Source organism: Callionymus lyra, chromosome 12 (assembly GCF_982586985.1).
Source record: "Callionymus lyra chromosome 12, fCalLyr1.hap1.1, whole genome shotgun sequence".
NCBI lineage: Eukaryota > Metazoa > Chordata > Actinopteri > Syngnathiformes > Callionymidae > Callionymus > Callionymus lyra.
In genome coordinates this window covers 20,732,594-20,868,292 of record NC_141829.1, presented here as the reverse complement: position 1 = coordinate 20,868,292, position 135,699 = coordinate 20,732,594, and the positions used below count along the sequence as shown (strand labels likewise).

Here is a 135,699-nt window from a genome sequence, read left to right as displayed (position 1 = left end):
TTATATTTGTTTTTTGTTTTTTTTTCTAGTGAAGGGACTTTTTTTGTTGGTTCACTGTTTGACGTTGGCTTGTCTGGCACAAGAATCAGGGTTGAAAGAGAGAGGTGAGCCAAAGGGAGATTCTGGGGTCATTGCAAAGGTTTAGCTCAGGGCTTAGGATGTTCCTCTATTAGTCATGGTCCACAGTCTGTTGCAAATTAAAGCAGTGTGCCTGCAAACCAAGTGTGCAAACTAGAATCTGTCTTTCTGTCAAAATCAGTCTTCATGCAATCGCACAGAGAAAAAGACTTTCTTAGTTCGGTTCTATGCGGATATGTTGATGGTGGAATTTAAAGATGTGACATTTTACAAAATAATCTCAGATGATGAGGGCTGTATTTTAGCTGTCAACTATGAAAATTCACACGAACCATGGAAAAAATGATTTCTCTGTTGGAGGGATAAAATCTAAAAACCTGGCAGAACAGTGAGAATGTCATGTTTGAGAATATAAAAAAGTGCACAGGTCTGCATACCTTTGCCAAGAAGCTAAATCCTTGTCATTTAAAAATAACATGCAATTGAAGAAAAAAACTTCTATGGATGATTTCTGAACTGTGTCGGCTCACTGCTGAAAAACAGTTTGTCGAACCGGGAGGTCTGTTTTTCAAGTGTCAGTAGCATGTTGAAGGCACCATGGTGCCCTCAGTGACAATGAAATAATCTATCCCATAATATTCGATTATAGTTTTATGATCTTGTGAAATCATTGTAAATCATATTGTTATGAACCAGTAACAAAATCTGAGTCATTAATGAACAATGAGCAACTTATTTTGATTTTGAAGTGAGAATCAAACTAGTAACTCTCAGTACCTTTGGACGAGCTTGCGAAATAAAAGCACTGATTTATTTATTCCAGAGTTTAGCTAGTTCTGGACACAGCTGAGCGTGAGAAGCCATTCAAGGGAATAAAAAAGGCCTTCCCAACTTTAATCCAGATGGAACTACAGAACTGCACCAAAAATACAACACATGTTGCTTTTTCTATTTACACCATTGCCCTGAGATTCTTGCATTTTTTGGGGGTTATTGTGCAAACAGATAAACAGCCTGAAGATGCAGGTTAGTCTCTATCATCTCTGCAGCTGATCAACCAGCACTACTGGTATAAACTTGCTATCTCAATACAGTGTTTTGATAGACCTGCCAGGACGCACAGAACCAGACTTCTGTCACACTGTGCAGGAAAGGGTGGACGGCACTGAAGTGACAAATCCCAGAGATACAGGTGTTTTACTTCTCAGTGTCTTAGCATTGTGTGTTGGAGAGTTTCGACTGGCAATCCTACGTCACATTTCCCTTCTTTATCTTGAGTGTCTTACATCAGTCCCTCTCAAGAAAAATAAACATCATCTTTAAAGCAGCACAATCATTCAGAAAAAGACTTAAGGGACTCACAACATGCTAGTCATAATCTCCAAGTACCCTTCCAGCACGGCACAAGGATTCTTACACAAGATACCGAGGTGCTGATTTACTAAAAAACACTTTTGCACAGTGGGTAGACCACATGCTATTCACTCGGACTGTGTGAACATCTAAAAGAGGTTTTAGAAACACAGTCATACGAGTTGGAATATACACAGGTATAGATCCTACTCAACACATGTTGTCCGTGAACGAGGTCAAGTCAAGTCTAGTCAAGCTAGGGATGGAAATGTGTGAAAAAGTGCTATCGGTTCCTAGTCTTATCTACAGTGACGAACTCAGGGCAGTGACTCTGAGCCAAAGATTGTGGAAGTCTGATTTCTTTCACCTTATAAATAAAAGAGAAGCTAGTTATTTTTGGAGAGACTAGAAGAATAGAAAGAACCTCCACATCGAGAAATGCTAGTCCATGGTGCTCAGGCACCTTTTAAAGATATTCGGGCGCCTCAAGTTTTTGTATAAACAAACGTTTATTCAGCAGATCCATCTTTACATTCATGACAATTTCACAAATCATACAAAACTGAAACTTTTTCAAGGATGTTTGGATCTCCCTCATTTATTCTGTTCTTTTTCATATTACTATCCCCTGGAAGTTAAGCCAAGATAAAGTCCTCTGGCTTGTTGTCATTAAATAATGGGAACCTTTAATAGTTAACGTAGGAGCATAAAAAGCCTGTTTCCTTGGGGAAGCATGCGGGTTTTCCCCATGAATGTTGAGCCCTGATTTAAAAATCTCTCCTGCAAAAAGCCAAAAATATTAACATGTGCATCAATTCATAACTCCACAAAGTCGGGTTTTAAAATGTGGTGCCAAACATCAGGAGAGCCATCTTGGCCTCAAACGGCAAGAAATAAACTTCGAAACACATCTCAGTCAAGTTTAATTGCAACTGTCATGGACCTCTTGTGAATCAAAAAAGTTATGGTTGCCATTAGCGCAGCGCGGAGACAAATGTCTAAAAATATAATGAAATGAAAACTCGCCTTAAAGTGTCACATGTTTGGCGCCCTGTTTTGAGGGAAGCATGTGTGGCGCATTCAGGGTTGAATTTTGGCTTCACCACAAACACATGGTGACAGCGTTACATCATCGGCGCCCTTTGAAGTGCTCGCAGCACACAGTATATCATTGTTTACAGCCAACACGTCTGCGCATGTTTGCGTGCGTGTTTTATTTTGTTATGGAGACCCTTTAGCAGCGACAGTCGGCCAAGAGTTTCTGCACACACGTCTGCTCGCACGTGCTCGTAGTCCAACTTCTCCACCCTTAAAACGCAGCTGATTAGATCCCACATGTCATCACACGAGACAGGAAATGATGGTCGTGGCCAGCGGAGGCGGGACTTGAGGAGAAGTCACTGACCAGATTGTTACAATGGAACCCCGGCCTCCGTCAAGACGGGACCGATTAAATACAGATGAATCCGGGGTCTGTGAAAATGATAGGGTCGTGTGGCGGAAACCTGCTGACTTGACTTGATCATAATGGACAGTCATTTCTTCTGTCTTTATTCTACTCGTTTATAAACATCTCACACTTCACTTCCTTTAAGCTTCTACAGTCCTCCTGACATTTCATCTAAATTCCTTTTAAACGGTTTGTCGTCGAAGCCAAATAAGACCAGATGGTATTTAAACATTAATCCCGAAACCTGCTCAGCAAATAAAGCAGTCAATTTAGAAAGAATCCTGCATTGATTGGCAGACGCACAAGAAAGCTTTTCTCAGCATTACGCTCAGATACAGAGGAAAAAAATGATTCATGAGGTGGATAATTTAATTCCCATTTATGGAGCAGTCTCGGTGGTTCATGATACATACTTTTTACTCAATTATAACATTGACGTCAGGTGATTTTCGGTCACACAAATGTAGTCACAGCTTTTGTTTGGTAGCTCCACCAGTGACAGCATCAAAGGTAGTTTTCCCTGTTTTGTTACAACCGTCACCCATCAAACCAAATCCAATTGCGATGTGCTTTCAGCGCGGACCACACTCTACGACGAGCTGACTCATACCAGATCTGTTTTGTTTATTACTGTCCAGAGCGTTTTGATACAAATCTGGCTTTTTTGTGATTGTTGTGATTACCTAACCCATTGTTCGTTGGTATGAGTGTGAATGGTTGTGTGTCTTTGTGTGTCCTGTGACAGACTGGCGTCTTCAGAAGGGATAAATAAAGTTTCCATCCATCCATCCATCCATCCATCCATCCATCCATCCATCCCTCCCTCCCTCCCTCCCTCCCTCCATCATCCATCCATCCATCCATCCATCCCTCCCTCTATCCCATCTATCTATACATCCATCCATCATCCATCAATCCAACCATCCATCCATATCCATCCATCCATCCATCCATCCATCATCCATCCCTCCCTCCCTCCATCCATCTATCTATACATCCATCCATCATCCATCAATCCATCCATCCATCCATATCCATCTATCTATCCATATCCATCCATCCATCCATCCATCCCTCCCTCCCTCCCTCCCTCCCTCCCTCCCTCCCTCCCTCCCTCCATCATCCATCCATCATCCATCCATCCATCCATCCATCCCTCCCTCTATCCCATCTATCTATACATCCATCCATCATCCATCAATCCATACATCCATCCATATCCATCCATCCATCCATCCATCCCTCCCTCCCATCTATCTATACATCCATCCATCTATACATCCTTCCTTCCTTCCTTCCTTCCTTCCTTCCTTCCTTCCTTCCTTCCTTCCTTCCTTCCTTCCTTCCTTCCTTCCTTCCTTCCTTCCTTCCTTCCTTCCTTCCTTCCTTCCTTCCTTCCTTCCTTCCTTCCTTCCATCCATCCATCCATCCATCCATCCTTCCTTCCTTCCTTCCTTCCTTCCATCCATCCATCCATCCATCCATCCATCCATCCATCCATCCATCCATCCATCCATCCATCCATCCCTCCCTCTATCCCATCTATCTATACATCCATCCATCATCCATCAATCCATCCATCCATCCATATCCATCTATCCATCCATCCATCCATCCATCCATCCATCCATCCATCCCACCCTCCCTCCCTCCCTCCCTCCCTCCCTCCCTCCATCCATCCATCCATCCATCCATCCATCCAAACATCAATCCATCCATCCCCCCTGTTCCTGGTTGAACTCTTTTTTATATGAGAACGGTATAGTCTATCCCTCCCTCACTCTAGAACAAGACCCTTTGACATTTTGACTCTTCACCTCCAGGAGATATCCAGCATGTGCACAGGATCCGACAATATTCAGACTGAAAACTATGGTGTAATTATTGGAGGAGCCGATCCACATTCCTTTAAGAATGAAATTTCTCGGCCTGGAATGAAATCTGAAGAATAATCAGAATAATCAAACTTTTACCAAAACTGATATGATAATATCTTAATTTTTCCCACATTGGGGAAATTACTTTGACACGTTTTAAAGCCCAAAAGAACGTGGCCGCTGTTCTTTTTTCTCCTGTTTATTCTGGACAACCTTAAAGCGAACCAATCACACATCTGTTCACATCATCTGCAGGACTTCTGATATTTGCATTAAGTTGCATAACAACGCTCCTCCAAGGCCGTAAATGAAATCAATGCAAGGCACGTGCCGTTTTTCATCGTTAGCGGCTAATGATACCTACGTTTCTCTCAACCTTCTCAATAATGAAAATTGCTGTGGTTCTTGTCTCTTTCCGAGGCTTTTCATCTTTTTCTTTCTATTCTTCTCTACCCTTGAAAAACAGGCCTTCACCCTCACGTGTCCCCTCCAATCATTTCCTTTCACCTCCTCCTCCCAGATTTCCTTCTGAGGAATGTCGTCTGGCTTGTATCAACAAAGGGTTTTTACCTATCCGACTTTTTGGTGTCAAATCCACTTACATTTGACCCTTGTTTCCACGTAAACGACGTCATCAGTGATACCAACTGTGGCCTTGATCGGAGACTTAGTTTTCACACTTTTTCTCTTGCGAGAATCTTGGTTTTCAAAAACAAAACGAGAGGAAAATCTTCGGATTTCTCAATGTTTTCTGAATTTTTTTTATTTCTAGGAAGTGTCGGAACAAATTATACTTAGATTTAATCACAACATTTTACCAAACAATAGGCCCCCAACTTTCGTTTTTTGGGAGTGTGGCCACTCAATTCTAATAGAGTGGAAAGGGTTTGAGGACTTAAAGATTAGACTCTTAACGCTCACTTGAACACAGACAAGTTGGAAAGCTTAGCTTCTCCAAGACCAGGGTTATCTGTCGGAAAAGGGAACTAGGGGTGGTTAGATCTTTCCCAAAATGGACACGTTTAGATTAAGGATCATGAGTATAAGTGCTCTACAAATATAAATTAATTACTTAACTAACTTGGACACTCGAGGTCCGGGGCCCAAATCTTGCCAGCCATGTCATTTTATCTGGCCAACCAGATGGTTGGCTCATATGAAAGGGATCAAAGTAGATTTAAATTGATATTCTGGTCTTGGTCAAATGGAATCCCTTCACGGAAGCATTGTTTTGTTTTAAAAGGCAAAGTTCTAGTTGTGCTCCTGGGATCTTCCTTTTGCTGCGCTGAGCTGAATTTATGTGTGTCTGCATCAAAAACAAAAGTAATACTGATGAGCCACTTTGATCAGAAAGGTTGTGTAAAAATGTCGCTCCGTAACACACTTATTACAGATGAATCCGGTAGAAATTGGGGATAAGAAAAGAGGCAAACCGCCATATCTGAAGAGACGACAGTGTAAATGTTTTATACTGAGTAAAGTTTGCGCTTTTTGGTAATTATATTTGACATGACTAGACCAAACAACAGTCAAAATAGTTTTTTCGGACTTAGGAAAACATCTGTCAGAGCGAGAACTGAAGTCAACCTTGTGTCCTCAGCTTATCTCGGCAATAGTCACGTAGATCCCATCTGAAGCTCTTTTTTATTAACTCCCGCACATCTGCTCTCTAATTTATTTCTATCCAACCACAACACATTAGGTGCCTTTCTTTCCTTTGTAAGGGCAAAGAAAGCAGACAAAGGGTCACACAGGATGTCCTCACTTCTGCTTTCACCATTACAGATTCGTTCTTTCCTTGGTTTTATTGCTTTTCAACACATCATCAGCGCTACCTGCCAATGTACCAAAAGTGCGGGCAGTAAGACACAGCGTACGGTAAACGAGAGATACTAATGGGCGGTTTCGGCTTCTACAGGCTGGTGTTCCCTAGAAAAGGAACAGGGACGGCCTCACAAAAATCCCCCCTAACGTGACATTGACATGAAGAACTGTAAGCCTTGGTGACTTTATTTGGATTCCACCTCCACACTCTGGTCCAGGCGATTGGAAAACCTTCGCTGCCTTGGCCGAGATCTGATGGTTGTTCGCAGCTCAGCTCAGTGAACAAGTTTATTCACTTGAACCGGTTGTGACTTTGGGTTCGGAAAAAGACGATTTTTTTTTTTCCGCTGACTTTTTCCAATCCGCCAATGTCATAAACAGAGCGCCTTATTAAGTTAGAGTTTTCCATACCAGGTCAAGAAAGTCTGAGGACGAAATTGATGTAGAGATTAAAACGACTCTTTCCATTGATTGGCTGGTTGGACGTTAGCAAGAACTTGTTATGCTTTCGTTAGAAGTGACGATTTTAATATTAAAGACTGTGTGTTCAAGAACAATATTTCAATGTTTTCTATTTGTTTTAATAACAAAAAACAGATTGTATGGGTCAAGGGAAAGAACACTCGTTTTAATATTTTTAGTTTTTGTCATGACAAAAAATAATAATAATTAAGTCCACGTCTTTTCTGAGAAACCAGTCATTGCTCAACAGCAGTTTTTTTGTTAGAACACTTACCGGGAACCAACCGCTTCCAAGAAACTTCCTCCAGCTCTATTGAAATCAACTAATGGCCTGTTAGGTCTTCCCCGGGGATTTCCCCAGTTGAACATGTTCAGAATATCTCACCAGAACACTGGCAGGCCTCATTCAATGTGGAGAAGCGGTGGTTCTTATCTGAGCCTCTCACAGATGGCAGAGCTTCTCTCAATACCTCCAAGAGCTCAATCTCCGTGTTGTGAAAACGTATCCCGGACGATTCATGGATTGGGTGTGAATAGAAGCAGAGGCTGCCTGGTAGTTAGACTGATTTGCCTTCTGGATCAGCTCTTAATACTAGAGACACAGATCACATAAGTGAACGTTACACCCAGATTGACCCTCGCTTTCACAAGTATAATTCCAACTCAAATCTTGTCATTTTGTACTTTAACTAACACAGAAACATTTAAATAACTTGTCAGTTATGAAGGTTGGCAGTGAACAAAAATTAAAGATTTATTTTAAATGACAATGTTGTGTACAATAAGTACATTTAAAAGTGGATCTTATAATCCATGGGTTTTTGTCTTCTCGTCTGGACTATTGCAACAGTTTGTTTTCATGTCTTAACAAGAAGGATCTGTCTCGCCTGCAGTTGATTCAGAACTCTGCAGTGAGAATTCTGGCCTGCTCTAGTAGAAGAACTCACATTTCTCCGATCCTTAAATCTCTTCACTGGCTGCAAGCTTCTTTCAGGATCAACTTTAAAATTCTGGTTCTTACTTTCAGCGCTATTCATGGTCAGGCTCCTCCTTACATCAGTGATCTGATCCAGCCTTACACCCCAGCTCGGGATCTTAGGTCTGTGGATCAGAATCTACTGATGGTTTTTGAACAGGGTCCCTCTGCATTTGATGGAGTCTACTGAATCCTTCAAGAAACATCTGAAGACACTTTTATTCGTGCAGGCTTTTCCTTGATTCTCTGAGACTCCTGTGTTTGTCTCGGTGTTATCTTGACCTTTTAAGCATCTATTTTATTGGGTATTGTTTTGATTGTTTAAGCGCTTTGTGACCCTGGTCTAGAGAAGCGCTTTACTAATATTACTTACTTACTTACTTACAACCATCACCATCATTAGACGTCAAAACAAGCACTGCTGACGAGTCATAAATCCTGATCTTATTGTATTTGTTTATGGCACAAAAATAAAAAATCAGCATTTCTCTTAATCTTCGTCAGCCTCCGACCACATCATCATCACTCCATGTTGCCAAAGTCCATGTGGCAGAAATCAGCAGCAGAAGACTCTGGGATAGAGCGAAGGAACCCGAGGAGACCAAATATGATTCCAGATTTAAGAACGCAACTCTATGCGTTTCTATTGTTAGTCTGTTTGGGAATCTTCGGGTTTGTCTATGTGGCCGCTCTTGTTCTGACATGGAGGAAATCAGGCGAAGATCGACAGCAGATAGGATGTGTGACCATTCCAGAGGCTTACAGGAGGATTCAGACTGATTGAGGAAGTAAGAAACCGCAGCAGACAATGAACTAATGTTGTTGACGGCTATATTGTAGGTTACATAATCAGGCATCCTTTGCCCACTGTGAGATTGAAAATCTTTCTTTTCTACTGACTAGTATTTGTTGTAGTGAAATGCAACATACGTATACATACATACGATGTTTGTTTCTGGTAAACCTTTCTTAGATAATGGCTAAATTTGAAATTAATTTTTGTTATACATAACATTTAAAAAGCAGGATAACCAATTTTCCTCATTTTTATTTATTTGATGATACTTAAGTGAAACATGTGGATTTCTTGTGAGTGCAAACAATTCTTCACCTACTGTGTGTTATGCCTTATGTATGCATATTAATATAAATGTTTCAACGGATTAAAGATATAAAATGTCACGCCGTTATATCCGTTAAAACAAATATAAAAAATAAGATGCTTCCCTTAGAATATAATAACGGAATGTTATGAAATAAAATGTATTAAATAATATTGTTGATGTTGAATGAATGTATTATTCAATAAAAAGTAGTTGTTTGCATGTGGTGTTTCCAGCACAAGTGTTGTTGTGTAGCAGAACCCTCACACAACAGTTTGTGTTGCATGAAGGCATGAATCAAAGAAACAAATTGTCCAACAGCTGACGTGACTATAACTGTAATGAAGTAGTGGAATATCCAGACCTAATGACGGACGGTGGATATGCCGGGGCGTCTCATTTTAACAAGGTTCAATCATGACAGTTTTCATTATGTTCTTTCAGAAGGGCCACGAGTTTGTGAAAAGAAAAAGCTGAATCGGTTCCTAAAACAAGCTCCAGAGGCAATTAAAATGGAAAAGTATGTGTGCCGCATGAATAAGAAGGGAAGAATGCATAATGTAAAAACAAACACCAGCTCAGAGTTCAATGAGGTGTGTAATTTACCACTCGACCATCATATATTACAGCGAGAAACTCCACTCCAGGAGCCTATTATGCGCCCAAATGCAAAACACAGGCCGGGGGAAATCCTGCATCCTGGAAAATATCTAAAGTGTAACTTTACGTAACGTATTTCAGGCTTAAATCACATCACAGATTGATGCAAAGTTAAAGTCATTTCCCGGCTGCGACACACTTCCTCTTTACCGTCCACCCAGCGTCAGCGAGAGGAAGCTGGAATATTGGCTGGATGTAAAGGAATATTTTTACAGGTTCTGCTGAGCAGGTCAGCGAACAAACACAGGAGTCCTTGAGCAGCTGGCTTATAAATTGTTTAGACATGTTTGTACATAGTATCCAGCGGCTGCCTTCATCCCTCTTCTGCTCTGCATCATTCTGCTTTTACAAATTGCCACGACTCATTTGTGATAAATGAAGAATCACGTGCAGGACGTCTGAGGTAAATGTTCTCACATAAGCCTATAAGTGCGTTCGGTGGTCGAGCGCCGAAGAATGCCGCCTGGATGTGAATTGTTAGAAAGCTGAAGGATAAAACCTCTGATTGAAGAGGGATTGTTTCTCGGGATCTCCTGGCTTCCGTGGTATTTTTGTTCTAAAGCTCCCCTTTGTCCGGCCTCGTCTTCAGAGTGGAAGTAAGAATAAAAAGGTTTGGTCCAGAAGTCTTTGTACACTTTTAGGTCATTAAGCCTCAAATAATGTTTGAAGGAAGTATGATGTCAATTATTTGTATTATTTTTTTATTCATCCTCCCTTCAATCCAACCATTTAGTCATCCATCTTTATATCTATCCAACACTATGTCCATTAATCTATTCATATACATTCATCCATCAATGCAACCACATTTCCATCCATAAATCCATCCAACAATATATACATAGTATCGAACAGATTCATCAAGCCACCATCCAAATATCCATATATCTATGAATCTCTGTATCCATCCATCTATCCATATGCTCATCCTTTAATATATTCATCTATATACCCTTCCATCACTCTATCCATCTATCCATCTATATGTCTGTCCATAAACGCTTCCTTCCTTATAGCCATTCAATTCATATATCTATCCATTTTTCCATCCATCCATCCATCATTCATACGTCAGTCCATTTTTCCATCAATATATCCATCCATTCATGCATCCACCTATATATCATACTATCCATTCATCTAACCATATATCAATCTATCCAGCCATCCATCCATGTATTTATTCATTCCTCTATTCTGCCATATGTCCATCCATCTATATACCCATTCATCCCTCCTTGCATCCATCCATCCATCCATCCATCCTTCCTTCCATCCATCCATCCATCCATCCACCCACCCACCCACCCATCCATCCATCCATCCATCCACCCTTCCATGAATCTATCCATCCGTTCATCAATCCATATGTTCATCAATCCAAAAAAAGTTGCACACGTAGTCGACCACAAGCTGAACTTTGCTCATGTCTGTCTAAAAGTGAACCTCAGCCATTAATTTGTGTAGTTTTGTAGGTTCTGCTTGTGTTTGTGTGCGTTCCCTGTGGTCACACTGGTTTCCTACTATTATCCCATAACATACAGAGATGATTCATTTTCCACAGATGTGAGCATGTACATGGATGATTGTCTATATGTGCCTATATTTATATGAGACCGGATAACAATGTTCTTGGCAACAAGAACCAAGAGACCCAGGACTCCCTCTTGACTTGTGCACACCTTTTTATTCCTGGGCCAGTATTTAGGATCCCTTCACAATGTAATCAAGTTCAATATCTTAAACTTGACGTTTTATTCGACACATTTTAACACTGACTATTCATAAATCTGAGAGGGAACACGTCGTAAACTTTCACTCTCATGTGTTCAGTTGCTGTGGTTCTGCAAACGAAGAGAGAAAATTGAGTCGTAACCAGCCAAGAGGCTCGTGCCCCGTCACATAAACATGTCTGGATTGTTTATAAGAAACATGTTATTTGCTGGTGACAAGACGCATGTGTTACTATTTCCAGCGAAAATTAGGTGAAAGTCTGAGAACTGAGCTCACACGCTATTGTTGCATGCATGAACGTGTCGAAGGTTTGAGTCCACCGCGTCCTCAAGACGACTTCTCGTGTATAGAGTCATGAAATCTGGGTACAGTGCCCCAATCCTATAAACAGCACTTGCTTGTTTGGATCCTGGCTCCGACAATAAAAGACGAGTCAGTCGCCAGCGACTCCGGTTTATTTGTGGAGCAAACATAAACAGAATATCATCTTTTTAGCCCCTTGATCAGTCTGAATGTGACCACGTTGTTACGATAATAGAATTTAGATCCTCGAGCGTCGAGCAGTTTAAATTTACCTTGAGTAAATACATGACAAAAACAGAGGTGAACTTGAGTTCACCAGGCCATCGCTGTGTTTGGCCTGACGTCAAAGTCTGGTGTTAGAAAGGTGATTCCGATGACGGATATCGCCGCATGTACGGCAAAGTAAACCGAAGTGCAGTTGATGAAGTGAGAGGATCAATGTGGGTACACACAGGTCGGTGTTTGACCTCAAACAGAACCCATAACTCTCATCAGGTTCTATCGTCTGCCGTCATCTGTTTGGCTTCATGGCAGCGCTGGTGCTGCAGAACATTTTGCGCTGATGCTGATGGATTCTGACGAAGTGACAAAGACGCGTAGAAGAAAAATAAAAGTTAAGGGCAGGAGACAAGAATAATAAAATAGTCTTGTAACTCAAGAAGACCTGCTGTGTTGACTATAAGACTATAACACCCTATAAAGATATTCTACGCCCGCATTTAGTTTAAATTTTTCTTTGATTCTCAACACTGGTACATCTGTTTGGACAGATATAATGATAAGAGAAAATAAAGTTAATAAGAGTTTAATTAGAGCTGATATCTTGACATTTTTTAAAGGTTTTGTTGATAACAACCATCATTTCTTTACATCAATTGTTATGACATGGTAAAAATGGCTTTTGTATGGGGCTATTGTTGAGTCAAAATGTTTTACAAACGTGGAAGTTTGTATGAACCCTGATTCGCGCTATATAAATACAAATTACTTACTTACTTACTTACTTACTTGCTAAACCTGGGATTCTTTACTTTACTTTACTTTCGATAGTTTCTCATATTTATTTGAAAAACAGCAAAGCACATGAATATTGAAAGGTTCATTTTGTTATTACAATTAAAATGGTTCTAATTAAAACAATATTAAATTTAGAAAAGCATTTTTGAATTTGTTGTTATAATAAAACCACACTCTAAGTGTAAAAACGATTGGTTAACATTAATATTAATAAATAATAATAAAACATTTTAGGACACACAAGGACAACATACAAACAGATGTAAAACAACAGTTAAAAAGAAAAGTAAAACAGATATTTCAAACATTAGCATTAAACATCTATCAATGAAGTTACCCATTAGTGAATTAAGTCGACACAAAAAACTTAATACATTTGGGATACTTTTGACTTAATAATAGCTCCATAGAATTCCATGGTTTCTTTTTTATCACATGGAATACACAATAAAAATCCCTTTAGAACACAAGAGTTAAGATGTATTAGGCGTATTATTGTTTTTTTAAACAAATGGGTGGAAACAATTTGAAGATAAATTTGAATAATGTAATCACAAAAATAATGAGGAAAAAGGAGAGAGAAAAACAAAATTAGACAACAGAGATTTTCATTTAAAAAATAGCAAATGTTTTTTAACTTGTTCCAGATTTTTGTAAAAAATTAACAAGCATTCTCCATCAGGTCTCCTCGACTATGGAACGGCCTGCCCGAGGAGATAACTAGACGCGCCGAGTCTTCTTTTGAATCTCTTTTTAAAACACATTTTTACGGACTTGCTTTGATGTGGTGTGGTCTTTCAACTTTTAACTGGATTCATTTATGGGTTTTACCTCTATTTGTTATTGAATTTGTTTCTATTCTATTGTCCCATTTTAATAGCTCACAAAAGCTATCTTGTTTTAATCATTTTGAAGTCCAATTCTGTTCTTAATCAAGTGTGTTATTTATGAATTAATCACGTTTCTGTTTATTCCACTATTATGTAAAGCATATTGTGACTACTGTCAGTCTGAAAGGTGATATATTAATAAATATTATTTATATTTATATTATATTAAGTATTATTATATTTAAAGACTGAACCATTCAATTCACTTCCGTGAGTCTTTATTTAATTCATTTAAGCAGTAAAAAAGGAAATATATGTGAGATATATGGTTACACACTTCAATATATAGATATTATTTCCTTTTTTTCATAGTTGTGAGACTTAAAATCAAAAAAAAAGTTTCTGTATCAAGTATAAGAGGTTCAGAGTTTTATAGCTGAAAAGAAGATGGGATTTAACCAGTAAATATCATCTATGTTTCCACTAGAATAGACTGACTGCATAAGTTTAAAGTAAATTTCCGGCTAAAATAAAGTTTCAAGGACATTTTAAAATATAAAGAAATCTCCATGCAAAATTACAAAACATCAAACAGCCTCATGTGGCCCTCAATCCATACAATTTCTGATGCATACATTTGAGACGAAATGGTGGAATACATAGAAAAGTACATTTTCAGCTCAACTTCTACTTGAAGTGAGTTGAAAATCAATTGCCGATGAATCGTTTAGAAAGTACTATTTTTTCACGAGGCACTCAGCGGAGAGTTGACCTTCCTCTCTGCCAGGAACACGCCACAGTGGGCCACAACATCATTCTTCATCCACGTGTATAACAGCGACGAGCAAATAAGACCTGGTCAAGTAAACATCAGCCGTCACATGAACAAATTATAAATGACTTTCTGGCGCTGAAAATTTCTGACCAGTCCAATATTTATGCTTGTCAGCTCTCATTTTAGAATGGAATATAAAAAGAAAAGGCATGAAGCTTGGTGCAGTACGTGACTTAAATGAAAGTTTCAGTGAAGAGCTTCTTCAAACAAGCGAGGCGACTGCTCTCTGCTGCTCACAGGACTGGACTCACGTGTTTGTGGCGTCTGCAGAAAATCAAGCGGCACCTGAGTTTCCTCGAGAATGTGGCTACAGCTGAAGAGAAAAAAAAAGAAAATCCACTTTTGTACCAGCCTGGACTCTAAGAGACAGAGGTCAAATCTACAAAATTTTCTTTAACAATGCACTCACCACTTCATTAAAAAGAAACAAGAGGCTCATTTTCCAGAGTGCAGACTGAGAAAAACAAAAACATCAATCGTCACACAACCCACCGACTGGATTTAATATGTGTTTGGTTAGTTTCTATTAAGACCCTGCAGAAGTGGAGGCACCAACAAAAAGTTTAAAGTAACATTAAAGAGTTCCTCCTCAATCTGTGCAAAATTCTACGACGGGAAAATTAGATTGGACCTCGCCTTGACCTCTGGGTTGCACCAGCTGTGACTTTGGTGTGAGAAAATGTGTGGTGAAAGTGTGGTGGCTGTGATCCCAGCCGATTGTAACTTTAGTTCTAGGTCAGCGTCCTCAACATGTGCGGCAGATATGAAAGTCAGCTGATGATGAATCGGCTCAGATCGAATGTTTTTCGCATGTGACTCTCCCAGCAGAGGATCGCCCTTCCACAGCCAGAACTGTGTGGAGCCAGAGGCCTGCAGTTGTTTGTTAAATCCCAGTGATTTAATGACAAAAGCACACTCACAGGAACCCACATGTAGCGAGGGTTTTTCAGCCCTGTAGGGGATAACTGGGAGATACAGAGATAGAAATCTGGAGTTATTTTGTGTATCTGGAACAGATTTGTATTTTGGAACGACTGCAAAGGCTCATCTTTGCGAATCATCCTTTTTTTTTAACTTTCCAGAAAACTATGAAAACATGTCAGGCCGAAGATACAGGCGATCCTAACCAGATTTAAAATATTAGTCATGTTTGCCTGGGTTTCCTCAGGGTACTCCTCCCAGAGGTATGGGGGTAAAATAAAGACGTAAAGTACCAGGATTTATTTTTTTGTTGTGTTAATTAATTACCTGTTCTGGGTGTTCAACTAACCAAACTAAACCCAACTCAAAACTATCTTTTCATTCATATATATTAGAAAAGCCCTGCCCACTAAAAACACTTGTTTTTCTGGGGATGAAATCTTGTTTACAATGACCACACCCAGTCTGCTGAGATTGGTCAAACATCCAGGTTTGTCACCGCAAGTCATTGTTCCCGGGAAGTCTCAAACTCCAAGGGACTTGATGTATAAACAAAGTGAGTATGATTACAGCTGGCTGGAGGAGGAGTGAAGTCATTATAACATCATAATGGACTCCGTTTTGGCAACCCCTTGTTTGCTGAGATTTCAGATGCTAGAGAAAGGATTCGCTGCATCTTGGAGAGGAAGACGGCAACATTTGTAACATGTGAGTGAATCAAGAGCATTGTGTTTCACATTAGTTGCCCTTTGAACCTTTGATACTGAGCAAAAGTACAAGAAGTCAAAATGAGTTTCCATGCTGCGAGGAATCTCTCCCAGGGATGGAGCGAAGCCACTGCGACGCAACCACAATGCAACCACAACAGCATCAAAACCACAAGGCAACCACAACTAAGTCTCAACACAACCACACCCACAACAAAACCAATTCACACAATTCATTTGTCGTGGATTTAAAAGGATTAAATATATTGGTCAAGTGTGTGTTCGGAAGCCAAATATGGTTGTTTCTAAATTGTTGTTCTGCTGACAGGACTCCCTCTTAGAGATGAAGCTTCGATATCCAGGAGAGACTCAGAGTAAAAGCACTTCCTATAGCGATGGATGGACCTCGGATAAGAAGAGAAAGTAGATGGATGTAAAGTTACATTCATGCAATGATTCCAATAATAAGGGACGATTGTAGCTCAAACTCAATTCCCCGTTTTTAAAACAATTGGGTTGGACCTGATTTAGAAAGGAATAATTGACCACAAGCTCAATACAAGACTCAGAGCCATAATACAAAAGCTGTTGATTCATTACCAGTTCATGAGGATCTTTGGAGAGAACCTACGATCCAAAACTGCGCTAATATCACAGTTGCAAAAACATTTAGTGCAGAGTGGAAAAGAGAATGAACGCCATTACGCAAGAGGCTTCAGTCGTAGAGCGGGCTACTGTGAACTGCAGATAACCTGACGTTCATGTGCGCCATGTGGGAGACATCCTCGATGGCAGGAGAGCAATCCAGGTCTGTAATGACCCCACTAATGCCTGATTGTGTTTAATTGGCTACAAATGAGCAAATTATCCTGCGATTTACCAGGAGCAATTATTACATAATACCCCACTTAACGGCTAAACTGGGTTTTATGACTGGCATGTCACATGAAGGGAACGTTTGAATGCTCTGGAGGGATTTGATACCTTTAACTAATATTTCTCCGAGGACTCGTATTTCCCCCTTTGAGTTGCGCTAATGGTGTAAAACCTTGATTCCTGCTGACAGAAAAAAGGCAACTTATCTAATTGGACCTAAAGAAGTAGGAAGTTTCTCCTTTTTTTTTTCAAGATCCATCCCTGTGTTTCACATTAAAATACTTTCCAGTCGGTGAATATTGAATTTGCAACAGACAGGCTCAGGTAATACGCGATGTGGCGTTTGCCAAGTAGTCGGCCTGAACTCTGAAGCCGCGGTTCTGGTACCGAACTCCTTTCCAAGACTTGCCCGACTGTCTTCACTCAACGTCAATCTATTCTTGATTTTGTCGCTGGTCAGACTTTTTGTTTTTGTAAGTGTGGAGTTAAAATGCAGATGTGGAGCCGAAGCAGAACACAAAGAGCCCTTTTATCCACAGCGCTGTTTGTTTATAAGAAAATAAGGCTTTAAATAACTTTAATGATACAACATGTTGGGCTTTGATGTGCAGGAAAGTTTCTGGTTATTGATTTATTGCATGTTGGAAAAAAAACAAAACATTTTCAATCCGGACATCATGGAGAGGGAATAAAGTATGTGTAATAAAGTAAGTCATTTGGTTTTTACAGTACTTGTCATCAAGTTTTCTTTTGAAACCGGTTTAGATGAAGTATATTGTGGTGATGGATGGATGAGCAGTCACTGTCAATAATGATGTTTGCTGATGATCTAGTTGTGAAGCATTTAGTAAGTGTACGGCTCAACACAGGGGATCAATCTCCTCAGGCCAGGACCCAGAAGCCATCTTTACTAGATTAGAAAACCCTTCTCTCAACAGAGGTGGGTGCTTCAGGCCTCAGCCCACTAATGGGTTTCTACCAACCTCACCAGGCCAATCACCTTGATGGGTTTCAGTCCATGCATTGTTCCACACCCCTCCCTGTTGTTCTCTGCTCCTCCCTTTGCAGGATATATACTGGCTCCTAACCCCAGCTCATTTGGAACTGAGGAATTAGCTCAGATGCCAAACGTCTTCCCAGAACAGGGGTGGGCAAAGTGTTCCACAAAGGGCCGCAGTGGGTGCAGGTTTTTGTTCCAAAACAAAACAAACAAAAAACTGCACCAACCCGGCCCTTTTAAGGATCTGGTTTGGAGACCCCTGCTCCACACAGTCCAGTTGACTCGCTTTTGAACCTCTTGGATAACCATGACCTGGATGAATGAGAACCTTCACGGTCGGTCAGAGATTATAGGATGATCCGTGTAGAACATCTAGGAAGAAGTTTTGCAGCTCATCTGAGCAGCTTCTTCAATTTTAAATGAGCTCGGGTTAGGAGCCAGTCCCTCATGGACAAAGTCACACAATGGATTTGTTGTACTAGATATTCTGTTACTAACATCTGTGGGAAAAAATGAGGCCATATCTCTAATGCCATGTGGGTCTAGCACAGACCTGTGCAAAGTGTGGCACAGGGGCCACTTGCAACCCCTTTGACTGTCTTTAAGTGGCCCTTGAGAGGCCAAAGATACTGATTTTTCTTTTTTATTTCTATTATTCATAAGTCTCTGAAGGGTTTTGTTTAAGGAATTTTGATCCCTTTTTTGTCATTTCCTATTTGGTATTAGTTGCCCCTTAAAAAAGATTTAAGTGAACTTAAAAACATGTGCTTGATTTTATACTTTTTGCTACTTTATTTTTGTATGATGGCCCCTCACAAAGAACTTATATAACAAGAGGAAATCTAATTGCCCACCGCTGCTCAAACACCTACTTTTCGCTGCTTGAAAAGTTGAAGTTATGTGTCTGGCTCTTTAAATGTACAAGATTCAGTTCAGCTGTACAAGCGTGTGTTCGGAGGCCCAACATAGTTATTTCTGAATTCCAACTTTACTGCATGGCGTGTTGTACAGTAGTAATTTAGTGTGATCTCAGGAGGTTAAATAAAGTCTGAGGCATTCAAACGCATAAATCTCCAGAGGTTTCTGCACGTGGCGAACTCAAGAGTGACGCACTGACATTATTGGCTGCAACGTTATTATCCTTGTTCCTACCAAAGACCTCCAGCGTTTTCAGTTGAACCTGAGACTCTAAAACAGCCTCGGAATTAAGAGAACAACAAAACAAAAGTTCTTGGAAACACGAGCCGCTCAAAAACTTGGGTTCACTTAAAGACTGAAATTGAAAACATGTCAAAATTTGGGTTTGGATGGACATTTTCCAGAGCCAGTGTGACAGTGAAAAACAAACAAAACGAAAGCACACGATAGCAACACGGAGAGAAAGAAAGAAGCCTTAGTACGCGTGCGTTGAGAGAATTTCACAAGAGAATACAAAGAGGCTGCACGTCCTTGACATGTGCACAAGAGGCCCCCGTCTGGATATTGATTGCTGAGGCCGTCGAAGTAAAGAAATCCAGGTCTAATTATGAGCAGGTGACCATCAGCCAAACAAACGACGGACGGACTGGAAAAAACTGCCTTTCAAATGCCACAGTCACCCCAACTGGCCACGTTCCATCCCAGGCCGTTTTAATTTTCCTTAACATTCCTTAATCCACCTGGCCGACTGTTTGCACACAATACCCAGACACATGCAAACACACAAGTTTCTTCTCAAACGTGCGCCGAACTCCCTGCAGATGAACGTGTGTGGGCAGCTTCCAGTCTCTCGCGATGCACTCAGAACTGACGTTGTGTCAGCAAACAAATGAAAATATCCACAACAGACCCGACGCCAAAAGGTGAAGGTTACATGTGAGCATGGTTGCATTGTGTTACACTAGGCATGATACAGCGGGTTGTTTATCTTCGGCTGACAGGTCAGTGTGTAAGCGGCAATCTCTTGATTACAAACGCTGGTTAAAGGCTCGGACGATTTGTTTGGTGGAGAGACCATCTGGTTTCCATATGACTGTCAGAAATAACTCTCACCATTGGCCGCATACCAAAAGCCATCAGCAATGCTAAGATCAGCACTTGGCCAGGGGGGCTCGCCTCTTCCTGAAGCGAACAGAGGAGCCCCTGATCTATTAAAGCCCATTACAACAGTGGAGGCTTCGTAGCCCTGTGGACTTGAATTAGTCTGGCTCAATGTCAACTTCTGAGCGTCACACTGCTACCTTTAATAATACCCCGTATCTCATGTATACTGAGGAGGGTAATCGGAGCCATGTGACACTTTTTTTAAACCGTGGTTTTTCTTGCTTTTTCAATCGGATGTATTTCCTTGTCAGTTGTAGTTGCAGGATGTTTCTTGCGCAGTTAATGTTAGTAATTATGTTTTAAATTACATTTTGAAAAACAAAACACAAGGCACTGCAGCGCAATCGCATTACAGAGCAACAACAAGGCAGATGCATCCAAATCCAACCACAATGCAACATAACTGCATTTGACTGCAATCACGTTTCAATAAAAGCACATTGCAATGCAAATTAATTTCAATGCAAAAGTATTGCGGTGCAAACACATTGCGGTGCAAACGTATTGCGGCATAAACACATTGCAATGTAAACGCATTGCATGGTAAACACATTGCAGAGCAAATGCAACCAAATTGAAATGCAACCACATTGCAACGTAAATGCATTGCAACATAAACGCATTGCAACCTAAATGCATTGCAACGTAAACGCATTGAAAGGTAAATGCATTTCAACTTACGCGCATTAAAACGTAAACGCATTGCAACGTAAATGCATTGCAAAGTACATGCATTCAAATGTAAATGCATTGCAACATAAATGCATTGCAAAATACACACATTCAAACGTAAACACAAAGCAACATAAACGCATTGCAATGTAAACGCATTGCAAAATACACACATTCAAACGTAAACACAAAGCAACATAAACGCATTGCAACATAAAAGCATTGCAATGTAAACGCATTGCAAAATACACACATTCAAACGTAAACACAAAGCAACATAAACGCATTGCAACGTAAATCCATTGCAAAGTACACACATTCAAACGTAAACGCAAAGCAACATAAACGCATTGCAATGTAAATGCATTGCAAAGATCACACATTCAAACGTAAACACAAAGCAACATAAACGCAAAGCAACATAAACGCATTGCAACGTAAATGCATTGCAATGGAAACACATTGTAGATGTATCGCATGGCATTGCAATGCAACCTCATACCATTACAACCACAGTGCAACTTAACAACACTATAACACATCACAATGCGATCATGTTGCAATGAAAACACAATATAATGCAACCACAGACGCACTTGCAACAAATCCTCAACCTCAACTGCATTGAAAGTTAAAAATGTACCATCTTTTCCTGCGGGTGCGGGTATAGGATGAGTCCAGCAGACATAATAATATATAGTTTTTCGACGAAAACGATTTTTGTATTAATCATGAATAAAACTTATTTTGAGACTTATTTTTGTAAATCTGAAGCCCGGAGTTTAGCTGTGATCCTGCAGCATGGACAAAAATCCACAGTGCGTCTTATAAGGTTATGTAAATATTGCAAAGGGTTAATTCGATTTTTTGGTATCTCTGAAACGATCAGTAAAATATTTATTGAAATTTGACTACCTCTGTAAACAAGTCAGTTTTGTTTAAAGGGATCAACATGTTTGTTATTGACACTCGATCTGATGGGCAAGACAAAAGAATAGTTGCGTAAGAGAGTTTATGAATTTCTAAATTACCCACAATTCCACTGTAATCATCCCATGGAACGTGTTCTCGTGATAAGTGTCAGCGCTTAACCCTTCCAACAAACTGCACCACAAACAATGTGTGTGTGATTCGTCAATTCTAAAGGGGATTAATCATTAAATCATCTCTGCAGCACAACAAGACAGGAAACAAACACAGAGAAAGATTATGCAACGAGACACGGAGGCAGCAGCTGAGTCTTGATCGGACACAGGAGCCGGGCGAGGAGGCGCAGACTAATTAAGTGAATGGGAAACAGACGATCACATGCCGACCGAGGGAAACTGAAACCGAAGCTCACCGGGCAGGAGAGGAAGCAACACCTGCAGACCGGGTCTAATGTTGTTTTCATCTTTAGAAAGACCGTATTTTTGTGACTTTTGAAGAATCACAATAAGATGTAACGTTTCTTAAAGCACAGCACAGGATTTTTTTGTGGTGTTGACAGTATGGAATGAATAAACTTAAAATAAATATGGAGGATGATATGAATAAAATACAATTAAATAAAATGTGGCCTTGCATCATCATAATCTGTTGACTAGAAGCTGTAAAACCCAAATGTTAAACTCGAGGCACAGGGGTCCAAAACAGCCTGCTAGGTCACTCAAAATGGCCCCTTAAAGTTAGTTAGTAAGTAAGTAAATTATATTTGTAGAGCACATTTTTAGACTAAAAACAGTTCACAACAAGACATGTTGGAAAGAGATGGGTTTTAGGTTTTATCCAATACCAATGCCAAAGAAGTACTTTTAAAATGGTGCCGGTGCCTGAAAATCAACTAATGTGTTGATTAAAGTGTGTCTTAAATAGATGTTGGACTCTATTGTACTCATCAGTATGTGTCTGTTGGTACAAAACTCTTGTTTAATTAAATATTTCAAATTTAAATCAGCTTAAAAACAGCTACATTTTCTATAAAACCGAAAAAACCCAGAAAATAATTAAAATAGAAATAAAATGTGATGCCAAGAAAGATATCTTCTGTGTTCATGTTTTGTGTCACGTTTTCTCAGAGTGAACTGGTCATGTGATTAGATATATGTCCTTCTATGATGTCTGAGTAATGCAGGAAGAACACGGGCCTACTCTAAGCTTATTGATATCAATTTCAAATGCTTTAAACGGTATGAAATTATGGTGATCATCACGATGATCAATTTATGTCTTGTTACTGCCAGCAGATAACCGTAGCAGTCCATATCCACCCTAGGCTATTTCTAGCACAAAAAAAAATGAAATATTACATTAAAATGGAAATACAATTTAAGAATTTCATGAAAGATTATAAAGTTGTTTTTTTTGTCGTCATCAACCATAAAAAAAACGTTCAATAGTTAAAAGGAGAAACTTTTATAACCATTCAAATTTAGCCATTTCCTCTTTATAGGTCTTGCCTCATGACTTTGACTCTTGTAAAATGTTGATTCCCTGCGTGATTCGGTTTGACATCCCTGCTGTAAAATGTAACGTCTGTGTGAGTAAATCAAGAGATACGATCGGCTTTCTTACCTGACAGATACCGTCTGAGCGTCTCCGATCTTTTCACGAGAAACGGAAGCAGTTTCTCCCTGAAATCATAGTGAACACACTCAAACAACCACTAAAACATAATATCTATCTCTAAATCTATTCCTCTCAAACATTTATCCGCCATTTTTCTGCCTTATAAGTTACCAAAGTTGACTCTCCCTCGACCTCTGCGTCCTCTAACTTGAATCCCAGATCTGGTGGCAGATGTACAAATGTCACGGTGCCAGTGGAACTCCAACTCGGGATCAGTCAGGTCAGTGTTTTTCAAGGCCAATAAAGAGACTACGTCAATAAAGTAGTCATACGCAGGAAGTAGCCTAATCTAATTAGGAAGAGAGGGGGAAAGAAAATACTTGGATGTTGTAGTCGAGGACTTTCTTTTTATTAGCCTTCGCTTCCTTAGAGAAGTCTAAATAACATATGTAGGCCTGTATTTGTCTTCTAGAATACAAGCGATTGCGTAAAAGATGAGTTCAGATGAGTCCAAAAGTGGTTCACGTTTTATAATATGTGTCATTATTATGGTTGGATATAGAAAACAGGGGGATCCAAAATAGATCCCTGGGGTACACCAAGGTTATCAGAAAAACCTTTTTTTTCTGCTTTTCCCCTCCGGGATTCAATTTTGCATTAATTCCCTTGAATAAATACATGAACAACAAAAGATCTAGCACTGAGGTGGGCAACTCAATTTCCTCAGGGGCCACGTTGTATACAGGGATCATAATCAGGGGCCATCAAACAAAAAAAAAAAAAATATATATAATATATAGATATGATTGGTACGGTTACAAAAACAAATATGATAAAATTAGGATAAATAGGCAGTTAATATTCTTTTATTCTTTTATCTACATATACAGCATTTTTTAAATGTTTTTTTAAATTTACTCAAAGCATTTTTGACGGGAATAAATCCTGCGAAAAAAAGACAAAACCATGCAGTCACATTTAGACTTTAACTAGTGATTAATGATAAATGATTTATCTTTTGGGTTCTTAATATGCTGGAAAACTCATTAAGATGTTTTAAACAAGAAGGTCCTACTGTTTGTTTTTTTAGCCAAGGACACCCTGGAAAGCTAGACATGCACTTGCTGCCTTCATACCCAAACACTAGACCAGGATTTTCTCCCAAACCCAGCCTTGTGTCCAACTAAAGACCTCCTTTTTCTGAGTCCTCGTTCCGATGACAGGCAACCCTTGCATGGAATGACCGTTGATCTTCAGCAGATGTTATCTCGTCGCAGACAAATTCCTGCAAGTTGAAAGAAATCCATTAAACGTTGAAAACATGTCACTTCATGATCCGGGTGTCAAACAATCGCGCCACAAATGTGTGAACATCAGACTCCGCTGCTTTGATTATGTGGCAGTTCAATGCTGCCATGTCATAACAAGCTTCTTTGAAACATTAATGGAACGTGGTTATTCCGCGCAGAAAAACAAAAGGGGACGCTGACGAGTCTTATCTCCACGTCCAAACAGTCCAGAGAGTCAGATTAGAGACGTAAACTTGGAATTTAATATCATACATGTTTGACTATCTGGTTCCTTCGAGTTTAGACTGAAAGAAAAATAAACGTGATTAATAGAGTTGAGGAGAATCGAGCTGTCTCAATATTCACCAGAATAATGTAAAAGAAAACACTTTTTTATACATTAAGATAAGAAATTACTTTATTGATTGACTTGTTAGGAAATTCAAAGAGTTTTAAAGTATCAGTATCAGGATGTTGTGGTTTGACAGAACCTTAAAGTCAAACATTTCAAATGTAATAATAAAATAAAATAGATTTGTATCAAAAAGTAAATTATAAAAATATCAATATACATTGGAAACTAAAATTAAATATTTATATTCTGTGTCAAATCATAACAGTTATCTGAAGACACTTCACAGTTTATAAAAGAAGAGAAAACGTTTCAAGGAAAAGTTATAAAACCCTCAAATACTGTAAATAATCTTAAATTGAATGTTTTGAATCTCACAGGGTATTATTTAGTCGTGTTTTTTCTTTCAAATCACATTTTATTTTGTATTATGGTTTATATTTCAAAAAAATTTGGTGTTCCAATTAAATGACGGCTTCCAGAACTAAAGGAATAAAAGAAGAAATCCCGCGAGATCCCGGTGATGACTGAGGACAAGAGGATACAGTCAGCAGATATATAATTATCACAAGACATCATATCGTTGTCCCTGTATCATGATACGTATCGTCACAACAGATTCTTACAAATACACTTACACAGCGAAATCCAAAGAAAAAGAACAGAAAAGAAAAATTAAATAATGAATGAAACAAATTTTCCATTTTGAATCCCTAAGTTTTTTTATAGCTTCTTATTAATTTTATTTCAACAATTTTATGTCTTTTTTTCTGGAACGATCTTAATAAAATCTCTCTTAACCTTAAAGGTACAGGGGAAAAAAAGTTAAATAGAAACGGTAAAAAAAATATTCAAACACATTTTCTGTGTTTAAAAAAAAAAAATCCCAACTTGTTTTTCTTTTCACTTTTTGACCCGGTGTTGTCTCGCCGTCACATGCTCACAACAACACAACAACAATCACCACAGCAGAGGTGCGATCGGCGCCAAGACAGTCCGACTGATAAATGTCCAGGTGGTTTGCGCCGCTGCCAGACAAGCTGGTCTGAATCGAGGCTGATTAAAGAGCAACGACAATCAGAGCTTTTCAATCCATCAACCTGCACAGACGAAGGTATTAAAGCACATCTGCCCGCCTTCGCTCGCCAGCACCACGTCACGCGCTGCAACAACAATACAACTCCACGACCTCCAACACTCCGAGCTTTTCCTGGCTCGGGCAAAAGTACGACTTCAGCGGTGTAACAGAAAATGAATAAAAATTTAATGGCCGACTTGTGCATAATGAATCATTGTATCTGGTGCCAGCACTTCTCCACTTGACACACTGCGGTTTCTGTGTTGTCAGACACGGCTGTAATTAATGTGCCATACCTTCGCGTCTCCGTGTTCACGGCTGATTACTAATTACGTGATATTAGCTTTGAAACGAGTCGTCATGACAGGAGCGAAGTGCCGCCTGGAATGTGGCAACCGACGTCTTCTGAAATATGAAAGAAGTGGGAGGAAAAACAAGGAGGACCTCTGTGTCCAAGTTATTAAAGCCCCACTTAAGGCAAACCACAGACGAGTGAAATTGAATTAAATGTGTTTTTAAAATTGCTATTGAGCACCTCTGAAGTGGTTCTTCACGCTGGGAACTCTGTCAAAGGTTCTTTAGATTCCATGTCGGTGATGTTAGATGACAACGAGCGCATTGAATTGATCTGGAGATAATCCATCATTCAATCAATATAATAAGGTGAAGAATAGAGTGCAAACAGGGTGGAATGAGAACAAATGAAGCCAAACAAGTGAAGCACGGCTATAAGTGAATTCCTTTATTTGTTTTGAAACCAAAATATGTCCAAACATCAGATTTAAAAGCTGCTGGAGTCAACTGTATCCTCTCGTCCTCAGTCAACGCCAGGATCTTCCATGGTTCATTTAGTTGTGGACGATTTAAAATTCCAAACAAGTCGAATTTGATAAATGATTAGTGTATTGCATTGATCATTCTATATAATCAGGTGAAGAAGAGAGTGCAGGCCCTGCCTGGAATGACAACAAATGAAGCCAAACAAGTGAATCACGGTTTAGTTTAAAACTGAGGGTTTCTTTGGATTGAATTATACAGGGTTATGTGTCGATACGTTACGAAAACGATACGATATATTGCGATACTTAAGAAACAACTATATATTTGTAGTATTGTCGAGTACTTGATTCTAGTGTTGCAGAATATACAGACCAAATGACTCTGGACAAAGCCGTAACTGGTTTATTTTGTTTTGAAATCAAAATATGTCAAAACATCAGATTTAAAATCTGTTGGAAGCAAATGTATCCTCTAATCCTCAGTCAACGCCCAGATCTTAAAGGATTTCATTGTTCCTTTAGTTGTGGATGATGTAAAATCCCAAAGGAGCAGAATTTGATAAATGATTTGTGAATGATTTTGATATTGAGTTAATCATTCTTTCAACATGAAGAGGTGAAGAAGAGAGTGCAGGCAGGGGGGAATTAATAATGTAATATGAAAAGTATTAGTAGTACCATTGGATTTAATGTTTTTTCCAAAAATAATAAATAGCCAGGAACCAAAAATACACTTGTTGGCAATTTTCTGCAAAATAAATATCACTACAGATTTAATAGAGTTAATGTTAGAACATTGTTCTTTATTTAAATTGATAATATAAATGTACTGTATAATCATTGATCTTAGATGACAACGATTAGCAAAATTACAAACTGGAAGAATTAGTTAAATGATCAATTGAATTGATTGGATCTGGAGATAATATGTTATTCAATAGAAAGAGGTGAAGAAGAAAGTGAAGTCGGGGTGGAACGAGGAGCAGCTAAAAATGAAGCCACATGAGTGAAGCTTTGTTTTTATTTAGTTACAATAGAATCTAATACTAAAGAATCATGAATTCAAATTTTAATACGCTGCACTTAATTACAAAAAAAAAAAAATTAAAATGAAACCTCTGACACAAAAGGTGTTGAAAACCGTTAAAAATAAGATGAATTAAAGTTTTGAATTATCCAAAATTGTTGGATGATGGATTCATGGCTGTAACTGTGTTCTCATAAATCAATTTCATTATTGTTTTTTATTATGATTATTATTTCAACAGTTCAAAATACCAAATCAAATACAGGCCTATAAATGACTCAGCTGACATGCTGACAGAATAACATTTGAATTTGGAGTCAAAAACCAAAAATGCCCTTTTTTTGCCAAAATATTTGGTGAATCCCTACTGAATATAATTCAGTTCACATTTCAAATAATTTGCCTTCATTTTGATTCAAAATATAAATAAATAAAAAGCTGAGAGTGAGTGAGTCTGTTTCCATGGAGATGCGATTCCATCGTGAAGCAGAGTTTAGCGACGAGGCTCTTGTAAATATTCGTTCTGCTGCCTTGTTAATGGCTTTGAGGCCTGATATCCACAGAATTCCCCTAAAACTCCGCTTTGACAGGGAAAACTTGAGCAGCTGTGGCGGCGGCCAAACGTAGGGATCCCTCTGGTTTGGAAAGTCGAGCTTGGAGAGCGACGGCTCTGATGAAAGGGTTAATCCCAGACCGCAGTATATCAGCCCCAATTTGCCGACTCTGAAAGAGCGAAGATAATTGAGCCCAAAGTCTCCCGACGAGAGGAAAATGAATAAAAAGCTCTTTTCATTCCAGTTCCATGGAAGTCCAGTGTTTCCCCTGCACAATAGTTCAGTCAGACAGCTTACACAGCCGCCCGACACACACACACACACACACACACGGTGAGGACAACGGCTCTTCTCGGAACATCTGGGTGGTGTAAATCAATCAGGGCTTCGCTCCAAAACCCGGCGGCCTCGCAGTGACAGAGAAAGGAGCCTCGGAGGTCGACGCCAACGAGAGAAACCACTGCGACCATCAGAAACTGCAGTCCGTCATTTTAAATTGCCAGGAACGCTGAGGTCGAGCTCAGAGGACGGATCATAAAGGCTGAGGTATTGGGTGATGGAACCGCTGTACCCCTGGTCAACCTGCGCACTGACAGGTTGGCTGTCGAGCTGCGACGTCAGCCTGGAAGCTTCATTTATCCTTTGGTTTGGTGGATTTGTTTGTATAGAACACAACAGAAAGAGGAATATACAAAGTACACACAAGCTACAAACTGTACTAACAGTATACTACGTTTAATTTCTCGTTGAAGATGTTATTAAGGAAGATAAATTCACAATCGGATTAAACAATTCGGCACAACTCAAGGAGAAGGATGCTATTCCTCCTAATAAAATACCAAAAAAAAATGGAAATAACACAGAAAAGTCTCTAAACTTAGGAAAATGGTGTCACAACACGATCCTGATCTTATAATCAATGCGTTTTCTTCTTGTTTAGACTATTGTAACAGTTTATTTTCGTGTCTAAACAAGAAGGATTTGTCTCGCCTGCAGTTAATACAAAACTCTGCGAGAATTCTGACCTGCTCTAGTAGAAGAACTCACATTTCCCGTAACAAAACTAAAAATAATATAAAAGGGGAAAAAAAACGTGTTTGGAAAATCTATCAAATACCAAGAAGAAGTTAAAAAATAACTTCAAAAACAACTTCTATCTATTTGAAAATACATCTCATTTAAGTTGTCTGTAGCTGGCTTAGAAAAATCTTCCTAGAGCTACAAAAAAACTTCTAAACTTCTAAAATACTAATAGAGGTTTTAATGGCTGGGTTTTCAAATGTTACGAAAATTTAAAAGGAACTAAAAACCTAAAATAAATCAGGTTTAATTTCTAAAGAACTAGGTTAGCAAAAACTATACATAGATTTTCTGGATGGTATGAAAAATCTGATAAAAAGAACTTGAACCCCCCCAAAGAAACGGCCTAAATTCTATGTAGCTTGGTGTCTGTAATCCGCTGGAATTAGCCAAATTTTACTAGTGAAAGAAAAAAAAAGCTAAAAGAAAAGAACATTTTCAAAAAACTTAGAAATAACACCAATAAAAAGGTGTTACAAAGAATATTAGGAAAGACTGGTTAAAACCATTTTCCCACAGTTGCATGACCAGTTCGCGCCAAGATTTCCCCAACAACCATAACGACAACGGCCTGGTATGTCAACACAGTTTCAGTCATTTATTTTGGATGCCAATTTCCCTGTAATTACTGAGTACAAGGAGAAGATTGGATTACAAAGAATTTGAGATCAAAGCCAGAGTCTGTATCTTGTTGACAATGGCCGGAAAACAAATGGGTTTAACTTATCCCTTGTGTTATCTCAGGTTTATATCTTTGGAGAAACAACCATTTATTATGTTTAAAGTTGAATAAAAGTAATAAAATGACGACATTCTCCTCTACCAGAGCTCCGGGGTCCACGACAACATTTGCTCATTCATTATTTGGATTAAAGACTCAGTTCTTGAGTGTTCTGATGAGAAGCAGGTGCATGTGGTCAGTGGAAACAGATAACAAAGGTTTATAAGTCTACGCCTGGTGAGTTCTGAGGGTTATTAAAAGAGTAATATTGAGTCATATTCGTTTAAAAGGCAGTAAACACAGCAGGCAGAGAACATTTCTGGCTTCATTTGCTGATTTAGAATTAACAGCCTGTTAATGCAGTTTAATCATCAGGACGATGCTTCACAGAAAGTAGGTCGAGGAGACACATTTGTTTTGTTTATTTCTTTATATAACCACTGTGTTAACTCAGGGTCAAGGTGACCCAAAGACCCTGATAACAGCAAATTGAATAATGATGTTCAATAATTTGTACATTCATTTTTTTTTTTAATATATAATTTAATTGTTACATTTTAATATTTTACAAATGAATAATTTCTTTAAAAATAGTATAAATTAAATAATATAATTCCAATAAATACATTTTATAAATTCATATTTTTTTTTATAATTGGCAGCCTTATAAATTCAATATACAAAAGTTGCTATAATAGAGACAATTCCCCAGAAGAGTTCAGACCTACTTGATCGATCAACTTTCAGCCAATCACGCGACACACAGACAATGTCACATGATCGTGTTGCATGATTGGCTTAAATATACAAACGTTTTAACATGGAAATAAAAAGGCTAAGGCTTTATATGTATAAAAAATAATATATACGTATTGTATTAAAATGTTAACCCTTGTCTTATCGCAGGGTTAAGGTGACCCGAAGGCCCGAAAACAAATCTCTTTGTGGTATCCCTTGTGTTGTCTCTGGTTCAAGGTGAACAACCTTCCTGGCTTCCATAAATACATATGCAGTGGTGGAGGTCGTAAAAGGTTAAATAATCAAAAAATAATTAAATATATGAAAAGATTTGAATTAGAAAATTATCTTCTAGAAATAGCACTTTCATGAATATACACAATATATTTAGCTGGGATTGACTTCGCCTGCAAGCACATGTCAGAGGTCAGGTGAGTGGCTTGTAAGAGCAGGAAAGTCTAGATTGTAACTGGCAGCAGCTCAGATGGCTCTCAGCTGCATTTCCTCGTCTTAAGTCACTCTCAGCTCACTTGCTGCCGGTCATTGAACTCCTGATCACCCGTGTAACACTTCTGGAGACTCACGTGGTTCACAAACACTGCCGTTCTCCAGCCATGTGCCGCTTCCAATCACCTCAACCTGTGTTTGCTCGTCCCTCCTGCGGAGGAGTCATATAATAGATCAATTGTGAGTAATAAGCATATGGAAGGATTTCAGGAGAGAGAGAGAGAGGTCTCTCTTTTTTTGGAGGCCAAACATTGAGCTTTTCATAGAAATGGCAAAGGAAGATAAAACGTGATCAGCTCAGGCGTCACTGGAAAGTCAAAGATCACCTCCATAAAGACAGCGGCCATGTTCCATTACCGGCTAAAGTGATGTTCCATCCACACTCCTCTTTTCCTCTTAGGAAGACGAATCCGTAAGAACGAAGCGAAGATCGGCGCCTGGACTTTCTGTCGCACAGCAATAGGAAACGTTTTTCATGCGCTGGACCAGGGTCGCACTTCCTGCTTCGCCACTCATTTATCTCCTCGTAAATCTGAAAACTTTTATAAGACACTTAACAAGGGTCTGCACAGACAGAACCAGACCTCTGAGGTTCTATTGAGACGTCAAGAGCTTCACGGTCCGACGTGACCTTTGTTGAATCAGCAGAAAGATTTTGTGAAGAAACCTTTATTTCTCTTGACGATGTGTGTACTAGTTATTCTGTTCATCTGGACCATAGATATGATTCGATCTGACTAACAAAGTGCTTTTTCTTGAAGTACTTCCTCCACCACAGTAGGGGGCAGCAGCAAACAAGACCCATCATGAAGCTGTCCAGCTCTAAAAATAGGAAACAATAATTTATTTACATCCATCGATTGCCTAATGTGGTATAGATAACAAAGCAGTACCTCCTCTATTAAAATGAGACCGAAATTTCAAATGAGACCTAAAATTAGATTTTTCCTTTCTTTTTTTTTCTATAAATACAGCCCTGTAAGACAAAGGTTAGCACTGTAACATCCGCCCTAAACTAGTATGTATAGCATACATTTTATGAAAACCGTTCAATCATCTTTGATGAAATTATTTTGTTTTTTGACTCCTGCAAGGGTTTCGGTACGGGTGTTTAATACAGATTTATATTAAAAAATAAGTGGTTCTTATGTTTCAATTGGAATTATTCAGTTTTTTGTAATCTTGTTTCATCCTTTCATTATGTGCTGACAACACAACACATTTCTATTTTGTGTTTACAACACTGGCAATTAAAGTTTCTGATTCTAACTAACAAAGTGCTTGTTCATGCACTACTTCCTCCATCACTGCAGGAGGCAACAATGAGCAAGACCCGCCACATTGTAGGTGGAAGAAGAAACTTGAGAATTTGACTCTTGAAATTAGAAAATTCTTCCTTTTTCACCCAAGATTTTAAAACCATTTTTACAATTTTACCCCAGTAAGACAGCAGTTCTCTTCCATACTTTGGCGTGGGGCTAGCAATCCAACCCCCCTAAAAAAAACAACACTACGAAACGTCAACAACACAAAAAACTTGAAAACTTGAAAATCCTGGGAGAGGAAGCTTCTGCATCACTGCGTGGCTAAAGCCAAGAGGGCGCCACAGAGCCGACAACCCTTCTGTGAACCAGGAGAACCACAATTAGGTCAGGTCACGTTACTAACACCTGACTGTGTTAGGTATCAGAAGGACACGGTGGATCAAGAAGTCAAGAAGTAGTTAGGCCAAAGAAACACCAACAGAACAGAGACTTGCAGCTGAATAGATGGTCCGAACACTTTGAGGAGCTCCTGAACCGACAGGGTTGACAGGCATAATGTAATTAAGTAAGACAGCAGTTAGCACTGCTAGCTAAGCTAGCACATATACCAATCATTTTACAATTTGCTTAATTTTACTATGAAAAAATGTAGTTCTAACAGTGTTGTTATCTATCACCTGTCAGGATGAGGTAAGATTAAGCTAGAGTTTTTGTCACTTTAGGAAACTTTTGTAATAGCAAGAACACAAGTGTTACAGGGTGATTTCTTTGAGAAAAGAAACTGTCACGATCCACTTCTGTTTTGTTTTAATTTGTCAAAGTACTTCCTGCTTCGGCATTTTCTTTTCCTTTGACAGCTGACGGGTCCGGTTCCTGACAGCGGTTGGCAAAGTCGCACAGCTGCTGGTGATCTATCAATCAGCCCTGAGGGATTTAAGGGGCTGAACCCCAGCCAGCAGTGTCAGCTCGTTTCCAGTCCCACCTGTGGATTGTGCTTCTTGCTGCCCTGTCGGAATCTACCCCCTTGTTTTCCTTCGACTATTATTTAAGAGAAAGGACTCTTGACTTCATTGTTGTTTTTTTTGGAAATCACTGTTTTGGACATTGTTGCCATCCTGTGGACATTCGGGTGGTCTTGAACCCGAGAAGCGCAGGGAGCGCTAACGTGCATATGTATCTCCTCACTGTAGGACGACTCCACCTGCTGTGTTCAAATGTGTCTTTGAATGCATCTCCCGAGTGTTCCCGCTAATGACTTCCAGGGTCCTGACGCAGCTTCTCCTGAAACCAGGTTGATAATCTGGAAACCATTGCGAGAAAGACGATAATATCAATCCCTGGGAAGTCGAGGCAGGAATTCCAGGGGAGCCCAGGAGGGTATCAGACAAACACAGAGAAGTTACGATGATGATGATGATGAGAAACAGGCGGGGGGTCAAAGGTCAAGGTTCAGGAGAGGCGGACAAACACGAAGCAGGCGAACAGACGTGAAACATGGAAGTCGTCCTGTGGCTTCAATATCCTCTTCAGGCCTCATTAGCCGGCAGAAAACTGACAGTTCATGTCAGAGAACCTGGTTCGTGGTTCTCCGGGATGAAGTGACAAGAACCAGATGAGTCAATTTTCTTAAGCACGGGTGACTTTTGAAAACACGTTGGCTTTCATTTTAAAGGTTACTTCTTTTTTTTTCACCACAGGTCACACAGTCACGTTTTATTGTTCGCAGGTTCTGCGGCGGTTCGTGAAGAAAAAATCCCATGTTGGACACAATCTGGCCTGTCGCTGGAGTTACCGTCGGTGACATCATGCAGGTAGACGGAGCCAAGCAGCAACACCCGTGCGGTCGCCTAGCGACGCCGTCCTCATCCGTCACCAACCGTTAAGATGATTGGACATCACGCGGCCACGCCCTTTCATCCCCGGCCCGTGACGGCAGCGTTGGCCACCAGCGTGGAGCTGACCTCACTTCAAAAAAAAAAAAAACCTCTCCGGAGAGTTTCAGGCTCACACCTCGTGAGACAGAAAACAAGTCGGTCAGCCAGACGACGCCACGTGCCGGCGCGTGACGCGGCAACTGTCCACACAATCCTAATCCACACCTTCCGGGGGTTAATCGGTTCTCAGGATTACGCGGGGAGTCGACGAACACCTGGTGGAGAAGTTGAAGAAGCAAATACCGGCAGCGGAGATTTATTTTCATTTACTCGTTCTGTTTTAGCAACGGCTGGCTTGTGTTTCTCAGCTCGGACGAGCAGCTGCTGACTCACTCCTGTTAGATTAGGACGGATTATGGTGGTCAGTCCGAGATTCAAAGCATTTACGATGATGATTATTATGATTATTAAGAAAAATAAAGTGGTAGACTTTCCGGTCTGAAACTAATGAATCAGTCTCAGATGTTACATTAGCAAGGTGAAAACACAAGTCATGGTTTAAATATTTTTTTTATATATTTTTATAATGTGGTACAGCAAAGCGTGGCCACGAGAACTTTCTGTTCCTTGAGAGGAAAATTAAAAAAAATACGAAATGTGTTTCTAATTGCGTTCATGCAGGTCTGAGTGGGTTCACTTTGATTTATTAAAGACATTTCCTCTTTAAATTTTGAACTGTATATTCCTCGTGAGCTGAATCTTTATTCAAGCTTCAGGAAACGTGAATTTTTGTCTATTCTTTTTTTGTAAAATGTTGCCGACATATTGACCTGAATATAAAAGGTCCAAATCTCCACCAAAGATGTGCTGATGAAGCTTCATGAAGCAGTGTCATGTTCTTCAGTAGGTGGCGCCATCAGTTTAAAGATTATGTTTCATTCGAACTGTTAAATAAAAAGTAAAATGGTGCAGACACCGCCATCTAGTGTGCTCTGAAAATAATGACACTGCTTCATGAAGCTTCATCAGACCATCACTAATTGTGTTGTAATGTTATTTTAGGCGAGAATTAAAAGTCGCAATCGGGTTTAAGAACAACAAACTTTTTCACTCTGGTTTGGAAGCAGATCTCTTGGGGGTGGGGGGCAGAATGTTATGACCACTAGGGGGCGGCGACACACGTGACGCACACATTGTATAGACGGCGTTGTTGACGTGAACAATGCTCAACTGTGACCGGAAGTGTGTCCAACTCTGGGAAAAACAATCCGACCGAAAGACATTTGGCTCCGGTCAGTCATTGAGGCGAGAAAACGTGAAAAGAATGCTGGACATGAGCTACGTCCTCCTCCTGACCTCTCAAGCCAAACAAACAGCTGCGGCTGTAAAGTTCTTCTCGGGTCAAGAAGCGTGAGAACAACAAAGAGATTTTTGAGGTAAAGGGTGAAAAAAATCTTCCCACATATTTTGGAAGCGTTTTAATGTGTCCCTGTGTTCGGGTCATTATATCACAAAAACAAGACAGCGCGGCTCTACTGAACATAACAAAACAAAATGTCCAAAAGTGTGAATAAATAGATGCCATTTTCTGTCGTAGCTTCTTTCTTCGCTGCACCAACCGTCCAGTGAATGATTCTGTACAACATATGTACACGTCCATGGCCTCCGTCCAGAGACAACATAGCACCGTCCACTATCTCCTCGTCTAAAATCACTACTTACACAAGAACTATGGAGCTGGATTGTAACGTCTGAAGTATTTCAAGTAGCAGGATGTGGTCCGGGTTTCCACGAAGGGTGATCCAGTAGAAGGCACAGGTGAAGAAGGATCTGCAGTGAAGACACATTTCACTACTGAGTCAACTCGAACATTTAATGATGCTTCAATGAAGACTTAAAAGTTCACCTTTGCCAGATTTTCACTGACTTATTTTTGGTGTCCACGTCTTTCCATAGACTACCAAATATAAATGAATGTGAGTTTTTCCCTTAGCAATAAAAGTATATTCAAGTGTACTATGAGTATACTTGTCTTGTTCTAAAATTGAAGTAGTTTCCTAAAAGTTTACCTATGACATCCCTTATCAAAAATAAGTATATTCAAGTGTATTATGAGTATAGTCTTGTACTAAAATTGAAGTAGTTTCCTAAAAGTTTACTTTACATTTACATTTACATTCATTCCTAAGCAAAAAAAAGTATATTCAAGTATACTATAAGTATACTTGTTTTATACTAAAATTGAAGTAGTTTAGTTGATGTTTACTTTTAACAGCCCTTTGGGAAAAAAAGAATATTCAAGAATACTATGAGTATACTTGTTTTATACTAAAATGGAAGGAGTATACTTGAAGTGTACTTTTGACATATTGTACTTCGAATTATTTCTTGTACTATACTTATACTAAATTATACTTCAGGTACAGTATACTACTTTTTTCTTTGGGCAAGTGTATTATTGTGGTGATCCAGAAGTAAGCAGTGCAAAGGATTATGGGGGTTGGTTATGGGTGGCAGCGAGTAATTCAAGGTTACTGGTTCCATTTTCATGTGAGTCTGTTAAATAAAGTGCATTTTACTAAAATACATACTAGAAGTATACACCTAGTACTTTGGTAGTATAAATAAAAGTATACTTCGAGTATACTTTAGTGAAGTAAATCTATGATCTTGGAGTTTATACTTTGGTAGTATAGAGATGAGTATTCTTGAATTTACTTGAACTCTTAACCTTAAATGTTCCATATATTCAGAAGTAGTATCAATTAGTAAACTTTTACTACACTACAAGAATGTACCTCAGAACACTGATGTAATACTCAAGTATACTTGATCAAATTAACTTCAAGTAAACACATTTTGGGTCAGCAGAACTAGCAGCTAGCCAGCTACAGTCAAGGCTGTCGACATTTTGTCAATTTTCTAAACACTCATTCTCCTGAAACTGACTGACAGCGGCGTGAAGTACCTGATTGTTCTCGGATGCGGGTCTATGTGGACGAGCTCTCTCTGCGAGTTTCCAGGACCCTGAGGACAAAAACACCATCCGTCAATCTACGTTTTGGAAAACAAAGCGTGGCTCGGAGTGAGAGGCGAGAGAAGCGAGGCCTGAAGTGAAAACCATCATCACTTCAGCTCGGAGACAGCCTGCTGGCCGACAAGGACCCTGGACCCTCTACGCCTCTGACCCGCGGTCACGTCCAGAACCGTTCCTCTCCAGTGTGTGTTCACTCACGCTTGATGCTGCCGGACAAAGTCTGCGAACTGCCGGTCTTTGGTGTAGAGCTCGATGATGCGTATCCTGTCCTGGATTTCCTGCGGGCGTCGGGAAGGAAACATCACAGTTAACAGGTGGAAAGTGTCATATTGTAAAGACAGATGTTCACACAGGTTCATGATCCGCCTCATTCATTATAGCAGAGTCGGAGATCCTGCACCATATGCTGGAAACACTGAGTGTAGATACACAAAAATTAAGTCTCAAGTACTGTGGTAAGAGTTGTGCGTCGTTGTTCATCTCTTCAAGTTTCGGCCTCCAGCTCTTCATCTGAATGAGTGGATGTTCCAGAAGAAAGTCAGCACCAGATTTTCGAACAATAAAAGTTTTGTCCATTATTCTGCTTCTCAACATCTGTGTGATCACTTTGGACCTCACATTACTGACAAATATGAGGATTATTCTGACACCAACCATTTTTCTTTTGACTGACCTTTTTTTCCTCCTAAGACCACGCAAGGATAAGAATCTTTAATTCTATTTGTTTTTGGCAGTCGGCTTTTAATTTCTTCTCCGTTTCCTTTCTGGTTGACTTTTTCTCCCCCCCTGTGGTAGGCTGAGTCTGGTGGTGAAGTCAGGACTGCAGACTGCAGCACTACCATTCTTAAATATACACAATACGTCACCAACATGTTATATTTATAGTATATTGTATTAGTTAAAGCAACAAAATGTTTCTGAAACAGATTTTGCTTAAATTATCTTAAACTGTTGCAATGCATTATGGGACTTGTATAGTTGCTTTCTATTGTATTCATTATAGTAGCTCTCATCTCTCCAAATTAACCAAGCCAAAGTAAACAACGTCTATGATTAAAGAATTTCCTTATCCAGGTCTTACAAATATGCGAGAAAAGCAAAGAACTTTTTTGCCACAAGGCTTTAGGAAGTTTTGTTTAACAGACTGAATACAAACAAGTATTTATTTATTTATTTATCTAGTCAGTGATCCACATCACAACAAAAATGTGCTTATACTTCTTACAGCTAATTTCCTTGGCATTTCCAAAGGGAATTAACAAATCTTAGGAGTGAAAAACAACGCCAAGCATGTTACTGTAATTATTCTATGAGGCATTTGTTATCATTTCTAGATTTGAAATAAGGTTTATTTCCTGTAAATCCACCAGGATCGCTTGTCCCTCTTGTCAAGACAAGACTCTCAGTCACTTGATCCCATAATAATATTATATATATATACACAAAGAATATTTGGGAGCATCATCAACAGGTATACAAGTCCCATAAGGCACCGCAACAACCAAAAGATTTTATGGCTGGTCCTCAAATTCCCGCCCACCTCCATATTTGTCACCTAAACAACACCAGAGATGAGTTTTTTTTAATGCATAGCAAAAATATAGGATTTTTAAGAGGTACTTTTTTTTTTGAGTAGCTAAATCTAAATCAAGTATGTGTTTTTAGATTCTACACCTACCTACATTTTTTTACTCTCAAAGAGGGTCTGGTTTAGGACCAGCTAAACTTTTAGCTGTTAGATTTGTGCACAGCACAATAGAAAGTTAAATGGACTTTTTTTTGTGAAGGACCCAGAGCAATTAATTTAGTGATGTGTGGCACATTTTTTTCTGCAAAAAAACTGACCCCGGGGCCTCATCAGAGAAGGTTAAAGTTTTTGAAAAAAGTTTGGGGACCCTTGGTTTAAACCAACAGAGCTCTTTTGGAAAAAATCAATAAATATTTTTATTTTGGACTGTAGTTTGAAATCTTAAATCATTCGTTGGCGTCGTTCTAATATTTCGCATCTGGGATTCCACGTTCCGCTTCTTCTGTTGTGTGAAAGTATTTGCATCAGGCAGATGTTTGTTACATCACATCTGAAGAAAAGAAAAACTGCGTCCAATGAATATATGAGAAGATGTTCACAAGATCTTTCATGTGTGCCGGGGATTAGACTCACAAAGCAGGACTTTGTGGCTTGTTTTTGATCTTGTCCTGGGTCTTAATCGCGAGTGTTTTCGATCCATGTAACGAGGTGCACTTATCGACATCGTGTTCCTGCTCAAGTCATCGGTCATCTGCTCGAAAACCACAGTGCAGCGGGAACTTCATGCAAATGTCTGACTGGAATTTATGAGGTTCAAAGCCTGAAATTGCTCTGAGGTGTGAGGGCAAACCACTGTAACATTCTGTCGCCATAAAAACTCCCTTCGCGGACTCTGTTCTCTCCATTAGGCTCGTAACCCGGCCCCGGCCGTACCTCTTTGGTGAGCTCGCTGTTCTCGTAGATGTGTCGGATCTCCTCGCTGCTGAAGTCCGTGGAGGCCTCGCCGCTGGCGCTGCTGTGGACCGGGTAGTCTGGGTAGCGGCGGTAGTAGTGGCTGTAGCCGGTCGTGGCTTCGCTCTCGTACATCGGATTGTACTTGGTGGCCCGTTCCAGAGAGGGTAGGCTCTCGGCCCCCCTGCAGACAGACGAGGGAATAAATGACTCGGGCGCCCCAAAAAAAGACCATCAAGCTGACTGAGACTTTAATGTCCATTAGCCTTCGTTAACCTCGAGCTACAGACTAGCTTAAGGACTTAACTCGGCGTCCGTATCTGAGGAGCTAAGAAGCTACATTTCCCCTAGTTTTGCAGCCGCAAGCTGAGCCGGGAACCGGGCCAGACACGCAACGCCACGGAAGGACACAAAAACAAAGCGTTCAAGGACAAGTCGCGGAGGTTTAACACGATACTTTTGGCTAAGACGGTGAGAATTAAGTCATGAAACGTCTCCTCGTGTGTCCTCGAGAAAGGTTCCCACAGCCAGAGAGAGCTTGGACGTAAAACGATGCATTTCTGCTCAATATCAAACCAAATTGTGTGTTTATGAACGGTTCACAGGATTCATTGGAGCTATTAATTTCATAAGTAAATCTTTACAAGAGCGTTTCACTTTTTCATAATCATTACGAGCAGAAAATAAAGTTTACAGAGAACATGTTGAACCAGAGTGCTGGGAATACGACTTTTCATTATGAGCTAACGAACAGACACACGTTGGGGTAACAGTCACTTAAGTACGGGTGTAAAAATATTGATACAATAAATATATTTTTTATGATACTGTATAAATATTAAAAAAGCATTGTATTTGTTTTATTCCTATTTGAAATCACATTTATTTTATGGTCCATATTTCAATAAAGTTGGTGATGACTGAGGACGAGAGGATACAGGCAACTCTAGCAGCTTTTAAACCTGACTTTTGGACATATTTTGGTTTCAAAACAAGTGAAAGTAGTTATAACTTTGTTTGGAGTTAAGTGGTCTGTAAATTCTGCAACACCAGAGTCAAGTACTCGGACAATACTACAAGTATATCCTTGATTCTACAGTACCACAAAACATCCAAACCAATCGTATTGTTTCCCATTTTTTGCACAAGCAAGGGACTCCATCTTTGTACAATATTAGATGGTAAAGGATTATTTATTAAACTTTGATCATGTCGTTGAGATGGGACAGTTTAAAGGAAAGAAATTTTAATAATTTAATTTAAACAATTGACAACACATTCAATTTAATGTATTCACGTTAGAAAAAATAAAAAAATAATCAAATTTGGATCAGAGACGTGAAGAAAATACATTTGAAAGACCCCCAAGTCGACAAGAATTCACCTGTGGTGGCCCCCAAACCAGTTGAGTTTGAGACCCCTGATTTACAGATGTAAGACAACAAAGTGAGGTCTGTGGTCCCCGAGCAAACCTTTAACTGTAGAAACATTTGTTCTTATTTATCAAGTAACCAATTGACGACTAAGCTTCTCTTGTATCCTTCAATCATCGTCACTATAGTCCCATAATTCCCGGTCATTTGTGAGGGTCTTCTTCTTAAACATTTCCCATCAGGGGGTTGTCAGAGCAAGTCAGCGTCCTCCACTTTAACCTACGTCAATCTCTAACATTCCTTGTCCAGCAACATTAACCACCAACAGAACCTGAGCTCTCAGTTGCATCGCTTCCAGGAACCTCGTCCCATCATAAGGCCGACCTTTGACCCCAGACCTGTGAACGCTATAACTGAAACCCACCTGCACACCTCGTTTCAGGGAAAACACGAATCAAGATGGGGCTCGTAAAATAATGTTCCCAGAAGACACGGACATGTGTCAGCAGAGGAGAATCTTGTGTTTGTCTCCTTTCATTATTTATGTAGTGATGGGTTGATGAGGCCTCATGAAGCAGCTGATGCTGTATCATGATACACTTCTAAAGGCCACTAGATGGCACTCTCAGTGAAATTAATGCCAGGTTTCTTTGAATTCGTAGATCAGAGCCAAATATTTTAAAGCAGAGAGGGACATCTAGTGGCCTTTTAAGATCAAGACACTGTATCATGATACAGCTGATAGTGTGTCATGAGGCCTCATCGACCCATCACTAGTATCGTCATCTCAAACTCTACACAACACAGTCTCAGCTATTCCAGAAAAACTGTGTCTAACTGGTGTTTAAATAAAAAAATAAATAAAGGTGCATCACTTAAAGGTGGGGTAGATGTTCCTCAAAACGTTGTGAGCAAGCTGCATTTTTTTATTTTACCTCACTTGTCAGGAAACTTTAGGAACCTAAACAATAAATATTGTTTTTGTGTCAAGCTTTGTTTATCAGTAAATTATATGAGCAGTTGGACAAATGGCTGTTGAGTTCAATTGAAATATTAACTAGTTTCCATGGATCGGTCAATTGATTGTATGGTATTGATTTGTCAGGTAACTTATTTATCGGTGTATAAGACTTCAATTGATTGGTTGCAATCAGGTTGTTAAAGGGATTTTAAGCAATGCTATAGTTTAATAGTTTAAAGAATCTGCACATTTAAGTGTTGAACAAAACTAAAATCCTTTCCTGAACTCCTACATTTTAAAAGCAGCTTTAGGTATAACTTGTTTACTACTACTGGTTATCAAAAAGTTCAAATGTTGTCGGTGAAATATTGTCATCAAATTTAAGAAAATTATGGCAGAATTTTGACCTTAAGACATTTAAGGTGTGGTCTGTAAAGTGAACAACTATTTTAAGGATCTACGATGAGGTAAAGCTTGGAACGAACCGACCGTCTGGCCATGAAAGGAGGTTCCAGACGGAAATAAGAAGTAAAATGGAAAAGAAAAGCAGCAGATATTTAAATACACTAATTGATATTTAAGACATTGGAAGTGTTAGATTAAAGGGAAAGTCCTCGGTTACAGTAGCTCTCACTTCCAACCCAATTAAGTTCTGCTAGATCTCGATGCCTTTTATGCTATTTTGTTGTCAACGTTGATGAAGATATGCAACCCAGACCCGGAAAGTTAAAACAGACCTTTGATGCTCTCCATATGTCCAGTCGTGTATCCACGTTATGTAACAAGTGATATATTTAGTCTCGCTGCTCGTATTTCACGAAGACACTTTGGTATAGGTTTCCTCTTTTTTGGCAAAATATTCCTGTGACAGCCATGAAGTTTTCCAGCAGTCTCGTTTTTTTTTAAGTGGTACCACAGAGACCAGACACGGCAGTCTTTAAACGCTCATCCAGGCTTTTATGGAGAAAAAGGGTCGACTGTTCAGAGCTGCATAAAGAATCAGTGTGAAGTCTGTGGTCCAACATTTCACCCCTTGAATAACAGATGTTGTGATAAACTCCTGGTAAATATGATGCTCTTGAGCAAGGCATTAGTGATGAATGAAGCTGATGAAGCTTCATGAAGCATTGTCCTCATTTTCACAGACCACTAGAGGGCACTCTTTGCTGGCTTTGATATAAAGGTTTTTTGTGAGGCAACTCTTATTAAAATAAATTGAAGAATACAACTTTTTTTTTCATTTTGTCATATATATGTTAACTAGTATTTAAAGGGTTTGAATAGTTTTTAAAATGGAAAGGAAGATGTTAATGCAGAATACGATCACAAATATTGATGTAGTGAGGGGTTTTTATTTTGTTTTATTTAACATTTGAAATATAAATATATTTTTTTGAGTGTATTTTCACACAAAAATGTATTAATCTTTTTTTTTTTTTTAATTCTTAAAAAGGTATACACGAGTGAAATAAAAACACAATTCTTAATATAAAAAAACAGTATTGTTTTATACCAATATAATCAAAATCTGAATCTTCACTTTTGAAACTTTGGTCTCACTGTTTCACAGACGTATTTTTTTAACACTTTTTGTCAAGGTTGACCTGAGACGACACAAGGGATACCTCGTACATGTTTGTTTTCAGACTGGGTCACCTTGACCCAGAGCTAACAGAAGGGTTAACAAAATCCTGCATGTTAAAATATATTATTGAAATCTGCAGGAATAATATGACTTATTTAAACAGCAGACAAATGGTGAGAACAAATCAGTGAACTCCCATGATGCCTTTCTATGCACTGCTCTATTTAGTGACGGCTGATTGGTCGCTACAATACTGTATTTAACGTTTGTCATCATGGACTGTAACCCTCGCAATAAACGATTGTATAAAACAAGTTGTGGATTGTGTACCAAATCAGCAACACCAATCTCACTGCTGTGTCATCACTCACCTTATGGGGTCCTCAGCCTCGTCTTTGTCGTATTGATCTCGTAACGTCCTGGCGAGGAAGAAGATGACGCCGGAAGCAACCAGCAGGAAACCGGCCACCGAGGCGACGGCGATGCCGACCACGAGCGGCTCCGACACGTACTCCTCGCAGTGCTCGCCGCGGTACCACCAGTTCTCCCCGACCCGACACCTGGAGCCGGACAAACGGTACCAGGCTTGAACGAGTTGTTTATAAGGATTGGTTTTGTTTTTTCGTTTTCCATGAGGTCATCGTTGGCGCAGGTCAGCGAAACATACGACGACAACATGGAGCATCTGTCAGCGACTTAGATTAATGACCCGTTTGTCTCCGGATGATTGTGAAGGGCCAAACTCTGAGCTGATGTCACACATTTACACAAAAGCAGCTCATTTGTCATCAGAATTATTGGATGATTTAGTGTGGAAACAATAACAGGAAGCTCCTTTATCATTCTCATACAACTGAAATATAAATACTCAAATAACAACCAGGTTATGATCAGAGTGCAACTGTGTGTGTTTCACAGTGAAAAACAGGCTCAACATTTATCTCACTGACGGTGTTCCTGGCCCCGTTCTTTCGGATCAGTAACCCGACACCGATCTACTTCAGACCACACCCACCTGCAGATGGCACCCTGGCCCGGGATGATGTCGCACTTTCCGTCGTTGAGACAGAAGTCCGTCCGCAGGTCACAGATGCTCTGACAGGGAAGTCCGTCCACGCTGAAGTAGCCGGCGTTACACACACACTCGGCCTCGCCGGACCACTTGTTGACTTTACACTCGGCGTACTCGTTGCACGCCTGGAACTTGCACGGGTCCGCCTGGTCGCCTGAGAACAAGTGATTAATTTGAACAATCTGCGCTCATTATGTTAACTAATGCTGCAGTGCATCATGGGAAATGACGAGACTGCATGACGAGATTATAATCAGGGACCGAGCATGAGATAAAATCAGTTAAAATAAATAATTTTAGGTATATAGTTTCACTCATTTTCACTAGTTTACGGGTTTATTTTTAAGTAAACTGAACTGAAACGAGTTTCTTGACGTGTCAAGAGTCACATGCGAATCTTACAACAGAGAAAATACAATCTTGTTTTTAAAAAAAGACTACCTGGTTTATCTGATTATACAATGGTAAGTATGGTAGCTCACATGCCTCAGATTTGACATGAATGTTTTAAACAGGTCATATAGTTTTTTTGTAGTTCATTAAAATAAACATTAATGGATTTAGTTTTTAATGATACAATTATACAATTATAACATCATTTTATATCAATTAAGAATAGATTGCTAATTTATGCTTAGGGAAAATTCATGATTAAAATAACAAATCTTAAATTATAAACAGATAAAGTCACACCTGTGTCATCTGCCACTATCTTCACTTTTATCCCATGTTCTATCGATCTATCTATGTATGTTTTTGCTTGTATATTTTTTGTATATTACTCATTTATTTCTATTGTATCCGTTTGTGCACAGAATGCAAATTCCTAAAGACAGCCAAAGAAAGATTCTGTGTATATTGTCCTGATTATGTGTTTAAATGTTCATTCAAATTCATCAAGATTTAAATCATCTCACTTAAAAAATAAATGCTTTGCATTTTGTGATTTGTTTAACACACCCAGACTCTGAAGATCATGTCAGAAATAATTCATTTTAACATTTTAGATCAAATCCAACTGGTTATTGCTGTGGTAGACTATCTTTTTTGAAGCACCAATTAGGTCATGAGATGATCTGTAATGAACGATTTTTAATAACCATCTGAATCCATCCAATAGTTAAAAAAAAAAAATCATAACTCTCTGTGGTGGACAAGGAGCTACTATTACGTTTTGTACAAGCCAGTTCTGGAACATTCCTGCCATGTTAACTAATTGCTATCAACAATATTTCAAATGCTAAAAACAGAACCCTAAAATATTTATACTAAATAAAAATGAGTCTGGATTAAAAACTTGGAGTAAAGCTCGTCAGTCTTCGTTTGTCTTCAAAGCTAAACCTGAGCTCTCACCTGACTCCACGTCCAGAGAGTATTTATCGATGGCCAGGTTCATGGTCTGGTAGGCCGTGTTACAGAAGTCCTCCAGGATCAGGTAGACGGTGCTGGTGACGCCGCGCTGCACCGGTTTGCCGAATTTCATCCGACTGTTCACCACGATGCTGCCGTTCCTGAAGTTTAGGATTTCCAGGTTCTCGAAGTTGCTCAGGTTGGACTGCAGGTATGGCACCAGCTGCCGACAGCGAGGAAGTTCAGAGTCTACGGATCCACCGGGAAGTTACGTTGGAAACTCACCAGCTCGAGGAATCGTTGCTCCAGAGCTTTGTACTCCGGGGAGCTCTTGTTGAACAGATCGTCGGAGAAGATCATGTTGGTCACTCGCAGACTGAAGAAGACCATCAGAGCTCGGCCGGGGCTCGCCGGCATGGCGATGCTGGCCTGGTCGGTGCCGTGCGATATTCCGAAGGGGAACCCGGTGCTTCCCTCCTCGGTGTGGTTCGTCAGGCCGTAGTGGAACACGTCGAAACCTTCGCCTTCGATGGAGCCTTCCTCCAGGCCTTCGTCGGTGGTCTGAATCTGAGCCACAGAATTGATTTAATAACCAATTTGTCAAAGTAGTTATTGAATCATCATTTTTTACCTCCAACACTGACGTGATGACGATCTCAGCATGTCCGTCACCAGCCGGGATCACTCGGGTAAACGGAGACTCCTTCTCCGGGGACAGGACCGTTGGTTGAACCGCGGTCACAGCCGGCGGACCTGGTTCCTCCTGGTTGACCAGAAGGATCTCATCCTCCGTCAGATCTTCAGTGGAGATCTGAGGGGACTCTGGAAGGACGTCCGCCGCAACAGGGGTTTCAGCCGCTGCTGTTGCCGGGACGTCGTGCACCGAGCTCTCGGATGCTTCTTGAGGACTCTCAGTGAGGACGGAAGCCACATCTGGCTCTTCCACTGCGACCTCCTCCTCAGCAGGAAGTAGAGATGTGTCCTCGCTTAGTACCTCCACCGAGTCAGGAGGCGGGATGAGAGCAGGAAGGGCTTCTTCTTCTATGGTCTCTGTGGCGACTGTGGAGATCACCAGCTCCTCCTGAATGTCCGTCTCCTCATGATGTTCTTCAAGAACCGTCGTCTCTTCTTCTAAAACATTCTCTGTGTTTCCTTCAGATTCCAGAATCTCTTCTGTAAAGACTTCATTCTCAGAAGCGTCCTCCAAAGATGTCTCTTCCTCCTCCACAGTCGGCCACAGAAGGTCGTTGAGATCATCCGTTCCTGATCCAGACGCTTCGATCTCCAGCGGAGGTTCTGGGAGCAGCGCGGTCTCGGGAGAGGGAACTTCAGCCGGGAGCTCTTCCGTTGTAGGGATCTCAATGGCTGCAGGAATCTCCACCTTCTCCTCCAGCATCAGATCTTCCTCGTCAATACCTGAGAGACGATTCCACACGTGAAGATAAACGCCAAACCCAAAGGAATCTGGTACCACTCACCTTCTGGTTCTGCCTCGGGAACTGTGTGAAAATAATCAATAGGCAGGGGGTGATTCTCTGCCAGGATGATGACATCACTTCCTGTTGTGGGCGTTGTCTTGATGTCGTAGGCCTCAGACATGAATTCCTCTTCAATGATGGAAACATCTGAAGGCTCATCTGAATCATAGGCCTGCAGTAACAAGCATTTATACATATTTAGAAAAATATTACTAGTTACATGGATTTATTTTTCTTCATTCTAGTAGAACTCATTACAGAGTGATTGTGTCGCTTTTTTCTCCATGTATAAACAGTATTTATTTAAACCGTAACGTGTAATTTTGACGGTGTAATAATAGTTGAAATCAAAATGTGTTATGGATTAGCATCTAAACGAAATTTTTCATGATTCATTTTTAATTGAAATTTGTCATATTTCTACACATTTACAAAACATGTTCCCTCCTGAACTATTATTTTTCATTTTTACTGCAAGTTAAAAATGAGTTATTAGCTGCTGTGGTACGCCTCAACCCTTCTTTGTTAATCTCACTCCCTCTCAGTGAACTCATTGCTGCATCTGCGTGATTTTAGAAGATTTTACCGTAATGAACATGCATCACACAATGGTTTCCTCATGTTTTAAATGGTTTCATTTCTAACTTTTTCCAGACAAAAATTATTTGATTAATAGGAAAAAAGTATATTTGTTATTCTCTTGCTAAATAACTATGTGCAAATATTTTATTTAACAGAAATAAATTTACTAAGAATATACAACTTCATCAAGGAATGCCTTGTTTGCTAATTTTCTACACAAGATCATGAAAGTTCATGGAGAATCAAGACAAATGACAAAAACTAGGAAGCTGAAAATATTTCTCTTTTTCTAAAATTGGCATATGATTAAAATTAAAATTAAAATCAATTAAAATTAAAATCAATTAAAAATAATGTAACACACAAGGTTTAACCACACGCAGCGTTTTCTAAGCACATAGTTAAAGTTAAAAGTGTCTTGACTTGGAAATAACTCTTGTCAAAAAGTATTAATGCTAAATTCAAAATAGTTACCAGTATATACAAAAAGTGTAATCTGATAAACTAACAGTAATTTTGGCAGCACAATTCTGTGATTCAAACATTAAAAATCATAAGAAGTAATCAGTCAGAATGAATGGAGGGGAAACTCCATCCCTTCAAATGTGGTCCAGAGACAATATTTTCGACACATAACTGCGATGAGGTTATAAAAACGTTGATCTACAGAAAGTGCAGCCTCATCGAAAAAATGTCCGACCAGAGCCACACAGAAGCTCCGAGCTGCCGCCGTGTCATCAATTACTAACAAGATTCCTGCCAAGAGCTCCGAGCTCCAGCTAATGACTCTAATGAATCACCTCGTGAGTCGAGCCGACACACATGCAGCGAGAACTCTGATTGAGACCCTCAGAAGAAAAGCGAAACATGCCCGAGCTGGTGTTGTTCGTCAGCTGCACGGTAACGCCCCCCCCCCCCCACCTCTCAAAAATAGCACGAGATTATAACAGCAAGAGCCAAAGTAATCCTCAAAGCTCTGCTTCATCCTCACTCGTGAGATCATCCCTCTACCTGCACGGGTCGACTCTGGAGAGAATCACCTCTTCCTTGTTATCGCTCGTGTCACGTCGCATAAGTCGACAACGTTCTTCAACCTTCGCCAGCGCTTGACAAAGAGAGCCTATAGTGGAGGGAAGTGGTTACTCACCGTGACGCTGTCCACCGCCGCCACGGGGATGTCAGACACTGTGGAACCAGCAGAGGAGCAGATTAGCAAAGAGGAATATTTGGACGTCGAGTTCAAGTGAGCGCGTTTCTGAATAAACAGGTGTTTTTATTGTGTGGCTCAGATTTGTGTTAACAAATGTACCCCTAAAAGAGAAAGAGAATCACCGGTTCCTAATCCCAGCAGCATCTGACCAACAAGACCTCTATCGAAGGTGCTGATCCACATGATGGCAGCTGGGAAGAGGCTGAGCTCTTCAAAGTCAGAGGCCATAGTTCCCAGAAGAAACAAGCCTGGGAGAGAGATTAGCTTCTTCCGGAAGAGAAGGCGTTCATATATCTTGTTCATGATCGACCGAGGGTGTGTTGAATTGTCAGTTTCTCTTGAGGGTTTCTGCAGGTTTTCTTTAACCGTTAACTACATAATGACTTATTTTTTTACTGGTAAAGGTAGGGTAGATGATCTACAAAATGATGTGAACCGCTGCATGTGAAATGTCAAAAGTCTCACCTCATACATTTTCCCTAAAATCCCACTTCAATACTTTGTATTTGTTTCAGGTACTCTGGTTTCCTCCCCCCAAAACCAAATCGTATGGGTTATGATGAATCTAAACCAGGACCACTGACCACTGCCCAAAAGATGTTCTAAAAATAACAATTCTCACTATGAAGCTCTGTCTTATTGATAAAAAGTTTGAATCTAATGTGAAAATATTGTATTTTCAAATGTTGAAGCTGATAAACAACCAAAAAAGTTGAAATCAATACATAACTGTTATTGTACCGTTGTTACTTCTAATACTACTGCTATTATTGGTATCATAACTAAAAAGTGGTCTTTGTAGTGAAGTTTGTATTAAACAGGTCCTGGTAGTGCTTCGTAAAACTTTGTACTTCACCATAAAGTAGCTTCCAGGGGCCAGTGATTAAGATAAGATAAGGAAAATACATTTGTTATTGTCATCATTACACAGAGACTTCCAATAAGAAGTCTGTTGGGAATGATTGATGAAAGAAGACATACCGCAACAAGGCTCGTACTTCCAGTTACAGACAGTTTTGTAGGGCCCCACATTGTTGACCGCTCAAAGGTTTTGGCCCCTTCTGTGATTGATTTTGACACCCCGGATCCAAACCATGTATGAGTGATGAAACTTGTCACGGACCAAAAGAATGCCAGTGTTAAAGGATAGTAACATGCTGATTATGCAAAAAAAAAGGCCATATTTGGTTAAGTCTGCTGTTGTCATCATCATCATCAGTCATGTGTTTCTAAAGAATCAAGTTCCATGCAGAGTGCCGGCTCTTGCAGTGACTCAGTTGACCAAGAAAAAAAGGACCAAATTCAGCTGAAAAGATTTTGCAATCCTTAGATTACGACTAGTTAATGACAAGGATGTAACCGCAGCGCGAATGAAAATACACAGCTCCAGTAACTGATGACTGTGAGCTGAAGTTCCTTCTAACTGTGACTGTAAGAGGAGAGCAATAAGAAACAGATGAAACCATTACAACCTTGAAATGTTTTCTCAAGTGCTACGGAGCGTTTCGCAACATCGGCCGTTTCTATTCGAAGTGACACTTGGAGGCTCTGCGCCGCCGTGACTTCATCCCCTTGAAATGACGAGCGGAGAAGTCGGGGGGTGGGGGGGTGTTTGGGGAGAACTCACCACTCTTCACGTCGTCTTTGGGAAGATCTTCGGGGATGGAGGCGGGCTTGGGTTCGGGCTGGACCACCGTGGAGAGCTCCGTCATCTGGAGGTACGACTCCTCCACTTGGTTGGACTGCAGGGTCAAATAATCCACTTGCTCGGCGCTGATCCCTGAAGCGTCCACGACCACTGAGACAGCGTAGTCCACCACCACTCCGTGCAGCCTGCACACACACAAATATACACTCATTACTTTGACAAACTACACACCAGAGAATCACAGAGTATCACTTGCATGTAAGGAGACCCACAGCGACCAATATAATTTACTACTCTCTTGAGTATTTAAGGTTACGATTAATATTCATTCTTGATTTATTTTGTTACACAAAGCTGTCCTTTAGGACTCTCTAACTCAACTGACCAGAGGTAAATATTTGTCCAGACTGAAGGGTCTTTGTGCATTTTTTCTGCACGTGTTTGATATGAATTTAATTCATATCTTGTTGTTTACTTTGTTGTGGATTTTTGTGTGGTTTGATTGTGAGTTTTGGACCACTTGTATGAGCAGGGAGGTTGCTAATTTGGAGATTTTTTGGGATAAAATCTGGGAATTTTCTGTTATGTTTGTACTCCGAATATCTGTCCCTGTGTTAAGACACATTTTCTTGACCAATTAAATCATGTTTGCACCATTCTAGAAATGAGAATTCACGGTTACAATCTGAAAATATGATATTCATTTTATATAATTACTTATTAATCTTTGTGAAAGATTTGTTTGGTGATGTAAGAACATATTGGCCTTTAAATTATTATCTTATTTTGGTAAGAAATGGAATATTCGCTTACAAATGCAGTTAAACACAGATAAGTTTTCTTTAACTTTTGTTTAACATTTTAAACTTCTCAAGATCTTTTTTTTGTCTTCCTTGTCCCATTAGGGGTTCCATAGTTGAATGCTAAAGGGAAAAAATGATTAAATAAAAAAATTAAAAACATGTATTTTTATAAAACATATTTTCTTATAAATAACACTTATAATGAGTTTATATTATTAAACAAAATAATATAATTACATTCAATTAAAAAAAATACAAATAAAAACAAAAGGTTTCAGTTTTTGCATATTGTTGAGAAATTTGTAGGACCTTTTTTTTCTGAATATGAGACAAAAGTTGATATAAGTAGAGATCAATCCATTAATTAGCTTTAATTAAAGTTATAAATAAATACATATATAATAAAATGTGGACCATGATCATCTGGACCACTGGCCACAGCCAAAAAAAAAGAAAGATGGATCATGGAGGAATAGGAAATGGGTCGGGTCAAATTGTCAATGAGAATTGATTGACTTTGTTCGTCTCGTTTGACCGACTTAATCCAAATTAAGTCAACGTCAAAGGTTAATTGAATCATCTGTCAGCAGGAGGTCTTACACCTTAACCAGCATCTGTTGGTCCTCAAAGAGAGATTATGGAGCCGTAATTAAAAGTCCACGAAGTTTTGTATCAGATCTCAAGTCTCACTATTGAGTAACCTTGAGACGAAAACAATCTTTCTTCCAACACATTCTTCAGGTCCATTTCAGACTTTAAATCGACAACTTGATGTTTTTGTTTGTTTGTTTTCCACAACATCTGGTGACGTGCAGGTCGATAAATCCAACTTCTGGAGCTCAGAGAGAGAGAAGAATGTTTCTCACACATCAAGAGAATGGTCCTCCAGAAAAGGTCTTCCAAAAAGTCAGCACAACAAGTTAACAAGCATGAATCCTGAGCAGGAGATTCCAGCGGCCGAACCAAAAGTTATCCATCAGCCTTCATTGGGCTACTGGGACTTCTATGTCCTGACCTACTTCACCAAATTTCCTCAAGCTCACTTTCCAAGTGACAAGGATTTACACCTGCTGAGCGCAGAGGTTTTGGAAAAATGGTGACACTCCAGCGAATAAATGGACGTATCTTCAAAATTCATCACCAACACCAGATGCATAATTGTTCATAAAATATCGATAAATGTTGCCAGATAAAATCTTTAGAATAGACACTTGACCCAGAAATGTAATCCAGTGTTTACTTTTCCTAAACTGCAGCCAGCTCTACATGAAGGATGTTAGTCGCTTCTTATCCAGAGTGGAAGGAAACTCTCGATCTGGTCGAGAATCAATCTTTCTCTTTGTAAGACAAATTCAAAACAAGTTGATGAATATGTTTAGCAGACTATGTGGGTTGGAATCTCCCTCAATATTCATTTATTGCATTAGTTAACCGGTTTATCAATAAACAAGTTGACTAAACATATTTACCAACACCAAGACACTACAGAAGCTACTTTGAAAACAGGGAAGAGATGATGAGGTAAGAGTCACAAAGAAAATTACTGTTTTATAAATGTGTTCAAGGTTTTGATCAATTCTTTATGGTGTGGATAAATGTGATCAACGGTACAAAAATGTTTATTTGTCAAAGGTGTTTAAGCAGTTTAGATAAAAATCTTTACAGATGTGTTAAACATTTCAATGAATGTGTTAATATTTTTATAAAGAGAAGTTATTTTGTAAATGTCCTCAACGATTAGACAAATCTGTTCAAAGGGGAAGTTGTTTTGTGAATGTGTTCAAAGTTTAGATAAATATGTTTCAAATGGAAATTGTTTTGTAAATTTGTTCAACGTTTAGATAAACGAGTGCAAATGGGAAGTTATTTTTTAAATGTGTTCAACCTTTAGATAAATGTGTTTAGTGCTTATGTAAATGTGTTTAATGTTTAAATACATTTCTCTTTCTCAATTTTTGTTCAAGGTTTTCCAGAAAAGAAAAAAAAACTATAGGTGTCCAAAGATTTGCGGAACCAGTTGTTATAAACATTTTAAAGACTTTCTTTTAATGTGTTCAATTCTTATAGAAATCTTTTCAAGGTTTAAAGAAGTTTATGCTCAATGTTTAGATACATTTTTGCAAAAGGTTTTGGAAAATGTGTTTGTGTCCTTTCCTTAATGTGCCTTTGTAAATGTTTATAGGATCAAATAAATGTGTTCATGTGTTTTCCAGAAAAGTGGTCAAAGATTAAACACATATGTTTAAAGATTTAGGGAACCGGTATTTGTAAATGTGTTCTAGATTTTAAGATGTTTTGAGAGAATTGTAAATGTGTGAATTGAAAACTATGAGAGCGCAAACACAATGTTGTGTTTACTATAAAGTAGTTCACAATAGGAAGGTAACTCCTTCATCAGATCACCTTCACAACTATCGGACACCAGCTTCGATCTTCTCCTGACCTACTGTCACTATCCTTCACTTCCCAGAAAGCATCATTGGTCAACTCGGTGACTTCGTAAATCTCTGATAATCGTCCCGATGGAAAAGCAGCTGCTCACTTATTTGGGCCAATTTTGATCCACCTTAAGAGGTGACTGCCTCGCTAAGACCATTAACCGAGGCGACTAGCGGCACACGTGCAGACACGTAAACACACGGCGAGAGATGAAGGTGACCAGCAAGAAATGGATGATAGGGAGCTCAGGGATTAACACCACAGGACACAATCATGAAGACTCACCCTTGGTCGTCCTTCTGAGGCCTGTGGGAAGAAAAACACAACGGTTGGTGGATTGACTATTGCAAGCTCAACTTAAGAACGCTCGAGTGACACTGACTTGAAGTTGAGCACCGTTACGCTCTTAAATCCAGGCAGCTCTTCCAGAGATTCTGCAATCTGTAGGAAGAAACAGATCATCAGTGTCGCTCACAAAACCAAAAAGAGAATTTCTTTGACTCCGGAGTCGGAAAATTACACTTGATTTATTGCTCCAGCGATTTGGATCAAAGTGGGATTTGTGTCACGGCCCGCATCACGACTCTCCTGAGAGGAGAACTGTATCTTATTCATCGCACCAGGACCGACTGTTATGACTCTTCGAGGACACGATTTTGAGCCCAGAACAAAACATGAACTGTTCTGCAGACTCACTGACCCACTTATTGCAAACCATCAGAGGAGAATTCCGAAGACGCATTTTCCGATCGCTCCGGTCCTTCGTTCGCTAATGAGGTTCGGGGACTCGTTTTTAAATGGATGTTGGTGCATCGGTGAACGGATCCAGATGTTGTTTACAGTAGACCATCACCGCAGAGAAGTAAACACACATGAAAGATCGGCATCATAAATGAACGGTATTTACGACTCGTGTGTGAATGAATCCAAAACTCTGACGGCGCTTATTATTTTGTTTTTTTAAGCAGAGTCATGTATTTTTTTGTATTTAATTAGAAGTTCTAGTGTGTTCATTGAAAGGTAAACTGAGGGACATCAGAACAAAACACACAAACACAGAACTTTAGGGCAGACATGTGCAAACGATCTCATACCGCACACTAAGCTTTTTAATAAGGCACAAAGGGCTTCGACAACTTTTATAATTTACTTTAATTGTGGAGCTAATGAACAGAATGAATATAAAAACATCATTCTTGTCACACAGGACCACCACAAGGAGGCACTAGCTGGTGTCCAACTGGAAAAAATTTACAAAAACACTGTACAATATTTGCACCGGTGCTTAAGTAAACGTACCAAGAAGTGACAATTATTTCCCATTTCCCACGCAAAATGTTTATCTAAAATATTCAACATGTTTTTAAAGATATCATCTTGCCGATGATGCCCAGCACTCCTCAACAAAACATGCAAGCCGTCACAAGCAAACAACATTTTGCCCCAAAATGAAACCAGCACAATTTAATGTTAAAGTTAAAAAAAATAAATGGAAAACATTTCCCTTAGAAGTTCTAAGACTCTTAACGATTAGGTAAGCCATTCATATTTCAAATTTCCATATATCTATTATGTGTTACCGGTGATAAGGTTCAGCTTAACACTATAAAACTACTATAAAGGGTAAATAAATCATAACTAATTTAGTAGAAACTTTTTGGCATTTATGATGATAAAGGATAATATAATCTATGATTTAAAAATATATATATAAAAAGTAATGTTGTGGTTAAAAACTACTTTTATTATTCTTATTATTATGTGATTTACAACAGAGCTTTTTTAAATGAAAGTTCTGGCACAATACTACATTTCTGACAGCAATTCAAATCAAAACCAAAATAAACAAGGAACTAGGAAACAAGGAAGGAAACTCAGAAACCAGGAAGGTAAATAGGAAACAAAGAATGAAACTAGGAAACAAGGAAGGAAACTCAGAAACCAGGAAGGTAAATAGGAAACAAAGAAAAAAACTAGGAAACAAGGAAGGTAAATAGGAAACAAGGAAAGTAACTAGGAAACAAAGACAAAAACTAGGTAATGAAGAAAGAAAACAGGAAACAAAGAAAGAAACTAGGAAACCAGGATGGTAAGTAGGAAATAAAGAAAGAAACTAGGGAATAAGGAAAGTAACTAGGAGACAAGAAAAAAAACAAGGAAACAAAGAAATAAACTAGGAAGCAAGGAAGGTAACTAGGAAACAAAGAAAGAAACTAGGAAACAAGGAAGGTAATTAGGAAACAAAGAAAGAAACTAGGAAACAAGGAAGGAAACTAGGAATAAATTAGGTAACACAGATACCAAGGAACTAGGAATCATTGAAGGTAACGAGGATACAAATAAAGAAACTAGTAATCAATGAAGGTAACAAGGATACAAATAAAGAAACTAGTAATCAATGAAGGTAACTAGGTAGTAGGATCCAAAGATGGAAACAAGGAAACGAGGAAGAATAATAAAAGACAAGGAGGGAGACTAGGAAACAAGTAAGGAATCTAGTAAATGAGGAAGGAAATAAAAGAAACAGAGAGCTCTTTAAATAAAAACCCAGAAGCCACTGGTTTCATGAACTGACCCGAATGCATTTCATCTCCAGTTTTCTTCCCTCACAGGAAACAAGGACGCGAGAAGACACTGACCTTCTTCGTCAGCTCTCTGCTGAGCGCTTGATAGAGGAGACTCGCGGGGTCGTCCAGGTCGTCGCTGTACATCTCTCCGGTCAGGATGATGCTCAGCTCCACCACCTGCTCCAGGGCTGCGGGGGTGACGGCCGACAAGGAGATGTCGTTGTCCAGCTGTGACGAGAGAGAATGTGTCAGGTTTATGTTTGACTCATCATTGTTGGACTCAAACTCACTTCTTCTTCTTCAGGGACAGTTGCTTCGTCTTCCTTGACTTCCTCCACCACGTTTCCAGTTTCTTGAAAGATTGAACAAAAGCTCTGATAAGTGATCACTTCATGGATTAACACCGTCATGTTCACGGCAGATTGTTTTCATATACGTCTGTGTTGAGCTGAAGACAAACCACTAAATCAAGCTCTAACTGACCTGAGTCAGGAGGTGACGGGGACTTTGCCGGTGCTTGGGTCGGAGGCCTGCAGAAAAAACAAGAATTTGAAATATGAGGTTTGTATATACTTCCATCACAATGACAATGGCTGCAGATCTGTTACTGGTTTTTAATCGTTTAAAAAACATAGATATATATTTTTGTTTTTTTGAGAGATTTTCTTGTATAGAAAGATGAAATCGTTATGTTATTGAGAAACAAATCAATAAAAACAATGTGACTGATAAGAAATTCAAATTATTGAGACGAATGTAACCCAGTTTAATATATTTTATAATATTTTATTTTGTAATAGAATATTTCTTAACATTCAAAACTAGTTCTTCTGTTTGTACTTACTTATTATTTTAATATATTTTTCCTTATTATATATATTTAAAAACATGTATTTTACTCTACAAATCATTTGCTAGTTGTGGTAAATCATTCACAGCAACAACAAAACAAAATGCAATATTAAATTTACCCTCAAGGAATTCTATTTAGATGTGTGGCCTGTGATTACATCTAATAACTGAGAAAAATCTCTAAACTCTGATCCTTAAAACTCTTCACTGGCTGCCAATTTATTTCAGAATCCAATTTAAAAAGTCAGGCTCCTCCTTACATCAGTGATCTGATCCAGCCTTACACCCCAGCTCGGGCTCTGAGGTCTGTGGATAAGAATCTACTGATGGTTCCTGAACATAGTTCAGGACCAGAGGAGAGAAATCCTTCCAGACTGTTGCTCCTAAGCTTTGGAACGATCTTCATCTCCCTCTGTGTTTGATGATCTACTGACTCCTTCAAGAAACATCTTTAGACATTCTTATTTGTTCAGGCTTTTCCTTGATTTTCTGGGACTGTGTATTGTTTTCTTGACCCTGGTCTAGAAAGGCGCTAATTCTGCAGCACTAAAAATTTAACAAGAAGAACATATTTTTCACCATAATTGGTTATGTAGTAAAATTGATGCACAAGTTTAATAAAATAAATTATTTATGTATTTAATGTGTTGTTTATTATTATAAATAATCATTTGCCACAAATATAAATATCATTATTTTAGGGAAAATTGAATATTGCTTAAGAAAAGATAAAAATCTATTATTTATCTTGTTTATTTATCTATTTTTGTAGCTGTGAATAATTTACCACGTTGCACAACAGGCAAACTTTACTTACTAGTAGTGCTATCTAGAGCAGCTGTTTAACCTGATTAATCTGATTTACCCTTGTGTTATCTCAGGGTCAAGGTGACCCAGTGGTATGAAACCAAACGTGTTTGTGGTATCCCTTGTGTTGTCTCTGGGTCATAGCGACCTCCCTGGCTTCCAGAAATACATATGCAGTGGTGGAGGTCGTTCGCCTTGACCCAGAGACAAGGGATACCTCAAACACATTTGTTTCCGGGCCACCGGGTCAACTTGACCCTGAGATAACGCCAGGGTTAAAGGGGACTCAAACACAACACAGATTCCCCCGATAAATCAACAGGTTAGGTCAACAACCGTACCTGCACACATGCTGCCAGGACCTGGTGGGCTCACTTCACAAGAGGAGGGAAAGTGACACCTTTACTAAACATGGAGTCCATGTTGATCAGGCAGGAGAGAAGTTACTTTTTTTAAAGAAGTTTATTTACCTTTTTCCACTTTGTTGAGACATTCTCTGCAAGAAAAAGAAAATATGTGAGTTTAAGATTTTAATTTCTGATGGATTAATAATACATCTAGTCCTAATTAAAGATATTTTATTTTATTATTATTCTACTAAAATAACTGAAAATTAATCATTTAATTCACATTTCAGATTGAAAAGAAAACTTGTCAAATCTTGCATGGCAACTCAAAGAGATGTATTGCATGTATTTGTCCAAAATATGAATCAAATATTAATTTAGAGTTCATTCAAACACTATATCACCTATTATACATTTTGAATACAAGGTTTGTTTTGCCAGCAAAAGTCTTGAAATGAAAGTTGGAAGCTTTCAAAAATGTGGTTTAGGCAACTCTGCGTGATGAATATTGAGAGTAAATATTAACATTAACGGAGTGGACATTTGATCCAACCACACAAACATGTTTTCAAGCTTTTACCACAGTTATTTATGAGCCATTTGAAGATCCCGTCCAAACTTTTGTTCCGTGGACACAAATGGCATTTACTACTCCAAATGATTTTCCTACAGTCCTCCGCTGACCTTTTTAACCAGAGCCTGATGCTCCTCCGACTGGCTGAAGTATCTCCCGATGTCATGTGCCGTGACGGTTCCCTCCTGACAGCGGGCCATCCAGCTCTGGTACTCCTCCTGCTCCGGGAGCCGGTCCCAGAAGATCTTGAAGGACTCCCATATGGTCTCCTGGCACACTAGAGGGGACACATGGATGTTCCAGATTGATCTTTTGTCTAATGAGGGCGAGTCGGTGGCATGAGTCATGGAGCTGGGACCGGGTCCAAGATCGAAGCGCGACATATGCTCCGATCTTCTCTAATCAAGGGCGTGTGAGATCGCAGGGCTCACCTGAACCACCCGGATCCAGATGACATAACAAACTTATAACTCACACAGATGGGAAGCCAGTTGGCTTTACAAACCAGGTTAGTGCAGAATCATATGGAGCTCAGAGGGAGGAAGAGAAGCAGTAAATCTGGTCGACTGAAGGCCCGAACTTGGAATAGAACTCTCAAAGGAGTTTGGCTGCAATAATTAAATACAAAATAAAAAATCTCCATGAGAACCCCCCGAATATCATCTGTTTATCCGAGCGGTGGATTGGAAATTTGACTACAACATTTTTTTAATTTTAATTTTTAGGAAAGCATGTCTCTAACTTTTAATGTTGTAACTTTTATGTCGAATGCTAAATGATTCTTACTTATATAGCGCTTTTCTATGCTCACACACTGATGGCAGTAGGCTGCAACTCAACCATCATCAAGTGTCTTGCTCAGGGACACAATTCCACAATCTTGGGATTGAACCCAGAACCTCACAAGCCAACCACTAAACCATCTGAGCTATGACGCCCCTTTTTAATATTGTAATGTTTTTTGTTTTTAATGTCTTTATCCTGTTTTAAAACTGTAGCAATTTGGGATTTGAAGACCAAATGTAAATGATATCGTTATTATTATTATCATATTGTTGAATAAAACTTCCAACACTTAGTACATGATATTGAAGGTGATCACTTGAGCAGATAAGAAGGTAAGATAGGAAGTTAAAAAACAGATATCCGCCAAATTACAGAGGTTTGTAGCTGTAGAAGTCAAATCGACCCAAAGTAACCTTCAGAGGACGTATTTGCAGCTTCATAAATTACAATATACAAATATTAATGCATACTTTTGTTAAAAATGTAATTGGCGACTTATACAGTAACTACAAATTTAGACTTTTTTTTTACAATTTGTAACCGAATCAATGCGTGGCCTCAGGGTTCAAAATTGACCTTGTAAGGATTCAAAATAATAGACATTTTCACATTATGTTTACAAAAGTTTATATAAGTAAATATACCTTCATAAAAACTAAATTTTATTTATTCATCTTTTCTCCAAATATTATTTACCTGGAGTCATTGAAAATAAAATTTTCATTTAAGTAACATTTCATATTTCACCTCATTAACGCTTTCAAGAAACGTTTGTTTGTTTGTTTGTTTTGTTTGTAACACAATAAGTTGTGAAAGGAATCCCATGTCAATCCGCTTCTCATCACTGCCGCTGTGTAAAGAGCGTCCATCAAACATAGCCAATGATTGAATCTTGAAATGAAGCAACCGTTTTGTGATGGTGTTCTTATTTAGTTGTACAATCTTTGAAATACTGGGAATGCAACTGACACAACAACTTGATGGTGTAGCGGTCAAGACACACACAAGCAACACAAGTTCAAGTTTCAGTCCGGAAACTTTGTTTTTAGGCCAGCATTTGAATTTAATTGTGGAAGTATTATTGAATTGATTGTGATTTGAAATGAGACCCTTGGCTGAGGTACATGCTGTGTTAGTGCTTGTTTTTCTTTCGTTATAATGCTTTCCTATCTTCAGTTACATTTGTATATGTATCCCTTAATGTGCAGCAAAATCTTACTGTATTATAGTTTAAATTAAAAAATCCACTTTTCTAGTAAATGCTCATTTTCTGATTGTTGTTACTGAGACAGCTGCCTTTAGCTTATGAAAACAAAACTAATTTAAAGATGATAAACTCCACATGTCTCACCGAAGAGCTTCTATTAGCCTGCTTACTTTTTAAGTTATGAATGTGAATTGCGGCGGAACAGATCATTTGTCGTTAGAAAATTGAATCAATTGAACAGATGTTGAAAAGCGGAGAACCATTTCCATGCTAGTCAAGGTCACATGTTTTTTATCTAAGATTAGAAAATGCTTTCGCTTTAATCCATCGCATGTGTTTTACTGGACCTGAGCCACTCGGGCAGACGAACGGCCAGATCCAAACCTGGACCGAGCTGCAGAAACAGACCTTGGAGCAAAGAATTTGAACCAGGATCAGCGGCCAGGCCCTTGCAGGGAGCAGCGGGGGGTACGCGAGACTACAGGGACCAGAGATCCCACAAAGTTCAGGGAGAGTCCCTTGTATAGTGGTCCCTCAAGAATAAAAAACGCCCAGCAAACATTGTCAAACAAGTCATTATTTTTAAAGTCCAATAGATGGCGGTCTGTATTTTTAAACTGATGGCGCCCCCTACTGACCTCTAAACAACATGACACTGCTTCATGAAGCATCATCAGAACAGCCCCCATGCTTTGCCGCCCAGCCAACCTATCCCTTATGAGATAGAAATGTAGACGTAAAATTGAAAATACATTATTGTATCAACCAATCAGCTGTCACTAAATAGAGCAGTGTGTAGAAAGGCATCATGGGAGTTCCCCGTTTTGTTAAGGTTGATACGGTAACAAGTTTCTAACCAAATTCAGTGGTTGTGTTGAAGTTAATCTGCTGTGCGAGGGGACCACTGTTAACTTGGTTTCATGGTGGTTGGAGCATCGGAGGAAACACTTAAGACTTGGGGGTCTACGATGCCAGACTAGTGTCCTCACCTCGTAGGTGGAAGTAGCTCAGGTGGTTCCCGACAACCTGCTCCATCGTCTCTTTAGCGCACAGCTTGACTCCACTCGGGAAAAGGACGTTGCGTTTCCGTCTAGCGACTGCGAGACGACCGTCATGAGTCGCCCTGATGTCGAAAATGCGTCGAAGAGCTGCGGGTTCATCGGGAATATCTAGAGCATCCGAAGCCGACCCTTCAAGTGTTGTATCTTAGGAGAGAAAGAGGAGACTTAGACCATTTTTTTTAAAGGATAAAGTTGAGGGATTACATACCAGTTCGTACGTCCAGAAACGCTAAACTATACAAAAGAAAGACAACAAAGCTCCAGAACGCGGCACTCATGGTTAAATCCTGGTGGAGTCCGAGGAGTTTGTGATCTGGTCTTGGAAAAGCGAAAGGCAAGTTTGCATAGTTTAGAAAGCTCCAGGTGCAGAATCACACTCGGTGCACCGCGGCGTCTCTCCTGCGCTGATCAGGATTGTGGCGTCCCATGGCGTTGAAAAGACTTCTTCTGGCTCAGGTGGACAGACAGATGGCTCCTGGAGAGAGGGGATTTTTGAACATGCTCTAATCCTGTTTACTCTAAGCCTTTAAGAGAAGCAAGAGAGGGTGGTTTGTGTGAAGGGAACATGGGTCCAAAGGAGCAGGAGCCAACTGAAGTACATACCAGAATTATTCCCGGGGTTCAACCATAGTGAGAAGATAAATCAAGTTGACACAGACGCGGATGTAAAGCTGTATGAATAAGATGCTGATTACACTTTTTTCTTCAATCTAACCTCGGTTTTGTGTCGCGGGGACCACGTCCTCCCACCTAAAGCTTCTTTACCGCAATCCTCCACAATGACGACAAGCGTAAATACCTCCGAGGTGTCTAGAGCAGCAGATAATATCCTCTGAAAACAGCGGAGAGAGTGGCAAGGCTTAGACTGGAGTTGACCTTTGACCTCAACTTTTCTCTTCAAGAGTTTGATCTCGTTTTGAAAAGGGAAAACACGTTGCTTGGCTTTTAAGTCCACGTACTGTAGCAGCACAATTCTTGCATCGGGGGAAAAGCAAAAGGCATTCATGTTTCAAACTCGAGGTCATGAGGCCAAACACAGACCACCCCTTTAAAATGCAAATTGTTCGTTTAAAAAAAAAAACAACATTTGTCTACAACTTGTGGATTTATTTAATCTTAATCTTAAAATGGCAATTAAGAAGTTCTTAGATTTGGTTCTTAGATTGTCCGATGTTAATGCTTTTGCTTTGGAAATATATTTTAGTCCAACAAAAACTTGTGAATCACATGTTTATTTTTTATTTCTCCTTCTCTTTTAAGACCTCAGAGGTTTTGCAAGTTTCTGAGCAGAATAAACAACATAATATAAACTGTACACTCGCATTTTTCGATAAAATATTGACCCAAATAATGATTTGTGGTTCAACAGGCTGTTTTCCTGACCTTAATTATTAGTAAATAAGCTCTCAATAACATGAAAATCAATGAAGACGTGAAGGAATTTCATGGTAGAGGTTTATTTTCATGTTTCAACAAAAAACTAAACGTTTGTGTTATTAGTCAGTGGCTGACATTGAATTTTGATATATATACATTTTATTTGTGCTATATTTTTAATTATTTATGATCCAATGTTAGAATTCATGTAGTTAATTAATACTTAAGTTATAAATCGAAGAGTTTTTCAGGGGATCTGTTAGAGACGCTTGACGTCTTACGTCACAGTCTTGGCCAGAACCTGAGAAAGCCTCAAACCACCATTAGTCAAAGACAGTAAAACTGATATTAATCTCTTGCCAATTTGTTAAAAGGACACAGATTTCTGATTAGCTTTAACCAGACTCCTGGCTTAAACAACCAAATCATTCAGTGTTGCTTTAGCCTTGACTTACAATAACACAAAGCAGTCCACTCGCAAAGAATTCCAATCAGCCGAATGCCAAAGTGTTTTTGTGGCCTTCAAGAATCTTTTAAATGTGTCCATTTGTCCAACACACACACTGTATTTTCCTATCAGTTCATAGAGTTGTTGCAAGTGATGACGCTAATCAAGGTTTCTCTGGACACGCCTGTATTTAGGTGATGATCTGGAACGACGAGTGATTAACTTTGTTAATAATCTACCAACTATTAAACATAAATAAAAACCTGAGGTTTTTTTTTTTTTTTTCATATTTTTAGGAAATGTCTTGGGGCACAGGGAAAAAAAAAGATCTTGAAATCCACCTTGATCAAAGAGGTTTTTAAGGGATTTTTTGTGATGGTGGTTATGATAAATAGATTCAACTCACAAGTAAGGGACCTCCCTTTTTGCAGAGAGTAAAGATTCAGATATCCATCTGGATCGAGGAAGGTTTTGAAGGATTTGTCGCTGATAAATATTGCCGCAGTCATGGGTACAATTCCTGGTCATGTTTAATTTAAGATGAAAAACATTTTGTAACACAATGATAGCACAACTTCTGAATAATATAATTGAATGTGTGCTGCTCTTTATAAAGAAGTGTAAAATTAGCTCCTTGGAGGAGGCATGTTTGCGTTTTACCTTACCTTTCACACGCCATCTTCCTCTAACAGATGCTAGCACACGATGGTCTCACTTTCCTGCACTCAAAACACAATGAGATCTCTCAGACAATTTTTTTTGTCAAATATTTCCCCAGGTTTTAGCACGGCATTGTTTTCACAAAGAGCGGTGAAACTGGACAGGGATGTTCCTAAAGTTGCGTCTCTGGTTCTGAACTCTGTGGTTCACACAAACCCACACACAAAGACTCAAGGGTGAAGTGGAAACAGGGATTACTCAGAGTTAGTCTGGGAGGGGGATCATATGAGCTGTAAATACGTTTAATCCGCCCAAGATTAGATTATATTTGCAGACACCGAAAACAGCAACTCCAGCGAGGAGGGCGGACATGAGTGAATAGAAAGTGTGAAGTCCATGAAAAGGGATTTCCTTAAGATAAACTTGTCGCTCTGAAACATAAGAATAAGAACCAGTACAACATTTCTGTCGCTTATAGTGCTTATCAATTTAAGTTAGTTATAGAAATCATTGTTTCATTATTCACGTTACATTCAATTTCATTCAAGATTGGAATAAAGTAGGAAAAAAAAAAGGAAGTTTAAAATCACATTCAAGCTTTAATACACACAGTTTTGGAAACATCTGTACATCCATATCAACATTATCTAAATAAAAAGCAGATATCTCCTGAGAATAATAAAAAATAAAATCTAAATAAAAAGGACACACGAAACGTGATCGTTAATACTGGATTGTATGCGTTGTCAATCCCTTGCTGCCCTGGATTTTAAATCAGAAAGTCGCTTCATTATAGAATCCAAACAGGAAGCTGCAATGAAATACACTTTTATTATTCTATGACCATGTTTACTTTTGAGGATGCTGAAGCTTTAAACAGAGTGACTGCTGGCGGTGTGTGACGTCACAAAGGCAGAAATGCAAAAAGGAAACCTTGCTTGTGATGGAGGATGTTAGGCCACTTGTTCTCTGATGCACAGCTATTTTATTCATAATTTTAGATTAAGAAGACTAAAAATATTTGACACAAGTCCCATTATGAACAAACGTTTGCAGGTGATGCTCCTTGTGTGGAGTGATCTTGTCGAGTGGTTCCGGGCCACAGGTCTGACGCCCAAATGTTGCTCAGTGTGAGCAGATTGTGTTGCGGAACAGTCACGCACCTAAACAGCAGGGCGCCTGCGCCAGTCTACCGGCGACCGTCGAGGTTCTGGTCTCTGTGCAGCTTAAGCACAAGGTCTCTGATATCGTCCCGTTTTCTTCGCACCTGTTGTCGTGGAAACCAGCGCTGTAGCTGAAGGGGGAGGTCAAAGTGCACCACTGGATCCTGAGAGACATAAGAATCAGGTCAATCGATATTCATGTAGTCCTTTGATGAGTTTCTTACTAAAAATGAATCTTCATTATCGATGTTTTCAGGTTAATCTTAAACTGTCTTGCCGTTTCAGATTTCTTTAAATAATTTGTATCAAGTTGCAGTCAGGAACAACGCAGCTCCTTGTCATTGTTTATAATGCTACACGCTCTGATTAATTTGAACAGCAGATTAATTTAATCCCTGTCACAGAATTAAGTGGGAGGCACTGATTACCCACCTTACTTATGGTGCCAATAAAACAGTGAACTCCCATGGTGCCTTTCTACACACTGCTCTATAATACTGGTTAACTACGCTACTGTATTTAAGTTTTACGTAAACGTTGCCTTGTTGATGCGATTGAAAGCTTTGATTAGTTGGCTGGGCAGCAAAGCATTATGGGATCTGTTGAGGTCACCATAACTAAAAGGTTGATGACAGGGATGGCACCTCATAGTGTATGTGACGTTGAGTTTAAAATTTCAAAAAATAAGTGAGGGACCACTGAACACCCTTATATGATCTACTTAAGTGTTTTCCATTTTTGAGAAAGAATATGACATACTTTACCTCTAAAAAGGTCTCAACATACTGCAGCAGGTACAGGCCGCAGTCACTGCTGTTGTCCTGCAGGGGGACCAGGCTGTGTGAACTTTTCATCTGCTCCGGGGAGAAGTCTCGGGACGTTCCTCTCCGAGCCTCCCATTCCGACTGCAGGTAGCTGAGGACACGTTGCCAGAGCGATATTAGCGTCAATAAAATCATGGCCCCTCGAGGGTGAATCTGAACTTACTCTCTGATGAGCTTAAAGACTCTCTCGTGCAGAGACAGTTTGAGAGAGTCCATGATGAGAATGCACGGCCTGCAGACACAAGATTATTTTGTTAGCTTTTTTATATATCGCCATTTCTTTGGAAAATCCACATTTCATTTCATAATCCTCGCACAAGATTCCCTCAAGTCAAATGTGAAGAGACACAACACTAAATCCAGCTACACACACACCCAACTTTCTGAGTGGCTTCCAGACAGTCCAAGATTTAGACCCAACGTCTTCCAACGCCCTGCGGGGGTCATCCCGATAGTTTCCTGCTGATGATGGAATGACGGGAAAATTGCATCTGTGCATTATTTAACAGTTCACAGAATCTTAAAAACTTAAAAGTGGGCGCCTAATCGAGTGGTCCCCAACCACCGGTGTGCAGACCAGATGTGAGCCATCAGTGCCACGAGAGGAAGACCGAGATCGACATTCAAGAAAGCTCTTAACTAAACTTAAATCAGCTGCAGGATCAATAAATCCATTTAGATGTCTGGTTTTTGCGTGTTTTGTGTAAGTGCATAATCATTAACAGAAGCGAAGGGGAACACAGAGGGAAGAATAAATCCACAGAGAAACGTTGAAAGTATAAATCTACATCTTGTTGCCGTTTTTAATGAAAATGTGAGTAGAAAGCAAAAAAAAAAAAAAGATTAGACAACAGAAATAAAACTTTTAACCTCACCTTTTACACACTACCTTCCTCGTGTATGTTTTTTCAGTACAATTCTGGAACAGGAAGAAACACATCAGTCAACAACTACATGAATTAAGTGTCATATTTTCTTCTTACCACAGGAGGAGGAGGATGCTTTTTGACCTCTGGAACATTTCCGTGAGAGAAAAAAGACATTTATAAATACAACCAAGAATCCAAGTTGGAATATAGTGAGTGATGTTTGTCGTTGTGATGAAACTAAAGTTAATTTAACCCACCAGGTTCTGGGCTGCTCTCCAAAGTAAAACTTTTGGATTTTTGAGCCTCATCTGGATGTTCACCGTCGTGATCACTTCCTGCTGGGCATTCTGAGGAGCTGGGGTGACCTTCGTACCTCACTTCTTCCAGTCCAGGGAAGCAAATGACGACCAAATACCAATGAGCCCTGAAACAGAAGGTGAAACGGTAACTTGTAAAACAGACCTAAGCCGTCTGTGAGCCCATGGAACTTCCGTACTCTTGGTTGACCGGAACAAAAACAAAGTCCTTCTTAAAGATGTCCACGTGCCGCGTCCAGGTCTTCACCCGCTGGTGCCGCCTCTGTCGTTGACATCTGTGTTTGCGGGGAGAGAAATAAATGTGTTGGCAAATGTATATTTTCTCGCAAACCTGTGAGTGACCACACGTACGATTCAGACGTGTTCCCTTCGCTGGCGTTGTCTCGCCGCGTCAGCTGCTTAAAAAAGAAGCTGCTGAAGATGTGCGAGCGCTCTACCATGGCTGGATCGGACATCTGGAGGAGGTATCTGATTCAAAAACACAGGATTCTGTTTACACGACAAGCACAAGTGACTTTCTTCTCCACCGGGTGTTAGCGCACATCTGTCCCCTCAATCAGCACCTCTGCGCGTTCTGCATGTGTCACTTACACCCACACATGCTTTTTTTTATCTCAATATCAGCGTCATAATCTATTTTGACTCGCTCGTGTCAGTGTCGCGCTCATTGTTGTGATCTTGCTGGTCGCTGCTGCCAAAAGCGCAGAACATTGTGTTTATGTTGATAATTAGATTTATCAGACCATCAAATCAGATCAAAGGAGTACAGAACAGCCTGAAACATTATGTTGTAAATCAAACAGTGCCTGGTAAACGAACTTTTAAGTAACTTCTATTTGTTCTACTCGCTTAATTTAGAAGAACATGCAGATTAAAAAAAGACTTTCAAAATGTTCTGATTATTAAAATAGCTACTACAAGATATTTATCAAACTCAGCGAGCCAAAATATTAAATGCAGCCCAAACAAACCTAATCAAACTGATATACGTAATCTGACTAAGTAGTATCATGTTTACACAGAGGATTGGGAAACATGGAAGAAGAAGAGGTGAAGAAATATAAACTGTGTGTGAAGAAGAATAAAAGTGAGAAGCAAAAAAGTAAAAAGAGGAATGTGGAGAAAGGATAAAGAAATAAAAGAAAGAATATAATTTAATAAAGAAGAAATGGTTGGGGATTATTAAAAAAAGAAGAAAGTGAGGATGAGCAAAGAAGAATGAGATTAGGGCGTTTTGGTGGTGAGGAGAGAAAAAATAAGGGCAATAGGTAAAATGGAAGTAAAAAATAAAAATAAAAAAGGGTTGAATGGATAAAATGGATGTTAAAGAAGGAGTAAAAACTAAGAAAAAGGTGAATAAAAAACATAGAAAGAAAAAGTAAAGAAGAATAAAAAAGGAGATGAAGAAGAAGCAGAAGAGGAAGAAGACAAAAAAGAAGAAAAGGGAAAATGAAGGATATATTCCGTCTTCAGTGACCATCACGCATCACCACAGACATTAACGGGAAAACCTTAGAGTACCAGACACACAGAAAGATGTATGCCTTGTTTTTAAACCAAAACCAGATCAAAATCCAGAACGTGGTCCCAGTGGCATGGGAGACACTTACTTAAGGTAGAAGTCGATGATGACATCATTGAGGTACTGCCCACTGTCCAGACACTGCAAGTCCTCCATCGTCACAGTTATTCCTCCTTTAATCGGAGGAGGAGGAAACTGGATCAACCTGTTCAGATTTGAGTTGAGTAAGTGGTTGTGAGATTGAGCCTTGAAAGTGCATTTGGTGAATCATACAGTTGATTATTAAACATTAGTATCTAGAAGCCGATAGAGACTTGAAATACAAATATGAACCAGGTGAAGAAACATCAGATAAGCATGCCAGGATAAAGGAGTTGTGCGTCGGTACAAGATGACTCGCCTGCGTGTCATTCCCTGATGTCTATACTTGGTCCAGCTTGTGTCCAGTTTGCACATGGACACACTGAACGAGTCTTTGACTCTTCTATGGCACATTGTGTAGACCGGCTTCTCCTCTTCCTTCTGCTTGACAAAAGAAATATAGCGGTAAAGGCAAAGAATGATTTTATCTATAAACAGAGATAAATTAGGAGAGAAGATGAACTGAAGAAGACGGAGGGGGAGAGGGTAAGTTAAAGAGGGAAAAAAGAAAAGGTACCTCAGCAGGGGGTTCCAGTGTTTCCTTCTCATTTGTCTCTGGATTGATTTCTCCTTCCAGTGGCACTCCAAATGAATTAACAGAGGGGTCAACAGAGGGGTCAACAGAGGGCGACATCACTTGCTCCAGGCCAGCTTCCAATTTGCTTGATGTTGCGTCCAATAGTTTGTTTGCAATGTCCAACTCCTCATTTTCATTCTTGTCCAATTCAAACGTCTGTTCCGAGATTCCTGCCTCCGCCTGCGTGGTCAGACATGTCTGAGATACGTCCTGTCTGCTGCTGGACAGTGATGTCCTTTCATCCTCCAGAGGTGACGGTGTCTCTGGGTCAGAGAGGGGTAACTCGAGCAGCTCCGGGATCAATTCTATTGCACGTTCGGTTCTCTCCTCCTCCGGAGCCTCCGGCACCTTCTGCACAGCTTTAGAAGAAGTGCTTGTTGCCGAACTACAATCTGTCTCGTTGTATCCAAGCACATCCAGCAAGCTAGGGTCTAGTCCAGACTGATGAATAAGGTGTAAGCTTTCTTCCAAAGTTAGAAGAGGGCCGTGCTTGCTTTCTAACTCTGCAAAATCAGAGTGTTTTTCTGAGGCAATGCTGTTGAGACAATCTAATTCCAAAATTGAACGCAACAACGCTCCTTCCATTCCACACAGAGGCTCGTCAAGAGACAGCAAGATGAAAGGACTTGCTGTGCCGCCTGAAAGTCAACATCCAGATTTACTATTTATCTTTCAGTCTTTACTCACACATGTTTAAAAAAAGGAAGTCTTACCAGTATTTCTGGGTGGATGGCTGACAAACACTTTTCGAATGTCCCGTGACAGCTTGGCTGCTGCTTTCCTGGACACGAAAAACAAAAGGCCATCGGCCGGAAAATCTTCGTGGCTACTCGTGCAGTCCAGTTGGTCGACGTCGTCCAAGTCCCAAACACTGTAGTGCATCAGCTCCTTTCGCTCCAACGTCAACTGGCCATATAGCTCTTCATCCATGTCTGCAGAGATGAGACGTCACGTCATGAATGTTGATGCTTTTTCAAGTCAGTTCTTTAGTTTAAGACATATCAGCTACATACAGCATCGCTGCAATTGCACCCTCCAAGAAAATAGCCTTCAGCAGGGTTGTGTTTAAACAGTAATTTTGAACTCTTCATAGCAGGGTTTGGCAAACTTTTAGAGCTATTTAGAAAGTTTATTTACCACTTGGAAATGCAAAAATCAGTATAATAACATTAACTTTGAACCACAGAAATATAGTATTACTCAATTTCAAAAAAAGAGACATAAACAGCAACATCACTTCAATTTAAATTCATAATATATTCCGTTTTGAAAAGCCAGCATTTGTCCATCAAGGAACACTAAATCTAGCAGTTTCTTATGTTTTTTTTATGAAATAAATGTTAATATTAATATCAAATTCTGTGCCTCTGCTTTCTTGCAGACATCTACAGCTTACCTCAACAATAGAGTAAGGTTTTCAGATAAAATATAAAATCCTGTAATATTAATTTAAATGTGAATGGAGTAGATACAGTTCAAAGGTCAGCTTTCATATCTCTGTTCATTTTTGTGCATTTATTATAATGAGTAGTGTTTGTTAAGGATGGTTTGCGAAATAATATTTTCAGATTCAGAATCCTTTTATTGTCTTGCACAATGTAAAACAACATTTAGCAGCAACAGAGTGTCAATGTACAGGTAAAAAACTGCATTTTAGTGCATTTAGAGCAAGAAGGGATATAAAATGGATACATTTTAAATTTTTTAAAGTTTACTGTAAAACAAAGTTTTTGTTAGGATCTTAAATGATTGTATTCGGAGACAAAATAATTCAGATAATCTTATATTCAGCAGGATTATTACAACTTCTCATCATCATCTACAACAGTCTATAAAACACATTCATAGCCTTGTTTTGTACTTCTTGTGTGTCTAGACACCTACGTGTCTGTATCGAGTCACCTCAGCTCAAGGATCTGACGTAGTCTCACTACCATACTGGGAAGACTTGGTTTACACGACTCTCACGTCCTGGTTGCCTAATCTTGGAACTGAAATACTACTTGAATACAAGAATAGCACACTAAGCTGGCAGAGCGGCGTGATCAGACAGCATGGAAAAAAGAGAGCAGTCAAATGTTTTTGAACCCAAGACTGCCTTGATCCTTTGACAGAGAAATCAGGTGTGTAACTTACCTGTGATAGGGATGATGATCCTCTCATTTTCAAACTGCCAACAGAGAGAAAATGAATTTAAAGGAAAAAAAAAACATTGGCTGTAAGCAAGTAAACTATTCAATTACCAAAAGGTCTCCACTTGACTTGGCTTGGTAACCTCCACAGAGCACCATTGTGAAGGGCAATGTCATGGAGTGGCTGACTGAAAGCGAAGGCATCTCAACAACCGGAGCGTCTCCAACAATGACAGGTATCACCTATAAACAAATACACCTGGTTACAGAAGAACATCGCAAATGGAATCATCCATTCTTGAAATAAATATCTAAATTATATTTTAATTGTGCATGAATTCGAAGCTTAACAGTCAATAATATACAAGGAGTGCGCAACATTACCAAAAAAAAAAAAATCGGAGCCTAAAAATGATTTACAAAAATAAGGTGTAACCAGTAACGGACAACGGCTCCATCTGCTGGACGGAACATAGAAATACACGTTGTTCAATTTTCTATATATGAATAAATCAAATGATGGCAACGACAATTGAAATGAGATAAAATAATCCATAGCAATTTGCTGAAATCTTTATAGATCAATGTTGTGGTTTTTCGAGAGATAAATCTGTTGGGGATCCAGTCCGCTGTATCAAATAGATGCCGATTACACATAAAAAAAGCCGTTTTTCAGTTAGCAAATAAGGAAAGTGAGGCAGGTTATTAATTGAACTGATGGATACTATATATATAGTATATATATATACTATGATTGAATTATAAATTAAGATGATATTTCCGAATTTCTTGTAAATATTGGTGAAGAAAAAAAACTTAAATATCCCTTTAAACATTACTTCCAATACAGAAGCAACATCAGCTCACCTGGACATCCTCTTGTGGTTTGGCTCCTGAATATGTCGGAGAGTGGCAGATCGAGCCAGGAGCGTCGTCGTCGTCTTCATCACTGGACAATGTGACTGAAAATAAAAGTACAGAGGAGAGAAACAATGAGAACCCTCCTAAAAAAGATAAAACAACACTCCTACATCAACTTCTGACTAAACTATGATCTTACTTATTCAGTGTTCAGCTTTGTTTGGGGAAGCCTGTGAAACTCTTAGAGGCTACACTTGGATTTGTGTGTTGCTGCTGCATAACTGCAGGCTACTACCAGATTAACAATTATATACATCCAACTACATTATCTGCTTCAGTACATTGTTTGGAATTTCAAGAAAGGACAGTCCTTCTTTGAGTGTATGAATGGTTTATTGAGGACATGCTTGGAGGACTGTTCCGACAGGTGCTTACTCAGTGAGTGTGTTGTTATAATATAGTAGATAAACATTTAAAATCAAATGAGTAGTGGACGCAAGGTAATTTTAGAAGTAACTCATGATGCCGATTACTCACTGGAGACGGAAGAGCAAGACTTGGTAATGCTGCCTCTTGATAGACGTCGACGTTTCGGAGATCTCATTCTGTCGCTCTGGTTTGACTCAGGAGTGGTCGGTGGCAGAATTTCTGCTCTTTCTTCTAGAGTGCACTTTATCGTGGCGTCATCCGAGTTCCTGCAGTCATCTCCATATTCCTCCTGGCTGCTATGAACTGGGGCAGATCTGGAGTTCTTTTCTCTTTCCTCCGTGAAGCAAAGCACAGTTTGGCGAAGTCGTTTCGTGTTGCTGGTTCCTTTACAACCAAGACTGGTTTCTTTTCTTTTCCTTTTCTGTTGTGATAAACAAACAAAGAATTGGTCGTCACAACAGTGTCATCAAAGAGACTGACATTAAAAGGACTTTGAAGTTAGCTTAGCATTTGCAGCCAACTATAAAACCTGTGTAAATTCCTGGCGTGACTGTGTACCTACCACACTCGACTGCGATTCATTTTGTTGATCACTTTCTACATCCTTGTTCACAACCGGATCAAAGTTCTCAGAGTCTACATCATCTTCTGCTGAATTCCAGCTCACCGACAACCCACAGTCTGTGGTGAGAAAAATATATTTATGTCAATAATATAAATAATTCAACACAACCTACTTTCCAACTGGCGATATTTGTAAGAAATCTTAACCTTAGGCCATAGTGTTCAAATAAGACGGATAAATACATACAATCTATTATAAATAACTTGTTATCCTAGCTTAACTGGATCGTAAGGTGTGGTAGTCAAAATACAAAATGTCTTCTGGGAACTCAATCAGTTCTTGTTTAGGTATGATGAGGCTTTATTGTTTGATACAAATGTTTCTTTGTTGTTCACTTACCAACCACTTCATCAGAAAAGTTGCAGTCCCCAGCCTTGTCCTTTACCATCATTACCTCCTGAACCTCTTTGTTGTCAACTTCATCCTCCTTCTCCACATTTTGCAACTTCCTGAAGAGTCTGGATCTAGAATAAAAGAATAGAAAATCTGATTTACCAGCCAAACTACATATAACACAGGTACGACGTGAAAAAAATAAATTACAGTTTTTGTTTTTTACCGTTTCAAAATTATTTAGGTTATCAGATGCTCTAGTTTTGAAATGATGCGAGTGCTTAAACTGTGCCCAAAATTGAGCTTAAAGAATAGAAATCAGTAAGACATGGTTAGGAAAACCCAGATATTTTGTCAAATCACATTTCAATAAAATTCTATCACTTTACGACTTTATTTTTTATATTTAAGACGCTTCACGTTCTTACCGCTTGAGTGTTGAAGTTGTTCCACTTCGTCGGCTCCTTGGTGTTGAAAGCTTTTCTTTATCATCCGTTTCTTTATCGTCCCTTTGAGCTTCCTTAGCTGCCTCCTTATGTCGTGGACTTTCTCTCTGCACGATTGTTCCCTCGCTTTTTTTACTCTTCACTGCCTCTTGACATTTTGTTATCTCTTTACAATTCTTTTCTTCTCTTGTCTTTGTCAAGACAAGCTGGGCCTTCCCTCTGTGGGACCAAAATGTAGGAAGACATGCTTGAGAATTCAATCTTTCGCCCACAAAAACATCCCCAAGTCCGGAAGATACTTGCCGCGCTAGACCCCAGTTGACCATGGTTGTTTGGTTGTGATCAAATGGAATGATTCCTTTCTTAAGCGGAGACCTTCGTTTTGGTTTAGAATCAGAACCTCTGATAGAAACCTGGAAGAGATAGAGTCATATCATTTAAGTGAACGAACAGTCAAAGTAAACTATTGGAGTCTAGGACAGCGAGCTCTAATGGAATCATGTGTCTGTGTAAGAAAGTTTAGCTAAAGACGAAGGTGTTTTTAAATGTAAAAAGTTAATACTGGATATCACCGCATACTCCACACCACTGAGTGTTTTCTTCCCTGCATTAGTGAGCAGTGCCAAAGTCGATCGGGTCTGCAATGTAACTTTATGTGGATCAAAAGAGCTTAAGACAAGTTGGCACATAATTATATTAAGTAGTTGTTTTTTTTTTAACTGCTGATATTTTTGACCATAAAGTGTGTGAGTGTGATCAGATTGTCAACAGTAAGATTTCTCACAAATACATACTTTTGTGTCCTTTGTTCTGGGTAGTGGGCAAACCACAGGGATACTTTTAGGAATTTGACACCCCTGCTTGAAAACAAATAATTCTCGAGAGAAACACAGGAAAGTTTTTTTTTTTGTTTTGTTTTAAAGGTAACGGAATCTATAAACGACAACTAAACATGTAATGTAGAATATGAATTGACACATTGAGGTTGTGTAAAATGATTGTAATCAAACAGCCAAGTAAGAATAATTGTAATTTGCCTGTCACTCTTTTGTAAAGCAAATTTCTTTTAAATTGTTTAAAATCTTTGGAACTTACCAAACAATACTTGTCCACGGTAAAAGAGAGTGTTAAGGCTTTCGTACGATCCATTATGTTGTGATAAGGCACCTCAACAGCACTGCAAAACAACCAAGATGAGTTATCGAAAAGGGGAAGAATACAGCAGTTAAATTAAACATGGCAGATACACAGTATTCTAGATAGATACATTTAAATAATCCCTCTGGAGATCTTTGGGAAATTAGGTTTACAGTTTACAGCAGACACATGAAAACTCATATAAACAAGAACAAAGTTCAATAAAAAAGAAAAAAGTGCAACAGAAAACAAAATTGAAATATAAGAATAAAGATCAAGATCAACATAGAATAGAATAACATCCTCTTTTCACTACGCTCCTGCCAAATTTAGAATTATACAATTTAATAGCACAAGGAATGAATGAATCCCTGAGTCTATTAGTGTTGCATCTGAGAGGAGCATTCGTGCTCCATCTGCTCACTGATGACAGTGTTCAGAGGACGACTGTCATCATCCATGATGGACAGTACTTTCTCCAGAGATCTGAAGTAAATAGTATTTCTATATGTTGGGCTGAAAGGACCAAACCTCAAAGATATTCAGATGAGAAGAGGCTGAAATAAACGATGTGACAGATTCCTTTTAAGTTTAGTATTTCATAGTTTACTATGTTCAATTTAAAATGTCTTTTAAAAGGTACATTAAACAATAATTGTGTTTATTCGTTTCATTCTGAGCTAAAAGCTAGTATCCAATGGTAAAATAACCTAGTGTTCGAAACTAGTCGAAATTATGTTAATTAAATATAACTTGATATTTAAAGGGATCGTGAGAAAGTTAATCAACTGTGTAATGTTAGATTAATGTGGCAAATAAGATGATATAATAGACACGCAACGAATGCTTGTTATGGTTAACAACAACAACAACAAACCGAAATGAAAGGAAGTATGATGGAGGTTGCGTTTCCATATCTGTTTCGTTGAAAATTGAGTATTATTTGTTTCATATAATGCTCATTACTTCAAATATTTCTTGGACATATTCGGGAGAAAACCGACATTTGTAAACAAACCTGTGTTTGATTCCAATTGCTGCACAATACACAGTTAGCATACGGTGGTTCTTTTGTTATTAGAACTCATCTCCTACATCGCGTTTTATCCTGTTGAGTTGTATGACAAGGTCTGCTTTTAAGTCGATTGAATGGATGTCATGTTCACGACCTCAGAGCTGGCAAAGCAACATTCCCAGCAGCTAAAAAGTCATCAGTCTGATTAGCACAGTTAGCAAAACAATGCTAACCACGTCCATGCTACACCGTTCAAGATGCTGCAAAAACATAAAATAGGCTTAATCTTACCCTAATACAGGAAGTCGCTCATATAAAGATATGTTCCATGAACACAATTTAGATTCAAAAGCAAAACTCTCATTTACATGTAAGCCGGTTTATTACATTTCTGTTATTGCAGGCGCACACGACGACTTCCGCTAGTCACCGGAAATAGATTTCATCGGCCTAGTGATCGCATCTCAACGGGGTTGTTTTTTTTATCCTCTTTCGTGTTGATACATTTAAGCTTTGCAGGGATATAACAATAATACAACAAGTAAAAAAGAAAGTAACAATATATATATATATATATATATATATAAAGAAAGTAACAATATATATATATATATATATATATATATATATATATATTATACAATATATATATATATATAAATATATATATATATATATATTGTCACATTACACGCCACAAATATATATATATATATATATATATATATATATATATATATATATATATAGTCACATTACACGCCAGAAACATAAATATATGTTATTAGAATTTAATGTGAAAGACCAACACAAGTGACTGTGAAGTGCAACGAAAATTATACATGATTTTAAATGTCTTTCACAAATAAAAAACTGAAAAGTGCAGTGTGCAAAATTATCCAGCCCTCCCCCTGAGACAATACTTTGTGGAACCGCTTTTTGCTGCAATTACAGCTGCAAGTCTTTTGGGCGACGTCTCTACCAGCTTTGCACATCCAGAGACTGATATTTTTTGCCCATTCTTCTTTGCAAAACAGCTCAAGATCGGTCAAATTAGATGGAGAGCGTTTGTGAACGGCGGTTTTAAGATCTTGCCACAGATTCTCGATGGGATTTAGGTCTGGACTTTGACTGGGTTCATTCTAACACATGAATATGTTTTGTTTTAAACCATTCCATTGTAGCCCAGGCTTTATGTTTAGGGTCGTTGTCCTGCTGGAAGGTGAACCTTCGCCCCAGTCTCAAGTCTTTTGCAGACTCCATCAGGTTTTTCTTCCAAGATTGTATTTGGCTCCATCCATCTTCCCATCCTCTCTGACCAACTTCCCTGTCCCTGCTACAGTTCGTCCAGAGTCACCATGGGCCTCATCTCTCGTCAGTGCTCTCCTTGTTCGGCCTGTAAGTTCAGGTTGACGGCCGTGTCTCGGTAGGTATGCAGTCGTGCCGTACTCTTTCCATTTCCGGATCATGGATTGAACAGTTGCTCCGTGAGATGTTCAAAGCTTGGGAAATCTTATTATAGCCTAACCCTGCTTTAAACTTCTCCGGAACTTTATCTCATGACCTGTCTGGTGTGTTCCTTGGACCTCATGGTCCTGTATGCTCCTCAATATTCTCTTAACAAACCTCTGAGGCCGTCACAGAACAGCTGTATTTGTACTGAGATTGGATAACACACTGGTGGATCTTTTTAGTCAACATTTGGTCAACATTCAATTGTTCAATCATCAGGCAATGCCTGAAGGCAATTAGTTGCACTCAGAGAAAAGGGGGCTGACCAATTTTGCACACTGCACTTTTCATTTTTTAAATTAAACTAATGTATACTTTTCTTTTTACTTTACAATCATGTGAAACTTTGGTCTTTCACATTAAAGTCTAATAACATATATTTATGTGTGTGGCGTGTAATGTGACAAAATGTGGAAAAGTTAAGGGGTATGAATACTTTTGCAAGCCAATGTATATATATATTTTTTATTTTAATATTCTAATATGTGGATCGTTTTTAACATGAAGGATCAATTATTAATCATTTGTTTTGACTTTAACCTTCATAAAAGCAATTACTCAACAGAACGTTAGTGGATGCTCTAGAGTCCAGACAAACATCACTCAACAAGTTGTCGCACCGTCTTATATTTAACCTTTTAAATAATCCTTTTGAATGTCATTCTTCCTCATGACAAACCTTTATAAACAGTCAAGAGAGGCAACGGTGGTTGGTATAGTCATAGACAGGTTTGATGGTTTGTTCCTATAAAGAAAGCATTTTAATGGTCATTTAAATTAAGTGCAACATTCGAGTCTTTACAATAATAACTGTATAATTATTCTAGTGGACACATTAAAAAGGGATTACATACATTTTATATACATTTTTTTTTTACAATACTTAAATTGATTACTTATCCAAGTTATTACAGATACCATTTACTTATACTTCACTCCAGTAGCGCAGATAAACCTTATAAAACAATGAATTGATGTATTATAAAAGGGTTATTGATGAGTACCATCACCTTTACATTTAGTGTTGACACCATTTACATTCCAAAAATGATGAAGGTGTATTTTTTATATTTGGACTTTCATCCATCATGACAATGATTAACATTTTTGATTCATTAGATTAAAAAAAACAATCAAGAGAATGTTTATGAACGTTCCAGACTTTATTGACACAGCAACAGAAACATCAGACCCGTCCAGCCCATGAAACACAGGGTTGGTGAACCGGCCCTCACACACTGCACTGAGAAGACAAACGCAGGCCTTCAACACAAAAGATACTTTTGAAATTGCGTCGACTTATCTGAAACACGCAACTTCAAAATCACTTTGTGATGAAGGCCTTCTTTACGGAGTGAAGAAAACATTTTTAAACAAGACCGTTGAAGACTGTTCATGGATACATGGTAAGCCACAACAGACTTTTCTGGTTATGCCAAAAAATGTCTTCTCCTAATTTCAGGATCCATAATTTTGCGCAGTCCGTGACCTGCTGCACGCCATCGCTCCACTGGCACCGACACCCGCCTCTGGCCCGAGAAGACTGGTCCCCGACTGACGGTTCAGCACCTCCTTTTCTTTACCTGGAAATGAATAGGTTAGAAGCATTTAAACCGCTTTATAATAAACAACTGACTTTCACGCTGGGTCACATCACATGATTTCCTTAACTGCTCCACTTAAGTTTTTAGAAACACATGAGCATGTTGACCGTTTCGGAAATCAACAATGACGTGTGTGTGTGCCTGAGCGTACTCTATGAATGTGTCTCACCTGCAGCAATACATGGTTTGTCGATCGGCTTCACCGATTGCTCCTCCCCAGCAATCGCCGCCCGGATCTTCCTTCCCACGTAGCTGCAGGCTGGAGGACAAACAATTGAGACGATATGTAAACAAATGGATAAAAAGGGGAAAAAAAGCAGAGTATACATTTTTGTTTAGGTTCACTTGTTACTTCAATTTTAGAACGCATGTACTATAGAAAACTTGAACAAAATTATTTAATAGAGTTATAATTTATATTCAATCGGCTGTTTTTTTTCGATTTGTATTATTATTGATCAGCTCACAAATACTTAAAATGTATATTTAACTTAATACAAATGTAATAATCATTTGATAATGGCACTATTAATGGTCTTAAAAGAGAAACAAAACAAGAATTAAAGGATTTCATAAAATAATACACGAATACTTGTTTAAAAAAGGGTTAATATTCTTTGTGTATGAATAAAAAAATAAACGTACAATATAAAGTGATCAATAAAACAATAAGGAAAACAACAGATTTGCTGATAAAGCCACATCGATCCGTCGTTGCCGTGTTTTCAGAAAATAAGTAAAACATTTAAAAAATCCAGTTGAATCTTACCTTTAATAATTAATCAGACCATTGTTGCTTCTTCGTTCGTAAACTCGACAAACGTGTTCGTCTTTCTCTTCAATTCTCTTCTGGTCACAACAAGGGAAAATGCGGAAGTGTTATAAACGAGCCAAATGTCAGTTACGTAGTAAGAGGGCGGGATCAGAATCATATCTCTTTTCTGATTCGCTCGTCGAAATTATATTTCTGTTCCGATTGGCTAAGCCGGTTGGCAATTTAAGCAGGTGATTAGCAGGGAGCGTTTGACTAAAAATAAAAATAAAAAGGAGACAAAAGACGCGTTTAAAGAAGCTCTGTTTTTATATTAATAAATACTTACTATATTAACTAGTCCCTCACGATATTTATCGGGGAAATGAATTTGCGGATTATTATTTATTTTTAACACAAGCTAGATTTTATTTATACCTCTTAATATTTTACTTTCATTTCTCCCTTCAACATATTTCTCTTGGTTGTGGTTCTACTCTACTCTGGTGCTTTATGGTGCTAACCCTATTGTTTTAAAAAAAAAAGGATCAGCCACACAACTGTTTTGTAACCTATTGGACTTTGATGTGTCATAATGCAGAGTTAAGTCGATGAGTAAGACAGGATTACATGATGCTTCTTGACAGACAGGCATTCATGTAAATCCGAATGGGAGGAGCTTTCAAATCTGTAATGACTTTAAAATGTATGTGGAGTCAACGAAAAGACAGGTTATCCATGTAATAATTTAATTTTCAATTGTTTCTTCATTCTCATACAAGTTGTTTTTAACACTGCACAAATAACTCCACAACAATCTTCTCACAACAGCAGTTTTGTTTCATATAGTTGCAATTCTATCTTCAATATATACATGTTATTTAACTTAACAAGACGAGCACAAATACACAATGTAGGCACACCACACCCTCAACATGACAGTATTTCTTCACACAAGATACAATTGCAATCATCAGGCAGAAAAAAAGAATGAGACTCTTGGAATGAAGCCAGTTGTGCAATTGTGTTGATGTTTTTTTGTTGTAAACAAATGGCTGATTCAGCATGAAGCAGACTGCACAGAGGACACAATCACAGGGAGGCTGTGGGGGAACTAATGGAGTGTTGATGTCACGACTCAGTCCATCCTGATCTTCTGGTTGGTCATCCTGTAGATGATGCTGTCGTAGCCGGGGTCCATGTTCCAGAGGGTGTAGGCTGTGACGATGACGGCGAGAGCCAGGATGATCATGAGCCACAGGATGATGTTGAAGATGACGGCGTACTGGAAATTGTACTTGTAGGCCAAGTTGTAAGGGCTGCCAGGGTTGCTCTGAAAATCATTAAAAGCGGATTTAGACCGTAATTGTCAGTTATTGTCATCAATTTTACTTTTCAAATGTACGTTCATGTATTACTTTATTTCATGAATTTTGAATAATCAGTAAGACTTCACTTTCCTTTTAATTGAAAGTATTTTATTAAATGGGTTTAAATGTTTTATGATCCTTTGGTCGATATATTTTAAAGCTTAATCTTAATCAATTTTCCCCAGATATAAATTAATTTGTTTATATCCATATTCTTGTGTTTTTATAATATTTTTGTTGAATATGAATTTTTCAAAAGATGTACATTCATATGACCAAAATGTATCTTTGGGGGAAAAAAAATATACTTCGTTTTGAGTCATTTTACTTTTGATTTTCTGGTTTTAATTTTATACCATTACTTAAATATTATAATAAAACCACATCATATACAACAAGAGAGCAACTTTACACGTTCTCCCCTTCATCATTTGAAGACAGCTTACAACAGTATATAATGTAAATATAATGTAATATAATGTATACAATACAAGTTCTACCCAACCTAACCTAAATGATGTGGCCCCACAGTTTTATTAGATCACTAGTTTAGATTCATCATAACATGCGATTGCAGTAAAAGAATGTTGCCGTTTATTGACTACTTGTATTCATCTCAACCTTGTGGTTCATCTTGAAAACAGAAACTTCAACAACAAAAAAAAAAGTTAGTCTCAAGTGTGGTGCTTACAATTTGTTTGGACTCCAGGATGGAACGAGATTTGCGGGTCATCGGGGCCTCGAAGCTCTTCACGGTCACGACCTCGACCACAGCACTGTTGCCGTACAGGCTGTAAACATCTTCACCGAACTGCAAGGTAAACGAGCAAAACTTCAAAACAAACTTCTGTGGCCGATTTTGTCTCCCGATGACTTTCGCGTACCTTCTGCAGGACGGTGATAAGCAGGTCACTGGCATCGCGGTACTGGGGGGAGTCGGAACCATAAACCCGGCCCAGCTCTTCCAGTCCAGATAACTCTAATGAATACAGGTCTGGAGAGTGGTCCTTGGCCAGGTGCCGGTGTCTCTGCAGCTATAGGGACAAAAGATGCATCACCAATGATAATGAAAGAGTCCGTCTATTTAGATGAAAACTGCTGACTCACCAGAGCCGTGATGTCATGCAGGACTTGGATCTCAGACAGGAAAAGAAGGTCAGCCTGGGACATGACACAAGAGGATAATAACACATTAATTATCATCTACATTTTTAAGACAGAGACATTTTAAGACGTAAAAAGAGATGAACCTCTGCATTTCTGCTCAGAGACTTGGTGGGCAGGGAGTCGAGCACAGAACCCTCCTGGGAAAGACGGGCTCGGATCTGCTGCAAGGTCACAGGCAAGTCCTCGAACACAGCGTTGGCTTTGCCCAACATGTAGAGTCGCTGAAATTACAGAGAATGATACAATTGCAGCCACCATCATCATCATCATCATCATCATCATCATCATCGATTCTAAGGATCGTTCTTGCCGCAGTTTGTTCGTTATTGAAATGACAGATTAACGACGGACTAAAGAACTACCTCTTCACTTGGGGCCAGTTGAAGCACCACAGGTGTGTCTTCAGCAAACAGGGAATGAAGCGTCTCTGCAACACTGTCAAGGGTGAAGGGAACCGACTAAAAAGAGAAAATATAGATAACATTTGTACAGAGACTTTAAGCTGATGAGTAAATAGCACAACGACCATCACATGGCAAATGCTAATTGGATGAAGGATTGGTCCAAACTTACATTTTCCAAGGGATAAGAGGCCACACTCCGAGGCAAGTCCAGGCTATCCACTCCTCTCACGACCACCATCACGTTAGCACGGGGGCGCTGGAACAAGGGTCCGGCCTGCAGGCCCGGCCAAGACAGATCCTGGAGATGTGCAGACAGATGAGCTGAAGAAACGGCAGATCAATGAAACCGTTGCTTACCTCTTGAACAGAGAAGCCCATAGTCAGAGCCACCAGGTCTGGGATCTTCTCTCCAGAAATTGGCCAGTCTCCTTTCTGGAAGGATACAAACTCCGGAGCCTGGAGCACCGTTAGACTGTTTCCTTGAACACCTTGGAATAATAAAATACACAATTTTTTAATCTGCAAAGTCCTGCTACTAAAATGAACCGTGAAATAAACATTGTTGTTGTTAAAATATATGTTTCAATAAAGTCTTTATTCCATTTTATCTCATCATTTGACATACATTAGCATCAACCACAGTAAACAGCTACACTAGTCATGCTATAAAGATATTGGTCAGTGGATTACAAACAGATTAAAATCTTCATGAACTAACATGATTATTGACGTAACAAGCTATTGTCTTTAGCTCAAAACAACAAACAGAAGTTAATTGTTTCACTGTTTGTTTAACAAACATTGTCTACGAAACGACAATAAAGGTTTTAGAAAAAATAATCACATGACAGCGAGAAGCGGAACTACCGCCTGATCACATGACTCCAACAACATCTCGGAAATTATGAGAAAAGAATGTATTCTGGAATATATTCCTCATAGTAATGTCTTCCTTAATACGAAGATGGGATTTCATTTTAACTGTTAACACTAGCAACCTCGGTATTTACCTGCATTACGCATTAGCATCGGTCACATTATTAAAACCAACTAAAGCTTTAGGAATTAAAATGTATAAACGAACAAGAGACATACGTTCAATACTTTAATGTTATTATGGCGATTATAATTCATTTTTGTTTTCGATGTGTCGATATTAAAGGGAAAGCTATTCGACGATGCTAAAGATGCTATGTTAACCAACTGTCAGCCTTAAAGACGAAAATAAACGTACGTCTCACGAAATGTCATTAATGGTAAGTTATATTTAATTTTTACAGCTAAATTTATTATCCCCCGATATGCTTTACTTACCCGTGGAGATGAAGGCGCAGATCAAAATCGCGAATGAACAAATCGCCTCCATCCTTCGACAGTCCGACATTTTTCTCTCCTTGCCACAGCTGAGATCACATGACCCGTCTTCTTCTGCTGGCCTATATGTTGCTTGTGCAAGAACCACAGCTGCTCATTACTGCCGTCTACAGGATACAAGCGGGACATCAGGAACTTATCAAAGGCCTTCTGCGGGTTTTATGACGTTTATTATTTTAAATATATTGATATAGTCCAAATTTAGCAAATAATAGTCAATCCCAAATCACCGTGATCAACTCCATAGTTTGATTGTACTGTTTAAAACACTTATTCTATTGAATGAATCTATTTTCATAAATAATTTGAAAGGAAATGGCATTTATACTGTACATATTTTAACTGTCAGAACATGCTTCTAAAAATAACTATTCGGGGGCGAGGGGCACGTGATGGCCTTCATCTATTTCCAACTCTTTTTTACTTTCAAAATCAACATTGTTTTACCTACAGATGTGACATTATACTGAGCTTAGACCTGTGTATTTATTCCCCAAAACGGATTCATATTACTCCAGTTGTTCCAAAAGTATAATAAACCGTGTACGACCCTGCATTTATCTGACTTAAACATGTGGACATCTTCGTCTGTATGGCTGTCAAATCATTTAATCAATTGAATTTGCTGTATTTATTCAACTTTTATGAATTTATACTGTTTCATTTGATCAAATCCTTGTATTTTATGTTTATTCTAAACACACAGTGATCCTTTTCCGGTGATAAGTATATTCCCTTTATAGCAAACCAACAAAAAATGTGTTGTGTTTACAACCCTGGCAATAAAGATTTCAGGCTTCATGCCCAGAGAGGATTCATTTTTTATATCATATGACACGGAAAAAAAAATCCTACTATTTTTACTATATAGGATTTTTTCAGAGAATCAAAAAATCGTCGACCTAAAGTGCAGAACAATTGTAAGTAACTAAGTAATTTTTATTTATATAGCGCTTTCCCAGACCAGGGTCACAAAAAGCTTAAACAATCAAAATAATATTCAATAAAGTATATACTTTAAAGGGCAAGATAAAACTGATAACACAACAGTAGTTCCAGAAAATCAAGTAGTGAATACATCGTCCTTTGTTAGAACTTTTACGGGAAATCATTAAAGATGATTCAACTTATTGTTTAATTTTTTATTCACTAATTAATTTCCGTTTAGATTTCAAAACATATTTTATATGATATATATAAATTATTTAAATAAAAACTGATATATATTTTTTCCCCGACGCTTAAACGAGTCGCTAGAACAGGTGCTAATAAAGTTGATCTAATCTAATCTAATAAATAAGTGAATGTAATTTAATCATTAACCTGAACTTGAACTTGCAACGTCCGAACGATCCCGAGCAAACTTTTAACATCCACTTGGGGGCGCTGAAGAGCCGTGCAGCAAGTGAGAATAACGTCACCTCTAGTTTCGGTCGAAATCATTCGAGCGATAGGGGGCGCTGTGGATCCGCGACAACTTTCTCCACGGCGTCTCGCTGGATTTGCATGGAGTAATTGAGCAAGATAATTTAATTTGATCGACAGCCACGGAGAAAAAAAAAACGTTCGTTAACTGGAGCCAGTGAAGAAGCAGAGCACACGTTTCATCTTGCAGTTTGTATATTTATTTTAAAGCAACTTCTTTTGTAAAATATAAATACAAATTATGGGATATTTTTAATTACAAAGGTAAAACAAAAATGGACACACAAAAAATACTTTACTGCAGTAGCCTTTACTGTTATATACAAGCTCTTTGCCAAAGGGTGAATATCAACATTACCATAAAACTTTATTTTACAAACCACTTTGCAGTTCTGCATGTTAAATTACAGACTAAACAGGAAGCACGATCTGAACATTACAAAAATTACAACAAAATAGCCCCTGGAGCTGAAGCAAGCACAGACGTCTGAGAGGAGAGAAAACATCATGTGCTTCTCGTGAACACAAATACCACATTCAACAGCTACACACATGCACCATGTGCTGATGTCCACCTCCTGTGGTCAGGCACGCTCGCACGGACCGCTCGTGAGCATCTTTGTATGCTTATGTACATATATATTTACTTCATTTTTACATATATTAATCTATAAAAAATAAGACCGTGATTCAGTCTCGGTGATCCTCGGGTGGGGGGGTCCGGAGGGTCTCGCTGGTCCAGAGCGAAGGCTGAAAAGCGTGCGAACTATAGGGTCAGGCTAAGGCATCACAACTCCTGGTTGAATTTTTAAAGCTCGTCCGGGTGACAACCGTCCAGGTCAGTGTTTGTTGGGACCGGGCGTCATGATGAGCCCGATCTGTCCGGCGGTCTTCAGTTTCTCCTTCAGTTTTTCCCGAGACGGGTCCCAGCGGTCGTCCAGGCACTCCAGCGTGGAGCCCAGCAGGGCGGCCAGCTCGGCGCTGTCCTCCACCAGGTCCAGCAGCTCCTTGCTGTCCGGGTGGAAGCCCTCCAGCTCCTCGGGGCAGGAGAAGAGCTGCGACAGCGAGGCCTGGCGGTAGAACTCCGCCTCGGCCACCGTCACCACCTCCATGTGCGGGAACGCCTGCCTGAAGCCGCGCGCCGACATGCGCAGCCGCCGCAGGACGTCCGACAGGAGCAGCCAGTTCCTGGGCCTGGAGAGACGGAGACATCGACCGTTACATTACATCCCACGCTTAATGTAGGTCCTGTTAGGCTGCAGTGGTCAGTGGCAGAATCAATGACATTAGTCCTACTATAATTATTTAAATGTCCCTGAAATTCACTTCCTTTTCAGGAAATGTACTCCACAATTTTCAGACTAAAATATCCCTGAAGAAAAAAAATTGAAATTCACTCTAAATTAAGACTTTTACTTCCTTTAAAAGTATGGCCCGTGGGCCAAATGTAGTCCTTTTATTACACAGGTGTGGCCCTCTCTGGGTAGACGAGGGAAAATGAAATATTAAAGCTCGGTAATATCTACGGTTCAGACCAGGTGTCTAGTACGGACGGCACAACCTTAATGTTGCTCCCGCGTTTTAGATAATATGGATAACAATAATAATGTGAAGACTTTAACCTCCAATTATGCTTCGTAATTCTCATTTTTGTAGAAATTTAATTTTCTCACCTATAATTAATATTTAAATATTGCCTTTTTTAATAGTTTTTTTTTTTTATTAAGGCATGTTTTTTCGTTTCCGTGTTGTGACAGAATAATTAAAAAACATCTCTGACATTCATTCCTTGTTTACATCAATAAAACATCTTTACTTGACAACATCTCTTTTAGTGGCTCTTTAAATATGAATATTTTTTTTATAGCATACTAAAGTTGACACAGTGTTTCCTTTGTTTTAATATCTTTAGAAAACATTTTTATTCCAGATCTAAACTACGGTTTAGGACGATCACCAATTAATGTTGAATTATTTTTATTTTTTTGTAGAGATTTTACACTCGTTACTTCTAACATATAATTCATATTTAAAGGTTACCTTTTACAATAGTTTTGCTTCTTTATTAATGGGTGTTAATACTTGCGTGCTCTGCACAAATTCTCAATTATTATTATTTTTACACGTATTTACTATGTACATAAAGATGTTTAACTCGTTCAAAAGAGAATAAGGGAGTTTAAATACGACCCTTATAAAAAGAAAGTGTCAATCGTGGACTCACCCCTGGAACAGAGACACCTGGATGTTGTAACAAGGCAGCAGAGGTCGGTCTGAGAACTCGAACTCGAACACTTCCCTCCTGTCGTCATCCTCGTCCTCCTCCGGGCCCGGCGGGTCCGCCAGGATGTCGTAGGCGGCTCCGTCCTCGCCAGACTCTGCAGCGTCAAGAGGAGGATCTCGTTGGTCAAACAGATCCAGAGGGGGGGACACACAAACACACTGGGGGGCTCCGGAGAGCTGCACTCACCGCACACGGCGCTGCCGTAGAACTCCCAATAAATCCCGGGGTCGTCATCGGATCGGCCCTGAAGGTCAGCGAAATAATCTATGGAGGGAAGAGGCGAGCGTTACTCAGGCCCGGGAGAGCAGGCGGAGGATATAATTGTCCTTGGAGACGAGGGGAGGAAATGGATCAAGGGGGAGGGAGGAGGGAGGGAGGGGGGGGGCGGTCAGGGGCCAGCGGCGGTGCCACGGGGGGAGGAGGAGAGCCCACTGTCTCCAGCGGGTCACTCGCTGCCAGGGATCAAACAAGAACCACACACAGTTCGCGCTCACACGCACTCCGAGGCTGGAAACAAACAAGGAAGCTGGATCAACACACACACACACCGAGCGCGCACGCACACACACGCACGCGCACACTGGGCTGTGCGCCAGCGCAGAGGCGTGGGGCGTCTGGCGTGTGTTTGGAGGGATTAACGGCCTCCAGATGAGTGGGACCAGGTGGAGGGAGGGAGGGCGGCAGCTCCCTCTCTCTCTCTCTCTCTCTCTCCCTCCTTCCCTCCCTCCCTCCTTCCCTCTCCCTCGTCAATCTCGCGCGCATCGATCCATCCTTCCGCGCTCGTCTTCAGGATTCAACACCATCTCTCCACATAAATCTCCGCCGCCGCCATTCATCTCGCGCGCGCGTGACCGTGAACTTGCACCCGCTCGTTGACACCCTCTTTAAAGAGGACGCGTTTGCATTTTTTTTTTCTCATTTCCTTCCGCGCACGAACCTCGCCGGTCCGCCTGAACTTTAGTCCCGGCACACAAAGGGAGTCCGCTTTCTCTCCGTGCAAACACGCTCGGGCGTTGCCTGGCAACCGCGGCGAAGCAGGCCGAGGAGACACGAACCCCCGGCGGGGCTGAAACTCCCCCGTCTAACAGGTGGTCGAGGGGGGAGGAGGGGGGGAGGCAGAGACTGGGAGGATCTACCGGGGGGACTTGAAAACAACAGGTTGCTCGGAGGTCACAGCCGAGAAAGAACAGCAAGAGAGAGAGAGGGGAGCCAAGAGCAGGCCCGCCCGGGAGAGAGCAGTGCTGACTGGGATGTTTCGACATCTTCGCCCCACCTTGAGGCTCCCCTCGATCCCCCTCCTGACGCCCGTGCGCGCTGACTCACGAGTTCTGGGCCAGGAGTGTAAGACGAGCCTGGACTTGGCCGCTCAATAATTCATTTAACCTCACGATTGATTCCATCCATACAGAGTCAAAACACCCGGTTTAAAGAAAAATATTTCTAGAAAATATATATATATTGATTTGTCTTGATTTTTCCGGATCATTTCAAGCGTTATTTAACTAGTTAAAGCAATATATAACTATTTATTATAGCAAAGACAGTGATCTCTACTCACCAGTTTTACATTTATTCACACTTTATCAAGTGAGGAAATGTAATTTCTAGACTTATGAAACCTATTATAAGATGGCTTAACTTAAACCTTAGATGAATCGATAACTTTTCTAATATTAAGCACAATTCTTTTGATGCGAATATCTTCAATTTTGGTCACATTAATGTGAGACAAAATTCTGAATTGACATAAAAGGTTTGGTTTGTAAACAGAACAACAAACCATTTATTGTTTTTGATGAATAATAAATCTTTATCTGGGTTATAAAATCTTATATGGCTTTTCAGATATGATTGCCACAGATTATTAAAAAAGAAAAAAATCCAATAGTAAACTAGTGTTTTTGGTTGAAGGACGGCAAACTCAATGAGTGACGGCAACTCAAGAGGCAGAAAATTCGGAAATTAAAACACTCTTTAACCAGATTTACAACGCCAAATATTGTCACACAACTCAAGTGTTCGGTCAGATCGGCTTCCCAGGTTACACCACAACTTTCCTTTTACTAAGATGTAAACAAAATGGTTCAAGTTTGGATGTTTTTGCTTCAGAGTGAAGGTGAATTTGATCATTCTGAGGCATCGGAGCATCTTCTGTTTCAACACTAACATGGACACACAACTACACAACACTCCTGCCTTTAATGAAAACGACTGGAGGATTTTTAACCGAACAACTGTGTCGATCCCAACACTGAAGCCACGTGTCCTTAAAATCCAATATAAAAACCTTTAAGAATCCCGTCATGTTGTTGCAGCCAGAAAATATTTAGAAACCAAAAAAGCGTGCTAATGAATCCGGGGCTCTGAGAGAAAGAGCGTGAAGATGGAGGATGTAACTAATGAGTCTCTCGCTCGCACATAAACACGCTCGACAGCTGTGCACAGCAGAGCGGCTTCTCACCGTTCAGGAAGCGCTCCATGTTGTCGCTGTGGGTCATCTTGAGGAGACCTCGGCCCGAGTACGTGGCCAGGGTGGGATCCGCGCCGTAGGACAGCAGGACTCGGACCACGTCCAGATGGTCGTTCTCGACTGCATCGTGAATCGGCCTGGGGAGGAACATATTTTCTTCATTAGTCCTGTTCACCGGGTATATTTCCAAGTTATACTTTCAATATCTGTCCGTTTTTAAGTCTGAGGTGATGGATTTAATTTATTTTACACATTTACAACTAGAAACGCTTACTCCTGGACTTATATTATTCACTTTTCTGCCAGTTGACAAGTCAGTGTCCAGGTGTTTTAAGTTGCTGTGATAGGACTTGAAAGTACCAGAAAAAGACCTTAAAACATATACATGTATATCTCTAACTAATATAAATCACTTTCAGACTCATTTTCTAATCAAAGAAACACTATTGCGTTGCACTGTTCTCTTTTCGTCTCACTCCCTCTCAGTAAACTCATCACTGCAAGGCATTTCACAAGAACAAACTTTCCTTATCCCGTTTTCAGAAATGCTTTTCATTTTTGTAGTTTCACTGATGTTTCATGAGATAATGTTGACGTATTAAGAACCCTCAGGGTTCAGGCAGAATTTCAGGGGTCACTGCAATGACCGGGTTCTCTGCTGTTAAGTTTTCTATGTTAAATATTCCTTGTGAAGGTACAGCAAATGTAAATAGTCTAAAAAGAGTTAATAAGTTCCATCTTCAAGCCAAAACGCACATTCAGCAGTTTCTGAGCCACTCAACGGTCCATCAATCACTTACTACACTTGGACGTCACCGTCGTAAAGTTACTTATTAAATGAGTGCAAGTGCTGTGTCATGTTGCCGTTAACTCGGGCGTTAACTACCCATATTTTCAAATCTTTTTTTATTGGAAGACATGATACACAAAAAACAACTAGTAATTAAGAAATACAGGTGAGATGTTAAATGATAAAGTTGGTGGAGAGATATTATCATATAATAACGAGATTTTGTGACAATATTAGACAGAAAGCATCTTCCAAATAAGAAATAAGATTTTGCCACTTTTTAAAAAAACTCTTCCATGTTACCCATTATAGTATACTTTATTTTTGTTTAATAAAAATGGACTACAATGAGCATCTGTGAAATGTATGGCCGATAGATGTATTTCCACCAAAGCTAGCAAAGAGCTAAAAGCTATAATGTCTACACATGGTTAGCCAAATACAGTCTACCGAACACATTTCGTAGTAGTAAAGCAATGTGCTATAAATGGTAGTCATAAAAGCGTTAAAATCATAATTTTGAGCAAAATATTAAGTTTATAATTTACTTATTAAGAGTTGAATTGTTAGTTGAAAGGACTGTTTATGTCAAATTTAAAGAATATCCCTAAAAGTATATAATATATACTAATATTTAGCTACATTTCTGAGTCAGTTCGGTACAAAGAATGAAGATTCTAGTTTAATTTAAGTGTCAGTTAACCCTTAAATAGCCCAAATGTTGGTGGAGATCCGGTTCATATATCAGTTATGTTCGCCGGTAGATGTTTCTTTGAACTTTTACGCTGAAACACTTCCACACAAAAATGAAATCAATATCACTTTTGTGTTGGATACGGGTATGAATGAAGGTTCACGGTTTAATAAAGCTCCTATTCAGGCAGTTGCACAGCTTCCTGCAAAGACCCCCCACTGTACATTTTAATAGCACTGAAATTAAAGCTGCTCTCATTTAGTCCAGTCGTTTAATTTGCCTTTTAACGCACGTGCAGACCAGAGGCAGAATGCTAGCAGGAGGACGACCTCCTGACCTTGTGGGGGAAAATTGATATTGAGTCGGATTCGAGGAAATAATCGGTAAAAAAAAAAAATTCTCCGAGAGGAGATTAAAGTCTACCTGGTGCCGTCCTGAGCGCTGCAGTTGATGTCGGCGCCGTAATCCAGCAGGTGTTGCACGATGGTGAGCCAGCCTCGCGCGCAGGCCTCGTGGAGGGCACAGTAGCCGGCGTAGTCCCGGTGGTTCACCTCGCACACCCGGTTCTCCAGACAGTACAGCACCACCTCCTGCAGGGGGGGGACACCAATAGGTGAGTGTTTGGGGGACAATCCAGGGTTTGATGTTTACATTTCCATGGAACGAAGACGTGCGTCGCCATCTGACAAAAACACAAATAAATACGCCGTCGCCACGGAGGAGCCGTCACGGCTTGTCAAGGAAAAGTGACTCAACGCCGCTCGCCGTGCCAGACTCGGCTGCCGCCGCACGTACGAGTGTGTCTGGACGCGGCCGAGGCAAGCGAAGGAGCCATTGTTGCGCTCGAAACATGGACACAATGGGAGCCAGGAAAAGGGATTCCAAAGAGGCTCCGGAGGGACTCGAGTTTTAAAGCTTTAGCAGATCATTTTAAGAATGTAAAAACAGGGATTTGAAAAAAAAAAAGAAATTTAAAGAGCGGTGTAAGTGCTTCTTTCCTGCTGACACTAAATTGTCGGGAGCAACAATTTAAGTATAATTTCATTTAAGTAGCTGGATTTATTTGGATTTTACGGCGGTAGAATTGTGTAATGAGCGATTTTGTACGCTACGATATCTCACATGAGTTTATGACGATGTAGTAATTATTTAAATAAAAAAAACCCACAATAAAGAGCAGGTTTTAACTTTATTACGAGGTAATAACTGTTAGACGCGAATCAACGTCAAATTAAGATGATGAATTTGAAATTTTTCACAACAACAATAAAATACTTATGAAAAACTACACGACTCATCCCCGACACCACTCTCTTGTCATCCCACCCCCTCTCAGCGACCGCATCACTGCAGCTGCATGCACATTTTCTCATGACACATCATTAGAAAGATAGTTTTTTCCTGCCCTTAAAAAACGAGTTGAATTATTTCAACTGCACAGATTGTTGCAGAGTTGTATTGAGAATGTGTGATATTAGGTGCAGGTGAATCTGGTCTGTGTTTAGAAAAAAGCTCTGAATCACTTTAAAATCCTTCTGGGGCGACAGGTTTGTCAATAATGGGGTGAAAAAGGGAGGTCGGTTCCAGCAGTATAGAGTCACTGATTGTTTTATGAGCGTGTTATTCAGGAGAAACATCCCACAGTGCTGTTAAACCAACAGGAAATCCTTCTAAACTCAAGACCGACAACAGTGTTTCAGGGGTTCAAAAACAGAGGCCGCCCCGAAAAGTGAGCCAGCCTCACAAAGTGACAGTTCTCCGCAACCACTTCCAAATAGTTTAATTCATCAGCCCGGGAGACTCGTGGACTTGGACACACTCGTACGCCGGTGTTCTAATAGTCCGGCGCCAGGAGCCGCTGATCGGAACCTGGGGAATAACTTCGAACTTCCATTTCTATGCTAATTCCAGCCCCGCGTCTGGTCCCCGTGTTTATCTCTCGCCCGTTCTGTGTATCTTAGCGCGAGGAAAAGAAGAAGAAGAAGAAGAAGAAGAAGAGGGGGGGAAGGAGAGATGAGCGGAGGGCGGGAGGACAGATGACGGATAGATGAATCTGTGGATCCCATCTTCCCGGGGCCCCGGAGTCGAAGCCCGAGCTGATAATAACAAGGGACGAAAAGGGAGGGGGTGCGAGAAAACAGTAGTGACGGGGAAAGAAGCGAGGGAATGGGAGTGTGGAGTGATGAAAGGAGGAGGAGGAGGAGGAGTGGCTGCTGCTCCAACTGGTTTTTTTTTCCGATCGCTGCCAGCATTCCGTTTGCCTGCTGGAGAGAGATTCAGGAGCCGGGGCCCGGCCTCTGGGGGATTCCACTCGCCGCCGCCACTGTATATGTGTGTGTGTCGGTGCGAGTGTGGGTCTTCGGTGTGTGCAGTTGTTGTGCGCAATGACACGCTTGTGTGTGTGTGTGTGTGTGGATGTGTGTGTGTGTAGGAGGTGTAGCGCTAAACCTCCAGAGCCGTGTTTAATATCGCTGGGAGAGAGCGAGGAGCTTAGCACGAGAGCCCCGGCTTCCCGCCAGACACACACACACACACACAACACACACTCCTGCTCAGTATAATGAGACACTACCCCCCCCCCTCCACCATCCCTCGCTCCCGTCCTCCTCTCTCTCTCTCCCTCCGTCCTCTAATCTGCCTCTCTAGTGCTTCCCTGCGCTCGCCTGCAATCAATGCATCACTTAGACATTTAACCCCTCGCGGCGCCCGCACGTGCACGCGCCCACATGAACCCCGTGTGGAGGCGACCCACGAGCCCGGTCGGTCGGTCCGAGCCCGTGGGCGCTGCTACCTGCCCCGACAGGCGCAACGTGTGGATGTTTGCGCGAGCATTAGCGTGGCGGTGAGCGGATGCGCCGCCAACGACAGCTGATCCCAGTTAATCCGGCACCGTCAGACGCACACGTGCACGCTCCTGTGCACGCTCCTGTGCACGCTCCTGTGCACGCTCCTGGGGTGTTTGTTTTTTTTTAAAACCACGTCCGGGTTGAGGGACGTGAAAGCAGACGCTTGTCGTGTTCGACACACACGATAATCTCGTGTGCGACGGGAGACGGAAAGTAGTTTCCTATGCCTATCCTGTGTTGTACTTTCCAGGGTGTCCCCCCCCCTGCCTCCCACGGTCGGACGATAAGTTTCCGTTATATCGTTCCGGTGGTAAATGTTATCGCGCGACTCCACCGGTTGTGTGTCGGTTGAAGATGCCAATGTGTGCGTCAGTCATTGAGTAACACGACTTATTTCAAAGTAGGGCCCAGGGGCCATTTTTGGCCATTGAGTATATTTGAAGCGGCCCTCAACTGCGATACTGTAAAATCCCCTGAAATATAAAATTAATTTCAACGCTAATGTTTCACGTCAAATCAAAATGTTATGAATTAATTTGTAACTTTCATATTAAAAAAAAAAGAAAATAAATTGTTTTGTGTTGGTAAAGGTCAGTTTCATTCAAATATGCTCTTTTTTTAAATACTATAATATTTATAATGTCTTAAATTAGTAACTTAAAAATGCAAGGTTCTACTGCTGTTGCTGAGTGTGATCTACTCTCATGGGTCACAATTGTCGATAAAAAAAAGTTGATTTTGTGTAGACGAAAGGTGCTGACATTTAACCTATTGGCAGGGAATTTAATTCCTGAAAACCAAACGATTCCAACTAACCAGTTTTTGGTTGGCTTTTAGTTTTTGTTATATGCCCAAACTGTAAGATTTTAAACAGTCTTTCTGGCACCCCCTAGCGTCACAATAGTGTAAATGCCATTTAACGATTTGTACACTCGTTTAAAACACCAGACGAAGACATTACTTTTTACGCTCAAGTCTACCGGTGAAGAAGTCAAACAAATCACCGTGTCAGAGGTCAAGTCAGTTACCTTAAATTGAAGTTTACCAACTTTACGAGGAGGAGGAGGAGGCGGAGCATCCATTTTATCCACAATTACCTGAACACGCGCTCGAGAGGCAGACGTGACTCGCGGAGGTGAAAACAAACGACGGAGTGAACCTTGAGTTGATCTGAAAATTTCAAGGGGCAGGACTGAGGGGCCCCCGAGCGCCGACGAGAGAGAGAGAGAGAGAGAGAGAGAGAGAGAGAGAGAGAGAGAGAGAAAGAGAGAGAGAAAGAGAGAGAGAAAGAGAGAGAGAGACGGATGAAGACATCCGCAGCATCTCTCCTCATTACCATTTCAAATGCTCAGCGAGCGCGTCAGACGAGGGAGAGCGAGAGAGAATGAAAGCGGAGCGAGGGAGGAAGAGAGAGAGCGAGAGAGCGAGAGAGAGAGAGAGAGAGAAAGAGAGAGAGAAGCGCTTTCATGTGCAGAGGCTCGGATCGCAAAACTAAACGAACATGAAATATGCACAGTGTCGGCCCGGGCGCGGGGAAAGGCAAAGTAGCTGCGCGCGCACGCACGTGTGTGTGTGTGTGTGTGTGTGTGTGTGTGTGTGTGTGTGTGTGGGGGTGTGTGTGTGTGTGTGTGTGTTTTTTTTAATGCAACCGGTTGCTTGTTTGTAGTAAAATTTGCGTGTTTGTAGTAGATTTGCGCGTGTTCACGTCCGCGGCGGCAGCGAGCGTGTCGAGATGTCACTCCGCGGAAAAAAAGTGTCAAGACGTCTGTTCTTGTCGGGTCATTACTCCAGGGCGCGTGTGCGTGTGTAACCGTGCGCGCCTGGTAATCAGCATGCGGAGCGGTGTGTGTGTGCGTGCGTGCGTCTCTCTCGAGCCCGCGTATCTCTCTGCCTGCGTGTGATAAGCCCTGAGCTCGCGGCGCTGAAACACCAGCGTGAGACAAGCGCGTCTACAGGCGAGTGTGTGTGTCTGTGTGTGTGTGTGTGTGTGTGTGTGGCACATTTTTTGCACACCCGGAGCGGGCGTGTGTGTGTGTGCGTCTAAGCCGAAGTGTGCGTGTGTGTGCGCCACTGCGAGTGTGTGTGGCACATTTTTTTGCACACCCCGAGCGGGTGTGTGCGTCTAAGCCGAAGTGTGTGTGTGTGTGCGCGTGTGTGCGTGTGTGTGTGTGCGGGAGCCCCAAGGGTCTGCCCCGGGCTTATCACACACAGGCAGTGAGAGACGAGCTTCCTGAGAGAGGGAGAGAAAAGAGGGAGGGAGGGAGGGAGGGGAAGGCGGGGGTGTTGTTTGCGCAGCGGTCAGCGCCTTGTTTGTGTAGTCTCAGGTTCTCTCCCTCCCCCCTCTCCCCCCCCCGCCCCCCCTCCACATGCGGAGCGCAGGAAGGGGAAAAAAGAGTGGAAGAAGGAGAGGGAGGGGAGGGAAAGAAAAAAAAAAAAACGTTTGCGAGAAATGCATAAATCAGAGAGACGAGCCAGCTTCTCTCCACGCACGGTTGACTGAACCCTGCTGCTGCGCTGCACCCTGAGTGTGCGCGCGCGTGCGTGCGTGTGTGCGCGCGTGTGTGTCTGCGAGAGCGAGAGGAAAAGGGAAAAAAAAAACAGCCGCCACTGCTAACCACAGTCACCACGGCACATTAGAGGCCATTAGAACGCGATTATACTCCCAGTGCTTACCTCTCGTTCACACCCGCGAGCCGCGCGAGGACCGACGCGCACGCGCGTCCACGAGAAACTAGATAATCAACAACAAAAAGGGTGTTGTGTGGGGTTTACTCCGGGCACTCCGGTTTCCTCCCACAGTCCAAAAAAAACATACAGAAGTTAAATTAAACTTAAAATTGTCCGTCGCTATGAGTGTGTGTGTGAATGGGCGTCCTCTCCAGGGTGTCCCCTCGCCTCTCGCCCGAGGAAACTGGGACACACGGGAATACGCCGCAGAAAATGGAGGGATATTTATGTGAAGATAAAAAAAATGATCAAGAGAATCCGAGAGACACAACAATGCTCGAGTGGCATTAAAAACAAAAAAACACTTGGATCAATAAATCAATTTGTAAAAAAAAAAAAAAAAAAATCTGTCAACAAGGGGAAGCGCGAGCGTTTAGAGCCACTAACTGAGACATGGGGGGAGGGAAGGAGGGAGTGGGTGAGGAGGGGGGAGACAGACGACCATCCAACTTTAATTAAAAGCTTCCTGAGCGACGGGAAAGACGCGAGAGCGGAAAGATTTCGGTCGGAAAACACACCGCGACGCATCCTTTTTTTTCTTCTGGTGTGTGCGGAGGGAGCGAGAGGCGAACGATTGGCAGCGACACACAAAGACGCGAGGGGGAGTGTGTGCGTGTGAGGGGGGAGTGTGTGCGTGTGTGTGAGGGGGGGAGTGTGTGTGTGTGTATGTGTGTGTGTGGTGGGACTCCCGATGCTAGAGAGCGAGCATCAGTCTCCGTATAATGATCCCACCGATCCCTCACGCTGTCTGCGCGCGCACACACACACACACGCCGCCGAGCGAGGGTGCGCGTGCGTGCGTGTGCGTGCGAGGCGCTGTCTGCGTGTGTGTCACACTTCGCCTCACGGAAAATTAATGAGATGTGAGAGCGAGGCGAGGGGGGAGGGAGGGGAGTGAAGGGGGGAGAGGGGGGAGAGAGAGGGGGGTGACAATCTGAGTCACAAAGAGAGGAAGAGAACGAGCGCTGAGAGGAAAGAGAGGGAGGAGGGAGGGAGGGAGCGGAAACCTGCGAGAGGCAGACACGCAGAGGAGAGAGAGAGAGAGAGAGGAGAGGAAAGAAAGGAGAGGAAGAGCAGGACAGATGCTAGACGAGGACGAGATAGAGGAAGACAATTCGAAGCGTGTCTGCCAGGATCGTGGTGGGGGGGGGGTGTTGGGGGTGAGAGGGGGGAGGAGGGGGGGGGGGGGAGAAAATGAGCTCAATTTGGGAGGAGAGAAAGCAAAGAGTCGAACGAGGTGATGAAGTGAGAGCGTGGGGGAGATAAGTGAGGAGGATAATGCGAGCGGAGCCCATTTACCTCGTATCCGAGCCGCGCCGCTCGCTGGAGCAGCGTCTCCCCGGCGTTCTTGTTCACGATCAGCCGCCGGGCCTCGGGCGGGATCGGGCGCACGGCGGACGGCTCGGCGGGGGGCGTCCGCTGCGGCCCCGCCGGCTCCGGGGCGGCGGCGGCGACGCGCTCCGCTCGGCCGTTCGCCTGCGGCTGCAGGGTGGGCGGACAGAGCGCGGCGGGGGAGCAAGGCTTGACTGGAGAGCCGGGATAATGATTAGGAGAGGCAGCTCTCTTCCTCGGAGCCCCGCGCGGCTCGCTCAGCTGTGGAGGGAGAGAGAGAGAGAGAGAGAGAGTGTTACGGTCGCATGCCACGGAGCAGACGCGCACGGGACTGAAGGGCACACGCGCGCACGATAACGACCCCGGCGACACCTCCGCGTTGACATGTCACACCACAGGAAAATATCAACACTTTAGGTAAAAAAGGAGGGTGTCATCTGCATGACACTCGGAGTAGAGCATTTGACACATATTTGAGGAATCTTAGAAAACCCTGGTGGATGTTTCAGGGATCACATCATGAATAAGAAACACTTTTCACCTAATATTTGATCGTATCTGTATAATTGGATAACATTTTTAGCATTTGAAATAACACAGATGGGACGACAGATGGCAGTAGCATTTCAAAACATGCTCGACACAGGAGGCTCGAGAAATAAAGCGAAGCAGTTCTTTAAAATCTTTCAAAAGATTAGTGGATCAGATGATCAACCGGTTAATTCTAAGCTCCTTGGCAGGGGTATTAATCTTTAAAAACAAAATGACGAAACATAATCAAGAGCTAAACAAAGACCTGACATTGGCGTGGCAATAAGACAACAAAAAAGTATAATTTCTGTACTAGGGTTCGATGTGTTTTCTTTAATTAAAAGATGGTATTTTATATGAAGTAGCCTTTTTTTTTAAGATTACTTCACAGAAACTACTTGATTACTTAAGTGAAACGTGAACTACACCATTTATTTTACTGTTTTTATATGAAAGGTCGTGAATATAATACCGACATTAAACTGTGGGACAAAAAGAGTCGCCTCTAAACTAGATCACAGGCTAAACATAGCAAACTGACTTTTTTTTACATCAGTTTTATCGTCATTGGATCATCCAAGTTTATCTTAAGTTATCATCTTTATAAATCACAAAATTAATATGAACATGATTCCACAGTAATGTGGGCCGCCATATTGGATTATTTGGCGGGTTAGATTTGGATCTTGACATTTCTAAAAGGTGCATTTGTTGTCGTTTGTCGCCACCAGACCAGATAAAAAAATGCAGCACAGGGGCATATTTATGCTTTTTCAAAAATGGAAAAACCGGAAAGTTCTCGGCGGCGCCAGTACAGAACCTTCCACTGCCGCTGGAAACCCGTCGCTCACCCAAAACTGGTTTTCACAGGACTGTATTGTGCCGTCGGTTAATCACAAATGTTTTTCTTTCTGCACAGGCATGTCATTAAAAGTCTTAAATAAAGTGGAACTTTACACGGAAGTTCTCCTCGTGACGTCCCATGAATTATTATCATTTTTTAAAAATAGACAGACACGGCGCACCAACTGTTCACGCCCGGAAACACGGGCAGGTTGGCACGCCGCTTTTCTCGAGCCGCCAAACCAACAGAGCCCTGCGAGCGCAGCACAGGAGAGAGAGAGCGAGCTGCCCGACTGTGTGTTTGCGTAGCGCCTGCCCTCTCAGTGGAATTTCCATGTCTGAGCAGCTGTCAGGCTGAGGAGGAGCAGGGGAGGAGGGCGCCGCGGCCAAAAAAACGACTCGCCTTCCTTTTTTTTTTTTCCCCTCAATTTTATCCTGTGCTCATTTTTTCCCCCCAGTCTTTTGAACTTGTACACCCGACCGTGGCTGCCACATTCCTTGCTCAGTGCGTGTGTGTGTGCATGTGTGTGCATGTGTGTGTGTGTGTGTGTGTGTGTGCCTGAGGCACTAGTACAATGTATAATTGCTCCAGGGTTTTGTTGTTATGTCAGGAATGCTCACAAACACATAGACACTTTGAGTCCTGGCAAGCGTCGGCGACACAAAATAGCGGCGATGACACAGGTTCGACAATTAAGGCGCCGAGACGCAAGGCACGCATGCGGGCGCTCTCTCTCCGCAGGGAGTCGCCGAGGTCACGGGGAGGTCAACATCGTAAACATTGCTTCCTTCCGCAACCCGCTCCTCGCTGCATAATCGGAGGCGCCGACAGGCATACGGAAACGGACTCGCCCGTCAACACTCACCTTGTCGCTGTCGGCCGGTCCCAGATGATCGGCGGCGGAGCGGCGGTCCGGGCTGTTTGACGCCGCCGCCGCCTCCTTCTTCCTCTCTCTCTCCCGCTGGCTGGTGTGCTTGGTCTTGCACGGCCGCTTGCCCTTGGGCTTGTCACCGTCGCCGTAGCGATGGGGCTTGAGGGGAGGCGTATCCCCGGGCGACGGCTCCGGCGAGGGAGGGCCCCGCCTGGGCTCCTTGAGGCCACGGTCGCCCGGGTAGAATCCCGGTGCGTGCACCCTGTCCTTCAGCGGGTTGGGGGCGAGGGGGGCGGCGACGGCGGCGACCCCTGCGTAGGAGAGAGGAAGAGTGAGTGGCTGAACTCGCCGCGGGGGGAGGATGGGAGGGATTGCAAGGCCATCTCTCACACTCTGTTGGTTTATTAATGAGCAGGCAGAGCTGTCTAGGAGCGCAGCAGGCCTGCTCCATCAGGGGGGGGAAAATGTTAAAAAAAATAACCTGCACGACCACAACAACACAAACACACACACACACACACACACACACATCCCTGCTGCGATGGCAGCGAGGACGCCATAATCTCCTTAAACAAATGTGATGCCTTCGTCGCATTTAAGCCTTTTTGTAATACGTATTTACATGCGCAAAAAAAAAAGAAGAGGAAAACTGCCCCTAGGAACAGTGGGATTGAATGTTGAAATTAAACATTTGATTTCGTGCAATTATTTTAAAGCATATCGCAGCTGTGAGAAAAGATAATTGCATTATATCTCAGGTCGGTCCAAACCCATGCACGTGTAGCACGAAGAGCCGGCGTCCACTTTTGCCTCTCGATCACTCACTCTCAATGAGCTCCTTGGCAGAGGTATGCCACATCTCAGTGCTCTCCTAGTTGACACGTTTATAGTGTGAAGCCAATATATGGGTGAGGCTAACAATAGTGTACTTGTTTTATTTATTTTATTGTATTTTATTTTATTTTTTGGAGCTGCGGAAAGTTTGAGAAAGTATGGGGATAAAATAAAACATCAAATGTTGATTTATAATCTATAAAACACTCGACATAATACTCAAGTCTTTATTATGAGTGCTTAAGTAGTTGAGGTGTTTCACGCAAGCTTTCATTATGAGCCTCTAGTTTTGGATTTGTTTGATTCCATAAAAACAAAAACAATCGGGGACGAGAGATAGAAGCGCAAACAGCATTTATAGTGACACGGCCGTTGCCATGGCGATAAGTTTTGTAAAGTGAAAGAACCGGAATGAAAGCAGAATATCCTCGGATGTGTCTCACGTTTCTGCGACGAAGAGGAAACCAGGTGTCACCCACCCACCCTCCCTCACCTCCCCCTCCTCCCTACGACTGTCTCTCAATTCACTCTCAGCCCCCCCCCCCCGTAAGCTTTCTCGAGGAGGAAGCGAAGAAACCATTGATCACACATTAGTCACCTGCCCACCAGCCACTTCCTCCATCGCTCTCTGCCACGGAAACCCAAAATATAAAACCCCATGGGGAGGGAAAGGTTTCAAACTTCCCCGGGTCTCGCTTGTGAATTCTCATCCTTTTCGTTTTGGCAGAGGGAAGTAGACTCTGCATCATTTCCTCCACCCCCTCCCTGAAGGCTTCGGGGAAATCCCCTAAAGACAGACTGCTCGACAAGAAAGCGAAACGGGAGCCAAAGATAGATTTCCGTTACCCCGGCTGAACCCTGAGTCGCAGCCGCGGTTCGCTCGGCTGGCGGCGCATTCTTACCATTAAGCAGCTTCTCGCAGCCCCATTTCCTGTTGATCTCCGCTCTCTGCGCCGCGGCTCTGTCATCTTGTTCCCCGGGTCGGATCTTGCGCTCGCGAGGGCTTTGAGCCGAGGCCAGGGATCTGGACTGAGTCCAGGGCCGCTCCTGTTTGATCTGAGGGCAGTCGGGTGACGAAGGTCCCGTCGCTGGCTTACTGAGTCTTAGTCCTTTCAGCTCAATGCAAACCTTGAGCTTCCGAACCTCCTCGTCGTCGTCCTCGTCGGTGCTGGCGGGCTCGTCTGCACACAACAAAAGTCCAGACAAGTTCTTAAAGGTGCAAAGAGCCCAGTGGAAGAAATATAAAAAATAGATCTTTTTTTGACGACAAGAATATATCCCGCCCAAAAGAAGTACCAGTCATGACCACCAGTCTGGACTCAATACAAAAACAGTGTGTTCTGAAACATTTCTATCAGAACCAGCATTCATTCCTGGCAGGGTTTCCCTCTCCACATGCCTCGATGAACCTTGGCTGCCACGGCTCGCCACGTTCGCGGCTCTGATCCCCCCTTAAGGATTCGAACCGACCGCCACGGACCGTTCAGAAAGTGACGGCTGATCAAGAAAGTTTGACATTAACACTTTTATGACTACACTTACATCCGGGTCGCCTGGGTTTGTTCAGGTTTTTATGGCTGCACGACCGTAACAAGGTGAGGACGCGCTTCTGTCCAAGACAAGTCTTATCTTTGACTACTTGGAAGACTTTAAATTGACTTGAATAAGTGATATTATATATCTGCATGTTACTTATTGAGAGTAGTACACGGCACTCTAAAGTTTGTGATGGTTTTGAGTGAGACTGACACTCAAAAAAGTTTACTACCAAACTAGCACTTTGACTAGGAGTTTAAGAAAACATACATGCACTTAAACATATGCAATTTTTTTTATTTTATTTACAATAACATGCAAATAATTCACACAGTTAGGTCATTTATGTGTAGAAAATACACTTCTAGTTGCTAAGAGGCAGCAGTCATTACGTTTTCCGCAGCTAAAGGAACTAAAAAAACCCCCGCCAGATCCAAGTTGTGACTGAGGACGAGAGGATACAGTCAACTCCAGCAGCTTTTAAAACTGATGTTTAAGACTATTTTAGTTTCAAAGTTCAAGTACTCGGGTAATACATGAGTTGATTTCCCCCCTTATATCATGCTAGTATCGTATTGACAGATAGATGCCAAATCACACCCCTACCTACAACTTAATTAAAACCTCTTTTCAACTCACTTTCTTACTCAATGAACATGAACACACTACAAACAAAAACTTTCAAACACCCTTTTTGTCTCACTCCCTGTCAGTGAATGTATCACTGCAGCTGTATGTGTCAAGCAAAGGGTTTATTCTCAGGTTTCATTACCAGTTTTCCTTTTTGTTTTTTTTAATCACACCAACTCATACAAGACTTATACTGAGAAGCGTGACTTATCATACTCAGAAGCGTGTGTTACTATTGAAGCATGTGCAGAAGAATCTGGTCAATGTTTTGGTAGAGCTACTGCCGACCGCTAAAGATTGTCTTCTATGGAGGAAACATCACTCAATTCAATTCCCAAACTAAAAAAAAAAAAAGGTAATCAGCCTCTGCTTCTCCGACCGACACCTTCAACCTGCTCAATCTCAGGTGAATAATTTGACTCCGAGTCTCATGAAAAGCACTTGAAAGTTCTGCTGCGAGAGGTGGGCCTGATCAGTATTCACTCGCGTATAATCACCTGTAGACAACAGAGCAAAAAAAGAACAAAGGGCATAAATCACTACATTGTTATGGCTCGTAAAATACCCTCCGAGCTCAGATTTAACGCAAGCACGGAGGGAAGAGGTCTGGAGCTGATTGTGAAACAGACCTCGGACAGAAACGAGTGAGAGGACGGAGAGAGAGAGAGAGCCGTGATAAGTGGAGGATGGCGAGCGAACTCAGACATCTCCATCTAGCTCGGCGGCAGCTTGTCGCTAACACGGAGACGCGTTTCGCTCGGATGCTCTGCCCCTGACAGCGACAGTCAGATGACAAGAATGCTGTCTGTCACCGACTGTCATCGCCACTGAACAGACCTTTAGTGTGCGAGGAGGGCAGCGGCGGCAGCGCAGCGAGGACAAACTGGCTTCAGGACAAAGGCTAAAGTCAAAGTTGAGAATGTAGACCGACTACTGTCGTAAACAGAGGCGTTCTGAGGTCAACTGAGAGAACCCGGGTCTGTACCAGGGCCTACTCTCAAAGACCCTATGACTTAAGAAGTGATACTTCTAGTCTATCCAGGGCTTACAAGACAGATAGTTGACGATTAAAAAAAAGATTTTCATTTGTAATAGTGTAGAAATCTGCTCTGATAATAAAGACACTGTTTTCCTGAAGCTTCATCAGTCCAACCCATCTTGACACAAAATAAAAACTCCCATTCCTGAAACATTTTGTGTCAAGATAAGGATTACCCCATTGGATAATCAAACTCATTGTCAGTCATATGTACAGCTGAAGCGACAGGAAGAAGTATCGGTCTAAGTTATAACTATAAACACATTTTTCAGACCATAAGGCAAGACCATAATTTTCGCAGAAATCGACGGTGCACCTTATGCAACAATTCTGGTTGAACTTACTGACCTGGAACCAATTTTATGTCGGAAGAAGTTCTCACAGTGAGTGTCAGTATTAAGAAAGACCCTCTTATTGACATTGCGCCTTATAATCCGGTTTGACTTATAGTCCGAAAAAATACGGTACTCCCGTTCCTAGATTTCAAATTCCCAGACGGGAAACACAACAACTCTGGCTTTTGTCCCGGACTTATCCGGCAGCACGGATTGTGATATTTTGCCAGAGGCAGCTAAGCGCAAGATGCGGGAAAACAACATAATCGGTAGAAACTATCCGTGGATGAGTCGTCTAATCAGTTTGTTTGAGCAAAAGAAAAAACCTTAAAATCCTAAGCGAGGAAAGTGGCGTGAGGGACACCAGTGTGGCTCGGCCCCGTGAGTGATGGACCGTCAATCAAAACTTTCGCTTCTATATTCGTATTTACATGCTACAAGTCTGTAAAGCTTTGGTTGTTTGACTTGTTTGCTGTCGCCGGCGAGAGCAAGTGTGATGGAAAAAAAAAAAAAAAAGGAAACCAAACAGACGAGTGGGGGGGGGGAATGAAGGGAGATGAAAAGGGAAGAAAAGAGCAGCTTTGAAGAGGGCGGGTAAGCGCGGCAGAGGAACAGCGGCGCTGAAAGAAGAGAGAATGGCTGTCCCTCTTCCTCGCTTCGCTCTCACACCCGCTCAAAGACAGGATTAAACACTTCTGTGCGCTGGCTGCCGCACAGAGTGAGGGATGGGACAGACGGAGGGAGAGAAAAGAGAGGGAGAGAGAGAGAGAGGGAGAGCGTCAACCAAGCTTGTTACAAAGTGGGTTTAAGGTATCGACGTGGAAGGAAGCGGGAAGACTCGACTGATTCCTCACGAGGAAGAAGACAAGGATCAACGTCATGTCAGGATGAAGGGGTGCGGAGACGGCGGGGGAGTTGAGGAGCCGTTGCGTCAGAAACAAACGTCTCACCTTTAAAAATCCTGGCTCTTTTCTCGGGATAATTGGAGCGTTCGTCTTCGTGCTCCAGATCGTCCCGCTCCAGCTTGGGGTTAAACGGTCGTTTCCTGGAAACTCCGAACCCGATACAGTCCTCGTAATGTCCTTTAGCTGCCGTCAAAGTCGGGGGCAGGCAGTGGTTCCCCTCGGAGTCCATCTTTTTGCCTCCGTCCTTCGGCCCCAAGTGGGCCGCCACGGGCCTGGACGGGTCCCGGCCGCTCTGCCCCATGTAGGGAGGCTCCTTCTGGCATCTCTGTAGGACGGGGACTCTGTTGGTGGGGTAAGCCGGGTGGACACCTGAGGACACAGACGGGGATGGGAAAAGAAGAGGGCGGGCGGAGAGGAGAGACAAGATGAGAAACAGGAGATGAAAGGGCGAACGAGACAGACAGACCGCAGACGACCAATCATGCCGGGAGACAGACGGAGGGCAGGCGAGCAAGGGTGGTGGGGTGGGGAGGGTTGACGAGAGTGGGGGAGTTAAACACCAGCCAGCTTTTATTCTTCTTTAAAGACAGGCCGTAAAACTTTGATGGGGTAAAGACTTTTTAATCTGATGTGAGCCTCGCCAGCGGGTTCTCCTGCTGCACTTCCAGAAAGAACATCGCACAGCGTATGGCGGCGACTCTCTCTCTCTCTCTCCCCTCTTCCTCCCTCTGTCCTACCCCAGGGCATGACCGCACCACGCCCTTCTCACATAGAGCGTGACTCTACCCCACCACCACCACCACCACCCGACTCCCTCTCCCTCCACGCCATAATTAGGCTCACACGTCAGCCGCGGCCTCGCTCCAACACACAGCTGGGCTCCTGGCCAACCTCACTAACTCCCCTCCTCCTCCTCCTCATCCTCTTCTTCTTCCTCCTCCTCCTCCTCTTCCTCTCTCCCTTTCCGTTGCGCTCTCCCCTCCGCTTTCAAACCGCTAACTCTCACCCAGATTTTTTTTTCCCTCCCGCGACCATCTCAGAGCGCAGATAAAGCACAAAAGACTTCTTGAAAATAGAAACTACCCCCACTCTCGTCTTTCGGGTCTTGTGTAAGAGAGTGTCTTTTTTTAGAGTGACCCGGTCTTGCCTCAGCGTTCGCCGCGAGTGCACGCATGTGTGTGCGGGGGACACCTATTGTCTATACGCGATTGTGTGTGTGTGTGTGTGTGTCGTGCACGAGTTACTCACCCTCCTTCTCGCCCTGCCTGGTGGTGCGTTGGTTGTGCTCCAGCAATCGCTCTCTGCGCTGGCCGTCTGCCAGCTCGCGTCCTGCCGCCGGGGCCGCACCGCACACACCGCCGCCCTCCTTCTCCTTCAGCTCCAGCTCAGAGAACCGCATCATTGCCCGCTGAGTGCACAAACACACGCGCACGCACGCACACAAAAACACAAATGCAGAAAAAAAGAGAAGCCCATGAAAACCACTCATTGCCTCACGACACCTCTCTCTCTCTAAAATTGCTAAATCTAGCCTCAACAGGTACAGAAAGCAAAAAAAAAAAAAAGTCACATTTTTTTTTGCTAAACAGATCTAATAAAAAAGAAAATGCCTTTAAAAAATTAAATGGACACAAATGTACGCACATAAGACAAGAAGACAGTCAATAACAAGCTGGGCAGTAAGGCAGGTTAGACTACTGCAGCCACTGTGAGTCCATGCACTCTTTGGGGCTTTAACTCCTGGCAGCTCCCTTTTCTTAAACATACACATGGCTACAAAAACATATACATCTTAAGACCTGAACCAGAGAGAGGAGATGAAAGAGGAAACAAGGGAGTGTCGAAAGAGTGTGCAGGATTACAGAGTACAAAGGAGAAAGAGCCCATCAGAGGCAGATGTGATAAGAAATGTAAAGAACTGACCTCCCAGTTAGCTGCAGGTTGACTTATATTACTCCCCTCTCGTGATATGACTTCCATCTAAGCAATTAGAATCGGGGGGCTTAATATATCTGTCCATCAGTTCATGTGTTTTATTTGTTACGGTACCCCCACAAAGTTCCACACAAACCCCCCCAAAAATGACATGTAAAAAACTATCAAAGCATTTCTGGACAAACCCGGACAAATTCATCACAGTATCAATGTTGAGAGTATCAGTAGCTGGTGTGCGTTTAAATGAGGAGTGGAAATGTAGGTGGATGTTGTTGTGACGAGGGTAAGGGATTCGGTCAGGCTAGGGGGTGGGGGGGGAAGGTTGGTCGGGGTGGAGTTGGGGGGCAGCTTGTGGCGATTGATGACATGCCGACAACAGGAGTTTGGTGGAGGGCAGCGGATGGTTTTTAAACACACTACAAGCTCTCCGCTGTCCTCCAGGATAATCACAGCCATAGGCAACGTGAACCACGAGGCTGCCAAAGTCATGCTCTGAAACCCCTTTGTGGCTCGACAGCGCAGTCAGCACTCGCACATGCTTTAGCCTCAAGGCAGTCACACAAGGACAGGCACGTATGGAAGCACAAAAAGCCAGAAAACAACACTGTACGATGGCTGCTGCTCGCTAATCAATGCAAAGACATGACAGCCCTGGTTAACCTTTGAGCTGCCGTCCCTGTTACGCTTCTGCATCATCGTCTACATCCACAACTGTGGCTTAATGACATTTTGTCTGGGAGAACTTTGGCCTCTCTCTCATATATATACTAGATATTTCAAGAAAAGGCTTTTGAGATGATGACTGTTAAGCAACAAGGGTCACGGTATGAAACCAGTGCTTTTTGCATCTGGTCCATCTAATCAACATGTATTTTGAATCATATTTTTCTTATCTCCCTGTAGTTCATCGTCGACATAGAAGGTTTTAGAAATGTATATTGGAAATTTTAGTCATGGACATATCAAGCAATTAGACTTGCTAACTTATCTTAACAATTACAATCCTTTAACACTTTGTACTTTTATATATTTTGTTGACTATAAGAATCCAAATTCGAAATCTCAATTTGTATATAAAACCTAAAGAATTACTAATATGAAATTTAGATAAAATCTGTATTAAAGTAAATAAATGTCCGATGTACGACTAAAATGGTGTTAATTTAATCCATGACGGGTTATAAAATTGGTTTAATCTCTTGGGTCACAATTAAAAGTGTAATATTGATAAAGATTCAAGTATGAGGTAGTAAAATATTTTTCTGAACCCATACACTATTTTTTATATTTATTTGAATGCGAGGTGGAGATGGGGCTTATTTCATAAAGTGGCCAATAATAGACAGATTGAAGACATGCCGAGTACCAGCAGCTGCCGCCGACTAAACTATCTCATAGCATAAAAGGGAGATGGTGAGGCCAGGTATGACCGAGACGGTCACAGAAGGGGATCATTATTCTGGATCAAAATCCCATGCAGCATATTTTTAATGCAGCACTGTGAAGCAAAGAAGCCGTGGTTTGTGATTTTTATGTGAATGTCAGGAAGTAGATTTGAATGCATTGATGGTGAATGACGACTATTTAACAAAGACATTTAAAAATATATATATATATATTGAAAAAGAAAAAAAGATTGTTGATGGTCTTACCTGCAGGGCTCTCTGTTCGCGGCTCAACTTGCTGGAGTCGGCATATAGCTCCGTAGTGACACACTTAAATCTGTCTCCGACATAGCCAGAGGAGTTTGCAATCCTTTTGGCAAGACTTGATTTGCGTGACATCTTAGAAGGATGGCTACCGTCATCCTCGTCATCCCCTTCTTCTTGAGACTCCCCTAGATCAACAATGCTGTCTTCCTTCTCGTTGTCTTTTATGCTTTCTTGGTCTGACTCTTTAGCCATATTTCTGCAATCTTGAGATTTGGATTGACAGCGACTTTCTTTGTCTCCTTTGTCTTTACCAGAGCTTCGCTCCCCTGAAGTGCGGGCACAACGCAAAGTGCTCTGGTCTTGGTCACCACAGTCTGGGCTCGGGCATTGTTCATCTAAACTGTCTTCTGCTTGTGACTCACGCCCAGGTGAAGTTGGGGGTACGATGGACATGACCTCGTCCTTTGGTCTCCCACTGGGAGATTCTAGCAGTCTGTCTGTGTTGCTGGACTTGAAACCATGGCTTTGTCCGGAGTGGACCGGGTAAGAATGAGGAATAGGGTGTTTTGGCTCAGATTTGGGGTTTTGGTTATTGAGGTGACATTCCTTTTGGTTCATCTTTGTGATGTCGGCAGAATTTTGCTTATGCGCCGATGGTGTCTCAATGTCTGTGTCTGAGTGCACAAGGTCGATGCATACAACATTCTCTTTGTGTGTCAAAGAAGAAAAGGGGGGTTTGAGTTGATTGCTACTCTGTCCTTGTACACCTGCTTCCCTATCGGGCTTTAATTGGACCCCTTCACTCATCTCTTTCCCGCTGTTTTGTTCTCTAAGCCCAGAACAGTCATCAACGTGTCCTCTAGGCTTCAAGTTAGCTTCTCCCCTTTCTGATGACTTGCTGTCCGGATGGTGTTGCATCAAAGGGTGGGTCATCTCCTGCGAGTTATACGTGAGATATTCTCCTCCTGCACCGGTCGGAAGGTTGTGATAGGGTAAAGGGTGTTTTGCCGCCAAGTGGGCGGGGTAAAGGCTGTTGCTGCCCAGCAGTACAGGGTGAGGATAGACTGGAGTTTTCCCTGCCATGGGCAGAGAGTGCAGTGTCATGCCATCTGGGATGGGGTAGTGAAGGTACCGGTTGGTATATGCCAAACTCTGATTTAAGTATGCATCACCTTGAGGAAGATACAGGGGAGCAGTCGGGTGACCATTTTCTAAGCAGGGCCTTTTGTAGGATGAAAGATCCGGGGTGGTGTCGCTTCTTTTCGAAGTCTGAGAGGACTTTTCTGGGCCCTCTCTGCGGTGACCAATGATTGATGCATGTTCAGATTGACCAGCACTCTGTTTGACCCACTCACCATTTGGTTTAGGAGAAAGGCTATTTGGGTTGACGTGAGAGCCAGAGGAGTTTTGAGAAGATGGAATATGATGGTTTGACTCTCCAATTCTCGGACAGGAGGAACTTCTTTGTTGAGGAAGTACTCTCTCCAGGCCTTTGTGTTTGATGACGGAAGGTGAGGAGACTTTGGCTTGAGAAGGTCCCAAGTCTGCGTTGTGTCTTGGAGACGGTGGTAAGCCTGGGGTGTGCTGTGTGTGGGAGGGAGAACGACTAGGTACCACCCAGGAAGAGTGTAAAGTGCTGATCATGTCCGACCTCTCAGAGACCTTTGAAGAAGAGCTGCTCACTACAGAGTGAGGGTGGGAGGACGGAGAGTGCGATAGGTTCTCTTTTAAGAGTTCTCCTCCGGCAGAGAGTCCATATCGTGCACCTGGGGCCATAGTGTCCATTTTTACTGGGAACCCATTAGGAGTGAGACCAAACTCTATCCTTCCGGACAAATCCAGAGGTTTTTCAGCAGTGTCTTTGGTTGCTGGGGGTTGCTGAGCTGCTCTGTCAAAATTGTTTTTGGAAGGGGACCTACTTGGTCTTCTCTCCTCCCCAGTGCCACGAAGTTCTGATGCAACGTCTCTCGACCTGGATTTATGGGGGCTAGGCCGAGCAGGAGATGGTTGCTCGGATGCCATACTGCTGATGGAGAATGGATGAGGGATAGATTGACCGGCGGAGGTTGATGATGAGACTATCAAGGAAGCCGAGGAGGTGGGCGGCTGACCTATCCTAGCAACTGGTCTTTGTAAGTCCGGTGCACTGTCAGTGACAGAAGGTTGTGGGAGGCGAGAAGACGAATGAGGTGAAGAGTCAGTGGCGAGGCTATTGTTACTTCCTCCAGTGGCAACACTAAAGCTACCGCTACTACTACTACTACTAGTGCTGATGTTGATCGAAGTGTTCCTTGATGGCGACCTACTTTGTCTACTGCTTTGACTTGGTGATCGGTCCCTATCTATAGCAGCTTGATGATGCTGGGGATGAGGAGATTGTTGATGGATCTGCTGTGCAAAAGAAGGTGCCACACTGAGCCCTTTATCCTGGCAGTGTACCATAGATGTGGGGGCCATAGTGACTGCTGGAATCCTCATAGGCGGAGCAACCAATGAAGATGAGATGGGAGTATGATATTGGGGCATGTAGTACAATCTCTCAGCAGCAGAGGTTACTGCAGCGGGGTTAACACTGCCCCCCTGAGCTGTGCACAGAGAAGGAAAGGCAAGGTGCTGGGGAAGGTAGGGGTTGGGTTGGCTCAGCAAAGAGGCCTTATACATGTTCAGAGCTGCATACTTGGATGAGTCCATAAAGGGATACATGCTTGCTTCAGGGTAAGGGTTGAGCCACGGCAAGCGGAGGTAGCTCCCACTGGCACCTGCCAAGCCAAGTTCAGTTGCTTTGTCCCCAGGCCCCATTCTGCGATCCAAGCCCAAATTCTCAGCTCCAGGAACCAGCACAGGCTTGTGAAGACTTGGAGGAATGCCCTTGTAGAGGCCCATGTATCCATTATTAGGTTTGCGACTGTCAAGGGGGCCATCGGGCTTGTACATAAGCTCTGGGAGGCCATCTCTGCCATAACCAAGTGGAAGGACGGGCTGATCCCGGCCCTTCTCAGCTGGCATCGTACGGATCCCTGGATATACAACACCACCATGAAGGCGAAGGCCATCATGCAGTAGAGTGCCTCTGTCCAGGCCCATCGCTGCCAGGGGTGTTAACCTTGCATCCACCTGGAGCAGAATTTTAAAGGATCATCATTTAACATTTCATATTTAAGGATTGGCGTTTGTTTTTGGGACACACATCGCTTACCATGTTTTGTGTGACGTGGTTTCCTTGCCTTAATTCCAGGTTGGTTTGTAGCACAGTACTGACATCACGAACAGATGTTGCCCTTTGGGGATAAACAAACATTGAGTCAGCGTCGTCTCGGAGACAACAACCCCAAATTTCATTCTTCGATTCAAATCTAGAAAAAACAGATTCAGTTTGTTGCTCTACCATGAATTCAGGCAAATTTTGAAGCCTTTTGTGTCTCTGCTCGGTCTGATCATCACAGCGGCAGCCACAATAATCACACCCTTCCCTCATTCACACATTTGCAGTCAGTAGCAATTAATGCATTGAGCTGCGCTTTCCTCACATCTATCAACAAACCCTGGGCAACTCCCTCCGCCCACGCCCACCCACCGCTGACCCCCCCGATCTCCCTGTGGGCTTGGCATACATAATGGGGTTTTCCATTATTCAGTCGAGCTCCCCTGCGAACTGGTTTTCGGAGGCTCTTTTGACCTACACCAAGAGATTAAACATCAGAGACCACTTTGTTGGGAGAGCTACTGTCAGCCAACGCAGAGAAATGTCTACAAACACATCGAAACACACATACGTCGGACCCCAAATTATCAGGATGCTTGGAGCCCACTTGTACCTTGTTGTTGATGACACTTTATTCAATGATTATGAGCAATTTTTCAGGGGGATTTGAGCAACAAAATGTTGCATTATAGCTAAGAAATGTGGTTGAATCATGTCAGAACTGTGATTATAAAAAACAACTTTGTTTATTTCTTAAATTAGTGAATATTCACCTAGTATTGCCGTGTCTTTTGTTTGTTTTTCTCAATAGAAATAATACGACCGTCTTGAATTTTTTCGTCAGAATTCAGTGGCGAAAAACCGAAACCATAAAGTGAAGCGCTGAGTGTTGCATCTTCTCCTCTATCATGACAGAGAAACGCCTCGGAGCCGCTGGCACGCCACTTTTTATTGCCGTGACCTGGGGCCATTAATCAGCCTGCTGTGGGCCCCTTGAGCGGCGCTCCCACTCACCCTCGCCCTCCCCCCCTCGCTCTCATGCCTGCTCTCACGGCAGCGGGACTGAGCTGCACCGCGGCCGACTCAAAGTCGTGCATAGGCTTAATGCAGAGCTTCTCGCATCGCAGACTCCCCCCCCCCCCCGAAAAAAACACTGCGGCGAACGTGCTCTTGGAGGCGACGGTTCACTGAAGGCGATACCGACGGTGATAAGGAGGGTAACTAGGTCAGTTCAATAAAGTTGTCTTGTGATTTCACAACATGCCGGCGTGAATGATTTTTCACAGTCAGCAGTTCACAGGTCACGATGCTTCCTAGAAGCAAGTATCAAACTCTGCAAAATCTCTTTTAATATTGCTTAGGAAAAAACATTTCCACGTATCAAAATCTTCAGTGGAAAAAATTTTAGCCGGCGATCCCAAACCTGCAGGTGATTCAAACCATCGATTAAATCTAATTAGCAGCTCTGCTCAACTGCATTTACAATCAATTACCCTTCATTGCTGAACCCCTTCCACACCAGCAATTTGGGCGAGACTTGCTAGAGGACAGAACAATACAACTTCTGATTAGTACCGAACTAAATGTGCCAAAGTCTTAACCAGGGGCGGTTTGGATGCAGATATAATAGTCTGTTTCAGAGATGACGAAAATAGCAATATCCAAATAAAATACAATTTTTTAAAACATGTTTTGGCGATCGGCGTTTTCTAAGCCGACAATAACAAAATGTAATTATTTGCAAGAATACTGTTTTGCGTGTCAAATCTGCTTCAGTATCATGTCATGAAATCCTATAGTGACATTACCAAACTTTTAGACTTTTAATGTCCAATCGTACAAAAAAAAAAGAAGGTATCGCTGAATTTGCTTGGAAGACATTTCATTACGTGTTCTCCTATTCTGTCAATGGTTGCTCTAGGTCAGGTGTTACAATGCTAGCCTAGTCATCTGTAATTGTTAGAACGAAGTTAGTAGCGACTTGTGTTTTTGCAACCTCTAGAATTTTCCCTAGAAATTAGTTTTGTCTAACTTTTTTTCTGTGTTGCCACTTTAAAAATACTTTGGTAAATCAACCACATTTTTAAAAAATCCGTTTTGAATTATCTTTAAGGGACAACAGTGGTTTAAGATCCCAAGAAGCAACAAGCTACGTTAAAAAACTTAACCTTTAAAAATTATTTTTATGAATCCTATTGTGGCAAAAAAAAGAGTGTTTTCACGAAAATTAGTGATATTTATTTATTTATTTTTGCAATCCTGGATAACCATATAATATTATAAGAGTCCCTTTTTTGGTTTTAGTTATTAAATAAAAGGGGACGAATGTATTAAATATAACACATATATTAGGAATACTTTAGCACACAAGGGCCCAACGTCAAGTACACGGATCGATAAGAGTATTTATTATGCTCGTACCGGGGGCCACCAGATGGGTCCACTAGAGGTCACCTAGTGTTGGCCAGATTAGCATATTCTGAGAAGAGATAATGTTATTACCCGGCCAGCAGTGCGGCGGGTGAGAACCGCGCTGACGCCCATCATCCCCGCAGCTAAGAATAGTCTCGGCAACAAACAACCCCTCACGCCCCGATCCATCAGCGCCATCGCGGCGGTCCCGGTCCCGGGTCGCTCCTATAAAGCAGCGCCCGCTGGAGCGCGGCCGCGACGCGCACCATTAAACCCGGAAAAAAAACCGCCGGGGAGTTGGAGAAGCTAAACCTCACATGTGTCTGGCTGATGATAGACGCCCGGAGAGAGAGAGAGAGAGAGAGCGAGAGCGACGGGAGCACAGTGTCCTCTTATCCCTCGTGTGTGTGTGTCCCGCTAGCACAGTGTCCTCTTATCCCCCGTGTGTGTCCCGCTAGTGACGCCAGAGACTTGAACTCTGCGTGACCTCCCAGCTATGCGCACCGGAACAAACACCGGGGCTCCTGCTCCTCATTTCCTCCCCGGGGCTCGAGTCGCTTCTGAAGCGGAGTGACATTGAGGTCGGGCCGCGGAGAGAGAAGCCCCTGCTTTGTTCTTCCGCTGAGGAAAAATGATAAAGAAGCAACAGGAAAAGAAAAAAGAAAAGCGGGGCTTGTGTCACAGCAGCGCCGGTGAAATGTGACTCTGGTTCCGTGGAAAGAGTGTGGGCGCCTCTCGATCTTTGTCCCTGGAGCTGCGCCAGACTCTCTGAAGCGCAGAGCTGCGATCAGCGCCAGAAAAAATGTGCTGTGACGCAGGATAATCTCCACAGCGACGGGGGTGGTGGTGTGTGTGTGTGTGTGTGTGTGTGCGCGTGTGCGTGAGTGTGTGTTGGGGGTTAAACAGGGATTAAATGAGGCGTGCGCGCACACAGACGCTCTCAGGAACCACAAACCCGGACGCGACTCAGTTGTTGACTGTGATCGAAAAGAAAAAAAAAAAAAAAAGCGAACACTTTTCTGGAAAGACTTGAGACGAACTGTCACGTGTTTTCCAGTTTTACGACAATATTCCAGACTGGAGCAATGACGTCATCGGGGAATATGATTCCCAGGGAAACTCTAAATCAACACACCACGTTATTTACTGACGTAGAATTTCAAATCAGATAAACTTTTGCCACTCCTTAAAGCAAATCCGGGCAAAGGTTCAGCCGAGGGGCTACATGTGGCCCTTTGGACTGTATTTATGTGGCCCCCATGTAAAACTAGTGATTGTTTTAGAACGTCCTATTTTTGTTAGTATTGTGAGGATTTATTCCTTATTCCTTTTTCAAATGGAAAGAAAGTGCTTTTATATCTTTTTAAAATAAAAGTTATAGAAAATAATAATTTTAGCATATTTAGCTTGATTTTATTAGATATATTTTTAGTAAATTGAGTTGTGTGTATATATATATATATATATATATATTGCTTTTCCCAATTGTTTGTTTCAAGAAAGTTTGCGAGGCATTATTGACAAAGCAGATCATTTAAATAAATAGGATACAATAATAAAAACCCAATACCTGGAATGGGAATGATGGCAGGTGTCATTTTTATTTTTCTTATTTTTTGAGACATCTAAAAACGAAGAGATTGGCTACAAAGCAATAGTCAAAAGTGAGATTACTTTTTGGCTTTTAGCTCTTAAAGGTTTGTTAAAAAATACGATGTGATCAAACAAACGTTGAGTTCAAAGAGTAAACGTTAATAGCAACAACAGACATTTAAAAAGTATAACCAAGGTTGGGGGGGTTGAGCGCCCCTTAAAAAAAATGGATTACAACAGCGACACACGCCGAGACGCCGGCTCTCGGTGAAAGACCACGACGGGCACAAAAATGGTTAAAAAGGAAGTCGGGGAGCCTGGAGACAAAACCGCTCGCCGCCAGAGCGAGAGAGAAAGCGCCGAATCGGACACGCGGCCGCTTTAATTGTTATTGATCACAGAGTCGACGTGTGCCAAATGGCCCAATTGATCATCCCAGCGGCGCGGTGCGTGGAAACTCGACATCCGTGTTTTTCCCCGAGATTCTAATAAAACAAAACCTCGGCTCGGAGTGGGAAAAGAGTAGGGGGGGCGCGAAAAAGGGGGGAGATACGGGGGAGGGAACTGGGGGGGGCGCTGGAGAGCTGGAAGAAGCCAGAGGCGTCTCTTCAGCTGTCACATTATTAGCGACAGAGCTGTAAACAAGGGGGGCACTGCGTCCTCCCAGGCTGCTGCATTCAGGTCGGTACACGGTTCAATTCCCCCCTCGGCGACACGGCCGTCAACAACAGCGACATTGTGAGGCCCCCCGTGCTGTCGCCGGGGCCTGGGCGACGGCTGCTGAACTGGCTCCATTCATCCAGCACCAAATGAGAACTAAATGGCCCTTTATGTCCCCAGAAAAGACTCGATTGTGTCAGAGATGCGCCCGCATGAGACTGACCGCTGTTACCGCAGGTTTCTCCATTTACCCTTTGATATGGCGGCGGAAAAAACTTTTGATCCGCCGGGGCGGTCTTGAGGGTCACGGGTCGAGGTGAAGGAAGAACACGGGGAGTAAAAAGCAGTGGGGTCGCTCCAACACAAACGAGGACACGGCAGGTTTTAAGGTTAGCATCACGCGGTTTAGCGAGCGGCTGGTGCTCGCGGGGAGCCAAGTGTTAGCAGAGCATCTTTCGGAAAGAAAAGAAAGGGGTGAGTAATAGCAAGAATCTGGCAACACGATACAGTGTCGGCGGCACAGTGTCGGCGATACAGTGTCAGCGATACAGTGTCAGCGATACGCTGTGTTGTGATATTTTGCGAAACTGTAGCAACAATGATATATCTGGAGTATTGTCGAGTACTTGACTCTGGTGTTGTGATAGTGTAGTAACAAGGATAAATGTGTAGTATTGTCGAGTACCTGACTCTTGTGTTGTGATAGTGTAGTAACAAGGATAAATGTGTAGTATTGTCGAGTACTCGACTCTGGTTTTGTGATAGTGTAGTAATGAGGATAAATGTGTAGTATTGTCGAGTACTCGACTCTGGTTTTGTGATACTGTAGTAACAAGGATATATGTGAAGTATTGTCGAGTACTCGAATCTGGTTTTGTGATACTGTAGTAACATGGATATATGTGTAGTATTGTCGAGTACTTGACTCTGGTGTTGCAGAATTTACAGACCACATGACTCTTGACGCAACCGTTTTGATTTTGTTTACTGGAATTTACTGTATCCTCTCGTCCTCAGTCATGACCGAGCTCTCGCAGGATGTCATTGTTTCTTTAGCTACGTATCGTTGTGGTTAATGGTCTGGTGTCACCATAGCTATGCAACCCTCGAGCAACGACACCTGGTCATTTAAAAACTTTCCCCAAAACAAATGGCGGCAGTTCAAGGAAAACACGGAGATATGAAGGAGGGATAAATATATAAATTAAAAAGGGGCAGCTTTTTGATCTCCGGTTGGCACTTCAAGGTGTCCGGCCCGACGGGTTTACACGATCATACGTCGCCCGGGATGACGCATTCCTCGCTTTGAAGAGAGCGCGGCCGCAATAAAACTCTTACGGCCAAAATACCTGCGACGCTGCCGGGAGTCTGGTGGGTTACGTCAGACGGACGCCGGAGGCACCGACATCTAAAAACAAACGAGGCCTGATCAAGACGAGGCCTGCAGATAGAGAGCGGAGCGGCGAGGGAGGGGGGGGGGGTGTCATGCTGAATCAATCTTCCGAGAGGCGAGAGTGCGGCCAGAAGGAGAGACTTCGTAGTCTGGGTAAGAAGCTTGGACGCGTCGTCGTCGTCGAGGCCGCGTGACACCGACTCTGTAGATGCCCTTTTTTTTGTTTTTAATAATAGGAAGATTTTGATACTTCAATTCAACATATATTTTGAAATAAGCTCAAGATAATCACCTTCCCCCCAAAAAAAGGTTAGCAAAATAACTGGATTCAATGAAAATGCTAAAGAAACGTTGATGATAGTTGGAGAAACAAACTATTTAAAAAATGTTTACTGGAGTTAAACGCAGATCAGGTATCTCCGAAAGTCCTTTGGAGTCCTTGAGTCGATTTCACGTGACCCACCGTCATTGTTCTAAACCGACGTAGAACATATAACGTTTTTAAAAATAAAACGACAGCCCAAAATATCCCGACATAGTATGAGTTCACCATGCTTTTTTACACTTTATCGATTGGTGGCCACCTTCCAAAATAAAACTTTGGACACCTCGGATCGAGATATAGGAAGGTTTGAGCGTCACTAACTTGTGTTACTTCTAATGACTCTTGACGTAACCCTTTTGATTTTGTTTACTGGAATTTACGGTATCCTCTCGTCCTCAGTCATGACCGAGCTCTTGCAGGATTTCATCGTTTCTAATAACTGGATTCAATGAAAATGCTAACGAAACGTCGACGATAGATTGAGAAACAAATGAGAAAAGTCCTTGAGTTGATTTCACGTGACCCACCGTCATCGTTCTAAACCAACATAGAACGTATAACGTTTTTAAAAAAATAAAACAACAGCCCAAAATGGCCATGCTTGTTTTACACTTTATCGATTGCGGCCGCCTTTCAAAATAAAAGTATGGACACCCCGTATCAAGAGATAGGAAGTTTTGATCGTCACCAAATTGTATGGCTTCTAATCCGCTACTAGATCTCAGAACGTAGATGTCAGTTTTCTAGCGACAACTTTGAGGAAATGTAGCAAAAAACAGTAGTTTAAAAACATGATCAGTCATATGAAAATAGCTTCTTAGCAGAGGTATGTGTCGTCCAAGTGCTTTTTTTAGTTGGTCTTTCTGGACACTTGGGACTGGAGTCTGTACGATCCACGGTCGAACAGGTTCAAGATAGGAGCGCGAGGACGTCGTGTCTCCAGTCGACGCCACATTATCACGAGGCCTGCTCCTCGACCGCGAACCCACAGATCCGGTCAGAGCCAAGAGTCTCGTTTCCAAGCGAACCAGAGAGCGACACATCTCTGCGGGAAGAGATCTGTGGCGCTCCAGACGGCGTCGAAACAAAACGCTTTGAGGAGGCAGAGCGAGGGAGCGGGGGGGACGGGAGGGGGGAGGGAAGGGGGCTCTCCTGTTTCATCGTGAGGTCCCGGGGGGCCGGGGGGGGGAGAGAGGAGGGAGGACCGGCGCGAAGCACAGCTTCAATCAAACCGTGACGTTTCCTCCGGGAGCTGTGCAGCGCCTGGAAAACCGATCCCTCCTTCTCGGCCCGACTTCGCTTTTTGTTCACACGCACCTCAGCTGAGCGACTCGGGCTCCGACATGATTCTTGTTTTAGATCCAGACATGAGTGATGGTTTGAAGACGGAAAACACAACAACAATCAAGGCGGAAGGAACGGGAATCTACCGAGACAGAGCTGTGGTCGTATATCGACTCTTCTTCTCGCCTCTATGGATTCCAGATTAGAAAAAATCCGACCATCATCAGGGTAATTGGAGGTTTTAGGGATAACCCCCCGCCCCCCTGTACCCCCCCACCACAATCCCCCCACTAAACACACAGTGACGGTCACTCAGCATCACAATAAACCCAGCAGGCGACCACCGACTCGAAACCTCCGCCGACAAAGACCACCGTCATTTGAATAATTGTCTTAGCTAATTAAGAACTAACGTGAAGTGTGAAGTCATGTGACAGGTAGCACACACTCCGTCGATCATGATGAAGTACCGGCGCCCCCCCCTAACCCCACACCCCACACACACACACTCTCTCCCCTCCACACACGCCGCCCTCACCCCCTGCCCCGGTTCCTCCAACACCTGGAAAACAGATTGGCTCCAGACTGAGTCAGTGGAAAGATGACACACTCCCGCACTATAAATAAACACCCCACACGGATCTGCACCTCGACAACAAGCGCCGGCCGCGGAACTCCAACACCGTGGCTTTTGCCAAAAGGATAGCAAGCCAACGCAGGATATATACTCTCGGTGCTAGTACTTCCTAGATAAAGTATATGTATTTTCGGGAACCAAACCCCTACGGTAGATACTTCTAAACATGCTAGTGGCAGGCGCTAATCTTAGCTTGGATTGGTAACACAATGTTGGTAGTCACAGGGTCGTATAAATGGCAGTACAAGACAATAAAAGATTCGTAGATACATTTTTGCACCGGACATGTTAGCCTTAAACGTCTGTGGACTAAACATTTGCAGATGCTTTGAACAAGCTAGCATTTGGAGCTAGTTCGCGGTTCCGAACGTCTTTCTGTAACGATCCCAAGAAAGACTCTCAAGACACTTAAACACTTGTGTATCCTTTAAAAAACAACATCGAAAACAATGTAAAACAGCTTTGAGTCGGAGACCACCATGACTTCAACGTCCCCACAAGAGATTCGAGTGATACACTTTCAATGAAGGAAAACCTGGACGTCTTAATCCTCATCATATCCGACAAAAGCTCATTTTCGGAGCTCCTGATCTTCACTCCCAAAAAAACACCAGCTCCACCGCTCGCCCCCTTTGCCCCCCCCGAACCCATCGCACACCCCCCCCCCCTCCTCCTCAAACCGTTAATCCTCTGCTACTTTCCCTGGACAAAAGGTCCCAACATGAGGTCCTGATCTCCCAACCCCGAGTGCACCAGGAGCCGGCGCTGACTGGCAGCTGTGGGGGGAACCGGAGCGATCCTCGCTTCCCCTCGCTTGAGCGTGTCGATGAACTGCTGCCCGCCCGGACCAGGCACATCGATCCCCCCGGCGAGAGCCTCCTCTAATTAGTGTCCCGGACAAAAACTTGCCGCCGCAAGAGCCTCCGATCCGTGATATCGTTTATAGCGCCGATGTTTTTGGACCAAAACAAAACCTCCGCCCCTTATAAGAATGTTGGAATAAACAAAAGACACAACAAGCTTTGATAATAAAACAAAAGACGCCGTCGTCTACTGGCTCATGCTTTTTCACGGTCGACTCAAGTTTCCTCCCATAGTGAGGGCTTAAGGGTATGTGAGTCAAAAGTTTGGTGAAAATGACAAAATGTAATAGTCCTAAAACACATGTTGTTTTCGTCTACAAAATCATGCGAACCATTGTTTGGAGTTTCTAAACCAATGACATCATCTAAGAAAGGTACCTCTGCGGACGACAGGTTCATGTTTTACTTATGGTTACGATGTATTACCTCTAAATCTAGCTAAAAAGAAAATTGAAATTGTTTTAATTGCAAAACACAGTATTTGATCAGTCAGTATTTTTGGGGGTGAAACTTGGTTACATTTGTTGTTTTTTAATCTTAATTGCGGCAAAAAAAGAGTTTCCATTCAGTATATTTTCAATGTCGAAACTTCGGAAAATGCTAAAACTTCTATACCTGTTTCAGGGGAAACTCTGGAAAGGTGGCCAGCACGTTTAGTGAGATAACCTTCAAACGTTTTTGTTCTATGCGAGTACCCAGAGGAAACTCCGAGTAAAGTAAGTAAGTAAGTAATTTGTATTTATATAGCGCTTTTCCAGACCAGGGTCACAAAGCGCTTAAACAATCAAAACAATATTCAATAAAGTATATACTTTAAAGATCAAGATAAAACTGAGAACACAACAGTTCCAGAAAACCAAGGGAACCGCTTGGAAAGATACTGGACTACCTGCTAATTCAAAGCAGCTTTTCTTCTGAGGGACATAAAACGTTGGGTGTTCAAGTTCTTTCCATGACAAACTAAAGTTGATCAATGATTCAGAATCATCGGGTAAATGCATCGTAGACTCTTCAGGGCTGAACTTTCGTCTCAGGAGGAACATTTAAAATACGTGAAATTTATCATCTTGAAAAAATAAAAAGAGTTGCGTGTGTCTCTCCATTGTCTCGACAAGTCCGGATCTAAACCCGATCGTTATCTCGCATACCAGCGACGCACCATCACCCGGGGTGAGCTCTCACGACTCGAACGTGACTCCGGGAGACTTGAGTCCGACCCGCCAGACGAGGATCGGGAGCGATCGAGTCCTTTTTTCTTTTTTTTTCTCTTTTTTTTTACCTCCCACGCTCAGTCACCACCTCGCGCACACGCGCGCGCACGGAGGTGTCGCAGCGTCACCCGCGCGACCCCCCGGGGGAGATGCCCTCCAACAACTCCACTGAACCGGATCACTCGCCTTCCCCTGGCAGGGGCGAGGCTGAGCTCCGTAACCTTGTTTAGCGCAGGACTCCGTGTGCGCGCACAAGCACGCGTACGCACACACTTCGTCACCCCCCCCTCCTCCCTCCCTTCTCCACCTCTCGCCCGAACACGACGCCGCTCCGAACTCATCCTTCACGGCTCTTTCTCACCTCGGACGCTCGTAAAAAAAAAGAAAAAAAAGGGGAGAGAAAGGAGGGAGTGGGTGGGGGGGGCAAGATCACGGCCGCGCATGAGCGTGCGTGTTATTTATCATGCCATTGCCCCGCCGAAACACACAAAGACCACCCTATGCGCTATTCTTAGAAGTGGTCGCTCCGCTGTCTCTGCGCACCCGCACCGGGCGCCGGTCCAGAAAAAAAAGGAAAAACCCACTAAAAAGTCTTCACAGAACTCACATTAAAACACAACACAAAGAAAACACAAGTGTGTGTTGTTTCGCGTCATCCACGGCGGAATCACAAACAAACAAACAAAAGACTGAAGGAATAATAATAAAACTGTCATGTCTCACCTGGTCCCGCTGGTTCTGGATCCAGATCCAAGTTTTTTTTAAGAGTCGATCAGGAAAAAAAAAACGGGTTAAAAAGTCCAATGACTCAAGTATCCACTTCCAGAAGAATCAAAAAATAAAAATTAAAGTTGTTTCGATAAAAACTCCATCAATGACAAAACGGGCGTCTTTTCTTTTTTTGTTGTTGTTGTTGTTGTTGTTCCGGACGGATAAGAAGAAACTCCAAGCCCGGGAGAGGTTCCGATCCAAGTGGTGGTGGTGTGTGGGGGACACACACAGGTGGCGGAAGGTTTCGGGGGCTTCAGCTCGGCCGGAGTCTCGCTCGCAGCAGCGCCATGTTGGCTTTCAGCGGAGCTACACACGCCGTCCACGCTCGTGCTTCTCCCGCGTCACACTCGCTCCATGGTGGCAGCCGCCGCCGAGCAGCTCCGGAAACTGAGCAGTGTGTGGTGGGGGGTGAGAGGGGGAAGAAGAAGAAAAAAATCCCGTTTTTTTTTCGTCTCGTATCGGAGGATCGAAGACCCGGTGGGAGCCCCGCGGTTCGCACCGGAGGACGCGCGAGCTGGACGGGGAGTGCCGCACTGAACGAGCTGTCGAGACCGAGAGACTCGCTCCACTCCCACTCACGCAGACGCTACCCAGAAGGCCAGTCGGGAGACCGCAATTACCATAAGCCTCCAGCGCACACACACACACACACACACACACACGCAGGCAGGCAGACACACACACATACACGCGGGCGGGCGCTGGCGCACACGCCGCACGCGCACGCCGCACACGCACGGGCGAGCTCCGCTGAAGCTCGAAAACAGGAACAGGGAGGTTTCGGCAGCAGACGGAGGAGGAATCGATGATGAAAGCGGAGCGAGGAGCAGGAAGGCAGCGGAGGAGCTCGTTCCTGCGAGCTTGTTTGGAGACTTTAGACACGAATCACGAGCTTTTAAAAAAAAAAAAAAACGATTGAATTTTTACATCCGTGGGTTTTGTTCGTGAGTTATGGTAGAAAGTAGAGCCGCCGGTCCCCGCCTGACGCCATCTGCGAGATCCACGTGTCAAAAATATAAAATCAACCCTTTTCGATGTCTGTCCAACAATTGTATTAGTAGTTCAACTCAGTATAAAACTACTTTTTATTACATTTTATTTGCCGCTTTATTTTAATGGGTATTGCTTCTTTTTTTCCCCCATAGTGTTTTTATATAATACTATTTTAATTAAAGGTTTATAAACTATAAAATGAAATCTTAGACACTTTTCTTCCATTTGGTTTGATTTTACACTATATTTTTAGACTAAATTAATGTATGGATTTGAGTGTCTCTTAAATAGATGTTGGACTCTATTGTACTCCTCATTACGTGTCTGTTTGTACAAAACTCTATTTTTTCATTCAAATGTTTACTTGTGCGTAAGCCCCGCCCACTGAAAACGCTACGTTTTTCTGAAGATAAAATCTCCTTTACCATAACCGCACCCACTCTTCTGTGATTGGTCACACATCAAGGTTTGTCACCGCTCGTCATCAACCGAAAAGCGAGGTGTGATTAAAGCTGGCTGAAAGGGGGAGTGAAGCCATTGCTGAGGGATCAATAAAGTTTTACCTTACTTTACCTTATTACGTGATAATGGAGTGCGCTCTTGTAACCTCTCGTTCGCTGAGATTTCAAACAGGGGTAGAACGTTATTAAGTAATGAGTTCAAAGCATCGTCATGATGAAGTACTTGATAAGATTCCAAAAATATAGAATCAAATTAAGACTAAAGCCTTTTTAGAACGTTCTTTTATTTTCTTTCTTTATCCTTTCAAAGTTGTCTCATTGAATAAAACTTTCTTTTTGCCTTGATGGCCCCATAAAACAGTGACAGTATATATCGTGGCTCCGAGAGGAACTTCAATCCCCCCCCTGCTCTAGAGCATACCACCTTCTGTCAACATGCTACCAGCAAGCCAGCTAACACCGACAACTTTGGAAAAAATCTCCAAATATTCCGAATTTCCCACTCAAATTTTGCCGTCTGTTTCTGTGTAAACATGGTTTCTCTGGTTGTCCAAACTGATATCCGCTCCTCCACTTTAAGAGGCCCTTAACATCCCTCCACATAGCAGTGTATTTGGGTGGAGGCTCCAGGGCAGACCCAAGCCAGATGTCTCATTGTTAAAAAAAAGGGGGTTTTCGCTTTCACGAAGACACCCTAATTACTCCTCACACAAGCTGTGACATATCTGGTCACATGACCAGCTAAAATTTAGAAACATGGCACAACAAGTTCTAGATAAAAAAAATTCCCTTAAAGTACTTGTAATAAAAACAGTCAGAAATGCTCAAATATCGCTTCCATGTCATTGTAAGTGGCAAACTAGAGCTTGACGTGGCTACAAATGAAGTACATTTTTAACTTGACGTGACCCAGAAAACACATGTGGACATCGTGATCATCGGGACATCACAGTGTCGATGTCAACACATGAATGCTCCTCCCAAGATGCAACACTAATAGACTCAGGGACTCATTCATTCCTCGTGCTATTAGACTTTATAATTCCGAATTTGGGGGCAGGAGTGGAGTGAAAGTATGATGTTTTCTATTCTATGTTCTATGTGATATCTTTGTGTTATTTTCATTTTACATTGGATTTGGTCATCCCTTGAACTTTGTTCTTTTTATTACACTGTGTTCTTGTTCTTATTGTTTCGTCTTCTAAGGTAGGACTACCTTACTTTAATGACTACATGCTAATCATATACTACCAGCTTCATATGAATGCAGTTTCATGTCTAAAGTTACGATTCGACGACTGACCCGAAGCCGTCCAGACTTCACTCCGTCTACGAGCCCCTTATAGCGAGTATCTAGGTCAGTGCCGAGACATGATCTCTCCGACTTGTCCCGGGTCTACCCTGAGGTTTTCATCCAGTCAGGCATGCCCAGAATACATCAACCATGCACCTGTCCAGTGGGGAGGTCATTTTTTGGGGAGTGGGGGGGAGGGGGGCGACGGTGTCTCCCTAAAGCAAAGACAAGAACCATCAGGTTTCCCAGAAAAAAGCTATTTCCAATGAATCGTCTGTGATGTGGTTTGATCTAAGAAACTGTGAAACTAATATTTCTTATAAGTCAGATCCTCATTTTCCTGAAAAACACAAGGGTTTTTCCTCCTCGAGGTTAGGCGTCAGACAATGGATTCTTGGTTTTCCGAGCCCAAAATCCGAGTAAATATCTGGAGCGACGGAGTGAGGCAGCGGAGAAGGTGGAAGGCGAGGAGGAGGGACGAGGAGGGGGGGTGGCGGCGGCGGCGGCGGCTCAGGGCTGGGGCACATCTGCTAAAGCTCCCGTGTCGAGTGGAGGAGGAGGAGGCGGCTCCAGCCCGAGGTGAGCTTTCCGAAGCCTGCATGTGTTCACGGAAGAGAGGGAGCGAGAGAGAGAGGGAGCGAGGAGGAGAGAAAAGAGGGCCACTTGGCAACCGAAAAGGTCTGGCTGCGTTTTCGCCACAGCTGTTGGAAGTAGGAGTCGCGGCCGACGCTCACATGTGCAGCACACGGAGCTGCTCTTCAAAGACAACATTGTCCAGAAGTCTGAAGGAAAGGAGGGCCAGTAGAAAAGAAGCTCTGGAACCCGAGAGAATGAGATGCAGGATTTTTTTTGGGGGGGGGGGGGGGTTTTTGCCACTTTTTGTTTTTCGATGGAGCAGAAACTCCCACACGTGACAAAAGCACTCGTGAAATGTCAAAGCGGCCGGAAGATCAATGGTGATTGTGATCGACAGGAGTCAAGGGAAGTGTGACCCCGGTGACCCCGGGGGGCGGGGGAGGGGCTCCGTGGTGAGGATCAATAACGCGGTTAGTGATTACTACGGGGAGGTAAGGGTTCAGGAGAGGGACACGTCCGAGCCGGGGATCTGAACGTTGACTCGGCAGGAAGAGGAGAAGGAAGATCCAGGAAGTCAACGTTTTCTTTTTACTCTCAGTGTGTGTGTGCTGAGAACCCGTCCGTGGTATTGGTTCTCCTCGCTCGCCCATATCAGCCCCGCTGGTCGTCATCTCGAGGCCCACCTCTGGTATAGTAGGAATCGCGGAGGAAAAGTGAAGGAAAGAAATGTAACTTCAGACGAGGCTCAAGGACATCGTTCTTCAAGCCCGTCTTGAGTAACAGTCGATGCTGGACGGGTCTGAATTAAACTACTTTTCTTTTCAAGCACGAATCAAAAGTTGCTTTTTTTTTTTTGGTCGAGAGCTTTTTGTCACTATTCACATGTTCACTGGAGGAGGGCAGGTGTTCGTTATTTCCAAGTAATATTTTCCGTATTTCCACACATTTTGTCGCCAGCAGATGGTTTGACAGTCGTTTGGAGGCATTTTTTCTTTCAATAGGTTTTTTTTTCCAATAAGTTTCATTTTTTACTTTCCCTTTAGAAAAATCTCTTTGCAAAGTATTCCGAAAGCAAGTATATACATTTTTTTGTATTGTTACAATTAAGTTTTTCCTGGATGGATTATTTAGAATACTTTTAAATATTACTTTTAATGGCTTACTCTCTTTGGGAATTCTTATGATTTTTCGTCATGTGGTGGGTTTTATCCCCTTGGAAACATATTGCTATTGGACAATGGTTGGATTTTGTCGTTTTTGGGGATTTATTACATTCTTTTTCATTTTGTAGGTTTTTCAGAATTCGTTTCACTTTTTTCAACATGGTTCTATAAGCCATAACATTTTAGTTTTCTTTGAGAATCTGCTGGTTCCTTCTTCTTCTTTGTCCCTTTATCTGTTGTTTTTGGAGAAGTTGTGACGAAAACGTTGTCATGGTAACAACCCTGGACACGTTCTTATTTTTACTTCAATTTTTTGACATTTTATTTTGGCGTTTTCATTTGAATACGGTTTAACTGGCCCGACCTTCTGTTTACTTGTCTTGGCCGTATCTATATCTATTCAATCGTTAAACTTCCTACACTTTTATTCACTCTTGAAAACTCCCTAAAATGTAAAAGATTAAAAGGGCAAAATTACGACTAGTTCAGCGACATGGATGTGTTTTCCTGACCAGGTTAGTTAGGGTCTAGTTACCCCTCCTGGGCCTAAAACTAACCAAACATTTGACCGTAAAATAGTACCGGGTTACTCACCAGAATCTCCAGAGGACGGGACTGACCCGGGGCGTCCGCTTTATGAGTCAGATCTCCCAAAAAAAGAAAAAAAAAACAACAACTGCTGAACCTTTGACCTGGAAGAAATCCACCGAAATCTGCATCTGTGTATTCTTTTATAAACAGTTGGTAATAAACAAAACTGTGTGGACCATGAAGAAGTATAAAGTGTTGAAGGTTCTGACAGTGGACAGTGTTTTCTGAGGAAGTCAGTGAAAAAAAAAGGGTCTGCAAGACTGGATGGAGGGTCTGGTCTTTTTTTATGGACCCACTTTTTTTGTTTTTTAACGACCGTGTGTGAACTTTGCAGGTGACTAAGCCGGACAGAGAACAGCGTGTGCCCTTGAACCAGACCTGGATCATAACACGAGCGCCTAAACCCCCCCCCCCCCAAAAAAAAACATGCTTTTAATCTGCTCAACTTTTGACTCTTTTGCGTGTTGATTATTTATTTATTTATAGACGTGTGCGCGTGTGTGTGCGTGCGTGTGACGGGGTGAAAGCGCACGGAGGAGAAGGCGCTGCACTCTGGGAGGTCACAGCGATCCAACCATCTGCTGCTGCAATCAGACACTGAGGACACGCGCGCACACGCACGCGCACGAGCGAGAGACACAGCGCACCTTCAAGATCACATGTTGACCGCACACACACTCGCGGGGTTGAACCGACACGCATTTCAGACGGGGGAAGGGGGGGGGGGCGACTGCCAGCACGCACACACACACACGCACGCACGCACACGCACACACACGGCTCAGATTGCAGGAAGCTCTTTGCACGCAGCTCAGTCCGCAGCAGCCGGGACTAATCAGCACAATCCACCTGCAGATCGTTATGGATCGCTTGCTGCTGCAGACACGCACACACACACACACGCACGCACAGCGAGAGAAACAACCCGCGTGCACGCGCGTCGCTTTTTTTTTTTTTAAAACGATTATTAATTCAGCAGTGACTCAAGGTCACCGCGGGTTGCTTTTTTTTTTTTCCTCATACATTTGCCTAATTGCAGTCCAATCATGTCCGCGAATCCGCGCGCGTGCACGCGAGAGAGAGGATGAGCTTCGTGGAAGCTGCCACGAAGCTTCCGTCGAGAGCGCGCAGCAGCCGCCGCGTATAGCCGGAGGGGCTTTAAAAAAAAAAACTGGTTCCCCCCGTGGACGCGCCCCCGCCGTGAGCGCGGCGGGCGATTATTGCGCTCTCTCTCCCTCTCTTTCTCTCTCTCTTTTTTCTCGCGCAGACACGAAGATTAGGCTCTTAATCGATATATTCTGCCGCGCTGATCGATGCGATCAATCGCGAGGGGGGGGGAGGGAGGGGTGAGGGTGTGGGTGTGTGTGTGTGTGTGGGGGGGGGGGTGACGACACATCGGGATCGCAAAAAAAAACCCGATTAAAAAGCGTCTTATCTGAGAGGAAGGAGAAGCGGCGCGCACACACACACACACACACACAGCGCAGCACCAGAGAGATTTCTCGCCCCCCCTCCTCCTCCCTCCTCCCCCCCGTCTCCCTCGTCTGTCGGCCTCTGTCGAGTTCCGCTCATAACCTCGCCACCCACCCTCCCACTCCCCGCCTCCCCTGCTTTCCGCTGCTGGCGGAGAGACAGAGAGAGAGAGAGAGAGAGAGAGAAAAAGAGAGAGAGAGAGAGAGCGAGCGCACACACTTTCGCGCAGGGTGACGGGCGCACACACATCCGTGCGCTCCGGTGACGCACGCACGCACACACACACGCGGCGTCAATAAAAAAAAAAAAAAAGAAAAAAAAAAAGCCGAGCGCAGCGAGAGGCCGCCGGCTCTCTCTCTCTCTCTCTCTCTCTCTCTCTCTCTCCCCCTCCCTCCCCCTCCTGCCACTGCGATTAGCGGAGGCTGGCTGGCTGGGAGAGGCGCCCCTCTGTTATCTGGGGCGGTGGCGGGTGTGTGTGGAGGGCAGAGAGGAGATGAATTTAACTCTTTCCAGGCCACAGGCGCCGGAGGCTCCGCGGCACCAGCGCTTGTTATCGGGGCTGTGTTCGCGCCGCCATACTTCCGCTTCCACCTCCGAGTGTCGATGTTTCCGAGATCGATTCGGCAATCTTCGATCGATCTCGGAAATCGTCTCCTTCGCGTCATCAGATGCACGTGGTGTTTACGGCACTCGTGAGCGGGTCCGAAGAGAGGGGGGATGGAAGTCAAGGAAACAAGTGAGGACAGGATTTTATCTGACGCACTGAACTTTGAACTCTAGAAGGAGGGCTGATGATGTCATCGTCATTACTAGCCTGCGCTTACGCGGCCGGGATGAGGATCAGCAACCCCCCAAAGTCTTAACATTTGTGTGAAGAGGGGCCAGTGTGTGTTTTTGGTTTACTTGCGAGGACGTTTGGGATTCGAGATGTAAAGTTGCATTCTATACTTTTTCATTTAAAGTCTTTTTAATTAAATATTTAAAAAAAATGTTGGTATAATTGTGCCACAAGACCATACCAATAGAGTACTGAGCTACTCGATCGAACTTTTCAACCAATCAAGCGATGGAAAGACGATCATGTGATCAAGACGCTCATAAAAACTTTTATACCGACATTTTTAATATTGAATTTAAAAGGCTACATATTTTTCTACTTTGGAATTAGAAATTCAGACTTCGAATTTAGTAATTTATTATTGAAAACAAATCAATTTTCAATTATTAAATTAAAACAAATTCATCCTTACAACATATAATTCATTAAATTCAATTATTAAAAAAACAAAACAACAACTAGCATTTCAATAAATAAATTATTGAAATCAATTACTTAAAAAAAATGGAGACAATATTCAATTCAATTATTCAATAAAAACTAATTCAACATTTCTTAACCCTTGTGTTATCTCAGGGTCAAGGTGACCCAAAGGCCCCCGAAAACAAATGTGTTTGTGGTATCCCTTGTGTTGTCTCTTGGTCAAGGTGACCCAAAGGCCCCGGAAACAAATGTGTTTGTGGTATCCCTTGTGTTGTCTCTGGGTCAAGGTGACCCAAAGGCCGGGAAACAAATGTGTTTGTGGTATCCCTTTTGTTGTCTCTGGGTCAAGCTGACCCAAAGGCCTGGAAACAAATGTGTTTGTGGTATCCATTTTGTTATCTCTGGATCGAGGTGAACGACCTCCACCATTGTATATTTATTTCTAAAGGGAAGTTGTTCACCTTGACCAAAAGACAACACAAGGAATAACACAAACACATTTGTATTTGGGACTTCAGGTTACCTTGACCCTGAGATAACACAAGAGTTAAGAAATTGTTGAATGAAAATACGAGAACACTTAGATGAACAAAATAAGAAAAGTTTCTATATTTCATATTTTTGAGCTAAACCATCCAATGGTCAAATTATTTTGGCGTTCAGTCCCAAGAACCTTTTATAACAGGTCCTGGACTGGATCCATTTCAAAACAACGGTTCCAAGATCTACATCCGTAGGACCAAACCTGCAACCTCTTTGATGGGTCGAAACCCCAACATTGTCCCATCTTTATCAAAGAATAAACCAGATAATAACTTTGGTGATTCAGTAAAGATAATCAATGTTTGACTTGTGGACAGACTTACACCAAACTGGGACGGATCGAGGAACACCTTCTGATCCTCTTTACAACAGGGTCCTTGTATCTAAATGTTGTGTCTAAAGCTGTGTTGGGACGACATCTGCGTGAAAGATTATCGAAACATGTTTTGGCAGCGAGACTTCCCGAATTCAGAGCCAAATATTATGAAGAACAGCCCGTGACACTAAGGTCACCGTATCACGAGGGCGTCGTCAACAAGGAGGTCAAGGTCGTACAGAAAACGTTCACCTTGGAAATGCAACATCAATTATCACTTCTGTCTACACATACAACTTGCCCTGAAGCTAACGGAAGCTAATTAACACATTTGATGTAAAGGGCTCCACTTTTAAGACCCGGATCAGAGCAGACTGGCTGCGATCGAGCCATTAACTGCGAGCGTCGGTGAGCAGGGTTTTTAGGAGGGGTTGTACCCTCCACCACATCCCTGCCTGTAAATACTGCTGGGCTCTAATAAACAACAGATGAGGCTCCCCCCCCGAGGAAAAGCTGCAGACGGAGCGGCAAACACCCATCAGGCCCGACTCGCTCCTCGCTCCGAGGTGACGGAGCTCCACCTCGTTTTTGAAGCCGTCGACTCCCCTCCCTTCCTTCCTCCCTCGCTTCCTCTCATCTCGCCGCTCGCTCGGTGCGTCATGGCCAGACTCCAACAATGGCTCCGGTTTACTGAGCCACACACACACACACACACACCGGCACACAAACACAAGATCTGACAAATGATAGGGTGGCGAGGCGAGCTGATAGTCGGCAGAGAGCCCGCCGACATGCCCGTGGGCCGCCGGTGTTAAATTGTATCCAATTACAGAGCATGCAACGATATGAGGGGGAATAATAATTCTTCTTCCGTGACAGGGACGTTCGCTTACTTCCCGGGCTTTTCATGAGGAAGCGTTTGTGTTGTGAATGATGCGCGAAAACCCCTTTTTTCCAGGGGAACCTTTTGGCCAAAACCTACACTCACCAAATTATTCATTATTAGTAGCGAGCAGTCGAGCGCTCGCTGGCCTACGAAATATGCAAACAGACGACGGGTACCGCGGCGTAGCGTTGGCATGGCGATCGCACGAGAGACAATAATCCATTACGACTCCCCTCTGGGAAGAGAAGTCGACTTTTAAAACTC

General features: G+C 42.0%; 4 protein-coding genes and 2 long non-coding RNA genes across 12 annotated transcripts; 1 reads left to right on the top strand and 5 right to left on the bottom strand.

The window, feature by feature from the left end:
- Positions 1-36,070: 36,070 nt before the first annotated feature.
- On the bottom strand, positions 36,071-63,170 carry impg2a (interphotoreceptor matrix proteoglycan 2a). The gene is made up of 22 exons (XM_087803494.1): positions 62,998-63,170; positions 62,718-62,933; positions 59,846-60,012; positions 59,285-59,310; positions 59,156-59,188; positions 57,639-57,685; positions 57,446-57,507; positions 57,228-57,383; positions 54,971-55,029; positions 54,874-54,894; positions 51,326-51,531; positions 49,636-49,673; positions 47,907-48,078; positions 47,060-47,844; positions 46,714-46,995; positions 46,432-46,651; positions 45,022-45,232; positions 44,378-44,566; positions 40,070-40,271; positions 37,807-37,886; positions 37,540-37,598; positions 36,071-36,401 (listed from the first exon to the last, which is right to left on the bottom strand). The coding sequence occupies exons 1-21, from the start codon at positions 63,065-63,067 to the stop codon at positions 37,562-37,564; spliced, it is 3,279 nt and encodes a 1,092-aa protein (XP_087659620.1). The 5' UTR covers positions 63,068-63,170; the 3' UTR covers positions 36,071-36,401; positions 37,540-37,561.
- LOC148068617 (uncharacterized) lies at positions 56,323-56,868 on the top strand. Of its 4 annotated transcripts, none has more exons than XR_015713152.1 (2): positions 56,323-56,577; positions 56,734-56,868. It is a non-coding gene; the product is annotated as an uncharacterized LOC148068617 (long non-coding RNA). The 4 variants fall into 4 exon arrangements; XR_015713153.1 differs by having other exon boundaries at positions 56,714-56,868; XR_015713150.1 differs by having other exon boundaries at positions 56,323-56,597.
- A 1,620-nt stretch (positions 63,171-64,790) lies between the features above and the next one.
- senp7 (SUMO specific peptidase 7) lies at positions 64,791-78,088 on the bottom strand. Of its 3 annotated transcripts, XR_015713195.1 has the most exons (24): positions 77,957-78,088; positions 76,609-76,690; positions 75,817-75,926; positions 75,496-75,732; positions 75,074-75,198; positions 74,672-74,790; positions 74,218-74,530; positions 73,687-73,781; positions 72,931-73,062; positions 72,824-72,857; positions 71,401-71,619; positions 70,628-71,325; positions 70,370-70,494; positions 70,058-70,174; positions 68,799-68,915; positions 68,627-68,722; positions 68,388-68,554; positions 68,245-68,273; positions 68,137-68,180; positions 67,425-67,493; positions 67,202-67,352; positions 66,438-66,601; positions 65,280-65,333; positions 64,791-64,816 (listed from the first exon to the last, which is right to left on the bottom strand). XR_015713195.1 is itself a non-coding variant. In XM_087804365.1 (22 exons), the coding sequence occupies exons 2-22, from the start codon at positions 76,660-76,662 to the stop codon at positions 66,464-66,466; spliced, it is 3,189 nt and encodes a 1,062-aa protein (XP_087660491.1). In that variant the 5' UTR covers positions 76,663-76,690; positions 77,957-78,088; the 3' UTR covers positions 65,854-66,463. The 3 variants fall into 3 exon arrangements, 2 of the variants coding, with proteins under 2 accessions (XP_087660491.1, XP_087660492.1); XM_087804365.1 differs by lacking the exons at positions 64,791-64,816; positions 65,280-65,333 and having other exon boundaries at positions 65,854-66,601; XM_087804366.1 differs by lacking the exons at positions 64,791-64,816; positions 65,280-65,333 and having other exon boundaries at positions 65,854-66,601; positions 70,370-70,491.
- A 2,233-nt stretch (positions 78,089-80,321) lies between these two features.
- Positions 80,322-81,688, bottom strand: LOC148068614 (uncharacterized). The gene is made up of 3 exons (XR_015713188.1): positions 81,551-81,688; positions 80,951-81,040; positions 80,322-80,760 (listed from the first exon to the last, which is right to left on the bottom strand). It is a non-coding gene; the product is annotated as an uncharacterized LOC148068614 (long non-coding RNA).
- Positions 81,689-82,264: 576 nt separating this feature from the next.
- atp6ap2 (ATPase H+ transporting accessory protein 2) lies at positions 82,265-85,901 on the bottom strand. The gene is made up of 9 exons (XM_087804798.1): positions 85,788-85,901; positions 84,831-84,961; positions 84,643-84,771; positions 84,432-84,527; positions 84,153-84,290; positions 84,010-84,063; positions 83,787-83,936; positions 83,594-83,713; positions 82,265-82,865 (listed from the first exon to the last, which is right to left on the bottom strand). The coding sequence occupies exons 1-9, from the start codon at positions 85,855-85,857 to the stop codon at positions 82,671-82,673; spliced, it is 1,083 nt and encodes a 360-aa protein (XP_087660924.1). The 5' UTR covers positions 85,858-85,901; the 3' UTR covers positions 82,265-82,670.
- A 1,548-nt stretch (positions 85,902-87,449) lies between these two features.
- Positions 87,450-126,488, bottom strand: bcor (BCL6 corepressor). Of its 2 annotated transcripts, XM_087804796.1 has the most exons (14): positions 125,831-126,488; positions 114,724-114,805; positions 111,528-114,641; positions 109,864-109,920; positions 109,189-109,348; positions 107,986-108,309; positions 104,398-104,676; positions 102,656-102,972; positions 100,383-100,676; positions 93,934-94,100; positions 92,018-92,163; positions 89,743-89,820; positions 89,497-89,650; positions 87,450-88,466 (listed from the first exon to the last, which is right to left on the bottom strand). In XM_087804796.1, the coding sequence occupies exons 2-14, from the start codon at positions 114,724-114,726 to the stop codon at positions 88,112-88,114; spliced, it is 5,448 nt and encodes a 1,815-aa protein (XP_087660922.1). In that variant the 5' UTR covers positions 114,727-114,805; positions 125,831-126,488; the 3' UTR covers positions 87,450-88,111. The 2 variants fall into 2 exon arrangements, with proteins under 2 accessions (XP_087660922.1, XP_087660923.1); XM_087804797.1 differs by lacking the exon at positions 109,864-109,920.
- Between the last annotated feature and the right edge of the window lie 9,211 nt (positions 126,489-135,699).

Excerpts from the sequence above, each read along its gene's own strand:
- bcor (XM_087804796.1), bottom strand. Across the intron at positions 109,921-111,527 it reads GCGAACAGAGAGCCCTGCAG|ATGGAAGTCATATCACGAGA; the intron begins GTAAGACCATCA and ends CTAATTGCTTAG. Across the intron at positions 104,677-107,985 it reads AAGAGCCAGGATTTTTAAAG|ACGAGCCCGCCAGCACCGAC; the intron begins GTGAGACGTTTG and ends TGTTGTGTGCAG.
- senp7 (XM_087804365.1), bottom strand. The coding sequence starts at position 76,662 with ATGGATCGTACGAAAGCCTTAACACTCTCTTTTACCGTGGACAAGTAT. Across the intron at positions 75,927-76,608 it reads CCGTGGACAAGTATTGTTTG|GTTTCTATCAGAGGTTCTGA; the intron begins GTAAGTTCCAAA and ends TATCTCTTCCAG. Across the intron at positions 68,555-68,626 it reads TTTGTTCCGGTCAACCAAGA|GGCTCATTGGTATTTGGTCG; the intron begins GTACGGAAGTTC and ends CTTCTGTTTCAG.
- atp6ap2 (XM_087804798.1), bottom strand. The coding sequence starts at position 85,857 with ATGTCGGACTGTCGAAGGATGGAGGCGATTTGTTCATTCGCGATTTTG. Across the intron at positions 84,962-85,787 it reads CTGCGCCTTCATCTCCACGG|GTGTTCAAGGAAACAGTCTA; the intron begins GTAAGTAAAGCA and ends TATTATTCCAAG. Across the intron at positions 84,291-84,431 it reads AACTGGCCCCAAGTGAAGAG|CGACTCTACATGTTGGGCAA; the intron begins GTAGTTCTTTAG and ends CTGTAATTTCAG.
- impg2a (XM_087803494.1), bottom strand. The coding sequence starts at position 63,067 with ATGAGTGCCGCGTTCTGGAGCTTTGTTGTCTTTCTTTTGTATAGTTTA. Across the intron at positions 46,652-46,713 it reads AGCAACGATTCCTCGAGCTG|CTGGTGCCATACCTGCAGTC; the intron begins GTGAGTTTCCAA and ends CGCTGTCGGCAG. Across the intron at positions 37,599-37,806 it reads TTTGTCCGGCAGCATCAAGC|GGTCCTGGAAACTCGCAGAG; the intron begins GTGAGTGAACAC and ends TTTTGTCCTCAG.